General features: G+C 42.1%; 2 protein-coding genes, 1 long non-coding RNA gene and 1 other non-coding gene across 17 annotated transcripts; 2 read left to right on the top strand and 2 right to left on the bottom strand.

The window, feature by feature from the left end:
- The first annotated feature begins 2,479 nt into the window (after positions 1-2,479).
- Pgrmc2 (progesterone receptor membrane component 2) lies at positions 2,480-19,200 on the top strand. The gene is made up of 3 exons (NM_027558.1): positions 2,480-2,931; positions 15,091-15,246; positions 16,802-19,200. Exons 1-3 carry the CDS (start codon positions 2,532-2,534, stop codon positions 16,897-16,899), a joined length of 654 nt encoding a protein of 217 aa, NP_081834.1. The 5' UTR covers positions 2,480-2,531; the 3' UTR covers positions 16,900-19,200.
- A 26,118-nt stretch (positions 19,201-45,318) lies between these two features.
- On the bottom strand, positions 45,319-135,756 carry Larp1b (La ribonucleoprotein domain family, member 1B). Of its 14 annotated transcripts, none has more exons than XM_030252542.1 (15): positions 134,842-135,756; positions 123,860-123,918; positions 123,298-123,357; positions 121,384-121,558; positions 118,021-118,161; positions 115,492-115,635; positions 114,910-115,075; positions 113,021-113,165; positions 108,851-109,025; positions 60,975-61,081; positions 51,980-56,427; positions 51,437-51,581; positions 49,651-49,760; positions 48,709-48,836; positions 45,319-46,596 (listed from the first exon to the last, which is right to left on the bottom strand). In XM_030252542.1, exons 1-11 carry the CDS (start codon positions 135,746-135,748, stop codon positions 56,266-56,268), a joined length of 2,241 nt encoding a protein of 746 aa, XP_030108402.1. In that variant the 5' UTR covers positions 135,749-135,756; the 3' UTR covers positions 45,319-46,596; positions 48,709-48,836; positions 49,651-49,760; positions 51,437-51,581; positions 51,980-56,265. The 14 variants fall into 14 exon arrangements, with proteins under 14 accessions (XP_030108402.1, XP_017175011.1, XP_030108404.1 ...); XM_017319522.2 differs by having other exon boundaries at positions 51,980-52,140; positions 134,842-135,755; XM_030252544.1 differs by adding an exon at positions 104,682-108,318 and having other exon boundaries at positions 49,651-51,581; positions 51,980-52,140; positions 134,842-135,751.
- Positions 58,830-80,029, top strand: Gm42437. Its single transcript, XR_003954469.1, has 3 exons — positions 58,830-58,857; positions 78,923-78,976; positions 79,083-80,029. It is a non-coding gene; the product is annotated as a predicted gene 42437 (long non-coding RNA).
- On the bottom strand, positions 92,676-92,833 carry Gm22043. Its single transcript, XR_003954835.1, has one exon. It is a non-coding gene; the product is annotated as a U1 spliceosomal RNA (small nuclear RNA).
- Positions 135,757-144,179: the final 8,423 nt, after the last annotated feature.

Genomic DNA, 144,179 nt, shown 5'->3' with positions numbered 1-144,179 from the left:
CCCTGAATGCAAACAGCTTGTCTGAATTGCTAAGTCCCCGCCTCCTGGCCCCTGAGATTGATGTTTGATTTAAGGAAATTAAAATACAAGATGAGTCCCTTCATGAAGCAGTGAAGTTGGGAAAGCACCAGCTGGAAAGTTACTGAGGTATTCAAAGCGGGAATATTCTACTAGAAGACATTACTATGACAGTGCAAAAATAAAATGAAAAAATAAAAAACTCCTTTGGACTAGTTCAGGAGGCTAACCTTAAGGATAACCTGTTCAGAGGACTCCAAGTGAGAGTAGGGTTTCTAATGTGAAGTCAAGACATTTGTTTTAGGAAGGGCATAAAGCTTTCTGCTTCACCAGACAGTATCAGCAATCCAACATTGCCCATCCCATGTAGGAGGCAACAGAAATACAATGCTTTTCAATTCTTCTCTTCTAAACCACTTAAGCGAAGCACAAATTTATCTCATAATTTAGCTCAGAGTTATGCCTGGCCAAGTTAATACCAGTGGTTCTCAGTTGGTAGCACCCTCCAAGGGAGCAAGTCTGCACTAGTAAGGAAGAGGTTTTTCCATGTCATAATGCCTTAAGTGACCAGCCATGGCCCCATGTCCAGTACAGTCTTCCCTAAGCACTCCCCAAAGCCATGTAACAAAAGGCAATCTCACTAAACGGTAATGTTTTAAGGAGAGCCTGTGACCCAATTCTGAACAGAAAGATGCCTACTATGAAACCTCCGAGATCCTTTCTTCCTACTGCCATTATTTCAACTGACAGATACTTGAGATTGCTACCACCGTTCTTTCCCAAAACCAGTTTCCATCACTGACATCTCCATTTTCTGTTAGCAAGTCCCACAGGAACTGTGACTTCTAACCCTTCTGGTGACTACTGAGGTTGGCCTGTGCCAATCTGGCTTTACTCCCGTTCTTGCAGTGTAAAGATTATATGGTCACTTACTAATTCTCAATTAAAGACAACAGCTCTGACTCAAAAAAAAAAAAATTCTCAGACTGGGATTGGCAAAATATAGCTTACAGGCTGTTTCTATACCTACTCAGGGGCTGAACCGACTTTAACGTTAAGTGATTTAAAAGTCATAATGATGGGCAAGGGAATGTGCTTGCTGGTATGCAAGTTCATGGCCATCTTCATCTACATATCAAGTGCAAAGCCAATCTGGAACACACTGAACCGTCTCAAAAACAAAAAGACGGTATTTCATGACAAATTCAAATTTCGGTGTCTCTAAGTACATTTTTAATAGAAACACTATCATGCTCATTCTCTATTATTTATGTAACAGTTGGGACAGAGAGACCTTATGGCCCACAGCACCTAAATATATAATCCATTACAGAAAAAAATTTCAGCACCTTCCCCCCCCCCCCCCCCAAAAAAAAGCCACGATGAGTCTTATGTACAATGGCTGGTTTCCCATCCTTTCGAGTGTTAAAACCTCTCTAGGGAAGTTATGATCACCAGTACCGTTAGTGGGTAGGGCTCTCCTGTCCATTGACACTAAAGACAGTTACCTAAAAACTAATAGCAGCCAGAAAAGCCCATCCCTACTTTTCTATACTGTTCACGCCAAAGCCTGAGTCAGCTCCTTTCTGAGTCAGCTCCTTTATGCCGGGTAGCTCACCCCTAGGCTGCCACCATTCGTCTATACCTGTCCCCCACCCCCGGTTGTTCAAAGTTATAAGGAACTGGCCATTCCCTGGATGCATCTTCCTTCCTCACAAGCAGAGTGACAGAAGCCTGTCAAACTAGCTGAGGGCGCGAGATGGGTGGAATTCACACTGGAAAGCACTCTCGCAGGCCCCGAGCAAGGCTATGGAGCTAGAGCCACAGGCTGCTTTATCCGCGCACGCCCACCGCCGGGGAGCAAAGCGCAGAAGAGCTTGCGTCCGACTCCTGTTAGGAGCACTGCCCAAAAGCAGCGTGGGCCGGGACCCGAGTGTCCGGCGCTGCTAGGGCTAGTGCCCGAAGCCCAGCTTCACACGCGGCCCCGCAGCTCACGCTCTATTGCGGCCTCCGCCGTGCGTCGTCACAGACGCGAACCAGCCGTCTCAGAGAGAAGCCGCTTCTGGGCGCACGCGCGCGCAGCAGGGAGGGGTTGCTAAAAAGAGCCCAGCGCGTGGCGTCCCAGGGCCCGCGCACGCGCCCTGACGGCGCTCCGCCCATACGCGCGAGTACGCACGCGCACAGCCGGCTCGGCCCACCCCCCCCCCGCCCCACGCACACTCTATTTTTCTTCAGCCCCGCCCTTCCCTTACACTCCCCAGGCTGAAAGCGTTGGGGCTGTGAGAGCAGGGAAGTGTGGGGCGAGGTGGGCGGGGCGTTGCCCGCGCGCGCTGCCAGCCAGAGCCCGAGCTGCGAGAGCGAAGCCAGACAACGTTACCCAGCCAACAGCCAATAAGCAGCCGGCGCTGCCACGCCCCAGCCCCTCACGTGATTGGCTGAGCGCCGCCTGGTGGGCAGGGCCGCGGGCTTGGGGAGGGCAGGGGGCGGGAGGAGGAAGGCGCTGGCGGGCAGTGATGGCGGCGGGTGATGGGGACGTAAAGCTAAGCACCCTGGGGAGCGGCGGGGAGAGTGGCGGCGACGGGAGCCCGGGTGGCGCCGGAGCGACGGCGGCGAGGAGCAGTTGGGTGGCGGCGCTGCTGGCGACGGGCGGGGAGATGCTGCTGAACGTGGCGCTGGTGGCGCTGGTGCTGCTGGGGGCCTACCGGCTGTGGGTGCGCTGGGGGCGGCGTGGTCTGTGCTCGGGACCCGGGGCGGGCGAGGAGAGCCCGGCCGCCACGCTGCCGCGCATGAAGAAGCGGGACTTCAGCCTGGAGCAGCTGCGCCAGTACGACGGGGCGCGCACGCCGCGCATCCTGCTCGCGGTCAATGGGAAAGTCTTCGACGTGACCAAAGGCAGCAAGTTCTACGGCCCCGGTGAGGAGTGAGGGGTGTCGGGGTGGGGATCCGGGACACCCTATCCCCGCCGCGGCCCCGCTCCTGGACCGCAGCCCCGCGCACGCCCCCAGCTGCGGGCGTCGTGGGGGGCTCAGTGGCGCCCCACAGACCTGCGCTCGGCGTTCCTTGCCTTTCCCAATCCGTATCTCCTCGCAGCTTTTCCTGGGGCTGAAATTCTCAAAATTGTTAAGAGTTGTCTCTAGTCACGTTGGCGTTCAACCTTTCCTCGGAGCGTTTTGATTTCTGGGCTTTGTCGGGGCAAGAGGGCTAAAGTGGCGATCCAAAGTTTTTGGCCCAGTGTTAAGACAGCTTTCTTCTTATTCTGGGTTGTCTGTTTGACACTTGCCTACTTTTTCCCTTCTCCGGACTTGTCTGCCGAGAGTCAGGGCTAGGGACACGTAGTTTCAAGTCCCAAGCCCTGGAGCTCGGTTTCACAACCACCCCGGACTCGTTTTCATTCTTTTTCTAAAAAGTCGGTTTGGGCTCCAAGATGCTTTCCAAGATTAACAACTGTATGTAAAATGAGGACGGACCAGAACGTAAACCTTAATAAGTAAGACTGGCAAAGATATTGGCCCTGAGTGTAGGGGGTGGAGCTCATCTGCCCAGGAGGCAGGCGTGTCTCTTGTCTCCGACTCTCTCAGTCTCTCCCTCCTTCCCTCCTCTCCTTCTTTCTCTGCTAATAGTAAAATAAGTATTCAAATACCCGTTGAAAATAAATTATTGTATTTTCCCTTAGCAGAATGAGACGCCTTGGGGGGGTGAGGGGGGGCACGAACCTAGAAGCGTCGAACTTCTCGCCCCCTGCCCTGCATGTGCTGAAGGTTTTACAACTTTACTTTCAGAAAATTACGTGGAAGGTAGTTGCCGTTAGAGGCCCTTTTGCAGTGTAGTGGTAATCTATATTGCAGATTGTGCAAATAAACTTCAGACCCCGGGTATCTGTTGGTAGCCCATAAAATTGAACAACATTGTGCGGCCTGGTTATGCAGTGCTTAATATTAAACTTTAAAGACAGAAGGGGAGGGGGAGGAGAAGAGAGAGCGTGAGTTGTAAGAATGAAGCTAGAGACCAAAGTGACCCCTTATTGGAAGGTATGCATCCAACTTTTAAGCTAGGTTTCCTTTTAATTTCCTTATTGCCCCTGATTGATTTATTGACACTGAAGACGCTTCTAATTTCTATGCTCAGTTGGATGCTATTTTAGGAGTGTTTTGGTTTGTTGATTGGATTAGAGCTAAGAAACACAAATAAGCATTTGATGTTGGATCTGTTAATCTCTTTGTGTGTGTGTGTGTGTGTGTGTGTGTGTGTGTGTGTGTGTATTTCCTTCTGGATATATAAACACAAAAATCATGTCTCCTTACTTACATCAGCTCCCATGGTTAGTACTTTTTTATTTTTTTAATTTAAGAGCATGTGGAACAAGAGAATAGGACCCAAGTACCTTGTTTACATGGACCAAGTCAAATAAACTTTTAAAAGTGAAGAATTTGCACAGATTTTGTACCAAGTTACACACTTCCCTCATTGGATTGAAGTGTGTTCAGTGGTTAAAGATTGTCTAGAGTATTTGTAAAAAGACCCATTATCAGTCCTTATACATCCGGAAAGAGTCAGTTTGGCAGTCTCCATGGCAACCGCAGCAGAGGTTGAAAACTAAGAGGTGTGCTGTAGAGTGGGTCCCTGGGCTTGAGCACTGATAATAGTGAAGAACCATCCTGGAGGCCTTGGAGTGAGGCAAGCAGGCCTCTGTAAGGTCTCTGCCTTTTGGGGCTGCATAGTGAGACCCGTCTGAAAACAAGAAGAACAGAGAACCACCTCCTTGTTCTTTTATTACTGGTATCAGTAAACAATCTAATAGGACTATCTGGAAGGTTTTATTATTCGGACAAACTTAAATGGAGCCAGAACATCTCGTGATCTTACTTTGTTTTTCAGGGATAGGAAGTATTGAGGTACTTTCCAGGGGACTTGATGCCATATGTTTTGCTAGGATATAAATGTAAATTTTAAATTTGCCTGTAACTTTCATTTTATCCTCAAATAAATGCAGTAATTTTGTGGTGTTACAATTCAGCCTACAGCTCTCCTTACCTGAGAATCTTAGTAATTTGAAAAACTCAGCCAAGAGCTAGCAGGCTTACTGTTTTCTCCAACCACTGTGTATTCCATTCTGCAATGATAGGTTTTAGGATTAAGGTTTGTTCTGTGAGGGTTTTTTTTTTTTTTCTCCATAATACTGGACACATTCTCTTACAGCTGTGTATCTTTAAAGTTCCAGTTCTTAAAATTAAAATGGCAATATTTTAAATGTAGTTCATTGCCGACTGCTTGCCAGAACGCATTGACTTTGTTGTTAGTATAGTATTTTATACTCTAATAGTCAGGTACTTGGCCAGCTTGGAAAGATAGTGTGATCATGTAGGAAACTGCAGTTCCTAAGCATCTAATGATCTAATGAATGGGTTGGATCATGCATTTGTCATTTCTGCAAAGTATTTGCCTTACACATGAGTCTGAGGTTTAAGTAAGCTGGCTTGGATCACATAAATAAATCTGGGAAATCCAGATATGTTTGACCACAAAGTTTATATACTTTGTGGTAGAGAGCTTCAGGGCTGAACTTACAGAGAATCCTGTTACTGGTCTTGTCTTTTTACCCCTTTCTGATTTCTTCCCATACAGAGTTTGAACTTCAAACAAGTTTTCGTTTTCATGGCTTTTACGACGTCTTAGTTACCCAATATGGTAGCCGAAGCCACAAATGGCTAACTAAAATTAATATAGTTTAAGATGAGTTCTTCACTAACAGTCCAGATACTCAGCCGCATGGCTGCCACACTAAACCTTGGCTTCATGGTGGGCTGTACTCTAGCTTCTCCTGGAGTTCCTGAGGCCTGTGAATGTCTCCTGAGCATGTTTCATTTATTGTTTAAAATGGCACTACAGGATATTTGTATTCTCATTTTACATTTGTAAAAACTGAAACTTGGAGATTTTGTCCCAAAGTACCTACCTGCTAAGTAGCCACACTACAACTCAAAGCCAAGTTCACCATGTTTCACAGGTCATACCTTCTCATTGTCACGTTACCCATCCAGCCCATTCTCACATTCAGAACAGGTTTTGACTGTTTTTTTTTTTAATTTATTTTTTATTAGGTATTTTCCTCGTTTACATTTTCAATGCTATCCCAAAAGTCCCCCATACCCACCCACCCCCAATCCCCTACCCACCCACTGCCCCTTTTTGGCCCTGGTGTTCCCCTGTACTGGGGCATATAGGTTTTGACTGTTTTAATGGTGTAATCGTAGATCATTATATGACTACAGTAGCACTTTGTGAGTCTTATTTTTTGGAATGCCAAAAAAAGCATATACTTGGGCTATTTGATATTTTTTCCCTTATTCCTCCTGTTTGTCAATATGTGCCAAAGCCAACGACAACTTACCTCTTAATTTCCACTGAAAAGGGGAAGGTCACACAAGCAGCCCCTTTGGGCTGCCTAATAGGAAGCCGAGGAAAGGAGCTTGGGAACCCAAACCCTTCCTCCTTTTAATCTTGTCTTTAATATGTTTCTTTTTCTTTAACATTTTAATTTATAAACCTGCAGTTTAAGCAAGAGTTGCAACATAAAGGCTAAGCTAAGCCTGACCTGCTGCTGCATGGATAGCTCAGAGTTGTCACAATCCAGCTGCCATTACAATTTCTTGCTTTGGAGCCAACTAGGTTTGTTGTTGAACTAGTTACCGCATGCATCTTATTAGCTACCAGTAGGTAAAGGGACCTGCTTTCTGAAGGAGCTAAGCATAGTAGCTCACCCCTGCTATACCAGATCTCTTGAGGCAGGGGCAGGAGAATGGCCATTATTTAGAATAACCTAGCTACATAGTTACACTCCAGGCTAGCCATGCTGTCATTTCCTCAGCTTTACTTGACAGAAAGCAAAGTTGAGAAGAGTTGTATATGGTGCAGATCATTTCCGTAGTACCTCCTTAGTTGCATTCAGTATCAGATGCATTGTTTTTATTGTTTTAGGGAACTATATTGTGTTAAATACTAAAATGTTGCGATAACAGAAGGTGGTGATTGGGATTAGAAGTAAGGAACAGCCGGGCGGTGGTGACGCACGCCTTTAATCCCAGCACTTGGGAGGAAGAGGCAGGCAGATTTCTGAATTCAAGGCCAGCCTGGTCTACAGAGTGAGTTCCAGGTCAGCCAGGGCTACACAGAGAAACCCTGTATCGAAGAAAAAAAAAAAAAAAGAAGAAGAAGAAGAAGTAAGGAACAGAACTAGTCACACGTACTGAACTAACAGTTCATGGTTTCCAAGGTCCTTTGGACAGTCTGAAGTAGACATTCCTCCCCATGAGCCCATGGTGGATGTCACTGTAATTCTTGGTGTCTTTCTCACCCTTTTCAAGAGCTTTCATAGGCTTCAGCTCCATCTTTAACTACTGAGAAGGAGCATCTTAGATTTTACTACAAGACTTTAAATAAAGTGTTTTCAGACATAGAATTAATCTTTGGTACACACCAGGCCATATCCACGGACTTGACATCTATCTCTTGAGGAGGACAGACAGTATGCAAACACATCTCAGTATGGAGTTAAGCTCTGTAGTGAAAAGTGTGCTGTGAATGAAATTTAGGGTTGGGACCAAGGGTTATTTGCATCTTTAGAAGTACCTTATTTCTGTTAGATGGTCACAAGTAGGGGTGTGATGCTTTAAACTTAAGGGGCAGCTGCACAGAGCTGGGTGTGGGAGTGTTCTGAAATGGGTCATTGTTCACCTAGGGTACAGCTGGTGTGAAGACATGGAAGCCACCTAGCACTGTGTCTAGACCTGTCATATCTGCCTTATGACATATGTCATATGATCGCTGTTCTGTCAGACCCATCCCTGTCACCTCCATTGATGTTTCAGGTTTGGTTTCTTTGATTACTTCTTGTTAGCTAAGACTTGTTACTCCAGCCCTTGAAACCACCTTGTGTTGTTTTGTTTATTCTGATAAAAACCACATAAGTGGATTTTAAGCTCCTCCTCAGCATTTGATGTTCCCACAGCTCCAGTCTCATTGTGTCTTGTTCCACCATCTTACTTAACATAGCCTCTGGCCATACCTCTGTGACTCTGAGCACAGTTCACCTCAGAAAAAAAGCTCCACACGGGTCCTCACCTCACTCCCCAGTTCTTAGAGTCTTTCCCTTCCCCTTTCTCCTCTCCACTGATCGGTTTCTGTTCTTCCGATGATTTTAAGATATGGTTTAGATATTCATCTGTCCTTTGGAACAGTGGAAGAATTTTAGCCAAATATTATCCCATGCAAATCAGGAAAACCTACCTATTGAAGACACCTTACTGCCAATTGCCCGGCTTTTCTCCTTCTTGGTGCTGAGGATGAACCTGGGCGGCAGACATTGTGGGCAGGGGCTCTGCTTCTCATGTACATCCCTAGCCCTGGAAGTGTCTTCTTTTTGCGAAGTGTATGTGTTTGTGTATACCACATATATATGTGGGCACCTTTAGAGTCCAGCAAAAGGAGCCAGCTCTCCTGGTGCTGCCCAGGGGGGTGCTGGGAGCAGAACTCAAGTCTTTATTATGTGGTTTACTATTTCTTGGACCTCAGTCTTTCTTAGAGTTCCATCTTCATTGTGTTAAAAGGTCTGTAGTTCTTTTCACTGGTAAGAAAAATACCTGTCCTTTTTCTGTCTTTTTTCAGGAGTAATGACTTGAGGTCAGGAAATTAAATTGTACGTTCTTGTTACACCTTCATTTGAGTGGTGTGTGTCACTGTCCTCTGCCTCTTGTTAACAAGAAGTTTGCTTTTACTGATCTGTTTTTCTCAGTTTTGTTGTGGTTGAGGCAGTTTTCTCTGTCTTATGGTCTTGCTGTATTGTATGTATGTGTGCTGTGTGCGTACACTGCATGTAGAAGGCAGAGATGGACAGCACTGTCTTCTTTAGCCTCTCTCCATCATCATTTTTAAAGATTCATTTATTTATTTATTATATGTAAGTACACTGTAGCTGTCTTCAGACACACCAGAAGAGGGAGTCAGATCTTGTTACAGATGGTTGTGAGCCACCATGTGGTTGCTGGGATTTGAACTCCGAACCTTTGGAAGAGCAGTCGGGTGCTCTTACCCACTGAGCCATCTCACCAGCCCTCCATCTTATTTTTTGAAGCAAGGTCTTACTAAACTTAGAGCTCACCAGTTTGGCTGGGTTGCCACCAAGCTCCAGGGTTGTTTGTATCCATGCTTCCATGACAGGCTGGCGTTAGAGGCACACACCTGGCTTTCTGTACAGTGCTGGAGATCCAAAATAGGTCTGCTTGTGCAACAAGTTCTTCACTGACTAAACTTCTCCCAGGCCCCCAGATTTGATTTTTAACATGTTGGATTCTGCTAAAAGTCTGTGAATACATGCCATTTCATCCACTTTAGAACATTTAAACAGGACTATAAGTTATTGACTCCTCCATTCTCTCATCTCCCCTAGAAGACAGGTAGATGCATAGTAACCTCCCACCTGCTCTTCCAGCCTGTCCTCTTTATGGCCCATCTCTTAGACTGTGCTTACATTAGGCAGTTGCGTCTTTCTTCACTCCTCTTGCTTTATTCTTGGGCACACTGCTGACCTAGCTGTGCTTCCTTGCTGTCGTTTGTCATCTCTGTTTCATCTGCTTTCCACCAGCCACTGCATTCTTTCTTTCTTGTCCATTTTCTGGAGTGTTCGATGAACTGTCAAATGTAGAGTGCTTTAGAGTAGGTCCCAAAATAATGCCTGTGTGTAAGTTTTTTTAATCATATTTTTAAAAGATAATATATGCTCAAGACTGAAAATGCTAAAGAATTTACAGTGAAAAGTAAGGCTCCTCCCAAGAGCCCCTCATGTAGCTCTGCAGTGGAAAGGGATCAGTCTTAGTGCTGCGGAGCGGTGCTGTGTGGGTCACGCCATCTGAACATGAGTCTTATTTCCCCACACTTAATTATCGTGTACGGGTACATACCGTGAATAGTAGTTCACAATCCTGAGAGCCATTCGTATCTTTCATGTCACTGGAAGCTATTTGTTAACAGCCTCTGTTGACGAGCATGTGAGTTTTCCTCCATCTCTTAGTAATGACTGTTGAAAACAGCTTGTACCAATGTTCTATATGTAAATAGAGCTGTGAGTCCTAGAAGCAGAATTACTAAGGCTGATGGTGTGGCTGCCCATACATAGTGTGGGGACTTCATTTGGAGCTGCCCTCCAGAGAGTTTGACCTATGCGTATTTCATAAAGTTGCCTGTTTCTCATCCTTGCCAAAAATGTAATGCTTTAAATTGCTCTGCTTTTTTTTTTTTTTTTTTTTTTTTTTTTTTTTTTTTGTGGGTGTAATGTCAAAAGTGTCCCAGTTGCTATATAGTATTTATTTCTCCTATTCTGAGTGAGGTTTTAGCAGACAGGACCTATCACTGCCTAGAACTCAGTAAGTTTTAAACTATCCAGCCCATTATAGATGAGACTGGCTGGCTAGTGGAGCCCAATGGATTGGCCTGTCTCCACCTCCCTGCATGTTAAGAATGCAAATATACTACCACACCCACCTTTATAATTTTCAGTGACTATCCTAGGGATTGAATTTAGGTCTCTCTCTTTTTTTTTAAATATACATTTACTTAGAGTATGTATGTAAGTGTGCACAGAAGCAGGCACACCATGGCACATATGTAGAGATCAGAGAACTTGCTGGAGTCATTTCTTCCATTAAATTAGCCCAGTTAGCTAATTCAAGCCATGAGGCTTAGCAACAAGTGATTTCCTGCTAAGCCATCTTGCCAGCCCGGGTCTTTTTGCTTGTGCGGCAGGCATTATAAAAAGTGAACTATCTTCTTACTCTTATTCCAAAATTGGACATTTTTAAGGAAAATCTGAGTCACTTTGTTTCCTTTTCTACATACATTTGTTCATATATTCTTTGACACATTTTTTCTATTGTGATCTCATCATTTTAGCCTTTGCAAATACTTCCTCAGTGCCATAGCTGGAATTTTGTTGTTGGTTTTGTTTTGTTTGTAAATGTATTTTATGTGTATGAGTATTTGGCTGCATCCCGGGTGCCTTGAGGAGGTCAGAACAGAGCATCAGATCTCCTAGAACTAGAGTTTCAGACTGTCGTGAGCCACTTTGTGGGTCCTGGGAATCAAACTCAGGCCCTGTGGATGAGTAGCCAGTGTTCTTAACTGCTGAACCATCTCTCCAGCCCTCATCGTTGTTTTGGTATTTTATTCTGTGTATTCATGAGTACTGACACTCAGCATATATATGGAGGATATATATGGAGGTTTCTAGGTCAGCTTTCAGGAATCCTTTTTCCTCCTGTCATGGGATCTGGGTGTCAGAATTCAGGTTGTCAGTATGTTTGGCAAACACCATCACCTGCTGAGCCCCTCACAGTCCTCCATGGCATTTTTAACTTTGCTTTTGTGTGTGTGGTACTAGGCATTGGCATCTCGCGTTAGGCAAGCACTCCACCACTTAGCTGCATCATGTAGCACTTAGCTGCATCATGTAGCCCTGTATAGTGTTTTAGACCACAAACACGTAGGTTTATGTATTCAGATTTACCTTTATGTCCAAGTTCTGTCTCATACTCCTTTCCTTCCTTTTGTTCTCATTCTACTTTGGGTCATATGTGTGTGTGCATGTGCTATAATCTATAGTCACCATGCGAGACATGAATGGGCTGTGTCATTTAACTTAGCTTTCCAGTTCGCCCTTTTCCTGCAGATGATGCAGTTTTCATACGCCTAAGCCTTGTGATGGGACCTTCAGAAACAAGATGGAATTTTCAGTCATGTGTAGTGAAGCATCTAATTTGGCCTCAGCTTTAGTAGATAAAATAATTTCTCTATGTTGAGTTTGAAGCATCTGGGTGTCACTGGGTGGGTGGCCCCCACCCAGTTAGGTTACTTAGTTAGTTACTTAGGTCCTTAGTGGCCTTACATCATGGAGCAAAGAACATGTCAGAAAAGACTCCTTAGTAGATGGCGCCCTCAGAAGTCTGTGCATGGGAAGGGGACACTTTATTGTAGTTTATGGACTGAGGAATATATTTCTCAGGCTTTTCTTTTAACAAGTTGACAAAAACTAACTTTAGCAACAAAAGATTAACCAATTCATTCAAAGTTGACCCTTAGGGAAGCTGGTAGAGAAACTCAACTTTCGAACCCAGTGGTTTATCTATTAACATAACTCAAGGCCTAAGGGTTGTCTGGTGGCTTGCTGGTTTGCTTTATGATGCTGAGGGTTGCGCCTGGGCCTGCAATGGCCGATGTGCTCTCACATACACAGTTCACACTCTGACATACCTGCAGAGTAATATCCAGGACACAGGTACAAGTTTGCAGTTCAGATATATGGGAGGTCCAGGCAAGGGGACTTCAAGTTCAAGGCCTGTCAGGACAGAGTTGAAGGCTGTCCTGGGCACCCTGGTGACCCTGTCTGAAAATAGTAAAGACTGAGAAGAACCTTGGCTGCGAGGGTGGCACCATCCCTGCCATGCCACCCTAAATGTCTGGGTATGAATGCTCTTTGAGCTTGTGGGGCTCCTGCTCCTTGGAAACAAGGGTTTGGAGTGGTGAGAGAAGTGGAGATATCATCCTGGTCCTGTCAGGACCTCTAGCTGGTCACTGAATGCTGTGCTTTGATTATTTATATATTTATTTATTTAGTCTGCCAAGTGTGGAAAAAGGCAAAATCTGTTCTTTTTCATGAAATCCTGAAGGATCAAAGTGTGAAGTTAAGGGGAAATTCTTTAAAAACATAGAAGGTGTCATTTCCTCTTCAGGTTTGTTGCTCTCCAGTCATTGTTAATATTCTTTCTTTGTCTCATTTGCCACTGTTTTAAGCCCATAAGTTCTGGTCATCTTTGTTTCTCAAGAAACAAAAACTCACCTTCATTACTATTCATTGACTACTTGTGTTTTCTCTACAAAGCAGGTAGAGTTCTGCACAAAGGGAGTAGGGAGCTAAAGGACAGATCATTCTCGCTTACTTGCCTTAGAAACTTATCGTGCTTACTTTTAGAACTTCACATCTCCTCTAACGTATTTAACCCTAATGTAGTGAACATTTGAATTGTGTTCTGTAAGTAGAAACTATATTAAATTTATTTTTCTAAAAGTTTAATACTCCTTGAATGTCAGTTGAGATCATAGGCAAAGTTTCAAAGTCTTAAGTGTTGACCAGTGATAGAATATTCATTTTCTTATATAGAAGACACATTTGAGGGAACAAAAAAATGTATTATTGGGAGAATAATTAAACCATAAGTATATCTATTCAGTGAGAAAAAACATAGTCATTTAGTTATAAGTTGTGATAGTTACCTAATGCACATTAGTAACATGAACAATGCTTAATAACTAAAGAAGCTTGGAAGCACCGCACACATGTCATCTTCATGGCCAAACCTAAAAAAGCTACTTAAGGGGCTGGAGAGATGGCTCAGCGGTCAAGAGCACTAACTGCTCTTCCAGGGGTCCTGAGTTCAAATCCCAGCAACCACATGGTGGATCATAACCATCTGTAATGGGATCTGACTCCCTCTTCTGGTGTGTTTAAAGACAACTATAATTGTACATTAAATAAATCTTTTTTTAAAAAAGCCACTGAAACACTTGGGAAACCTATCCTAGCTCCACGGACTAGACCTTTCCAAGAATGAGCTTCCTACTCTAGTCATGTTTACATGAAGTCCAGTCAGGAATCCAGGCTACCACTCATGGTGGGAAGGTGTTCTGTTTAGGTGAGACTTGGTTGGTCTCCTGTTTCAGAAGGTTCAGGTACTTTCCAACACTTAACTTGGAGTTTCTTAATGCTTTCAAATGAGAACAGGTGTGGCCGGCTTTCACTTAGAAATCAAGGCATTTTTACTCTTGTTTTCTTTAAGTTAGGCAATACATTATTCTAATAGCCCCTTTATTAAATTAGTGGTTCCCATGAACCTAGGAGATGGTGTAGTGTATAAAGTGCTTGCCTGACCTGAATTTGGATCTGAGACACAAGGCAAGATGCAATTTGTCCTCTGACTACATTTATTCAGGGCCACATCTTTTACACACAAACTTATAACACATGCACAAAAATAAGTATCATTCTTAATAGGCCAGTAGCTAGCTGCGTGAGAGTGGAGTCTCTAGCTGGTTTAACAACTCTTTCCCCAGAATGATTTTTGCTATCTGTAGAGGAACTCATAAACTTGGAATTGTCTTTGTTTTATTATATGTTTTAGAAATTTTGTTATCATTTAAACCTTTTTAAGAAACATTTTGAACAGAAAGATATTTTGGAGCCCCTTCTGCCATATGAAATGTAAACAGTTAAATCTTAAAGGTGTCTGTTGTAGGGTAGAAGTATTTGCTAGGTGTGCATGGGGGGGGGGGGCTGAGTTCAAATCTCCAGCATCTACATTAAAAGTGAGGCCCAGTTGTGCATGCCTGTAAGCTAGCTCCTACTGGGGGGTGGGGGGTGGAGAAGCGGGGTTCCTGGAATTGTCTGGCCTAGCCAGTTGAGCCAAATCAGTGAGCTAATTAGACAAGCTGTCTCATGAGGTAAGCAGAAAGATCGAGCTAGATACCTGACGTTGGTACACATGTGAATCCTCGAGTTTGTTAAAGTTGTTTTTTGTTTTAAGAATTTCATGCAGGAATAGGATATGTTTGATCAAATCCAGCCCATTGCCTCCCCTCCAACTCCTCCTTTCTCCCCACCACAGCTTTTTGCTCCTGCTTTAATGTGCTATTTAATACCCACTGTGGTCATGTAGTGCTGTCCGTATGTGCATGGGTGTAGGGCCACCTGCTGGAGCATGGGTAGCTAACCTCATGGGCTGTGTTGCACTGATCCCTCCTTCCCTGGCATACACATTGCAGGGTTTTCAGGGTATCTGAAGTGAATTTATTCTCAGTGAAAAGCTTTACTTTGGTAAAAGGGAAATTTCCAACAAGTCTCTGATTATCTCATCCAGAATCTCCATTTTTTGAGATTAAGGCTGTGTACCAAAAGCAAGTCACAGAGAGAACCTGATGGTCAAACACATTCTCAAATGGTGCTAGGCTCTCAGTTGTCTTTTTCTCTTTCAGCGGGTCCATATGGCATCTTTGCTGGCAGGGACGCCTCCAGGGGGCTGGCGACATTCTGCCTGGATAAGGATGCACTTAGAGATGAATATGACGACCTCTCAGATTTGAACGCAGTGCAAATGGAGAGTGTTCGAGAATGGGAAATGCAGTTTAAAGGTATCTTCATTTGGGGGAGTCTTTGGAAAACCAAACTCTATGCTACTGCACACACTTTAAAGGACACAGTCTGTTTTCCTTTCCACCATTATTAGGATGTATTTAAAATGCTGCTGAATATTAATATAATTGGTACATGTGGCAATTGGGTTAAAAGTCTGTATTTAAATTTAAACTTAGCACCAGGTATGGCAGCACATGCCAATGGGCCCAACAGTCTCAAATTGTGATGCTTTTAATAGTCTTTTAAGACTTGTTCATTAAGAAGTGGTTTTGCTTTGCTAAACACCGGCTTGTATTTAAAACAAGCTGCAGGGCTAGGGTGTAGCACAGTAGTAGATTGTGTATGGCCTCCTTGTGCCCTGGATTCCAACCATGAACTAGTGGTGAATTAGCGATATCAACACTAATGGTAATGTGTAGTAAGTGATGTGATTGTTCTTAACTTTGAGTGGTAAGGAAGGATGCTGTCCCTCTGACCTGCCCCTCAGCATCAGCTCTTACCTCCCAGGCGATGCTGCTGCTGCCTGAGCCATTCATCTCCTGCTGGCTCTGTGAGCAGCTCTGTGGGCTTCCTGGCCTTTGTCTGGTTCTCCCTTGTGTAGAGCCCACCTTAACACTCCCCACAGCCAGTCCACTTGGTCTTGGTTAATTCACTTAGCCTAAGTTTTATTTCTAGATGGAAAATAAACAGGTTTTACCTGCATACACGGTTGTCAATTAAATAGGCACGTCAGAGTGAGCAGAGTGACAGATCTAGGAAGAGAGCTCGGTGTGGGAACGAGTGCTGCTGTGGTAGGGGCCTTTCGGGCCTACAGAGCTCAGAGAAGTCCTTGTCCCTTCCCTTCCATGTTGTCACATTTTTCTCCAGAGTATGTCTCAGATGTGCTTACCCTGTGGTTCTCCACCCCACACTCTGTGCTGCTGCCTTCGGCCCATAGTCATTCACCCTCAGGGTCTCCATTTCCTTCCGTGTGGTTTATATCCCAAAATGTTAACTGGGGGTGGGGGGGGGAGGTGTTGTAATCCACTGTTTAAATTAAATTATACATTGTGTGTGTGTGTGTGTGTGTGTGTGTGTGTGTGGCCTAGGTTGACCTCAAACTCATGACAGTCCCAAGTGCTGGGACTATGTGTGAACCACTACATCTGATTTTAATAGCTTGGGTTATTAAGACTTAAAAGAGTTGAACTGGGGGTGGAGTTCAGTGTATGGCACCTGCAGGAAGCCTTAGATTCCACCCCTGCCACCAACAAAGAAAACAGCCACATTTCAAGACTCATGATATTGTAAAGCCAGGCTGGACAGCTCTGAGACAATCCATGCGTGTACATTTAAAAAGCCAAGTGATGCTGATAGTGTCTGATTAAGACCCACTGACACTGAACTCTCCTTTAAAGAGTAACCCCGACCTTGTCAGGTCCTGCTGCCTGTGTGCATTTAAGTGACTCCAGCTTGTTTTGTGTGACTTAAGAGGCACGTGCCTTCTTGCAGTACAGTGGGATCACGAGACAAATTGAACCACTACTGACTTTGTTTTGGTATATCTTTCAGAAAAATATGATTATGTAGGCAGACTCCTAAAGCCAGGGGAGGAGCCATCAGAGTACACAGATGAGGAGGACACCAAGGATCACAGTAAACAGGACTGAACTTTGTGAGCAACCAAAGCCAGGGGCCTTCAGAACTGCAGCTCGTACCCCTTTCAGAGAATGTCCAGTCTTTGGGTGTGATGCTCCTGCTGTGAGAAACACCTCACCAGCGTGAACAAGATAATCTGCCTGACTGAAGATCTGAGGATGAGGCGTTGGTTGTGCTGCCAGGTGAATTTGTTGCCGTTGGTTGTAATGTCTGGTGGGCTTCATCATCCTAAACAGGAGACAGGACCTTCTTAACAGCAAGAAAGTCACCGGGTCGTTTTTCCCCCTCCCCTGCCCCACCTTCCCCTCCTCCCCTTCTCTCTCTGCCTTCCTTTCTTTCCCCCACCCCTCCCATGTCTCTCTTAAAACAAAAAAGTATCAAAGACAACCAGATAGGTATTTGCTACTCAGTGTGCAGATCTCTGGAAAGCAAGGGATACTGTTTCACAGGCTGTGTTTTATTTGTGTTAAGGGAAGAGCCCTGGGCAGGGAAGAGGGGTTGCATATTCATTTAAGAAGTTCAGGCTACTGAAACATTCAAACGTGAATTCCCAAACTTTTCTTTCCGGGCTTTGTCAGAGAAGGGGGTAAATGTCCTTCTAAGAAAGATCTGGAAGTTAGAGGAATATCCAGCGGATTGAAGTCAGCAGTTCCCAGCAACGATAATTTGAAACCAGTTTTATTTCTTTCCCTTCCTTCCGCTAGGTCAAATCAATATTAATTGTGCCTTATTTCACTTCCATAAACTTGAATTACTTTTTGGGAAAGCCCCTCTGTGAATTGAGAAGTCACTACAAGCAGCATTGAGCCTGAGGCTGATGTCATTCTGTGTGTAGAATGGAAGAGGAGTACTCAGTGTTAACTGCCATATGTTAGAACACAAACATAGCTAGCATTGTGATGGCCAAATGCATCCCCTGGGCTCTTTTCTTTTCCAAGAAAAATTGAAAAACCAACTACTCTTCCCCAACAGCTGCCTAATTTTAGGAGTCTGACCCTCACTCGTCACTGGTGTGGGTAGCAGGGCCGTGGTATGAATGTCTGTGTGAGTGAGTCTGGATGTCTGTGAGAGCACCTTGGGGGAAACTTCCTGCGATGCTGTAAATACGAGTACCGTTTTAATAAAGCATGTACAATAAACCAAATAAGCTCGAGTCGGACTCTAAATACAGAGCCGTGAGCCAGTGTGTCATGTACTAATACTGCATTTGATTCACGATGAGGGGGAAACCCTCTTAGAAATGAAAATCAGGCCCTGACTAGCCAAGCTGTCCGTGTCCCATGCTCAGTGTAACTTCCAAGGCAGGTCCACCTCTGTGGGTGGTTCAGGTAAGAAGGGATATTACAGTGGACAGTGCTCTCAGGCCTCGCTGCCACTCAGTGTGCTGGAAGCACCAGCCTTCCAAAGTAGGAACTGACATAGAAACACAGTATTGTACCCATAGCCAGTAAATCCCGTTCTTGTCAGTTAAAAAAGTTCTATTTCAAAGCCTGCTTAGTTTGGGTTTTGGCTTCATTATGGTGGACTCTTAGTCAGGGACAGATTGCTCTCACAGAGAAAAGCCCCAAGGAGGTGGCATTAAAGACGTGTTCCTGACGGGTGCAGTGCAAGCAGAAGCTCGGGTTCGATGGGAAGCAGAGGGCGAGCGGTGCTACACTCGTAGCATGCTGGAATAGCCTCCAGAAGTGTGCTTGTCACCACATCCTGTCTGAAGAACTCAAGGAGACTGAAGAGTGTTGGGAAGTGCTTCCTTTATATGTAAAACACTTTCTAAAAGCAAATTGTTATATATTATCTATCCTCTGGTGTAGTAAATTGGTGTATCTGAACCATTGAGCCTAATAATCTGCGATTGCGAGAAGCCGCAGGTATTCATGCAGTAAAAAACAATGCATTTTGGTTTTTAAAAGGAAGTGGTTTTGTGTTTTGGACTTTAAATAAACTGTGTTCGTAGATAATTTCTTAATTCCAGTCAAATGTCTCATTGTTAGGTAGTGTGGTACCCAGACCTAGAGGGTCTGTAACCGGCCTGACTGATGGGGGCGGGGGGTTAGGACACGTTTCTTTTCTTTTTTTTCTTTTTCTTATCCTTCAGTGTTAGAATTCAGACACAGGGCTTCACATATTGCTCAACCATTTACATCCCAGCTCCAAAGTATACATTCTTCCTATCCACTGAGCCTAAATCTGTTTGTGGTTCCTCCAATCAAACGTACGATTGGACATGTTTGAGAAACACTGCATCCACCTTTTGAAGTTGTGTGGTCCATGTTTGCCATACAATAAAAGTTGAACTTATAATTTGTGTCCAATTCTGTACATTTTTGGTTTTTATATGTGTGTGTGTATATATATATATATATTTAATTATACTTATATGTGTATGTGTGTAGGTCAGAAGTAGGTGTCAGATCCCATGTTCCTGGTTTTACTGCGGCTGTAAGACAGCGTGTGGGTGGTGGAATTGAACTCCAATGCTTTGGAAGGGCACCAGTGCCCTCAGCCACTGACCCATCTCTGGCTCTCTACACTTAGTTTTGTCTTATTCAACTTTAGAGCTCTGAGTTAAAGTCATTTCATGTAAGAGCAAACAATGACTTTAGAAAACAGGAAAATTGCAGCCCCCAAACGGTCATACCCTAAGTAGAGCTGTGTAAATACAGCCAGTTTCCCCATTCAGATGACATTCCTCAGGCCTCTGGAGGTGGGTGCAGTTCCCTAATTCTCCCCAATTCCTCAGCTGCAGAACCTGCTGACCACTCACCTCTTCCCTCAGGCATCGAGGCTCAGGTAGAATGTTGATTAGCACTTGAGAAATTTCTCCTCTAGAAAGCAAAGCTGCCACAAGCCAGCCTCCACATCTGCAAATCCCACTTACCTCTGTTGATGACTGAGTGGCAGCTTGGCTAGGCACCTATGTCAGTAAGGGGTTGACACTGTCGTGCCTGACAGCTCTTAGTGGTCAGGATAGATGGGAAGTTCTCTACTTGAAAAATGTATACCTTTCTTTGAGCTTGGTGAAAGTAGAGTTGCACCGAGTACTATTTCTGACACCTCTAAAACATGACCCCTGAGGTCAGCTGTTGACTTGGTAAATAATACTAATCAGATCATGACCTATTTGGCTGTGGGTAAAAGGTCAATCAAGAGTGGCCAACCACCTTTAGTCTTTATGCAAAATGGATAATTCCCAGCCAGTGTCTGGAGCCCAACCTCTTCACAATGCCCAGACCCCAAGGAAGACACCAAGCTGGATAACAGCTCTCCTTCCATCTGCTCCACCTTCATTCAAGCAACTACTTGAGGTGCTGTGCACACTGGCTGAAGCTCCAGAGCTATCACTTGAAGATAGGGCCCAGCCAACCCCTCATAAGTTTGAAGGACACAAATGTGCTCTTAAACCATTCTCAAATGAAAGTAACAGTGAAGACTGTTGTGTATGTGGAATGCTCTAGACTTGGTTAGAAGAGAAATTATCAGAGCTTAGAAGATAAATTCAAAATATACTTTTGCTGGTTATAAAAGTGTGAATTGACCAAAAGTCTTAATCAAGCAGTTAACTGTGTAAAGAAAACCTCCTCTTCCCGACAACCTCCTTCATTGTCTTTGAAGCAATAGAGCATCCTCTTAGTCCAAGGCTTCAGTTCACCAACATGTCTTCCTAACTTCCTATAACCTCACATGTTGATACAGCATCCCCATACACCTGCCGCTTACACCCTGCTGGAGAACTATGGTACCATCCCCCACACAACTTGTCTTCCTACTCAGCTTCCTTTATTGTCACTATATTCTTGGTAGCTGTTGCCCACCTGCAATGGCTATTCCTGATTGTCAACTATGAATGAACTACAATCCAGAATTGGAGGGCACACTTGTGATCCAGATCTTGCAGCTGGGAGATACAAGTTTCTGACCTGGATCTTGACTATGGAGATCTTAAGGTATAGGGGTTAGGAAAAGCTTAGGTCCAGGCAAGATAGTACATGCCTTTAATCCCAGGAGACTGAGGCAAGGAGATCTCTGAGTTCAAGGTCAGCCTGGGACAAAGCAAGTCCCAGATCCCGGTGTGGTGGTATACACCTTTAATCTGGGCCATACATTCTGCTGGAGGCCTACATGGGGACATTGGAAGACAGAAGATTCACCCCTTCTTCGACTGCTTGCACATCTGTTAGAACCTACTTCTGCAGACCAGATGAAACAACTAGCCTCGTGAGACTGCCACATGAAGCTACTTCCAAGTTAATTGTGGCTTCCAGAGTAGCCCTAGCCATTGTCTGGATTATACTCCCTCACTGGCTAACTGCCCTGCTAGCTCCTTAAGGCAGAACCAGATTCAGTGCCTCCATCCTGAATTAGGAGACCCTGGTCCAGGCCTTCATAGCAGGTACATTAGTAGCCTTGAAGTTGCTTTGTAATCTGTCCTGATAATCCAGCACCCAGATTGATGCTTCAATTTTAGGTCCAGTATTTTTTTTTCTCAGATTTTACTACACGGCTAGCTATATAAGATTGGCTCCATACAATTTTTGTCAAAAGAGTTTGAGAATGGAGAAAGTAAGCCGTGTAAACCAGGCAACAAGGAGGTGCAGCCCAACCAGTCTTAGTTCTGCCTAGTGGGTTTGCAATTAAGAATGTGTTGCTACAAGAAGAGAAGGGTAGGGAAGAGAAAAGCTCAAGAGATTGTTTATGAAGCCAAGAGTGGACCATGAAGGTCTTAAGATCTAGCAGGAAGCTGTATAAGTGACAACTGGCAGCAGGCCGATACACTCCAGCAGTGTCCAGGTGACCAGGATAACTTAACCTTGCTTTGCTCCAGGGAAGTCATTTCTTCCTATTGTGGCCAGCCACCAGTCAACACAGAGGCAAGCACTCCTTACAGGGCCTAGATGATACCAGTGAGACCTTGGGAAACAAGGTAAGAAACACTTGAGTTTGCTCGTCAAGATGGAGAGATGGTTCCCTGATGCTCTGCTCCTGGCAGGGGATGGCTGCTAGCACCCATGCGGGATGGATCACAACTGCCTAGAACTCCAGCTCCAGGGGACCTGCTTATGTGTGCACAGTTACACATACACACAGAATTTTAAAACCACAATCTAAAGAACAAACTAAAGTGTGATAAAAGTACATGGAAACTGGCGGGGGATGGGGGTGGGGGAGTAAGGAGGGTGGCAGGGGGCAGATCTTTGCCCAAGAGTTAGAGGAGTTAAGTCATGTCTCACATAAGAACGTTCTTAAGGAGTGTTGTGGAAGCATGGAAAGTGCCTAGGCCCTGGAGCGAGTGTGCAGCTTCCCAGTGAGGGAGTTTCATCTCGAGCCTTTCAGTATCTTTAGGTGATATAAAGTAACAATCCGAACGTCTTTTGGTAGTTAAACTGATAGTCCCAATATGAAAAAAACAGCCTCTGCCTTCCCCCTGGGTCACCTGATGGTACCCAGTGGTGCCTGGTAATAGCATTAGATAGTAAGTTCAGCAAGCAGTTTCTGTGCTAATATTCTCAGTGCTGGAATGGCAAAGTGCTTGGAAGGCCTAAGTCTGAGCCTTCTGCTCTAGCCTTCTGCTCTAGCCTACTGAAGAAGTTCCAGACCAGTGAGAGGCCCTGACTAAAACAGTGGATGGGACTTGAGGGACAACCCCTGTGATAAGTATTGTCAACTAGAGACATGCTCCTGTTCACATGTGTGGCACACTGTCTTGGGTACATTTGCTGTGAATGACTCATCTGGACTCGGTGGGACCATCCCCTGGGCAGAGAGATCCGGGTCTATAGAAAGTGGAAGGAAGGTGGACTGAGCAGCAGTGTATTCACAGCTAGTTGTCTGATTGTGGTTGTGTGATCAGCTGCTTCAAACTCTTGCCACCTATTCTTCCCCTCCGTGATGGGACTGTACTCTTGAGTTGTCGGCCAAAATAAATCATTTCTCCATTAGGGTGCTTTTGTCTTGAGTATTTTATCACAATAAAAGGAAAAGAAACTCGGGGGAAAAATGTCCTCTGGCACACACAAACTCATATCCTCTGGCACACAAGCATGTTCTCTCTCTCTCTCTCTCTCTCTCACACACACACACACACACACACACACACACACACACACACTCTTATAATTTATTTGACATCTGAAAAGTCATAGTTGTGGTTTCCTGAAATAGCGTAATGGTGAATCTAGTTGAGATACCAGAATTGGGACTGGGAGATGAGATTGTGAGGAGATCATGTGACAGCTCGAGTGTGGCATCTCCTGTTGACCCTTAGACTTGCTTTGTCTCAGCTGATCTTTTGACTTCACAGCCCAGCTTTGTTGAGCAAAAGGAGTGATTAGAAGGACTGAACTGACTCTAAAACCAGGGAATACTTTGTCAGTCATAAATTTAAAAAAAGAAGTCACAAAATCAAATACAGATAACAGTCTCTTGAACAGACAAAATCTAGTTCACTGAGATGTGCTCTGGGTGGCTCATTTTGTAGGTTGGTTTGACTAGGCTGCGATGCATAGTTGTTTGGTTGAACAGATGTTGTGAAAGCTATTTGTAGACATTACCATGTGGAGTCAGCAGATTTAACAACATCACCTGTTTCATGTGGTCAAACTACTGTCAAATCCACCTAAGACCTTCAGAACAGTTCAGCACAGAGCCAGCCTGTTTGGGGGTTTCCTGGTGAAATTTGTAGATTTTGGACTCAGAATTGCAGCATCACCTCCTACCTGCATGTCTAGTCAGCCAGCTCTACAGATTTCATAACTCACAACAGTAAGCCAAGGCTTTACATACATAGACTTATTTTCTTTCTCTTTTCCCTCTTTCTCTTTTCCCTCTTCCCTTACCCCCTGTGCCCACATATAGGAACACTTATTATTAGTATCTCTTTTAAAAGTTTTTGCTGGATTTTTGTTATTAGATAATGTGCTAGCTAGAGTCACATCAACCTGACAAACTATAGTCACCTGAGAGGATTAGGAAAAAATGCCTCCATACGATCAGGCTGTAGGCAAGACTGTAGAGCATTTTCTTAACTAGTGATTGATAAGGGAGGGTCCAGCCTATTGTGGGTGGGGTCACCCCTGGGCTGGTGGGCTTAGGTCTTAAGAAAGGAGGCTGAGCAGCCATTCAGAACAAGCCAGTAAGCAGGACAATCCATGGCCTCTGCATCTGCTCCTGCCCCCAGGTTCCTACCCTGGCTTGAGTTCTTGTCCTCACTTTCCTTCAGTGGTGAACAGCGATATGTAAGTGTAAGCTGAGTAAGCCCTCTCCTCCTCCCCAACTTGCCAAGGTTATAGTGTTTCATTACAGCAATGGAAATCCTAGCCAAGACAGGTAACATCTCTTCTTGGCTTAGGTCAATACTTGATCCGCTAGGACCACATGGGCTTCAGTTTCTGAACTCTGAAGTACATCTCAGCTCTGGGATGCTACATTTGCCAATATGCCTGTACTCTTCCAATAAAAGCAGGCATACATCCGGAGTTCTTTCGCTGATGCCCTTTGGAGGTAGGCAAGCCTAGTAGACAGTTGTTCCCTGGGACCCAATTTGGTCTGGAGATAAGCACAACACTCCCTCCTGTCATAGTGTATTCAGTAGCCCAGTCCTCTCACCTGTGTGCACTATGCATACAATAAATATGCCTAAACTAAGCTGTGTACCCAGCAACCAGAACCCTCCCTAGTACATCCCATACACACACTGAAGTATGCATATGCCCATCTCTGAACAGTGATGTTTCCCTGCCCCTGTTAGCAATCAGATTTAGATCTTTTCTATTCAAGTGCATTCCCAATGTATCCACATACAAAGAACAAAAGGGCCAATCGGGCCTGAACTCACTCAGGACTCATACAAAAGAAGTCAAAACTGTATCCTCTAGTAACCTTTTAGGAAGAAGCCCCTGTTTTTCTTTGTATGTCTATGCATATGATTAAAGTTAGAGGAATTATGGGATGGGACAGTGAATGTACACCAGGCATGGTGGTGCACACCTTTAATCCCAGCACTTGGGAGGCAGAGGCAAGGAAATCTCTGTAAATCTGAGGCCAGCCTGGACTATGTAGAAACTTCAAGGGCTACATAGAGAGACTGTGTCTTTATAAATAAATAAATAAATAAATAAATACAAAAAGGAATAATGGGACAAAAGAAAGAGAAAAGGAAGAAAGGAAGGTAGGTGAATATACTACCTAATCTGCCAATCAAAAACAGAACCGCTCCAACTACACCCTTGAATGACTACCTCTATCCTTCTTTCCTTCCTCCTTCTTTCTTTTTTTTTAAAGATTTATTTATTTATTCATTCTATGTAAGTACAATGTAGCGGTCTTCAGGCACCCCAGAAGAGGGCATCAGATCTCATTACAGATGGTTGTGAGCCATCACGTGGTTGCTAGAATTTGAACTCATGACCTTCGGAAGAGCAGTTGGCACTCTTGACCACTGAGCCATCTCTTCAGCCCTCTCTCTTTCTTTCTTAAAACAGAGTTTCTCGGTGTAATAGTTCTGACTGTCCTGGAACTTGTCTGTCGACCCAGCCTTGAACTCACAAAGATCTGCCCATCTCTGCTTCCCAAGAGCATTAAAGGCATGTTCCACCACCACCAGACCTCTCTCTACTTTCTTTAGACACTATTTTTTTTTTTAAAAAATCTAGCCTTGCTTTTGCAAATTTTTATGAGCCCCCTTTCTCTGTCAACCCTTTGGACAAGAGGCCAAGAACCTTGAAACATCTGGTCTAGACCCCTTCTACCAGTGTACTGGCTACTTTTGTGTCAACTTGACACAGCTGGAGTTATCACAGAGAAAGGAGCTTCAGTTGAGGAAATGCCTCCATGAGACACAACTGTAAGGCATTTTCTCAATTAGTGATCAAGGGGAAAAAGCCCCTTGTGGGTGGTGCCATCTCTGGGCTGGTAGTCTTGGTTCTATAAGAGAGCAGGCTGAGCAAGCCAGGGGAAGCAAGCCAGTAAGGAACATCCCTCCATGGCCTCTGCATCAGCTCCTGCTTCCTGACCTGCTTGAGTTCCAGTCCTGACATCCTTTGGTGATTAACAACAATGTGGAAAGTATAAGCTGAATAAATCCTTTTTTCCCCAACTTGCTCCTTGGTCATGATGTTTGTGCAGGAATAGAAACCCTGACTAAGACAACCAGCAACCTGTTCCTAGGGGAGTATGTAGGCAGTTAGCTCAGCCCGTTCCCACATCACAGGCTAGGCAGGCGACTGTCCTGTGGACTTGTGTACAAGCCTCCTTTGCCTGCTAATTCCCATAGTCTTTTTCTCTGAGAACGAATCCTTCTCTCTACAAAGCCTTTTTTAACAGCACTCTAGTTTGAGAGGTGCCCTGTGTCTTCACCACCACCACCACCACCACCACCCCCAGCCTCAGTGGCCCTTGCTTACCTTGGCCAGTGTGACAACAGAGTGATACTCTCATCTGCATAGGGCAGCTGTCCTTCCCTCCCCTTTCAGGGCATAAATGGGATCTTTCCTGTCTTTGTGGTGCTGTGGTCTGAATGTTTGTGTCGCTCTGGTTAGGAGTCACCTGGCCATAAAGAGCTTACCCATTCAATGGGGTTGGCACTATATAGAGTGAGGGAGTGAGTTCACTTTTGCTATAAGGATGACCAGACCTTCCCTCTATGAACAAATCCCTTTCACAAGACACCAACCTGCCAGCACTTTGGTCTTGAACTTCCAACCTCTAGAATGATAAATTAAAATAAATTTCATCCATGTATGAATTACTCCATCTCTGATGTTTTGCTGGAATGGCAAAGACATATCTAGCCCCTCAGACTGGATCTACTCATAGATGAATAAGTGAGCTGAGCAGAATTAACTCTGTCCTGAAGCCACACACTTACACCTCAGATTAACCCAGAAACCTAGCAGCCCTTGGCATTGTTCCACAAAGCAACCAACCTGAGGCCTAAACTCCACTGGCCTGTGCCCACACAGACCCACCTTTATAAAGCTATGTCAGAACTCATGGGTGTGGGTACTTGAGGGACTAAGGATAAGGAGGAGCTGCCTGAGGCACCTGGGCACAGTGCCATCCACCATGCTGAAGGATCATTCCTACCAGATGGTCTGCAAGCTGGTATTTCTTCCCAGTCACACGGCTGAGCTGATGAAATTGTGTTCCAGAGGTTATAAGAGAAAAGTTGCTGGCATACATATCTGCAAGAGCCCGTGTCTTGTTTCTGCTTATGTGGCAAAGGTTTTCACAATCAGCCCTCTGCAGGAGAGTACACACAGCTTGTATGGCCAGCACAGTGGGAGACAAGGCTGTCGGACGGAGAACAGGGAGTTGAGAAGAAATACCACCAGTCGGCACTCAGGCCGGGCACTCAGTGCCCTGTAAGAAAGAACAGAAATCAGGGCCTGGTGAGGGTTTCCACACACATCCCAAGGTCAAATAAGTAGGTATTTGTTCCTCCAATCACAGAAAAGGAGCACACCAGCCAGCCAAGTATCTGACCTTACAGCGAGCAGGATGAAAACACAACAGGACCACGACACGAGTGTCACTTGCTCTCACTGAATTCTGGTTGTATTTTCTAACTCAGGTAGGTGGCAGAAAGGTCAACACCAGGCAAAGCCACCTCTTAGAGCAGATCCCCGGGAACTCCAGAGATGTGGGTGACTCTGCGGGATTGATCTGCATTGTTTGCAAAGCAGAAAGTGGGGTGCTTCTAAAAGAAAGAAGCCAAGAGAGGTTTGTCTTTTCCTTAATTCAAAAAAGACATTGTCCCATACTGTTGCCTGCCTGTGGATCCTGTTCCCCTAACTAAACTGCCTTATCTGGCCTCAATGGGAGAGGATGTACCCAGTCCTGCAGTGACTTGATGTACCAGGGTGGGATGGTGTCTTAGTCAAGGTTTCTATTCCTGCACAAACATCATGACCAAGAAACAGTTGGGGAGGGAAGGGTTTATTCGGCTTACACTTCCATACTGCTGTTCATCACCAAAGGAAGCAGGAGCTGGTGCAGAGGCCATGGAGGTATGTTCCTTACTGGCTTGCTTCCCCTGGCTTGCTCAGCCTGCTCTCTTATAGAACCCAAGACTACCAGCCCAGAGATGGTCCCACCCACAAGGGGACCTTCCCCCTTGATCACTAATTGAGAAAATGCCTTACAGCTGGATCTCATGGAGGCATTTCCTCAACTGAAGCTCCTTTCTCTGTGATAACTCCAGCTGTGTCAAGTTGACACAAAACTAGCCAGTACAGATGGTACCTGCGGGAGCGGGGGGATTGGGAGAGGGGTTGTGAGGGAGTTGCTGAGAGGAGAAAGGCTGTGATTGGGACATAAAGTGTATAAATAAATAAATTAATGGGAAAAATGGGACAAGGTATCAGTTGCCCAGGCTGTCCTTGAAGTTGGAGTCCTCCTGCCTCATCCTTTCCAGTAGCTAGGTTCACAGCCTGCCCGTACAGGCCAAGATTCAAAGTGCACTATAGGAGCTAGAGTTTGCCTTCCCTGGCTGCCTCACTAAGACAAAATGTACCATCCCCAAGCTTGTAGGTATCAACAATTCAATGTATAGTACAAACTTCAGTTCTATCCCACCACATATCGTGGGCATGGTAAATAAGGATGGGTATTTAAAACGTTCTTGTAGGCCACATCTGGTGGTCCACACTGTCATCTCAGCACTCAGAGGAGGCCGAGGCAGGCTCGCTAAGAGTTCAAGGCCAGCTTCCCTCCACACTGCTTTCATTTCTGACTGTTGACTGAACCATCAGCACTGCATCTGGGCCCTGAAGTCCACAGTGAATGAAAAAAGAAATAAAAAGAAAGGACATATCCGCTCCTAGGTATGGTGGAGGAGAAGGTTTATTGTAGATAAAAGGGAGAGCATTGCCAGAGGCAGGGACTTCTGAGAGAGTCCAGAATGGACATGACCATGAGCTGGGCCATTCGAGGAGAGAGTGGAGGGAAGAGCCACAAAGTAAAGGGTAGAAGAAACGGGCAAGCAACCAAAATGGGTGGGTTATATAGGGAAGGGTGGCTGGGGAAAGGACAGCCCAGCCCCTGAGCAAAAGCTTAGGGTGGGAGACAAAGTATGCCAGCCATACACTGTAACACCACAGTCTATATTGAGGAAAGTAAGGGTAGGAAGTTAAGCAGAGACCATGGGGGAAGGCTGCTTACTGGTTGCTCACCAAGGCTTTCTTGTAAAACCTAGGGCCACCTGCCTAGAGGTGAGCTGAACCCTGAACATTAAACATTAATCAGTAAAATGTCCCACGGACTTGCCCACAGGCCAAGGCAATGGAGGCACTTTGTCGACAAGATTCCTCTTCCCAGAGGATTCTAGCTTGTGCCAAGTTGACCAAAACCTCACCAGGACAGGCCCTATGCTATTTAAAATGTGTGTAATTCAGTTGGGAAGGTGGCTCAGTGGATGAAAGCATTTGCAGGCAGGCCTGATTGTGTTTTATCCTGGAGTCCATGGTAGGAGAGAACCAATCCTGAGAGCTGTTCTCTGACGTCATATGCATGCTATGAACATGAGTATGCTCTTTCATGGGCACTCCCCACCTACTCTGCACACACACACACACACACACGCACACACACACACACACACAAGTGCACACTCCATACTCTTTGTCCCCTTATGCAAAGCTCTGCAACCTCTGTAAGAGATCTAAATTGGGTTTCTAACTGGGCATCCAGCAGCGTGTTGAAATATCAAGGACTGACTTTCCAGAGTCTAATGGATACTGTGTCCTCTGTGAAGATCGAGGTCTTTGTTTAATGCTATTTTGCCAATCTAGAAGGTACATAAACTATGCATGTAATATGGAGAAAACTCCCCTTTACTATAATTAAACATGGTTTCTATTATGAATTCTCATTTCCCTTTCAGAGGGATTAAAATGGCCCAGGCATGCCTCACATTAAGTGGTGGAATCCGTTTCTCCACCCTTTGAGTCTGCCTGGCCCTGGGACCTGCTCTGCCGTAACAAAAAGCCCAGGAGTCAATCTTCTGTCCTTGGCCTCTTGAGGGACAGCAAAGCGTCTACTCCTGGAGAGCATCTCCCATAGTGTGAAAGGGACAGAGAAGCCCACTCTTTCCATGGCACTGGACACATGACAGTGTCCAGCCTGGGCAATCCCGGGTGACCCCAAGCAGAAAAACCACTGTACCAAATAAACAAGGAACAAATGAATGCTGTGCCTTTTTTTTTTCCTTCCTAACTTTTGGGAACATTTACTATACAAAACTACTAAGCAATACTCCTGATGTTTGAAAACACAGTGTTAATGCCAGAAAGCAAGTTTCACTTAAATTAGGTCCATTCCACAGTAGCCATTCAAACCTCACTACACACCACGCTAAGTCTGCAAGGGCTTCTATAAACTCACACCATTGAAGCCACTCTGAAGTCGCCCTCCTTCTGAGCACTGGGAGGGGTGAATTCTCACTCACTCAGTGCTCACTGTCATCCTCCACTGAGTTGTGTCCCCAGTCATGCAGCCTATGCAATAGTCACATCCTGCTGATGTGACAAGATTCCCTGTAAAAGCGACTTAAGAGAGGAAGGTTTTATTCCAGCTTACGATTCAGGGGTACAGTCCATCATGACAAGGAAATCAAGGCGGTAGGAGCTTGAAGCAGCTGGATATATGGATATAGTGTGACCTATCCACAGTTAAGAGCAGGGAGCAGGGGGCTGAGAGGCGTCTCCATGTTTTAGAGCACTGGCTGCTCTTCCAGAGCACCTGGGTTCAGTTCCCAGGACTGACATGGTAGCTCACAACCCTCTGTAACTCCAGTTCCAGGGTATCTGATTGCCTCTTCTGATCTCTGCAGGCAAAGGTATATACATATATATACAGATATATATGATGGCAACACACACACACACACACACACACACACACACACAATTTTTATGTTAAAAAAGAGCAATGAATGAATGAGTCCACCAGGGCTCCACTGGCTTTCTCCACAATCATGTGGTTCTGAATCTCCTGCCCAGGGAAATGGTTGCATCCAGAATGGAGGGGCTTCATAGATCAACCAATTTCATTACAATAATTCCTCACAGATATTCTCAGAGGCCCTTCTCTCAGGTGATTCTAGATCTCGTCAAGGTGTGAATGAACACTACGTTACTTTTCTTTTGCTGTTATAAAACATCACAACCAAAGCAACTTTTAAAAGAAAGTGTTTAATTTGGTTTAGGGTTTCAGGGCCTCAGAGTCCAGGCTGGCAAGGCAAAGGCATGGTGGCAGGGACAGCTCTTGATCCACAAGTAGGAGGGAGGAGAGAGAGAGAGAGAGAGAGAGAGAGAGAGAGAAGAGAAGAGAAGAGAAGAGAAGAGAAGAGAAGAGAAGAGAAGAGAAGAGAAGAGAAGAAGAGAAGAGAAAAGAGAGAGATGGCTTGAGTCTTTTGAAGCCTCAAAGCCCCTCATCAGGACTCCGACTCTTTCCCAAACAGTTGCACCTGTCTATTAAGGACCAAATGTTCATATATATGAGCCTACGGTGGACATCCTCATTCAAACGGCCACAAGCAAAATCCCTCACCGTCATTGTGACACGCAGCCTGGTTTTGCTTCTTGGGGCCTGTCCTTGGTTGTTTCCAAGCATGCTAAGAACACCAGACATCCCCAAATTCGGTCGCGTTCCATGTGATCTTCCTGAATATCAGAAGAGCTTTGAGGGGCTTGCCACCTCCCAAGGGAGCCACATCCCTTTGTCCATTTATAAACTGATCTTAGCTAAGAAGATAAAGTAGTGTCTTGCTTTGGCATCTTAATCAACAGCCATCATATCTTTCTCTTCTCTTTATTCTCCAGCCCAGCAAGCTTTTGGATACAGTCAGGTAACTGAGAGAAAGACCATGGGTTTGGACCATTAACCTGTTGTTCCACATCTACTGTTTAACCTGGGATTGAACTCAATACTGCTCACATGATCCCAAGGCTTATAATGTAAGAATTCTGTTTCAAGTGTACTATTTGTCTTGAGTTTCAAAACTTGGATTTCCCTCTTTCTGGATTGCACACACATTGTAAGAGGTCAGCCTTCATTGCCCTAGGTTTTGGAGACAGGGATCCTCATTGGCCTGGAACTTGCCGAGGAGGTTAGGCTGGCTGGCCAGTGAGCCCCAGGGACTGGCTTGTCTCTGCCTACTCAGTGTGGGGATTACACCATGCGGGGATTTTTTGTGAGGGTTCTGGCATCATGCTTGCACAAGCATTTCCTGTGCTCTATCGGTGCATTTTGAATGTGTGTCCTTGGCTTCTGTGCACACATTCTGTGAGTAGTTGTTTCACCCTGCTCATTACTGGTTCCACCACGCTTTGCCTTCTTTAGCTACTCTGTATCTAATGCTGTGTCTAATTGCTACAGGGTACTATTTGATAGCCACATTTGGGGAGGGGGGTGTCAGTGGCTCATGTAGTCCCACTAGTTTCAAACTGTAGAATGATCTTAAACCCCTGCTCCCTCTAGTCTCCACTCCCAAGTGTGGGGTTACCAGAATTTCCCATCTGGCTCATACAATGCTGAGGACTGAACCCAGGGCCCCGTGTATGCTAGGTAAGCATTTTACCAACTGCACTATATCCCTGAGGCAACATCTACCCTGCTATACAACAACAGACGTGCATGCTTCTGGCTTGTGTGAGAATTTTTTCCTTGGGAGATATGACATAAATGTTCCTTCATCCCAGATGGGAACTGATGACTTAATGAAGTAACAGTTGGGTGAAACATTGAGTTTACTGGGGTTGCTTACAGAAGTGAGGAATCAGGTACAACTCAAAGGTGGCTGCATCGCCAGAAAGTCTACCCCAAGCAGGTGAAGACATGGGAAGGCTGTGACCCTGCGGCTCTCTGTAATGTGGGCAGGCAGCCGCACAGGTAGGAGGACGTCCTTCCCAGCAGCTGGTTACTCTCATATAACACTGGGGAGAGGCCCTGGGCATCTGGTGAGGTTCATGAACTACTTCAGCCGAATGGGCCATTTAGTGCCCAAGTCCTGTGATGCCAACGTTTTAATTGGAGGAAACTGCTACACAGCGTCAACTCCTCGGTGCAATAGACACCCTCATGTAGCTTCCCTTGTGTGAGACAGTGTCTTGGGAAAATGCAATGCCCAGGTTGTCATCTGGCTATGGGTGTAGGCATCTTGATGTGCATTCCCTTTATGATAACGAAGCATTTCTTTATGTGCATATTGTTCGGGTGAGTCTCTTCCTTAGTAAATTGCTTATTCATGCCATTTTCTTATGGCCTCCCTATCTTTCTTGCTGATCTGTATTTTCTCCATCATCCCTTCTCTTCCTCCTCTCCCTCCCTCTTCCTCCTTTCCTTCCTTCTTTCATTTTGCTGTACTGGGGATAGAAGTCGTGGATGGCCTTGGGCATGCCAGGCAAGTGAGCTATGTCCCCAGTACTCTTGTCAACTTAAACCATTGCAAATTCTCCTTCCAATCTGTCAGTACCAAGTACCTTTGTCCATGATGCATTTCATTCTATGTTAATACTTTTTGGCGCTACATGCCTTGTATTTTTAAAACGTTTTATTGATTCTTCATGACCATCACATCATGAACCCCAACCCCACTCATCACCCCATCTTTTCATATCTACCCTGTTCCTGCAGCCTCCTGCCCTAGAAGAAAGCAAAAAAATAAAAAATCAAAGAAAAAGAAACATTAAAAGAGAAATATCCCTGAAGGAAGCTGCAGTGTGCCGTGGTGTCACACAGTATACCCTTTTGTCCAAACATCTCTACTTGCAAAGAGTCATTGCAATGAGTCAGGCATTGGTCTGGTTCAAGGCCTCTGGCTTCTGCTACACAATCAATACTGGGTCCTCACAGGGACTCCTCTCAGATTTCCTGCTGTTGCCCTGTGTCATGGAGACCCTGCAGCTTTGGTTCTGCAGACTGGTCCCTTCATGTGCTCCAGCAGTGCATAGATGGGGTAGATGTTGGGGTGGGCCAGTTCAAAGCCCTGGGTTGGAGCCTGGGCGGTAGCTGAGTTGGTGAGCCCACCAGCTCTCCTGAATCCACACTACCGGGGCCAGCTCTCCAGCACTGCCCCTGCTAGCTGGCCCATCCAAGTGTCTCAGCCAGTGGGGGCAGGGCCAGCTTTCCTCAGGATCAGCTCTACTGTGTTGTCTAGGTAAGGAGACATGGACACACAAGTGTGTGTGGTCTGTATTTTTAAAGTTCTTTTCTTTTTTAAATAGGAAGTACATCCACCCTTGTTGCAAGATATCTGACCACACTGTGAACCCTGAGGTTGTGTTATTTACTGTTTGAAAACTAGAAACCTAGTTTCTAATTCTAGTTATGGTGTGGCTTTGCCCTTAGAAACACCCTTAATCCCTCTGGCTGGAATACAGACACACCCTTAGTGCACACTTTTAATCCCAAACAATTAAGGTAAAGTTACCTGTTAGAAGGAAGGACCCACCTTTGAAAGTGGTGTCTAATTGAGTGGCAGACAAAGTGACAAATCAGAGAAAGATTTGACAGAATAGGATACACCCAACTCTCATGAGAAGAGAGAAGGGAAGGTACTTGAGAGAGCAACCGGAGAGAGGAAGGAGACAGTTTTACCAGGACAGTGGTACACAGGTTGCAAGAGAAAAAAACAAGCTAGACACAAGTAAAGACCATACAAGCCAGAGAATCAGGAGCCAGAAGCACAGAACAGATTGCTAGAGTTAGTTTGAGGCCAAGCAGAGAAACTCAGTCAGAGGCAGACAGAGAAGCCAGATTGAATCAGTCAGTTTGGAGAGGAATTCGAGCCAGAGGAGCTAAATTAAAATAGCCATCAGCGTTCAGGCAGAACACGGAAGGGTGAGCTTATTCAGCAGTAAGTCTCAAGGGCTGAAAACAATCAAGGACTAGATAAGACTGTGTGGAGGTGAGCAGTTTCCAGGACAAGGCCTAGGTGAGCAGACAGAGGCAGTCAGTAATCCTCAGATGACAGTTACATCAGGGGGATGGAAGTTACTTTTACGCACACTCCTAACTAAAAAAGATTCTATCTTTAAACTACGTGCATGCTGCATCTGTGTCCCCTCTTTGTTGACATGTGCATGTGGGGGCTGTGTCCAGGGGCTGGAGAGGCCAGCAGAACTTCTAGAGCGCTCGGAGCTGTGTTGTGTAGCAGTTTCCTCTAAACTAAAGCATTGCCTTCAAGAGAGAGAAGAAGGAGGCTTCAAAATGTCTATTTAACATAAGGTTAAACTTCTTGTCAATCACCTTGCTCCCTTTGTGGAATAAAGTATATAATTTAAAAAATTACAAATATAGATATTTTAGGGAGTCCTTGAATTAAGTAAGTGTAACCATCACAGGATGCACATTATCCGCCATACCGATGGCTAAAGGTCTGCATCCTCATTATCCCCCATACTGACTGGTAAGGGTCTGCATCCTTATTATCCCCATACTGACGGGTAAGAGTCATTTCCATTCTGCTTCATGCTTTCCTGTTTTCAGAAAAGAATGTCAGCCCATAAAAATGGTCCTAGTGGACCGCAAACCACCAAGTGGGTGTGCAGTAAACACCATCACACAGGCTGTTTGTGAGACCTTTGTTAGCCTTCAGGTTGGGGTAACCTGAGGGTAGCTGGAAAGGACAGGTACTCCCCAAAGCATCCATACTCCTCCTCACCTTTATCTTGGGAGAGGGGCAGGATCTAGCTGCCTCCACCCCGACTCCCACTCCAACATCCCAAGGGCTGTGGTTGGTACAAGCAGGCACAGCGCACTTGGTTCTCCTTCTCCGTGCTCCTTGACTTCTGCAAACACCCACTCCTCCTTCTTCTTGATCTTATTATAAACCAAACAATTTTCATAACTGCTCCTCTAAAAGGAAATGAGAATTACCAGTTCTGATGAAATAAAGAAAAAAAGGAATTTATCCTTCTAGATAGACACACCATTAGGTGGGATTCAAACGTATGATCGTATAGCCTTCTTAAACATCGGGTTGGATTTCACTGTTATTGCTTGTTTCTTTGTGAGATGGTGAATCATTGTCAGGCTGGCCTCCAAATTTGGGTTGTAGTGAGTCTCCTGCTTCGTTCAGCCTCTGGGGAGCTGAGGGACACACTGATACTATTTAGCAGTGCCGTACTTGGGTTTGTTGTTGGTTTTGGTTTTCAAAACAGGGTCTCACTCTGTAAACCGAACTACTCTGGAACTACATAACCCAGGCTGGACCTGAACTTGCAGTCACTTCTACCTCCACCTCCCAATCCATGCCTAGGATTAAAGGCATGAACCACACCTGGCTTTGTTTTGTCTCTAAACAACTGTTTTGTCTTGAAACAACTGTAAGATCCCCCCCACACACACACACTATGTATTGATAAGCAAACAAATACAGAAAAACAATCATCTAGGCAAATTTTAGTGTCTCCTGGCTTCCTCTGCCCTAAATATTGAATCTCATTCCTTCCTTCAGACTAGTGAACAAATGAGAGTCCTTGATACGGACAAGCTATATTTGCAGATTTGGGATTTGAGGCAAACCAGTGAATGAGAGGCCGGAGAACATTAAAGAAGGACCCAAAAGCAGGTTGGTGAGCTCAGGACCCTCTCTGCCTACCCCTGGATGGCTGAGCTTACAGGCATGTACCAACATGCCCAGCTTTGCCTTGATTTAACAGACATTCAAGTATTTCATCCCAACTCTGGTTTCTATGTTTCTAATGTGCATTTCTCCACAGCTGTCGAAATCTTTTGTGAGTTGGCCCTGCTGTTGTGGAGTTCCACTTCTCTCTGTTTTCTAGAGAGTGACCTCTTATCAGATGTATGACTTGAAAGTGTTTTCTATCGTGTGTGTTTGTTTTCTTTTTTTTTCTTTATGGTGTCCTCTGATACCCAGAAGTTTGTATCTGGTACCATCATAGGCTCACATGTTTGAGCATTTCTTTCCCAGACAGTGGCACTGTTTTGGAAGCCTCTGGATCCTCAGAAGGTAGGCTCCGGCAGGCAGAAGCAGGTCACCAGGGAAGGCCTCTGCCCCAGATTCGGGCCTCACTCTGATTACTGATCCTCTGAGATGTGAACTGAACACCCTCCCTCCCCTGCATGTTCCTGCAGACCTGAACTGAGCTGTTCTGACATCCTGTCCCCACCATGATGAACAGACACTCTGGTGAGCCAAAGCCACCCTTTCCTCCGTTAGCCTAGTCAGTTCAGGCTATGGCGCTGCAGCTATGGTCCCAACAGGAGGTCCTTTAAAAAGAATCAGGCTGGACAGTGGTGGTACATGCTTTTAATCCCAGCAGCAGAGTCTATGAGTTCAAGGCCAGCCTAGTCTACAGAGCTAGTTCCAGGATAGCCAGGGACAGGGATACACAAAGAAACCCGGTCTTGAAAAACAAAAACAAAACAAAAACAAACAAAAAACCCAGAACCTCGATCAACCCAAACAGCAAACACTACCCCGTTTGGCTGCTGGCCTTAGAGCAATTGCCCGGGATCCTGACAAGTCACTCTGGGCCTCTTGATAGGATTCTCACCACCCACAGAAGTACAGAGAGATCTCTTTATCTCTGCATGTTAATTAAGGAGGACAGATGGCCCCGTGATTATTCAACCATATGTAGGTCATGACTAAATGAATTAATAAGCAACTTAATTCTTAGCCGCCTCCATGAGCTTATAGCTATGAACAAACAATTGTAGTGTCCTGGGAGACCAGCTCAGCGGGCAGGGGAACTACATCTCCCTCTCACATACCTCAAGTCCCCTCAAGTCCCATGGCCCAGGAAGGGGCATCTTTGCTTCTCCACCCCATGTTGCCTACTACGTAATATTTGGGATATTAAAATGAGCCAAAAGTTGTACATCTTAGTTGTCCACTTATAAACTGCATTTAACTGCAGCTAGCAGGGAGTTTCTTGTTCATTCTCTGTCTGTCTGTCTGTCTGTCTCTCTCTCTCCCCCTCATTTTTCTTTCCTATCTTTACGTTAAACTTCCCTTAACAGATCACCTAAAATGTATCTTTTTTAAAGATTTATTTATTATTATATCTAAGTACACTGTAGCTGTCTTCAGACATACCAGAAGAGGGCGTCAGATCTCATTACGGATGGTTGTGAGCCACCATGTGGTTGCTGGGACTTGAACTCAGGACCTTCGGAAGAGCAGCCGGTACTCTTAACTGCTGAGCCATCTCTCCAGCCCTGATCACCTAAAATGAACAGAAGTCCCAGAGCACCCCCCCCCCAACAACAAAAACAAAAACAAAAAACCAAAAAACTAAAAGAAAAAAAAAAAAAACAATCCCAAAACTGACACAAAGCATTAAGGAAGGTGAGACAAATCCCCAAATGCTCAAAGGACAGGAAACTGTGGTAGCTGAGGCTGCTGAAGGCCCATTCAGAACAGAGGGCCATAACTAATTCTTGCTTTTTATATATAGCAAGGCTGGCTTTGCAGGTGTGGGCCCCTGCTCACCGCTTTGGATATGGAAGGCAGAAAGCTGTGCCTGACATGGAGTGGGCAGGAGTAAAACCCCTCTGAGGGCACAGCTGAGACAAGGCATGGTGTGGAGTTGAGTGAGGCTCAGCAAGAGGATCCCTGCACGGCTGCAAGGCTGGTTTTAGTGGGACTCCAGCTGAAACCTGGAGTCCTGAATTCCACAGGGCAGAAACTTATACTGTCTTGGCATCTTCTGGGACAAGAGTCTTCCAGCATCATCTGCATGGATGTATCTTTTCTTGCTCTACATGTCCTGAGATGAAACTTTCTATACCTGTAGCTAAGTTCTCTTCTGTATATATGAAGCTTTTCTTTCATTTTCAAACACATGGGATCTGATTAACTTTTACCTGAGTAGATACTTTTTTACTTTCTAGAAGTACCAATGGTTTTTAGATACCAAAGCCAGTTACTGTGAGATAGAACTTCCCATGTAGTTTTAAATTTTGGAGCAGAGTAACACCCATCGCAGTAGCCTATAATGGACATGGTACTTCTCAGCTCCAAAGTTCCTTCCTTCTTACTGCTGCTACTGTGTCAAAAAAAACTCAAGCACGATTTAAAAATAATATATTTTGTAAACGGAAATAGAAAAGATGATGTAAGGATTCACAGAAATCAAAAGATACTTAATACAATTTGATTAAAGCATGTTTTGACCAACCCCCCCCCTTGTTAAATAACATAGTGAACACAAGCCAAAAATACACAAAGCTTCCTCCTCCACAGACATATTCATAAAGAGAAACTCATTAACTTTCCAGGTTTGACAGCAGCTCACCTCTGTGGGGCTTGAACCCTGTCAAGCCGAGGAAAGCTGACGATGTGGAAATGGGTGGGTTTGGAATATCAATGTCCATATGATCTTTTCTGGAGTGCTTTATGCTGCCTTGAGAAGAGTCTCCATTTAAAACCTTCTGTTAAACTAAGCTGACTTGACAACCCAAAGCAGTAAGACAGGGTGGCATTTCATTGCTGCTGCTACCACTGTTTCTAAGATGTGCCCAGCTCTGCTGTCCCTGAACTTGGGCAGTCCTCCTGCCTCAGCCCCCTGAGTCCTAAGATTAAAAGTGTGGCTAACACACCAGTACTAAATGGGAGGGTTGTATTACACTGATATTCTCTCTCTTAATCTCTCTCTCTCCTCCATCCCCCTCCCTTTTCTCCTCCACACTCCTCTGTGTGTGTGTGTGTGTGTGTGTGTGTGTGTGTGTGCGCGCGCACATGTGTGTGATGCATGTGCCAGTCAGAGGGCCACACGCCGATGCATGGGGTCAATCCTTTCCATTCACCATGGAGGTTTTAGGGGTTGCACCCAGGAGGTCAGGCTCTGGCTAGCACCTTTACACACAGAGCTATCTCACTGGCCAAAACGGAGGATTTTGACACACCTGTGAGATATTATGATGTCTTCCTTTGGTCCTTCAGAAACTTTGACAGTAGCCAGTTTCCAGCACAGAAGTTGTTTTTCAGCCTCTGTAGCCAGGTTCTGGTTTGAGGATACTCCAAAGACAGAATCACAAGTGTGTCACACAAAACTTACAATAAAAGACCCAAACTGTTGCTATTGCACACAGCAGCCAAACTCGAGTCTTGTGAATGCTCCCCTGGAAAGATTTCCGCAGGCACACTGCTATCCCCATGCCACTTGTTTGCCCTCTCCACCCCTGCTGTTTTAGAGGTCATGGTGCTGCTTAGAAGACTTCATACATTCCCTTTCCACGGTTTAAGAATTTAATCCCAGCACTTGGGAGGCAGAGGCAGGCGGCTTTCTGAGTTCTAGGCCAGCCTGGTCTACAAAGTGAGTTCCAGGACAGCCAGGGCTATACAGAGAAACCCTCTCAGAAAAAAAAAAAAAAAAAAAAAAAGAATTTATACAAGATATGTCATGTACATGGCACATGGATTTCAGGTGTTCTCTTTCTTCCTTTTCTCTTCATACTTTGTGGGAAACAGCTGTGGCCAGAAGAGACAGCATTTCTGGCCCTTACTTGTGGTGGTCAACTATGACAAGAAACTAAGTTTTGCCTGGACCATATCTCCCCTGATAATTCTTCTCCCTCAGAACACCTTGAATGTGACTACCTGAGCTGGTACTTGCATGATTTAGGCACGAGTAGTTCAAACCCAGGTAAGATGGGAGAACAAAATGCTTCAGAAACAGCCACTAAAAATTGTTTCTAGGAAACTGATATTCTAAAGCGAAGATGCTGCCCATGTAGTACGGCAAGTTTGTATTTTATGTAATCTATGAACATTGAGAAGACTTGAGGAAATCGTGGTGATGCATGCTTATAAGGCCAACATTCAGGAAGTCGAGGCAGGAGGATCAGAAGTTCAGGGTCAGCTCAGCTAATAGTAAGTTCAAGGCCAATTAGTTCAAGTTAGGCTGCACGAGACCCTAACTCAAGAGAGAAAAGACAATTCTTTCTTCTAGCGAACTACAGAGCACATGGGACTTTACCTGGGCCTCCTTAAGGACTCTACCATAATTTTGAACATTAACACCAGCAAGGCTTATGAAAAAGTACAATGGGAATGAAGCAGGCTAGGGCTGGTCCTGACTCAGTCAGGGTGTCTGTTGATCGGTTTCAGCCTAAGTAGAGGAAAAGGTGGGTACATGCTGACCTCTGTAAACCTGATTTACAGAGGATAAAAAGACAACTTCTGTGCTGGAAACCAGCTACTGTTGAAGTTGTTGTAAAAGTTGTAGAAGTTATCGATGAATTCCTGGGGCAAATTATCAAATGCGAACAAAAATACGAGTTCTGTAAAGCAGGGAAAGTCCAGCCTGGAATGTGTGGAGCCCCAGCTGGACGGGAGAGGCCACAGCTGGATGGGAGAGGCCCCAGCAAGGCAGTCTCATGTCCAGCTCCTGGAGGGTCACAGCAAGGCAGAATAGCTGCCAGGCACGGAGAGTGGCAATGTTTCAGATCCATAACGCAGGACCTACACTTCCTGGAACTTACCCTGGTCGACTGTTCAGCCCTGCTTCTGATAAGCAAGTGGACCTTCCACAAACAAGACAGGAAAAACAGTCCTACCTTATCTGTAGGCAAGTACAGTACAAAGAGCCGGGGCTTTAAGTTTCTTGATTCCACAGAACACTCCAATGAGCATTTGTAACTCCCTAGAGGAAGGGAGCCTTGGCCAGTGAGCGCTTAGTCTCAACAGCTGTATACATGGGACTCCCCATCTCACGTGCTCTGTCAATTGCTCTGCTTGGGTTCTGGCAACACCCCGAGATATGCAGGACTTTGTAGATGAAGGACAGTCACTTAGCACGAGGCGCCTGAACTCCACAGATGAGCAGTTTCACAATGGCAGCTGCTAGCGTCTTACCTTCAAACTGCAGTAGTCTGCTAATTTTTGTGGAGTGTTCTCAAAGTCCATACCTTAGATTATACTTAGGGACAGGCAACTGTAAACCAATTTAGACATTAACCATTACAGGTCTGAGATATCTACGTTTTAATAAAAATCAAATACCTTTTAAAACACTATGGGTGTGTGTGTGTGTGTGTGTGTGTGCGCGTGCATGAGTGTTTGGGGGTGGGTGCTGTGGCTATGCAGAGGCTGCACTGGTTAGATTCAAGTCCAGCTTATTCTATACAATGAGGCCCTGTCTCAAACAAACAAAACAACCATTTTGAAAAACAGATTGTCCATAGCCTCAGAATCACCTGGAAAAATCAAAACGCAATGGCACGTTCTGGCTTAGAACTTACTGCAGCAATATGTGTTGTTAGAAAGCATTCTATCAGCCAACTCTTTCTTCATTGGCCAAGAGAAAAGAAGTTATTGGAAGCAGGGCTGCTGATGTAGGGAAGAGTAGAGGATTCATTTGCCTAGAGAGAGAGGCTCTGGATCAATCCTTGATACCATATTTAAAAAAAAAATTAAAAGCCAAACTGGCAAACAGTAAAAGGCTACAGATGATTCTTTTTAAAAAGTATTTTATTCTTATTACTGTGCACATGTGTGCAGGTAACCACAGAAGCCAGAGCTGGAGATCCAAGCAGCCGTGAAATGCCTGATGTGGGGTCTGAAGGACTCAAACTGTTTATCTGTTCGCGTAGCTTCCACTCCCAACCAGTCATCCGCAGGCCAGCATGGTTCTTAATTAAGCCTGAAACAAATTCTTCATACCTTAATGCCAGAAAAAATATTATTTCTGAATAGTCTGTTATAAAAATGGTCATTTTTGGTTTATCTTTTTTTTTGGGGGGGGGGGGGGTGGAGAGTCTATTCTTTTCTAACCATTATGTCCCAGAGGACTTATCTAAGTCCTAGACATGTCTGCATCAGAAGCCACTAATTGGACAAAATACAGTCTTACCAATGAGCACTTGGCCTTGATTTCCTGCTTCAGGATTGTAGCCCTAGTAGCCTTCACCTGCCTAGCTGCCTAGCTGTGCGATAATGCGATACATGTCATAAGAGAATGCTTTACTATTAGGTTCCTCATGTCCCGGGCAGGACCTCTTTTCCAATGATTTAACTATATAATCTGTGTTGGCCAGGCATGTAAACAAAAATTTAATGTTTTCTCTATCATCCAATGAAATAGCTCAGTCTAATTTACTAATAACAGGGATATATGTATGAATATTAGTAATTCAAGCCATTGATATAATTTTATATCACCACAAGATGGAGTAAGAGTTCAACACACACACACCAAACACACACACACACACACACACACACACACACACACACACACAGACACACACTCCTATGTCACAAGTCCATAGCTCTGACATGTCCTATTCTGCCATCTAGTGGTTATACAATTGGCTATTATTCTACTGGATCTGTCTCCCATGAAAGAATAGAATAACTGAGTTTCTAGGGCCTAAGGAATTAGTTGCAGGAAAAGATGGAGCACACACAAAAAGTGGTAACATCACAGCATGACAGCAAGAGGCTAAGAAAATGCCAGAAATGCCGAGGTGTCAGCTCTCAAAACAAGTTCAGAAAAATCAAAATCAAAGCTACACCAGACACGGTGGTCCACAGTGATCATATCAGTAGAGGAAGATCAGGAGGCAAAGATCAGGAGGCAAGGCCGTCTTCAGCTACACAACCTGCTGGACCCCACGCCTGTCCCAGGAAAGGAAGGGCAGGATCTCCAGGGACTTAAATTGTGGATCTGATCACTTAAGATTCATAGTCAGTTTATAGTATTTTCTTTTCATCAAACGCCAATTTCTTTACTGCTAAAGTTTTACATTTAGAATTAAGGGGGGCATAATTTTTAACTTTTATCAAAAAAATGTACTTGGGGCTGGAGAGATGGCTCAGCAGTTAAGAACACTGGCTGCTCTTCCAGAGAACCTGGGTTCAATTCCCAGCAACCACATGGCACCTCACAACCATCTGTAACTCCAGTTTCAGGGATCTGCCATCTTCAGACATACTTGCAGGCAAAACACCAAAGAGCAGAAAATAAAAATAAATAAATGGCTTAAAAATGTACTTAAACATAAGATCAGACAGCACGGGGTCAATATTGTTGGTGAGGTAAATGCCAAATAAATTAATCAATGAATATAAACATTCCCCCTAAGGACAAGAAGAGACACGACCAAGCAATCTACAAAGAATACAATCAACAGACAGAGCAAGTTCTCACTCAGTAACCTGAGCAAGATGGCAATAGGCCAGCAAGACAGTTCACAAAGTAAAGGCCCTGCCAGCCAACCCCGATGACCTGAGTTCAATCCCCCCGACCCACACTGTGAGGACAAGTGCCTTCTGCGAGTTGTCCTTTGACCTCCACGTGTTCACTGTGGCATGTGTCCCAAAAGTGTAAAAAATGATTACAGGACAAGAAGATGAAAACAATCCAAACCCCCCCCCCCATTTTAATGGAGAGGAAAACTTGTAACTGCTGCTCACAAGGATGGAAGGAAGCACATACCACTGAGCCCCGATATCCAGCTGACACTTTGAATGTAAACCTCTGGAGATGGGACACTGTGTAACTAATGAAGGTTACCATATAAAAATGTAACAGTCATTACAAGGCAACAGCTCTGAGTAAAAACCAGCACTTTAAAATTCCGTATGTGTAGCATAATACCAATTTTGTTTCTTTCTTTAAAAAAAAAAGGTTATTTTCTTTTTCGAGCTTTTCTGAATTTCTCAAAGTACATGTATATGCAAAATAAACTATGTATTATAAACTGACTGCACCTCCATAGATAATAATACATCATTACCTGAACAAAATTACTGGCTTAGAAAACCCCCACTTACGTCTACAAGACCGCAGCTTGTTTGGCACCCTTCCCCCCCTTTTTTTTTGGGGGGGGATACTTAAAGTTGCTTTCTAAAGTTAAAACTTCAAAACTGTCACATTAGTAGACATTATAAACTGTGTTATTAGTATGCATGACAACCTAATGAAAAATTGTTTATGAATCAACAACCCTTTCTCAAAAGATTGGCTATCTCTGTCTTTTTCCTTATGTTTTCCTTCCTTTCCTGCTTCTCTCCCGTTCTCCCACTTTCCCTTTTCTGTTAGGGATGCAGTCCGGGCCTCACAGTGCTATGCAAGCTTTTGCTTCAGCGACATCACTGTATCTATGTACTTTAGGTTTATTTTTCCCCCAGTGGTGAGGATTGAACTCAGGGCCTGATAAATGCCTGGTAAGTGCTCTTCCACTGAGTTACATCCTCAGGAAATATTTTAATATGTAACTTATAAGAACAAGATAACCTCTCCAGTCTCCTCAAAAAAGACGATAATCAATGCCGTCATTGAGACTGGGTATTTCTGCTCGTGCGATAAAGTACTTCTGAATCATGCTGTGCTCAGTACAAATGAACCTACGAACTTCGTCACTGGAACTTCATTAATGAAACATAATGACAACTGAGCCTAGTAGAATTCAAACACGACAGCATTGTGAATAGAGCATGAATAAAGTTTAAAAGTTGATTCAGATGATTCAAAATAATTTATTTTTTAAATTCCACAAAACTAAAACTATTATTTATTTACATCAGTTACAATAGCACTAAGAATTAAAAATCAATTTATTACATCACTTGAAAACAATTATGAGTATAGGACAAGACAAAGAGAAACGAAATGGAAACACTAGGTGACCAGTGTGTGACTGAAACACCCACATGCACATGTAAACAGCAAGCACATTCAAAACAAATTCATTTATTTACACAACTATTCCAGTAAAACGCAGTTTTCAAGCATACGTGCAAGCTTCTGTAGAATCCATCGGCCTGAGTATACACACCCAGCTTATGCCAGTTCAGAAAGTTCCACATCTACACAGCAGCTGCAACTGCCTCTGACTTGGGAAAAGCAGTGTCCAGACCCACAGGCCTCACTACAGCTACAGTCTGCTATGCATTCCTTTGTTGTGTGTGTGTGTGTGTGTGTGTGTGTGTATGAGAGAGAGAGAGAGAGAGAGAGAGAGAGAGAGAGAGAGAGAGAAGGGAAGAAGGGAATAAAGAAAGGAAGAAAGAAAAAGAAACTTTCCTTCTAATTATGTATATACAAGAATAAAATAAATGTATGTTTCATCTCCATTTCTGAAGTTAAGACCTATATACATAACCTTCCCTTGCTTTTTGATATGTTCAAACATGGATTGACAGGGAGACAACTGACTGAGAGTTATACAGAAGAGATGAATACAATACACTGTATCTCCTGTAAGAGGGATGAGCTGAAATGTCAGGTATTCCATGTGCCGCAACATGTGTGTTTAAGCGTAATAAATAAAGCAATTTTGTTCTTGTAAACAGTCAAGAAAGCGTGATGGCAAAGACGCCATGGGATCCCCTGACGTCAAGCAGACCTTGTTTGTAGAATCAGGGAAAACATGTGGAGTTCATGTTGCTAGGGAAAAAAAAGACTACAATTTTTTTCCTTTTTGTTTTTCTGATTATCACAATTAAACATCAGAAGATCTATCCACATACACATTGAAGCCAATGTTGATTTCAAGAATACACGACGTTTGTGTACGTATCTACTTCCCTGGTACTTCAACCCTAGAGGCCAAGGCGGCACTGTCACTGTGAGTTGTCACTGGGCTCCTGTGGATTTCCCCTGGACACCGTCCTTGGGACTGCAGTTCCCTGCAGATGCAGGCTCAGCAGCACTTGGTGGAGGAAGTGTATGGTGAATCCTCTCCTCCCCAGAAGTAGATGAATGTCTTTGTCTTCCAAATTCCTCACTAGAAGGGAGCTGCAAGGCACGAAAGACAGCAGAGCAGACATTTTCACTACTCCCCTCTGCGTCTAAGCCAGACTTTCTAACCAGGGCATCCCCATTGGTGCTTAGAGACTCTAGCAGGATAATACATTCTTACAGCAACTCACAGGAGTACATTTACATTTCCTCGGCACACTGGGGCTAGCTTGTTCAGTCAGCACAAACCTAAGAAGCTTCCCCTATGTCTCTGGCCAGGCTATGATCAGGGTGCAATACAGAGCCCTTCCTCTAAGAAAATGGTTCAATGAGGCCACTTCTTCACTGGTCTTCCTTTAGCTTCTTGGATGCATTTCCATTCTAGTCCCTTCCTCACCACCAAGCTCCTGTTGTAGGCTTCTCCAGTGTCCGATGGCTAAACAACAGCTGAATGGAACCAGAAAGGGGGAAAAGATGCCAGGTCAAACAGCCCACGGCCGGTGTGACATTTCACTCAGGATTCCTGTGCTGTAGTGACTAGACAGTATTATTGAGGATATGAAAGTTAAATCCATTTATAATGCAAGCAGGAATTGAAAATGTCTGCTTTGGAGTCTGTTTCAGTTTTGCAGTTATAAATCTAACTGTATATAGTTAGACTAATATTCTTTAATCTGAAAAATAAATTAAAATAATAACCATCTTCCCCTCTCCTCTGCTGTATTTAGAACTGAGGGTCTATGTTTGTGGCAAGCATAACATCTTTTCTACTTTTTAGGGTTCCCCTCTCCTCACTTCCCTTTTTTGTAGTTATTTTCTTGATTTAACCTTTTGGTTTCCACTTGAAATCAAACCAATTAAAGTACCCACCACTTAATAACAGTCTTGCATTACTTTTTGATGCCAGGGACCCATCGGACCCAGAGCAACATGCACACTAGGCTTAGCCCTGACTCTAAATTTATTTTGAAGAACCTCCAAATGCATATATCATTCACACACTATATAAAAAGCTATATGGATAAAAGCACATTAAAAAGTAGAGAATTGCTGCACTCTAGAGGCAGAGGCAGGTGGATATTTGTGAGTTCAAAGCCAGCCTGGCCTGCAGAGAGCAAACTCTAGGACTGGCTGCACAAAGAAAACCCTGTCTTGAAAAACAAAAACAAAACAAAACAACAACAGAGCAAATAAAAAAGAGAGGGGAGGAAGAAGAGGACAGGGAGGAGGGGGAGGAAAGGGAAGAGGAAAAGGGGGGAGGAGGGGGAGGAGGGAGAAGGAGGGGGAGGAAGGAGAAGGAAGAGGAGGAGGAAGAGAAGGAGGAGGAGGAAGAAGAGGATTCTGTTGCCATACGTACTCACACACATGCTCAAATAAAATAATCTTTGAAAGAGAAGGTAAAAAGCTTGGGTGAGGACACAGCTTAGTAGTGACCACTTGCTCAGCATGTACAAGCAAGCCCTTAGCTCAGTCCTTAGCACAGAAAACGGTTCAAAGCTAAACTAGACAAAACTGACGGAAAAGGTTTTACAGTTCTAGTACATCTCATCAGTCTAGAAACCATGTAAGTATGGCTATGCATCAAATTCAAATGCACTGACAACTGTATTATTATGTGATACGTTCCCATTTGGGAAATTCTGTGTGTGTGTGTGTGTGTGTGTGTGTGTGTTCATGAGTGTGCATGTGTCTGTGTGGGAGTTCATGTGGAGACAAGAAGTTGGTGTCAGACATCTTCTTCTGTCAGCCTCCACCCTATCTTTGGAGATAGGGTCTTTCACTACACCTGGAACTCATGGATTGGGGTAGGCTGGCCGGCCATTGAGCATCAAGAATACACCTGTCTCTGCTTCCATGCTCTCTCCCCAGTGTCAGGGTTACAGATGAACACTCAACTGTGCTCAGCTTTCCCATGGATGCTGGGGATACCTGCTGTAGGTTTGGCAAGTTCTTTACCAACTGGGCTATCTCTCTATCCCCCATTTTTGTGAAATCAAAATGAAGAAAGTATATGGTAATTTTCTTACTATTCTTGTGCCTGTTTTCAAAGTTCAATGTCAAAAGTTCAAAATTAACACCCCCAAATTTAAGATTAACATTATGAAAATTGGTTAAGTTATAAAGTAATACAAGTGATAAAAACAATAGAGAAAAGAAATTAAAACTTACATCAACACGGAAGTCTTCTAACTTTTTAAAACGGCTGAGGTATTCCTGAAGTTTCGGGTCGACAGGCTGGGTCTTAGATTGAGAATATTCCAGATAGGCCCAAAATTTTTCCAGTCCATATAGCTGGCCTTAATAACAAAAGAATATATGCTATATGGAACTAACAACTCTATTGTGCACAGGATCTCACCAGCAATAAACCACATACAATGAATGAGCAATGGTAGCAGTTAACATCTACTGATTGCTTACTATAGAACAGATACTCCTTAGGTTTTTATCAAATATCGAACAATCTGAACCACATGTACCTAGCCTGGGCGGATAGCTCCTCCTGTCAGCATTGCAGATGGGAACACGGGAGCTGGCAAGGTCGAGGAACTGGCCTATGTCACATGGCTACTGAGAAAGGGATAGGGACTCAGACCATAGCTTACACTCCTCGTGGTATAATTTTACCTTGCCAAGCAACCTTATTATGCTCGTGAGAAGGACCACCAGTGAGCAGCCATGTTTGTTGGGAAGTTAATGTTGACACATACCTGTGTAAGGTAAGGCACCTCACTGGAGGAGCCTTTTCGCTGCATGGTAGCTACCCCACCCTCAGCAAGAACTACAACAGAGGGCTATCTTAAATGATTTGTCCCAAAGACAAAAACCTGCCGATTCCTTTCTTGTTTAAATTGCATGTGTGTTTGTGTGTGTGTGTATCTGTGCGTGTGCACACATGTGTGGACATGCAAGTATATGCAGGCAAAGATGCACATGTGGGAAGGTTCTTTCCAAAGCAGGTTCCTTCCTTGCACTTCATGGGGTTACAGGGAGCTTGCCAGGTTTGATGCCAAGCGCCTTTACCCACTGAGTCATCTGGCCAGCTTTCCTTTCTTATTCATTGACCAATTCAAGTCTACAACTTCCAAAGAGAGTGGCTGTTTGTTTTACCAGATTCGTAGTCTTTTTTGGTTTCTTCTTGAAAATCCTTAAAAATTTCTTTTCTGAAATTTTTTTCCAGTCCATAACTATAAAACCTGAACAGACATTCTAACCCATACCTATGGAAAGAAAAGAAAAGGCATAAAATTGTGGCTTTGCTAGAATAATTCAAGCACTTCATGTGAACACGGCACACACTGTAACAAGAGATCAGTTCAGTGTTTCTTTGTTTTGTTTTCTGATACAGTGTCTCACTCTATACTCAAGGCTACCCTAGAACTCACTATGTAGTCTTAGCTGGCCCTGAACTTGCCATCCTTCTGCCTCAGCTTCATGAATGATGAAGTGGTACACAAATTTATAACTGACATGCGTTATTTCCTAAGAAGTAGTGAAAAGATTCAGGGACACCATTTTAGACTTTTCTTTTTTCTTTTTTGGTTTTTTGAGACAGGGTTTCTTTGTGTAGCCCTGGCTGTCCTGGAACTCACTCTGTAGACCAGGCTGGCCTCGAACTCAGAAATCTGCCTGTCTCTGCTTCCCAAGTGCTAGGATTAAAGGCGTGTGCCACCACTGACCGGCTAGATTTTTCTTAAAGCAAAGATTAAATGGTGTGCTTGTTTTTTACAATACACTCTTCCATCTGGAGAAGGCCACGTTTTTAACCTCTTCAACTATAATGGTATATGCTTAGCTGGATGGCTCCTGATGGTTACAAATTACATTCATAGCAGTCTATTGACAAGAGTACTATAAACTCACTTTACAAATCAAAAAAGCATTCCCCTGTATCTTCTTATAAGCACTAGAGTACCCGGAACAAGTATATGACCGTGGATCAAAAACCAACAAGGACTCCAGCACTCAGGGGCAGAGCCACTGAAGACAGAGGGGCAGACTGGGAATGGACATTCAGCATGAGAAGTCTTGCTTTCCCTCATCTCAAGAAATCTTAACTCTGCGTTGCCTCTCAGTACGCACTAATCTGGGGCTATGCACGCATGTGCAGGAAGTCCACAATGATGGGAGCTTAAGAGAGCGGCTTTAACATTTCTTTTTATTTTATTTAGGGGTGTGTGTATGTGTGTGTGTGCTTGGCTGTATGTACACCCCACGTGTTTAAGCACTCTGGGAGGCCAGAGAACATCAGAGCCTCTTGGACTGGAGTCACACTTGGGAGCCACTTACTGTGAGTGCTGGAGCTCAGGTGCTCTTCACTGAGGCATCTCTCTAACCAAGGAAGAACATTTAGCTCAATGCTAGACCGAATCCCTACTGACCCTATCTTCTGATATCCGCAATCTCATGTAGTCTCTCTTTCACTGTACCTGAGCCAGTTTGTATGAACAATACCATATGGTAGAAGAGATGCTGTCATTTCTAAGAAAAGGTTATTCAAGATACTGAGACTTCTGCCTTGGACGCTGCTATACTTTCTTAAATCACTGCTTCGCCAGTAGCTACACTGAAAAGTACTCTATGGAGAGGCAGCCAGGAAATGATACCCTGGTCAGTGGCCAAGACCCCGCAGAAAGGCTAGCCATGGAAATACCTTGAAGGAAACCTTATGAAGGGCCTCGGGCTGGGGCTATCTGGTGAGATGGGTCCCAGAGCATCCCCTCCCCTTTTAGGAGTTAACAAATGTTTGTTTTGAGTTTAGGAATTGTTTATTATTTAGCAACAGAAAACACATACAATTCTCATTCCAGTTACATTGTGGTTATTTTCACAGCTCAAAACCAGACTACATGAAATTGTGCCTTTTTTTTTTTTAAAGCATTAGGAAACGTTTGACCTGTAATTCTCTTTTGCATCTTCCCAAGCAAGTTGTCTAAATTCCTCATACATTTTCCAATTAAAGTGGTCTCTGAGGAAGAAGGACCAGAAACGAAAGAGGGTATTCATTTCCTGTGACTGTCCAATTCCCAGGCGTTTTCTCTCTGGAAAGAGTTAATAAGGCAGCTTCAAATTAAACACGCCTCTAAATGCCAAGAGAACGAGCATTTCATACAACTCACAATGAAAACAATAAAAGCAAAACAAAAAACAACACTAAAACTATAACTGAGATTCTCGGAAATCTGTTCAAGTTATAAATACTTGTCAATGTTAACCAGAAGAATACACTAAACTCATTTGCTACTGTGTTTAAACTTTAAAAAAAGCACAGGAAAACATAAATGAAAGGTAAGACTATCTTGGCCAGATATGAAGTGACAATTTAATTTCTAGACTCTCCTGTAACAGCAATACAGCTAGGCACAGCACGGGCATCTTACCACTTAGACTGAGCTCTACTGTAACGTCGGTGCGGTTAGGCATAGGACAGGCATCTTACCACTTAAGCACTTTCGGCGATATCTGTGGTACAATTGCTGGGTAAAGCCATTTTCCTTCAGCAGCTCATAAGAAGGATGCTGGACCTTTGTGAATGACTGAGGCGGGTAGCTGTAGCTTCCTGTGAGTGGCACACCTTCTGAAGGTGAAGCATTTGAACTGCTGTTTGAGGAGAGGAAAAAGCCTTCAAAATGACGTATCAGTACTTCACCCAAAACAAGAGGGCTGGACTCTCATCACGAGAGCTCGTGTGAATGCTGGTGGACATGGAAGCTGCCTGCCCTTCCAGCTTCAGAGGTGGACACAGAAGATCCTGTCTAGCAGCTTCGCAGTATCAGCCATATTGGTGAGTCTAGGTTTGACCAAAAAATCTCTGCCTTAACGAGTAGAGTAGAGAGTAATTGAGTAGTCCCGACATCACTTTCCACCCTTTATGTGCCTGTGGACACATACACACATGTGGAAAGAAGAAAAAGAAAACCCGCAAGAACGTAGAGGGATCTGCACTGATCTTTCTCTATTACTGACTGCCTGAGTGGTGCAAAGCCTGCCTTAACTACTGACACAAGTGGACAGAGGAATGATATATATACACACACACACATATATATGTATATATATATGTATATATGTGTGTGTGTGTGTGTGTGTGTCACACATAGGATCACTTAGAACTAGTCACAAATTCACTAAACTCCAAGAACATAAGGAGAAAATCCAACAGCTCATTTACTCTCACAGGTTAATCACCAGTTTAGCTGAGATTAGGTTTTGTCAGCATTATAATACTGGAAAACCTCAACTTAATTAACTAGATTAAAACGGAAGATGGGAATGTGAGAGAAAATCCAACATGGTAAAACTAACAAGTTCACCTTCTTAAAATCATACCTCCAACTGCCTAAACCAGTCTCCTTCTGAAGTAGCTGCTGCCTGGCTCTCTTTTTCTATGTGAACCCATTGTCCAAGCTTAGGCCTTCATCTTCTTCCACTTGGATTCCTCCACCTCTACCTTGTCACCAAGACCTTCCTAAGGCCGTAAGCCTCATGGGCAGTTTTCAAAGTACAGGCCCCTGTGGGTACAGGGAAACCTTCCCAAAGCCAGCAAACCCAAAAAAGGAATGGCGTGCTGACATAAGCTGAGGCTGTGCTCAAAGCTTATTTGACTTTATTCTTTGCTACCATGTGCTTGCAATGAGGAAAAAAATAAAGTCCCTTCACCTTCACTTTTGCATGCTTTTGATTGAGTGGAAAAATTAACTTGAAAGTTAATTCGAAACCACAGCCATAGAGCACTCATCTTTTCTGTCTGACAAAGGCTCAGGGGCTTCAGAGCTGACGGTGGGAATGTTCTGAAAACCTTCATCAACCGCATGCTGAAAAACAGGATGGGCTGGAGAACCGGCTCAGGCGGCACAGCACATACATACATCCACGACCCCAGCGCTTCGGGGATTGGGAAGCCAGGCAAATCCTGCTTGCCTGCTGAGCAGACCATGTGGCCAAAATGATGAAAGATCGTGTCAAAACCAGGAAAGGTGGAGAGTGACAGAAGAAGGCAATCAATACTGACCTCTGCCCTTTATGCTTGCATGCATGGGGGCACAAACTTACACATGAAAAGTTAGGACAGTGAACTTTCTTTTTTTTTTTTTCTTTTTTTTTCTTTAATTTTATTTTTAATTTATTTTTTAAACTCCATATTTCATTCCCCACCCTCTGCCTCTGTCCACCCTCCAACTGATCCACATCCCACACCCCCTCCCCACACCCTGTCTCCACGTGGATGCTCCTAACCCCCCTTACCTGACACCACCACCACCACCACCACGATCTAAAGGAATGAACTAGAAACAATGCTTTCATGGACTATTAAAAATGAAATGTCTTGTGGTAAAGCACTCATGACTAAGCTGTGAGGTCAATCAGCAGCTTTCTCACCGAGCACTGTTTTTAAAAAAATATTTGTGTGGGCTGGAGAGATGGCTCAGTGGTTAAGAGCACTGACTGCTCTTCTGAAGGTCCTGCCTTCAAATCCCAGCAACCACATGGCTCACAACCACCTGTAATGAGATCTGACGCCCTCTTCTGGGGTGTCTGAAGGCAGCTACAGTGTATTTACACATAATAAATACATAAATCATTTAAAAATATTTATGAATTCATGTGTGTCAGGAAGGGCTGATCAGAAAGCTTTCTGGCAAGGAGCCTGCTGAGCAGCATGAGAGTGTAAGGTAGATCCCCAAACCCACATTAAAAAAAAATAAATCAAGCCATAGCACATGCTTGGAATCCCAGGGGTGGGAGGGATGGATGAAGGCACATCTCTGAGGCTTACAAGGTAACCAGCCTGGTGTATTCTATAGAAGTCCAAGGCTAGTCAAAGAGCCTGTGTTGAAAAAAGGCAGACAGTGCCTAAGGAGGAACAACTAAAGTTGTCCTGACCATGACATGCTTGGAACACACTTATGAACACCTACATGCACACACAAACATGTACACATGTATACCCAAATACACATGGACATGTATATATACATATGGAATACCTATGGGTAGCCATCTATGAGTAGTATAGTTAGGCCATACAATAATTCTGTATTTTAACATTTTGAGAAAAATGCTGAACTCAGCATTTTAGTTCTCCACTTGTGATGCAAGAAGATTCCAAATTGTCTGCAACCCTACCAACATTTTCAGAAAGTTTCATACTTCTACAATCACCTTGGGCTATAACAAGACAGAACAAAACGGATTGGCTTAAACCACAGAAATATATTTCCTTAAATTCTAGAGGCTAGATGCTGAAGAACAAGAAGGCCAGTAGAAAAGGTGTTCTGGTTTTCTGTCAACTTGACACACACTAGAGTAGTGTGGGAAGAGGGAACCTCAACTGAGAAGCTATCTCCATGAGGGCCTATCTATGGGTGAGTTTGTGTGAGCATTCTCTTCATTAATGACTGATGTAGGAGGGAGCAGCCCCCAAGGTATACGAAAGCAAGCCAGTGAGTGGTGATCCTTCTTGGTTTCTGTTTCAGTTCATGCCTTGAAATGTTATCCTGATGTCACTAAGTGATGAACTATGACCTGGGAGTTGTAAGATGAAATAAATTATTCCTCTGCTGAGTCGGTCTTGGCCAATGTTTTATCACCACAACAGAGAAACAAACTGGGACACTCCGTGTGGTGGGTGGCTCACACCTGTATTTCCAGCATGTAGGAGACAGAGGAAAAACAGGTCACACTTCTGAGGCCAGCATGTTCTATATGGTATGTCCTAGACTGACCTGGGCTCCATCATGAATCCTTGTCTCAGAACCAATGCTGGCAAGAGAACTCACTGGCAAGCAATTGTCCAGTATGCACAGAGTCCTGGAGTTTGAAATCAGCATCTTCCTATCCCCCAGTCAACTAGAGGTGACTTCTGGTGAACCTTCTCCTGACTTGCGTGTGACTGTCATCTTGCTATGTCCTGTCTTCTGTTTAGGCACAAAGAAATATGCCTGATATCTCTGTCTCCTTATAAGCCTCCTTACATGGAAAATGCATTTTACAACAGGGTTCTGCTTTTATGGCCTCATTTATCACATCCTTAAAGGCCCTGTCACCAAACACACTCACAGAAGGGGTTAGGCATCAATACGTGGATTCTGGGGTACACGAATCGGTTCACTGAACCTAGTGGTGTCTTGTTGTAGGTTTTCCCTTTTTTTCTTTCTTTCCTTTTTAGCTTTTGTCTAGCCAAAGACTATGTCACGATTCTTTTCGTGCGCTGGGTTTTCACCGTATACCTTACCTTTTCTAGAGAAATGTCCATTTAAGTTTTACCTATTTTAAAATTAACTTTCTTTTTTCCTTTAAAGATTTTCCTTTAATTGCACATGTGTGTGTGCAGGTGACTGGAGTCCAGAAAAGAATGCTGTTCCTGTGGAGCTGGAGTAATCAGAGGTTGGGAATGTCCATAGGATGCTGGAAACTAAACTTGTGTCCTCTGCAAGAGAGTACACTTTACGCCTCTCAGCCAGCTCTCAGGCCCCTCAGCCCCTAAGTTGGTTTTATTCGGTTTTATTGTAGTTGCTGTTGTTGAGTTACAAGAAGACTTTGTATGTTCTGGACTTAAATTCTTAATCAGATACTGTTACCTCTCCACTCAGGTACATTATTCTAGCAATGGCTGCACAGCTGTTGATCATCTTGATATGGTCCATTTACCTTCTATTATCTTCTGGTTTTTAATTGTCACACTCATGGAAATGAAGCCAAATCCAATGGCATGAGGTTTTTTTTCTATGCTTTCTTCTTGGGAACTATATAGTTTGAGTTCTTAAGATCAGGTTTTGAAGTTTTTACTTTGAGGGTTTTTTTTTTAAATATGGTATACAGCAAGGACCTAGGTTCAGTAGTATGCTCATGGATATTCAGTTTTCCCGCTGAATAGTTTTGATACACCTGTCCAAAACAAACAAACAAACAAAAACAAAAACCTGATCACACATGTGAGTGTTTATTTCTGGACTTCTATTCTACTTCATTGGTCTATGTATCAGTTACAGACCAAGGAAACTCAGGTAAATAAGAGTTTAGTTTGATTCCCTAGAGCTGGAGTTACAGGTAAGCCTCCTGAGTGTTGATAACAGAACTCTGGTCTGCAAGAGCAGCAAGTGCTCGTAACAGCTGTAACAGCTGGGTTAGCGCTTCCCCAGCGGGAGTAACTTTCAAAGATAGAAAATGTTAGTTCTCTTAATTATTTTGTTTAAAGTTAGATTTAGCCATTCAGATCTTGCTGCAATTACACTGAATTTAATTTCTCTGTGAGAAAGCTATCAGAGTATTGGTAAAGAGTGTGGTCAATTTATAAATTCTTTGGGTACCACTGATGCAATAGTGTTACACCTTCCAGACCATGAACATGGCTACCTTTGCATCTATTTAGGACTTCTACATTTCTTTCACCATGTTTCTTTTTAATTTATTATTATATGTATAGTGGATGCAGGGGTATTCTTGAGCATTTGTAAAGATCAAAAGACGATCTCACAGACTCAGTTCTCTGTCCATCTTCACCTGGGTTCTGGAGGGTGAACTCAGGTCTGGAGGCTTCTGTAATAAGCGCTTTAAGTACAGAACCATCTTTCTTCTCTCACTCTACCCCCAATTTGATTTTTGTTTTGGGTATTCAAAACAAGGTTTCTCTGTATAGCCTTGGTGTCCTGGAACTCACTCTGTAGACAAGACTGGCCTCAAACTCAGAGACCTGCCTGCCTCTGCCTCCTGAGAGCTGGGATTAAAGGAGTGTACCACTACACCTGGCTATGGTCATCTCATGGGCTTCATGGTTTGCAGTTTTGAATATACAAGTTTTTCACATCCTTGGCTAGATTTATTCATGAATACTTAATTTTTAGATGCTAATATAAATACTAGTGCTTTGTAAATTTCCTTTTCATGTTGCTCATTGGGGGATATTTTGAGAAACAATGGACTTTTTTTTTAGGCACTATTTTTCAAAAATCAACCTTAACATTTTCCTGTGTATTCCTGAGACTTGTACTATCCATAACAGTTGTTCATTTTCCTTTCCAGTTTGATGTCTTTTGTTTCTTTGTCTTCTCTTCTGGCTCTGCCTAGCACCTTTGACACAGTGTTAAGGATCAGCAGGGAACACACACTTCCTTTCTCTGAGGGGAGACCTGGCAGGACTCACCACTGAGTACAACGTTTCTGACTTCTATCTTTCAAAAATACCTTTTCTCACATCGAGGACACTTCCTTTTATTCCTAAGTTTCTGAATTTTTAATCATGAAATGCCACATCAATTGAAATTACCAAGTATATGTTTTTTGTTCTTTAGTTCTATTAACATAGATTATAGAGATTTATTTTATATTACTGAGATGTCACTCTCTTGGCCATTGTCAATAATTTTGTTCATATGCTACCCAATTTTATTTTCTAGGATTTTTAAAAATTACTTTCCTGTCTTCCTTAGAGAGAGAGAGAGAGAGAGAGAGAGAGAGAGAGAGAGAGAGAGAGACTTGTAATTTTGTTTCCTTTAAATGCATGGGAGAATTCACTTGGTCCAAGTCTTTTATTGAGAATATTCTGATTAGCAATTCAATCTCTTTTATTACAGGTCAGTTGAGATTTTACTTCTTCATAATTCAGTTGAAAGTATTGCTATAGTTTGGAGATTGAGTGTTTCCAAAGGCTTGATCACCAGTGTGGTGCCTGTGGGAGCTAATGGAACCTTTAAGAGGTAGGGTTAAATGGAGAGCCTTTAGGTCATAAACCTGTCAAGGGGATTGTGGGACCCTGGCCTTCTCTTTGCTCTTTTGCTTCCTGGCTATGGGAAAAATGGCTTTGCTGTGTCATGATGTGATTGCTGCCTGTGCCCACAGCACAGGTCCTCCTCAGCCCACAGCACAGGTCCATCTCAGCCCACAGCACAGGTCCATCTCAGCCCACTGCACAGGTCCATCTCAGCCCACAGCACAGGTCCATCTCAGCCCACTGCACAGGTCCATCTCAGCCCACAGCACAGGTCCATCTCAGACTACTGCACAGGTCCATCTCAGACCACTGTACAGGCCCATCTCAGACCACAGCACAGGTCCATCTCAGACCACATCACAGGTCTATCACAAACAACACAGGTCCATCACAAACATGTTGACAGATGCGAGCACACACCTTTAATCCTGACACTTGTGAGACAGGAATAAGGTGATCTGAGTTTGAGGTCAGCTTGGGCTACATAGTAAGAAAGTTTCTTACACCCAGAACCACCACCTCCTGCTCCTCTTCCTCTTCCTCCTCTACCTCCTCCTCCTCCTCTTCCTCTTCCTCTTCCTACTCTTTCTCCTCCTCCTAATGGAAAGGTAAGTACCTCATGTAAACAGAGGATTTGCTGAGGAGAAAATAGTATGCTTAAATATAGGTAAAAAGCATCCAGTGACTATAGTGAGGAAAGAGTAGGAAAGTTAAACACCAGAAATCCAAGAGCACAGAGACTTTATTAAATGCTATGGTATGTGTATATTGTGAATCTGAAATAAAAGTAATAAGAGGTGAAGAGGGGCTGCAGAGATGGCTCAGAGGTTAAGATCATTTACTGCTCTTGCAGAGGACCTAGGTTCAGTTCCTAGTACTCACATGATGGCTCACAGCCACCTATTCCAGGTGAACAATGCCATCTTCTGGTCTACAGGGGCTCCTGAACATACACAGTACACAGAAACTCACTCACCCATACATATAAACAAAAAATAGATTAAAAAATATTGAAGACAGTGGAAAATTTTCCTAAGTGAATATAATAAACCAGAACTATTAGAGAAACATAATAGGGTAAGTATTATGTGCATAAAAATGTATGTCTGTAAATGTGTGTGACTCTAAATGCCATGGAGAATATGACAGTCAGGGTCAGTGGTTTGTAAATGGAAACTCACACAAGGAGATGGAGGTGTGGGGACAGTCTGAGGCACACAGTGAGACAAGAAAAACAGTCCTGGAGTGGTAGGACGAGCTAGAGGTCAGTGTGAGTTCATAAAGGGATTTCAAGGCAAAACACCCCAAATAAACAAAAGAAACCGGCAACAGCTACATTAGTATGTGACAAGGCATCTAGGATAAAACCTAGTGGAAACACAATATGGGTATGACCTGTATTTACATGTGGATAGGAGTTTAATTCACTATCACTGTCAATATTTATGGAGTGAGAGAGGGGATGAACAAGTTATACATGCTAATTATTAGCATGATAAAATATGCTCTTAGAAACACATTTGCCAGGCATGGTGGCACACACCTTTAATCCCAGGGCTCAGGAAGCAGAGATAGGCAGAGTTTGAGACCATCCTAGTCTACAAAGTAAGTTCCAGGACAGCCAGGGCTACACAGAGAAACCCTGTCTTGAAATCCAGAGATACTGGTCTGTAAACATGCTGTTAACAAAGGAACAGACAAACACCAAAACACAAAAACAACCTGCTCATGGAACAAAACCCATTCAAAGCAGTGGGTTGAACACCACACAGTCTATCTGCTAAGGACACTGTATCTGATAAGAGCAGTGTACTCTAAATAAGGCACTCTAAATAGGTATTGAGAAAAACACGTTTCGAGATTTCGAGTTTAAGGTGAAACCCCTAGCACTTGCTTTCATAAACTTAATCTTCCCTGGGGCCTGCAAAATGGCTCAGCAGAATAAAGTGTAAAACAGGAAAAACAATCAGACAGCAATTCGGAAATTATCTACTACCAACATGAAATAGGCTTTACCTAATTTTTTTTTTGTACTTATCGTGTATGTAGCTGCGCCTGTATATACGCCATGACACTAGAGAACAGATTAGAAGATATTGCTTGTCCTTCCACTGTGTGAGTCCTGGGGGTTAAATTCAGGTTGTCAAGCTCCACCCAGTGAGCCATCTCTGGGGCCCATGAAATAGGTTTTAATTACACAACACTGCAATGGTTTATATTTTCACCTACTTTTGAGGTAAATAATTCTTGTAAAGTTAAAGAAAAAAAAATTCTGCTAATAGGTTATCTAAATTGTTTCTTCCCAAGAGGAAAACAAAAATTCAAACTATTCTGTTCCTAAATTCTTAATATACTTTGAGAAAACCATGTAAGACAAAAAATTCTCTTAACAATACTTCTGAGGAACCTACTAAGTGTCATGAAGAATCTAGGTCCTTTCTAAGGAAATTTTCCAGGGCTCATGCCATTTACAGATCTGACACTACTCCTTTGTGAGAAAGATCTGAAATGGAAACACATCCCACTGGCATGTGCAGCCCTTGGAGAACCAGCCTGAGGTCTCTCCTGCGCCTGCTCCCTGTGGGCCTGCACTCCTTTCCTGCTCTGTGGGTGCTCACGGTTGTGTAATTATCTGTATATCAATTTCCAAATGCTTCCAATAGCAACTTAGTACTCTTCAGAAAACCTGAAGTGGCTGTGAGAAACAGTGCTGGCAACCAGGTACCTGACAGAGGGTGGTCTTGGCCCATGGTCCCTGGACTCCATCACCCACCCAACGTGATACTCTAGAGGGGGGTTTGTGGCGTGACTCGTCTTCCTCTTTCGTGGACTCTAAAGAAAAAGAAGGCAAACATTGCAATTTCTTTTAGTAGTATGAACTTCACAAGTAAATTAAAACCCTCTGACCGCAAACCAACTCACACATTTTCACACTGCAGATGGCACATTGTGAAATCACATGAAGTCACAAAACCCAAACATCTCTTACAAAAGTTACAAAGCTTAACAAGAAGGACTCTGACTTAGTTTGAGTACAGGCTAAATGAAATCAACTCAGAATAACCCACTACATCCTTATTGTCTTTAACCACATGACTCCATGAAAAGAAGGCACAGCTCAGCATAAAGACATCACTACAGTGTGGGAAACATCATTTTAAAGGGAATTGTTACATTTTAAAGACACACATGTTAGAAAGCCGCCTCTTACACTGAGGCCGTACAGTCCGAGCCTCATAGTCCTGGGTGTTTGTACACTCATGTTGTGGTTCTTGGTCCTTTGACAACAGGACAAAATCTCGGGGTTTTGTTAGCATCTTGCAGTCGGGGTGTCTGATGTGCTGTGGGAGTCCCTGCAGGGTGAATACTGGGAGAGGCAGGCACTGCGAAGGGCATTGTGCGAGCCACTGTTGCTGAAGTCATTTCTGAAAGATCAAACAGCTTCTACACTCACTTATTAATCGCGTCTGTAAAGTGACTCTTTAAATGATTTAGATGGAAAATATTTTACTTTGAAAGTGAAGACAAATCTGAAAGACTCTGGGCCCAGGAGTTTTTTAATTCAAATATTTCAAATATCTTTAAAAGAACTTTTAAAAAACCCTTGGTAGTGTTAGCTAGTTTTACAACATTCTGCTGTGTTTTTTAGTGAGCAGGTAAGATGGCTCAGCAGGTAAACATACCTTCTGCCAAGGCTGACGACCTAAGTTCTGCTGCAGAACCCGTATGGTGCAGGAGAGAACAGATTACAGCAAGTCTGTCCTTGCACCTCCACACGTACACATGCACAGACACATAAATAATACAGTTTTTAAGAGAAAGCTTATATCCCTGCTATCTTTATTTCCATTTCCTTACTGCTTTTCTTCCTCTGAGATTTCCAAGCTCTTAAGCTCAGTATTTTAATTATATATACACATACACACACACACATGTACACACACACACATATATACACACACACAAAATATTTTTCCCAATTGACTTTATATATGTGAAATCATACTTTATGTATCATGCTCTAAATTATTTGTACTTTATTCATTTGTCAAGCATGCGTTTCAGTACTGAAGAATATGTTATTATATAAATGTATCAAATCTACAGATTCTCTTACTGAAACATGTTATTTCCAATGCTTTGGCTTAATCAGCAATACTTGTACCATTGCTGGTGAACACCTCTCTTGTATTGGTAGACCTTTCGCCAGGGTTTATATGAATGGAAATGCCATCAAAGCAGATCTTTTGACCTCTCAAGATGGTCCTCACTATTCTACAGTGGGCCTCCAGCAGACACTCCCACCACCAGCCAGCAAATCAGACTTCTGCTGATTTCACATCCAAGTCAAAACCACTTTTTTCTTCAGACTTGAGCATTTTCCCATCATAGGCTCTGAATGCTGTTTGTATTTCCTGGGTAGTTACAGTGACCTTGAGCATGTTTGCACGAACCTACTTAAAATCCCCCTTCTGGGAGCTTACCACTGACTTCTACTCAGCTGTTTGTCCTGCAAGACAAGGGAGCCAGAAGATGGAGCAAGTAGCAGGGGCAAGCATGCAGGCTCTGTTTCTGTGGTCCTTGTGATTCACAAATAACAGTTTCTTCTTTCAGTCCATAAATATTATCAAGTACTTACTGTCTGCATATATCTGCATAGACTTGTGTGGGTGCAAATCTGTCAAGTCCCAACTGAACTTCCACACATGCCACTGTTCCTCCTAAGACTTCTCTCCCATTCTCCAGTCATTCTGAAGAGCCCATGAGACCGGCTTCCACTCAGAACCCTGTCAAGCAAAAGCCCATCTTTGCTTACCTGCTCCATCTATTGCCATTCTCCACTTCAATTCTAGTTTCCCAATAGCTGTCCTGCTTCCTTGGTGTGTAGTTTTTCAGGCGAGTTTTCCCTTATCTCTGAAAGTCCTGACCTTCATCTTGTGTGCAACCAGTTGGCCCTGTGTCTTTGAATGCCCAGCACAGATGCTGGGGCACGGGCGACACTTGAGCACCTCCTGCCAGCAGACTGAGTACGCTTTGAGTCCTCTGGGCTTTTTCCATTTGTTGTTTCAGCTAGAGCTGGGATTTGGAATACTTCCCAGAGGCCTGTGTGTGAATAGCTTGGTACTCAGATTGGCACTGTCGGAAATGCTGGAAACTACTACAGAAGAAGAGCTCAGTGGGAAGTCAAGCCACACAGGCAGGGGCATGCCTGCCTCTGTCCCTCCCCTTCCCACACAAGCTCCCATCCCAAATCCAAAGGCAAAAGCACCAAGTGGCCATGGACCGGATTCTTAAAAGTCTAAGCTTAAACTCCTCCCTCTTATGAGTTTCCCAGATATTTTGTCTCAGCATTAGAAAGCTGAGTCGGTTTCATTAGCCTATTAATGTTTAGTCTTATCTGTCATCTCACTAGATCCCTGAAAACAGCAGCCACAGTGAGCCTGAAAACCAGTGTCTGTCTGAGTGGCTCTCAGAGGGAATGTCAAACTTAATTCTTTTGCCAAAATAGCACAGAGTCTTGAAAATAAGAATGAACATAAACTGGAAAAACGTCAGATCAAGCACTAAAGTGAAAGCAATGCCAAACACCTAGATCAACAGCTTCCTGGGCAGTGATCTCTGATTTTGATTCCCACTCATCAGGGGTGTTTGCCCAAGGAAATAATGTCTGAAGTAACAAATAATGTAAGCCTTGGAAATCCTGAGCCTAGAACCCAATAATACGAAGTTATAAGAAACATAGATAAGTAAGAAATAAGAACATTTGTCAAAGGACAGGGGAGACGTTTAGGAATCCACCAATTAGCAGCGCTAGGACACCTAAAAACAGTGGCGGGAGCAGGTTACCAGGAAGCAGATTATGAATTCATGAGTCCACAATGAAATGTTAAGACTCGGTTACTTTCAAAGGTTGCTGGGGTACCAACTTACTGTTTTGAAATTTGATAAACTGAATCATAAGAAACAAGACTTTGTCCTACAAAAATTTAGTTTCAAATTGAACAAAGAGTGGAGTTCCCCCCACCCCTTTTTTCATGAGACAGAGTCTCACTATGTAGCTCTGGCTGGCCTGGAACTCCCTATGTAGAACAGGTTGCCTTGAGTTCAATAGAAATTTGCCTGCCTCCACCTTCCTATGCTGGACTTAAAGATATTTTGAACCAAATAATTCTGTGTAAGAAATACAAAGGAACTAGGTTACTATTAACACTTGACCAAAGCAGAGGGTTAGGACATTTTCATGAAGGACTACTGTAAAAGCCAAGCAAAGCCTGTGTCCTTAAGCCATTAGCATTCTGCAACTCGGGAAGAAGTATTTCCAGAAAGATGATGCAACTGTGAGCCTGAGTTTGAAGAACCAGAAACAAGTAGACGTGAAGGTTAGTCAAGATAAGGAAAGAACGCCAAACCACCGATGAATGAAATCAGGTGAGATTGGCACATGGCAGCCCTTATGCAACCTCCCAGGTTTTATCTGTATCTGACTATTTAAAAATCAAGTGACAAGGCCTGTTCATTACATTTACGCGCTTATATGTAGGGGTGTGCGGTATGTGCAAGTGTGGAGGTCAGAGGACAACTCAGGCTCAGTTCTCTCCTATCACAAGGACTTGAATTCATGTCACGAGGCTTGGTAGCAAGCACTTTTACACAATAAGTCATCTTGACTGCCCCACAAAAGAAAAGATTTTTTATTTCATATTTTAACTTGATTCAAGCGTTAATACTAATTTGATATACCAGTAAGGATATAGCAGTTTTATGAAGACTATGATCTATTTTTAACTCAACATTTTTCAAATTTGGATAGCCCATTCACTATAATACTTTGACATAAAATTATTAAAAATAGTTCAATTCAAGTAAGATATTTATAGCAGGCATTAAAATACTATTAAAATATGCATAATAGGGACTAGAGGGCTGGCTCAGTGGTTAAGAGAACTGGCTTCTCTTCCAGAAGACCCAGGTTCAATTCCCAGCACCTACATGGCAATTCAAAACCATCTGTAACTCCAGTCCCAAAAGATCTGACACCTTATTCTGGCCTCCATAGGCAGCAAGCACACATGTGGTACATACACATACATGCAACTCAAACACACAGACAAAATAAATAACTTAAAATATGCATATATAAATGACTAGCCTGAGAGAATAGATCAATATTAATTACTGTTAATCAAAACTATAGGTCTTATCATATACATGAATGATCATAGTATTGTTTAGAATAGAAAAAACTGGAAACAATCCAAATGTCCACTATTAATCAAAATGCTTATACATACATAGAACAAAAGGGATAAAACATTGGTCTGTATAATGACCCTCAGTTGTAAGACTGGCTATTATATGAGGGCTGCCCCATAGCCACTTATAGTATGTTCCAACTATACATTTTCTGGGAACTGAAAAAACAAAACAAAACCAACAACAACAAACAAAGAAAAGCAAAGCCACAAAGAAGCAAGTGTATAGCTGTTGTGGATTGCCCTGGTGCTGTTTGTATTCTGATGTTAATTCTCCCTCAAGAGGGGCTGCCCCGACAAGGAGTGGATCAAGTGTTCAGGTGATTCCGTGTGAACCTTCTCCTCATTTTAACTGGTCAATAAAGATGGCAGAAGCCAATCATTGGGTGAAGGATAAGGTGGGATTTCCGGGTTCCAGGAGGAAAAGGAGGAGAGAGAGAGGGAGAGGGATTCTGAAGAGGTTGTGGAGTGGATAGGAAGTAGCAGACATGTAACTCTTGGGGGGTGGGGTGGGGGTGCAATAGTTTGTAGCCTCTGCAGCCACCTAAGGAGGATGGGGCAAGATTGTCTTTGGCCAGCCATTGAGTATCTGGCTAGTTTTTAAATATAAAGGCTGCCTGGTGTTTCCCATCTGCGGCGACTCCGGTGGGCCTGAGAATGAGCACTGACTGGAGGGTTGTTAGAGGCTTGGAGAAGCTAGCCATGGGAGTTGGGTGGGACGTCATTGCCAGCACCTGGCAAGGTACAAGTGTGCATTAAAATTACATGTTACATGTAGCTGCTGCCAATGGCTGAAGGCATGTGCTGACATCACTAACAGTGGTAAGAGGGAGTGTTCAGCACAGTGGCATTGCTGAACACTGGAGGAGTTGCTGATGTGCAACTATAGCATTTGCTGAAATTCAAACGATAGCCCCAAAGTGGCTAAATTTTAATGATATGTAAACTATAGTTCAAAACAAAACAAAACAAAAAAAAAACCCACCTGCAACAACGAATCAGGCCATCTGATCTTTGGGATACCATACTACAAACCAGCTATAATTGATCCAGATTTTGCTAAAAGCTTATGAAGGAGTTAATATCTCATAAGCTAAATAGTGGTTAGCAAAATGTGATCCTAACAGCACCCGTGAGGGGAGCTTGTTAGCCATGTGCATCCTGAGATTCCACCTATAACTTACTATACCTTATATATACCTATAACTTACTATACCATATATATATATATATATATATATATATATATATATACACACACACATATATATATACACATATACCTATAACTTACTAGACCTTATATATACCTATAACTTACTATACCTTATACATATACCTATAACTTACTATACCTTATATATATATATACCTATAATTACTATACCTTATATATAACTTACTGAACCTGGAGTGTGATCAGGAGCCCTGTTTCAACAAGTTTCCCAGTGAATAATCTAATGCTTGCTAAATTTAAGGACCACTGAGTCTACTTTTCTCCAAGTTGAGTTTTTCCACATTTTATCCCTGCCAAATCAAAGCACAGTCCAGTGTGATGCCTTCCCACACTGTGCTGCCCATAGGAGCTGCCTTGTAGAACAGCAACACATTCATGACAGACAGAAACTTCAATGGCTCTTTGTGTGTCTGTTTGTTTTTAAATCAATAAAGATGTCACGAAAGCCAAGTTCAGCAAATGACAGAATGTAAATATTTTCGGCTTTTTTGGTCAGAAGAAACAAGTCTGTTTAAACAACTCAGGCTTTGCCTCTGTGGCATGAAAATAGCCGTTAGTCCTAATAATGGAAGGAATGACCAACTAACTGGTCCACAAGGTCCACAGGTCAGAATATGCTGACCACAGGCTGAACTAGAACAGGAAGGAACAACAAGGACTTGGACTTTGCTTGTTAAAGACAAAAGTTGCTAGGTGGTAGTGGCTCACACCTTTAATCCCAAGCAGGTGGAGCTCTGAGTTTGAGACCAGCCTTGTTTACAGATCAAGATTCAGGACAACAAGGGCTACACAGAGAGACAGACCCCATCTCAAAGAAACAAAAAACAAACAAAAAGTTGTGACTATACTCCATTACTTCAATAACGTAAAGGGCAACATGAACACAGTAAAAAAGAGACAGCATGGGGACCCAGTAGGACTTGTAGGGTAGAAAACCAGTTGCTGAGACTAAAACCTGAAGTGGTACCCTAAAGAAGAAAGGACTGGGTGGGGGGAGGGTAGGTGGCACAGCATAACATGGAGTTGAGCTCAGAGCAGGGCATTAGTAAGGAACAGCTCTTTTAAAACAGCCTGATTTACACATAATTGGAGTCTGCAAAGAAAGGAACAGAGAAAACTATTAAAGTTTCACTTGTTCTTTTGAGACAGGGTATTGTTATGTAGCCCACTCCAGCCTGAAACTGGTGACCAGCTGCATTAGCATCCTGAGTGCCTGGGCGCCAGCATGCTTATCACAGTGACTTACAATAATGGAAGTTTCCTGAAATTTATTTAAAAATATAGAATTATGTAAAAAATAAAATTAATGACCAGCATTTGGAAGCAAAAGTAGGCAGGTCTCTGTAGAATGGTCTACATAGCAAGTTCCAGGCCAGGCAAAAAAAAAAAAAAAAAAAAAAAGAAAGAAAGAAAAAGAAAAAAAAGAAAGAAAAACAACAGTAAAAAACGTAGTAGAAGTTCAAAAGTTCAAGAAGTAAATAAAGGAAAACTATGGCACCTATAGTTAAATGTCCTTAAATGGGTGATAAAAATCAATTAAAACAAAAACAAAAACAAAAAAAACCAAGCACAATCAACAGAAACTGTCCCATCGCAGAGAAAAACAATTAGAAAACATTTGCAGAGCCCCCAGTAACTCCTAAGAAGCAATCATGATGACTTCTTTCTAGGAAAGCTAAAGAGAAAGAATATTGTCTGTACTGAACAAGTGACCTAATTTCTGTGTCCAAAACCATGGAAGGCAGAAAGAAGTGGCACAATGGTTTAATGTGCTAAAAGGAAGACGTGCTAACCCAGAATTCTATAGCAGTGACTGGAAGTGTCCACAGAGAAGGGAGAACTAAGAGATATTGCCGAATGCACTAAGAGAGTTGCTAAAGAAAGGACGTTGGTAAACCAGGCAAGGATATCAGAAGGAAACTCAACCACCAGAAATGGAGAGAGAGCAAAAGAAATGTGTGGACAGACATAATGTTCTGTGCTCTGTTTAAGCTCTCTAAAGCACCTTTAATAGATGTTCACTACCCAGTGGGCATTTAATTGTACGAAGATGTAAAAGTAAGACTACTGTGCAAAGGAATCCATGGGAAGGGTGGAGAGATGGCTCAGCAGTTAAGGGCACTTGCTGCTTTTGTGAGCACCAGGTTCCACTCTCAGCAGCCACATGGGTGGCTCCAAAAGATCTCATGTTCTCTGCCACCAACAGGCTGCAGCACAACTTGTGCACACACACATGCAGGGGAAACACTCTCACACACACAATTCTTTTAAAAAGATAAATCTAAACAATAGGGGGAGAGTGAGATGGCTTGATGTGTAAATGTATTTGCTGTTCAAACCTGACAACCGAAGTTCAACCCCTGGAATCCATAAACAAAAACAAAACCCAGTTATCAGCACTGCTAAGATGAAATGGATAGAGACCAAAAAGCTGTCTAGAAGATGGGAGGTCAACTAACCTGCAGCTCAGAGGATGGCAGAAGCAAGGGAGATACTTTGTCTCAAAGGGAGGTGAAGAGAACCAATTCCCCAAATGTTGCAATTTGACTAACCTCCCTGGTGCATCACGGCATCCATGTGACTATAAACACACATTGCACATCTCTCTCTTCTCCCTGTCTGTCTGTCTGTCTCTCTCTCCCTCCCTCTCCCGATTTCTCTCCCTCTCCGTCTCTCTCTCTCTCTCACACACACACACACATAAACACACATATACACAGAGAGACAGAGAAAGACAGGGAGGAAGAGAGAGGGGGTAGTGGTGGGGAAACAGAACAAATGAAGGAGAAGTTTTTAAACAATCTCATGCAATAGTAAAATACAGACTGTCCATGACCTATAAAAAGTTATGTTTCACAAATCCTAGAGCAACCACTAAAATCATTAAATACACACACACATATGTCTAAATTCAAAGTAAAAAGTAACACGGTCCCCAGCACTCAGGAGGCAGAGGCAAGTTGATTTCTGAGTTTGAGACCAGCCTGGTCTACAGGACAGCCAGGGCTATACAGAGAAACCCTACTTTGAACAATGACTATACCAACTAATGTAATAAACATTACCCAACTACACAATATAGCAACTTTACTTCAAATATGATGATACAGGAAGTAAAGGTAGAAAAAGATATATCACACACCATAAAAATAATCAATAGAAGCATGGAGTAGCTTAACTAAAATCAAACTAAATTATACAAAATAAGACTGGGATAAAAAACAGAAAAACTTTCAATTGCTTGGAAATTAAATAACACATTCCTAAGTAGAGATGAAAGCTGAAATCTTAAATTATTCTAGAAATCATTACAAATGAACATTAGTACACTGTATCAACATTTGTGGACTGCAGCTAATGTAGTATAGGGAAGAAAATAACAGGATTAAATGCTTTTATTAGCAAAGAAAGTCTCCATTCGTTAATTTAAACTTCTCCCTCATAAAAAAAAAGTCTTATGAAAACACTCAAACTAAGGAATTTAAAAAAAAAACACTGAAATACTTGATAGGTCAAAAATACTTTTAATTATGAAACATTAGGAACTGAATGAAAATGAAAGCATATTTAAAGTTTGCGAAAAGCATTCTTCTTAAAAGGAAACCCGCAGCACCGAGTGCACTCAGAATCAAACTCAGTCACACCACGCCCAGTCCAACACATGCCACAGGAGAGCCAAGCAAGCCACAGCAGGGCAGAGGGAAGGGAGCAAGCCAGAAACGAGAGCAGAATAACCCAGGAAAAATGAAAAAGATGACATTAAGAAGTAACAGGATGCAAAGGAGACACCTGCCTCCTGGGACAGGAGCTACGGCTCAGCTGGGCAGGGGAGAGGCCTCTGTTCATTCCCCACAATGCAAAGCATCAGGAATTCCTTAACCAGCACCGTGGTGCACGCCTGTAGTCTCAGCTTCTTCAGGGTTTAGCTTTAGCAAGGGACGACTGCTCAGGCTGGAGAGTTCAAGCTAAAGCTGGACAAGACAGTGAGAATCCCATCTCACAATAAATAGCAGTCACAATTGTGTGGGCACAAGTTTTAGTGTCAAGCAAATCACCCCTCTATATCAAACTTGTGGGAATAGGACAACAGGTTAAAGGTGACCACAGGGACCCAACTTGCAAAATATAGAAGACGGAACCTTCCTAGAACAAGCACCCTCACTTCTCCAATAATGTCCTGTAAGGGACAGCAGGCTTTACCACTACACATAGCACGAACTTCTCAACTGGAGAGTCTTAGTGTTTGCAGCTTACATGAACACTTATTAAGGGAATGCCCCTGGGGCCAGAGACAGTTCAAAAGTACTTGCTGCACAAGCACGAGGGCCCAGCCAGCACCCATGTAAATGTTATCCAGGTGTGAAACTTGCCTGTCACTCCAGTGCCCACTCCAAAGGTGGAGACAGAACAGTCACTTTTTAAAACATCTTCAAGAAAAAAAAAAAAAAGTCATCCTGAGTGAGGTAACCCAGACCCAGAAAGACAAACATGGTATGTACTCACTTCGAAGTGGACATCATCTGTAAAGTAAAGGACAACCATGCTACAGTCCGCAGGCCCAGAGTGGCTAAGTAACAAGGAGGGCTTAAGAGAAAGATACAAGAATCTCCCTGGCAGGGGGAAATGGAATAGATTTCACCTGTGGGCTGGGGTGGGTGGAGTTGGGAACAGGAGGAATCATTTTGGGGGGAGAGGTAGATGGGAATACTGGGAGAAACGGCTGGAATTGGGGGCATTTCGGGGTCAAGGTAGAAACCTAGTGCAATTGAACTTCTTGAAATCTAATTAATTAATTAATTAATTAATTAATTAATTAATTAGAGTGACCCTAATAAAGACTCCTAGTAATGGGGGATAGGGAGCCTGAGCCTGAGCCTGACCATCTTTAACAAGGCAAGGCTCAAGTGGAGGAATCGGGACACCAAACCAGCTATAAAACCTCTGACCTACAGTTTGTCATGCCTGCAGAGTGTTCTGAGGCCAGAGCCAAGCATAATTGTCATCGGACAGACTTCATCCAGCAAGTGATAGGAGCAGATGCAGATTCCTAGACAAATATTAGGTGAGCTCTAGAAGTCGTGTGGAGGAGCCAGATGGGTCACAGACACCTTAAGAACACGGCTCCATATGTATCAAAAGATGGTCTAGTCGGCCATCACTGCAAAGAGAGGCCCATTGGACTTGCAAACTTTATATGCCCCAGTACAGGGGAACGCCAGGGCCAAAAAGGGGGAGTGGGTGGGTAGGGGATTGGGGGGGTGGGTATGGGGGACCTTTGGGATAGCATTGGAAATGTAAACGAGGAAAATACCTAATTAAAAAAAAAAAAAAAAGAACACGGCTCACAGAATCAACTGACTGGGATTCAGGAAGGATTACAGAGATCAGAGAGCCTGAAGGGGTCTGACCTAGGTCCTCTGCATATATGTTATGTTAGTTTGGTGTTCTTGTGGGGCTCCTAACAGTGGGAGTTGGGGCTGTCTCTGTCTCTTGCCTACTTGTGGGACCTTTGTCCTCCTACTGGCTTTTCTTGCCCAGCCTTGATGTGATAATATGTGCACGGTCTTTATTGTAGCTTGTTATGCCATGTTTAGTTGATGTCCCCTCTTGTCTGAGGGGAGGTGGGGGGTGGATCTGGGTGAGAGGAAAGGTGGGGATGAGAGAATGGGAGGAGAGGAGGGGGGAGAAACTGCAGTCAGGATATAATATATGAGAGAAAAATAAAAGCTAAATGGCTCAGCCCTTAAGAGCACTGCTGCTCTTCCAGAGGATCCAGGTTCAATTTCCAGCACCCACATGGCAGCTTACAACTGTCTTTAACTCCAGCTCCAGGGGATCTGGCTCTTTCATACAGATACAAAACATGCAAAACACCAATGCATATAAAATAAAAATAAAGCATTTGAAAAAAGAAGGCAAGAGATAAAGAAATCAATCACACCTGCCTGGAACTGTCAGATTCCATTTAGGACTATTACCTGCATTTGATTAAATTTCACAGTGTGCTCTAAGGACTGAGAATTTTGTCTTAAGAAGAGAAATATTTCCAAAACACTGAAAAATCATTATCAGATGCACTAAGAACTAACCACTTTGAGCAAGCATGTATCGCTGAGCCCTGTGCGGTGCTGGTGTGGCAACAGATACGGACCCGGTCACGGTCACTATGGGACTACCTGCCCATTGATGCAGAGTAAGAGCAATCCATACACACCTCCTACTTTACTACAAGACTGCCTTCTCCCAGGTTGCTTATAGTCTGTATTTTTGAATCTCTAAAATGTTCAGAAGTTCGATATAGATATAGCTTCCGTTTTTAAATTCTAGTATTTCTCAATAGCTAAGGAATCCTTTAAGACAATGGAGAGCTGCTTAAAGTGTACAGAGACACAAAGCCAGGTGCACAGACCTTGCCAGGACTATGAAGGTGCTGCAGGGACTTCTTGGTTTGGTTCAAAAGGAAGTTCAGGTGTTAGGTTTTCAAACTGCTCCTGACTAATGAGATTTACCTTCTTAAAGTTCTCAACCTCTTGCTGAAGTAGAATTGGGGAATCTAATTCCAAATCTGGTTAAAAACTGACCAACAGATAACAATTGATACCAACCTCAAAACAACTGAGCTTTAGAACAGGGTTTGACTCTACCTTAATAAAGATGTTCTATAAAGGAATCTAGCATTATATTTAACAATATTAAAAGCTTGAGAGGTGTAGATAACCCTAAGTATTTATAACTAAAAACTTTGTAAGAGCATACATACTCACATACTCATCATCAGCTATTTATGGGTATTTATAGACAGGAATGCTGGGCATTACTGAATTTATATAGCTTGGTGGTGTGGATATACTTGGCTCAGGGAGAGGCACTATTAGGGCACTCCTATAGCCTTATAGGAGTAGGTGTGCCCTTCTTAGCGGAAGTCTGTCACTGTGGGAGTGGGCTTTGAGACCCTCCTCCTAGCCACGTGGGAGCCAGTGTTCTCCTGTTGGCCTTTGAGACAAGATGTAGAAATCTCAGCTCCTTCAGCATCATACAAGCCTGAACACTGCCGTGCCATGATGATAATGGACTGAAGCTCAGAACAGTAAGCTAGCCTCAAATTAAATGTTGTCCTTTATAAAAGTTGTCTTGGTCATAGTGTCTCTTTACAGCAGTGAAACCCTAACTAAGACTCATAGTAATCTAAACACACCTGGCCCTTAAGAGACAGTCACAGTAAGAAACAGTCAGTGAGGAACAATTTCTTTCCCCCTCTTTTTCCTTCCTTTTATGGTATTGAGATTAACCACAGAGCATCGCATATACTAGATACATTACGCAAGCCCTCTACCACAGGCTGCAACTAGAGACCCCTCCCCGATTTTTCCCCAGTACTAGGGATTGAATCCCAGTGCCTCATACATAGTAAGCTAACTCCCCTAGACCTTAGTAAAGGCTTTGGAAGTAGAAATTTGGCCTAAAGTAAGGAGCTGATATAATTTCTTAGGATGCCCTTTAAATATATTTCTAATTCTTGGAGACATTCCTCATATGTGTACCATGAAATATATTATCCAACCCCTCTGCATCTCCCCCACATTTCAAAGTCCCCAACACATTCACCTTCCAAATGTGAACAAGATCATCTGCAACACAAGCAGGATTTAGTGATCATGCCAGTTGGTAATAACTAATGATTGAAGATGTGACATTCTGTGGCTAGTCAACGCAAATTTCTACAGCTGTTGTCTAATGATGCTTTTAATTCGCTTCCATCGGACAAACACTTAAGGCTTCTTTGGATATTGTCCGCTTGGATGAGATGCAGGTGTTGTTTGGTTAGCCTTCCAGTAGTAGATTGTAACCAGTCTAGATCTTTTTCTCCCTTCCAGAATGAATGACCTTTGCCCCTAGCAATGCTGCCCAAGGTTACAGATGACTGCAGTGGACATGTGCAAGATAATGTAGCAGGAGGAGCCTGTGGGGCAGAGGCAGGGAGGGGCCCATTCTTCCTTCCTGTCCGTGGAGCTTCCGAGGGGGTTTTAGAAACAAGTCTCCAGCCTATCCAGATATCCTCACTCACCATTTGCAACCCATCACTAGAGAATGAAGCAAAAACTTTCTCCTGGTTCCTTATCAGGCCTTTAATCACCCATGTTGCACACGCATTTTCTCATTTACTTTATTATTTTCTAATAAGTGTGGTGCCTTTTCTAAGTGTCTTGTGTCTGCTTCCAATTCCTATTTAGAATGTTTCCCCCATCGTGTAAATTCTCATCCTTTAAGGACTGTTTTTGTTCTGTCTCTCCTATGATATCTTTCTAGTGATCTTGAATCTTCTATCAAATGCCACTCTCATTATTTCACCTGACAATCACTGATGATAAATAGAACTGTGTAAGTACCTCTCAGAGAGACCACTAGCCCCCTCAAAGCTCCTTTCATGCCTCTACCTATCCTGTTTTCGGCTTCTCCTTCCCCAATAGCCAGGGTGCTGGTTTCATCACCATAGATTCTGGTTTGTCATGCAGGACTGTGTGGCTCACTTGTGTGTGTGTGATAGAAACAGTTTACAAATCAGCAAGCTATATGCACAAGGCCAAAGTCTGCTCTCATCAGTAACTGGCACACAAGCTCTCTTCATTAGTTGGAACACAGGCACACACATTTGCTTAGTGGGGGAGCTTCATCAGTGAGCAGTTGCCATAGATAACACATGGCACTCGCTTACTTCCATCCTGTTCTACTCTACTCCTTACTGTAGAGTACGGAGTCCTCTCTGCTACTACAACTAAGTTGCTAGGTTTTTTTGTTTTGTTTTTTTAGTATGTTTCTTAAGAACTCCCTTTTTATGAACAGGGATACCAATTTTTGTTGGGTATTTTCTTGTAGGAGGCACTGTGAATTCAGTATGCTCCTCCTTAGTTTTAAGAAAAAGAGGCCTCTTTCTTAGGCTGCCATCTGCATCTCATCAGCAGTGTAGTAGAGGTCCTAGCCCTCTACCTCAGCAGCAACACTTGCTATCACCAGCTCTTAAAATCTAGCCACTCTGACAAAGAAACCGGCATACAGCGATGGAGGATGGAGCATGGGTGACAACAGTCCATGTAGGTTCATAATTGTAACAAATGTTCCACTGTGGTGAAGGGACTGATCATGGAGGTGGCTATGTATATATGGGTGACGGAGTGTGTAGAAAATCTGACTTCTGCTCACTTTGCTGTGAATCCAGAACTGCGCTTAAGAAATAGGTAAAAGTTCAAAGCCATTCCGACAAACAGTAACTATGGGCTTATGTAGCCCAGACTGGCTTTGGACATGCACTCCCCCTCCCCCTTAGCTCCCTCCATGAAGGGATGGGAGACATAAGCCAACATTCCCAACGCTTTGTCGGGGGCGGGGGAGGGGGGCGGCTGGTGAGTATTTGCTTTATTCCCAGACTACCCTCAAGCTTAGGACGGCCAAGGCTGGATGAAACTCTCAACCTTCCTGTCTTTCGCTCCAGTCATCTTACTTCCTGAAAGTTCCAGTGGTTTATAAATATTAAAGTTATGTCTTTGTTTTCTCTTTTAAAAAAACTGAATGCTCTTTGTTAATTTTTATATTATGTATCTTATATTGTTTACATATATATATTGAAATTTTATGTACTAGTAGATGTATGTAGATTTAAAGGTTAAAACTTTTGGAGTTAACCCCATGATTATAAAATGTCCATTTTTATATATTCAAAAGCTATCTCTACTATGTATGTATTTTATTATGATGTATGTGATGTGTTTGGGTGTCCATGAGCCAGCTCTCTCCTTCCACCCTTGTGTAGCTCCTGGGGACTAAATCAGGTTGTCAGGCTTGTTACGAAGTTAGCCATCTCACTAGCAGTTCTTTTTATCATGAAAATCTGCTCCTTTCTGTTGACAGCTTCTTTTGCTGTGCAGAGAAAATATCACCTACAAACACAGACTGCATATAGAATTGGAGAAGTCTCCAACCAGATATACTTCAGATAGGACTGAAATCCAAAATTAAAAAAAAAAACCTGCAAAAATTAAATACTAAGGAAATAAAACTGCCAGTCGACAACAGATTTAACAGGCAGTTTTCAAAGGAAGAAACACAGGAGCTGGAGAGATGGCTCAGCAGTTAAGAGCACTGACTGTTTTTCCAAAGGACCCAGGTTCAATTCCCAGCACCCACATGGCAGATCACAAAATTTTGTAACTCCAGTTTAAGGAGATCTGACACCCTCAAACAGACATACACATAGGCAAAACAACAATGCACATAAAAATAAAGAAGAGCCAGGTGGTGGTGGCACACATCTTTAATCCCAGCACTGGCTGTCATTAGGAAAACCAATAAGAGGATGTGTGGAAAGAGGAACTCTTCTTATTCACTGTTGGGAGAGTACAAATTAATAGATGTTGTAATAATCAGATTGGAGGTTTGTCAAAATGTTAAAAGAGTAGTTCTGCTACCCTATTAGAACAACCTAGCTCGCCCATTCCTGGGCGTATGCCTTGAGAACTGTACACTCTGTTACAGAGATATCTACACATCCATGTTTAATGGTGCTCCGTGTATAGCAAGGAATGGAACCAGATTAGATGTGTGTCAAGATAGATGAGCAGATAAGGAAAACTGCCACATATATAAAGTAGAATAATATTCAGTTCTATAAAAAAAATGAAGACACAAAATTTACAGGAAAATAGATGGAACTGAAAATTTTCAGTATTACATGGCATAAACCAAACTCGGGGCGGGGGGTTGGGGTGGGGAGGAACCTACATGTTCTCCCTCATATGGATGCTAACTTATGATGTACATATATAAACAGTTGTAGGTGTGGGCATAGTACACCATTTAGAAAGGAGATCAAGAGAGGGCAGTATTGGGTGATGAGGAAGCAAAGGGGCATGAGCTGTGAAATAGGATATAAAGCTTATTGGGGTTTTTCCTAGTTTCATCTCCATAATTTTTCTATGTGGCCATGAAGTCCATAAAAATGCAAGTGATAGTCATTCTAACTGTGGGCGAGTTCTCTGACATGTACAGTTTGGGACTAGGTATTTGTTAGCATAGCTACTTTAATTGGTTATGTGACATTTTCACTTGGGGGTTCACTGTGATAAAGTGATCACATTTCAGCCCTTTGGTTATCAATAGTAGCCCTGGCTTTGCGTTCAGTTCTGCACACACTTAAGAGTTACACTTACCCTTGCTCTTCCCTCTTTCCCATGTTCCTGAGTTTTGTCCAGAACCATGTTTATCTGTCCTTTTTCCTTTAGTATTTTCTTTAAGATCTGCTATAAATAAAAACTTCCCAGATTTTGTTTGATCATAGTGTTATTTTAGATCTAGTTTAGCCTACTAGTTTAGGGAGCTGTGTTTGTTAATTAATTGGTAAAGCTATTTACCCATTTTAAGAGCAAGATGGAGGGAATGTGCCAGCAGGGATTCTGGACTCTCATCACCCTACCCTTTAATGCTCTTCTTGTAGTTAACCCATCACTGGCCATTTGTGTCCTTTGGCTAACAGTAACCATCATGCTGGCAGAGCTGATGTTGAAGTGCTGAAATAAGATTGTAGTTAACTGACTCACATTCAAACTATTTTAGATTTTCTTTTAAGTAGCTATACTTGGAGATAAATTTTATATGTTTAAACTTAAACACTCAAGGAATAACACTATATAGTGTTATTCCATATACATATATATGATGGCTACACAATCTAAATTTTGAAGCACTCATCAACATCTTCAAGAATTCTTGAAAATTCTAGTCATGGTGGCATGTCCAAATTATTCCCAGCACTCAAGAAAGTAAGACGGTGGCAAGTTTGGGAGCCTGGGCCATGAGATAAGACACATTATGTAAAAGACAGAGAGAGACGAGGTGGAAAGAAGACCATAGTAGTATGGTTTTGCCAAAATTAGTAATTTATTTTTAAGGGATGCATCTACTACTTCCCAAGCCTGAGCTACAAGAGGTGACTGTAGGATTATAGCAATGGAGTAGCAGTTAGGAGCACATACTGTTCTTTCAGAACTGGGCTTGGCTCCCAGCTTTCATTCAGTGGGCTCCTGCATGCACACGGTACATGCAAATTCATGGAGGGACAAACCTACAGAAAAATCACTCTTTAAGGGAAAAGAAGTAAAGGTGATAACTGTTTCCCTTCTCATTCTCCCCCAGGACAGCCGTGGTATGCCGCCAGTCAAACTGGTGCAGTTCTGGAGAAACACTCAGGTGAGCTAAACTAAACCCACTCCCTCCACCTGCTGCAAAGAAGACTTAACAAAGCTAAGCCCGATTAGGTGGCTGCTCAATCTTTACTCTCAGAGTTCTCTTTCAGCTTCGTGAGCAGTAAGACCCGCTGCCTCCTCAGTGCTACTGCTTTTATTGAAAACTTGAGGGCACCGTGGCATTTGCTTTAGATGCGTGATGGTGGATGAAGGCACTATAGCGCTGATCAAACCTCAGGAGCCGACCCTCTGCAAGCATTCTTTTCCTCATTTGGACTTGGAGGAAGCAGCTCCTTTTGGATCCCAAAGCATGCAAGTTTTGCTACAAGAGGCCTCTCTGTTCTTTAAAGAATGAATATACTTTCAGTGTTTGGTCACTTCTAGACCCAGCAGAAGTATTTAAGGGAAATGCAGGCCCAAATTCCTGCTTTATTCCTCCAATTTTTCTTTTGTCTTTTCTTCTAGATTTTGGCATGTTCTGTCTTGTTAGCTCTTCAGTTTCTTCTAATCAGTTTCTTTATTGGGGGCTGGAGAGAAGGCTCAGCGGTTAAGAGCACAACAGTGTGCTCACATACATGAAATAAATCTTTTTAAAAAGAAAAAAAAAAAGAAAAGAAAAAGTACACCGTAGCTCTCTTCAGACACACCAAAAAAGGGCATCAAACCCCATTACAGATGGTTGTGAGCCACCATGTGGTTGCTGGGAATTGAACTTAGGACCTCAGGAAGAGCAGTCAGTCCTCTTAACCGCTGAGCCACCCCTCCAGCCGTAATCAATTTCTTGAAGTTCTACTTTTCTAAGTGTGCTCAGCAGGACAGGATGGGATGTCCATTAACGGAATGCACAACCAAGCCCATTTTTGTATTTGTTCTTCTTTACACATCTATATTGTGGTCTATCAAAAAGGGAACGAGGGTAGTCGGGCAGGACAGTGCACACCTGGTATCCTAGCAAGCAGCAACTTCTAATGGGAATCTTAATTTCAAGGCTAGCCTGGGCTACAGAATGAGATTGTGTCAGAAGGAAGAATAAAAGGAGAGAAATGGAGAGAAAGAAAAGGGTAGAAAGGAAGATGAAAAGAGACAAGGGGGGAGGAAAAAGGAGTTACCCTGGGGTTTAGCTCAGTAGTAGAGAGCACAGACTTTGATGCTCAGCCCTTCACCCCAACCCACCCCCCCCCAAAAAAAGAAGAAAAAGAGGAAGAAACAATAAGCTATCAATAAGAGCATTTCCTGGGCTACTGTGTGATGTGACCTGGGTTTGCCAGCTAGAGGATGAAAAGGAACTTGGTAAGTAAGCACCCATGAAGGCACTAAGGGAAATAGCATGTGCAGGAGACTGCTTGAACCGCCTGTGCCCATTTCTGTGCTCATGGAGAGAAAGGAAGGTGGACGAGGAAAAAGGCAGAGGAAAGCATATCAAAGATAGGGTGGAAAATAAGCAAACAAACCCTAAACTATGTTCTTGTACAAAGCCTTGCCTGAAAACCAGTACCACCCCTGGGACTTTGCAGGAAATTTCCTTATTCCCTAGGCTGAAAAGAGACCTGGAACACAAGAGAGCAAGAGAATGAATGCAAAGAACCTATCAGATAAAGGTTATGAGAAGATGCGTGGCAGGGAAATGGACAGGAAAGACCAGCACCTGAATAAAACAAGAAGCACAAGAAAGAGAATGACCTAGGTTTCCCTTTTCGTGGTAAACACAATGAAACTGAGATACTTACAGAACACCAGCCACACACTTGGGAACTTAGCAGGTTACTGGTTGTGTACTAGTACAGTCCCACAGAGATGCTAGGGAGTTTTTCTATAAGCCAAGTTATTAGCAAAGTAATCCAAGCAAGCCAAGTTCAGTCTCCTCATCCTGCAAGAGAGGAGAGGAAATCTCTGAGAGAAGTCCTCTGATCACTATACATGTGCTGTATGCATGTGCGTGAGCATGTACCACACACACACACACACACACACACACACACACACACACACACACAAACACACACACACTTGCTCAAAAAGTATGGTGGTTTGAATAACAATGGCCCCTGGAATCATGTGTTTAAATGCATAGCCAATAGGAAGTGGCACTATTAGGAGGCATGGCCTTGTTGGAGTAGATGTGGCTTTGTTGGAGAAGTGCTGTCACTGTGGGGACAGGCTTTGAGGTCTCCCATGCTCAAGCCACAGCCCAGTGTGGCACACAGTCTCTTCCTGCTGCCTTCAGATTAAGATCTAGAACTCTCAGGCCTAGAGAGATGGCTCAATGGTTAAGAGCACTGACTGTTCTTCCAGAGGTTCTGGGTTCAATTCCCAGCAATCACATGGTAACTTACAACCATCTGTAATGAGGTCTGATGCCCTCCTCTGGTGTGTCTGAAGAGAGCAATAGTGTACTCATACATAAAATAAATAAATCTTTAAAAAAAATCTAGAACTCTCAGCACCTTCTCTAGCCTATATCTGCCTGTATCATGCCATGTTTCTCACCATTATGATAATGAACTAAACTTCTGAAACTGTAAGCCAGCCCCAATTAAATGTTCTCCTTTATAAGAATTGTCATAGTCATAATGTCTCTGAACAGCAATAAAAACCTAAGACAAAAAGTAACCAGCAAAATTATTCCAATAAAATGGCTAAAGGATGGGGCTGGTGAGATGGCTTAGTGGTTAAGAGCACTGACTGCTCTTCCGAAGGTCCTGAGTTCAACTCCCAGCAACCACATGGTGGCTCACAAACACCCATAATGAGATGTGACAGCCTCTTCTGGCACGTCTAAAGACAGCTACAGTGTACTTATAATAATAAAAATTTGGGGGCCGGATTGAGTAGGGACTGAGTGAGCAGGGCCAACTGGAGTGAGGGGGCTTGACCAGAGTGAGCAGAGGTCCTAAAAATTCAAGGGTCACAACCATCTGTTCAGCTACAGTGAATCCATATACATAAAATAAATAAATCTTTAAAAAATGTTTTCTTTTAAATGGCTGAAGGTTGGTCAGATGGTACAGGGGTACAGATGGTTGCCACCACTGGGTCTGATGATCTGAGTTTTATATCCCCAAGATCCACATGGTGCAAACAAAGAACTGACTTCCACACGTTGTCCTTGGAACTATATGTGTGTACTGTGAGATACATGTGTGTGCACAGATATACACAAGTAAACAGATAAAGTGCTTGAAATGTTAACGTTGTAAATTAAGTAAAGCTTTATGACAAGCAAAGAACTGAAGAGCACACACATGGAGACAAAAAAGGCAAGCAAGCACACTGCCCTGTACCATAACGTATAAAGGTACTAAACAATGGGAGTGTTCCAGTTGTTTATGGAAGTCGTCTTAAAAGGCTCCAGCTTGCAAAGAATGGAGGGATCTTTGAATACAAAAATGAACACAACGGGTGAAAGAATTCATTCTAGAATCTATTCTGACAAGAGGAGGGTAGATTAAAAATATTTTAAAATGGAGTCAAAAGTTCTGTACAGAAGAATGCTTACTAGGAAAATAGTATCAATAGAAGATAAGAAATTGATTAGTTTCAATGCTTCATTCTGAATATATTACAAGGTGAGAAAGGTACTTTCACAATGAGGCAATCTGTAGACAGCATCCACATCATTAACTTTCACCATATCATCAGCCTTGAAGTGAACCCCAAAATGGTTAACCCAGTGCTACCTCTGTTAAGATAAAGACCCTGGAAATTAAAAAGAAAAACTGCATTGGGCACTTCAGAATCTTTTGATGTTGTGAAAGACATAAAGAAAGAAAGAAAAAATTTAAAAGGCTACATAATTACTAAATGGAAAACATAATTATTTCTGAAATTCTGAAATGTATGCTTCCTAGTCGTAGCAATTTTTTAAAGTTCTAAGATGATTTTTGAAAATATGAGACTATATACTCAATAACATATTCCATCAATGTCAAATTTCCTACTTGATAATTAATATTATGTAGGAAAACACACTTCACTTCCTATGAGGAGACAAGGTGATGATTTTGATTTGTGACTAAGTGACATAGTGTCTATTACCAACCCTCAAATATTCAGGAAAATGTTTATGTCTCTATTACACTAGGAGAATAAAGGGAATGTGGTAAGATATTAACAACTATTTAAACTCAGTGAACAATGCAGGTAATTTGTTATATTATTACAACTTTTTCAGAAAGCATAAAACAATGTGTATTGTTAGTGTGGAAAGACAGTGTTAGGATCACTGGAATCCCTTTTTCTGAAATTAATGGTGCCATGAATAGAGAAACTGAAGCCATGACTCTAAAATATGTTCTACGCTTCACCTTTCTCTACTGTGTGCAATATGAGCTAGAATCTGGTGGTGGGCATGCAGCAGTTAATAAAAAGGACTAACATGACCTCAGCAGAAGCCTACAGAAAGAAAGATTAAAGCTAAAAGGCTACAAGTGAGGCATCTTATGGCCCTATGATCATGATAATTACAGCTCTCTTCTCTCAGAATGTGTGCTCGTGGGCTCTACTGATTTCTGTTCAGTTCTTTACTACACTGAAAAGTCCAATCATTCACCCAGTTTTCTTTCTCCCTATTAGTTGTATTCCAAAATATGTTTTGACTACCTTATCATCTCTAGGTCTTTGGGATAAAAGCCACTTGATACAGATGCATGCCAGGACATTAACCCAACTTTTTAAAATCTAGTATCAGCATCAGATTGCTGTGATAAAATATACTTATCAAAAATAACTTAGGGATTTATTTGACTTACAGTTCCATGCTACCATCCCGAACTGTAAGGAAGACTGTAAGGAAGTCAGGCAGGGGCTTGGACAGCTACTCACATCTCATCCATTGAACGATAACAAATGCACCCTCACTGATGACTTACTTCCAGCAGCTTTCTATACTCTCACAGTTAGGGCCCGCATGCCTAAGGATTAGCACTACCCACAGTGTGTGAATCTTTTTTACATCAATTTTCCAATAAGATAATCTCCCACAGGCCAACTTGGCCAGAAAATTCCTCATCGAGACTCACAAATTCTTTATATTAATTCTTATCCATTGTCTTTTAATGTCTATGTAAGAAAACTTTTTCCATGCATGAGGCCTCAAGTTCCAGTAGGTATATGTGTGTGTTTGTGAGCAACATGCATCACATACACACACCTTCTGTTTCTCTTAAGGTTCTTATGATTTTGTTCTTCCTTGGGATAAATCAGAATGATAATATAAGCACAGGTCTGTAATGTCATTTCATTCTCAGCACCATGTGGTAAACATGAACTCATCTGAAACCTGCCACTAGCAAATGTGCATGTACACAGCACTGGGGCCACCGCACTGCTCCCCTGTGGCAACTTATACATGTTCATACTACTCTGCCCAACCTTTAGGATATGTTCAGAATTTCTGTTCCTTATACATCCATGTCAAATTTTTACATGTCAAATTCATAAAAACAAAACAAAGCAGAATTGAACTGATTTTTTAAATCAATTTAGTAAGCACTATTCTCTTTAGTGAAGTATCTATCAAAACATGAACACTGGTTCTTTGTCTTAAATACTACCTGTTTATGATAATGTCCAGTATAATGCACAATACTATTCTTAAAGGTCTGGTACAACTTTTTAATGATTGACCCTTTTGTAGACAGAAAAGCTCCTCAAAAAAAAGTCCAGGTCCTCCAATCTCCAAAATGGAACTTTCAACATGAAATTAAGATTACTAATAATTGTAATTAAAAAGTAATAATAATTACTAATAATCTGAGACTAAGAGCACTTGTTGCTCTTGCAGATGACCCAGGTTGATTCTCAGAATCCACATGGTATCACAATCATCTCTAGTCCCAGTCTCAAAGTGTCTTAGTTATTATTCTACTGCTATGACAAAAGACCACCAAGGCAACTTGTAAAAGAAGTTAGGCTTTTGGAAACAGAGAGAGTCATGATGGCAGAGCAAAAGGCGTGGCAACAGGAACAGCTAAGAGCTCATATCTGGATCCATAAGCAGGAGGCATACTGGGAATGGCAGGAGTCTTTTGAAATGTCAAAGCCTGCCTATATGACACACCTCCTCCAACAAGGCCACACCCCCTAATCCTTCTTAAACATGTCCACCAATTGGGAAGTGTTCAAGCAGATGTGGGGACCATTCTCATTTGAATCATCACAGAGGATATTATGCCCTCTTCTGACCTCTACAGGCATAAGGCAACATATACATATATAAATACAGAAATATAAAATAATACCACAAATCTAAAAATGTTTTAAAGAGATTACTAATAACCATAAGATAGTAATTATAGGCTAGGAATATAGTTGACAAGGCACATAATTAGCATATGCAGAACCCCACACTCAATCCCCAGCACTGCATAAACCAGGCAGGATAACACAAGTCTCTCATCCATCACTAAGGAGGTAAAGGTGGAAGAGTCTGAACAAGGTTATTCTCAGCTAGATAGTAAATTCAAGGGCATCCTTGAGACCCTGTCTCAAAACAAACAAAAGAAAACAAAAAACACCAGGACAAAAAAGACAAGGTGTTTATTCTGGATTGAGCCAAGATAAACATTGTATGTTTTCTTTCATATATAGACTCTAGGTTGCACACATACACCACACCCTGGGATGAAAGCAAATAGCATTATTTGGGGATAGGAAACAGGTGAGAGTAATGGTGGGTAGGATATGGTCAAAGTCTATGACATGCTTTAATTAAAGTGTCATTTGAAACCCATCAGCTTGTATAATAGATATATGCTAACAATTTTTGAAACATTAAAACCTTACAGGGTGGATTTGGAGCTATACTAATTTGATTTCTTAAGTATAGAAGTTGGATTGTAGGCTGCTGTGCTCCTTAGCATGTCCCGATTCATACTGAGCACATGGGAAAGTACTCCAGAGAAGTACTATTACAAGGACCACATGGTGGCCAGGACAGCATGAGGCTTCTTTAGACAGTTCAGATTTCAGTCTCGCTCTCCAGTTGACTGCTTTGGCAAATAGATCATTACTGAGAATAGCAAGATGATCCTGTGGGTAAAAGCTCCTGCTACCAAGCCTGATGACAGGAGTAACCAGTTGCTGGGACCCTCATAGTGGAGAGAACAAACTCTTCCCAAGTTGCCCTCAGATCTCCACACACAGGCATGTGCACATGCATACACATCCATATTAGTTTATCATTAAATTCATGAATTAAAAAAAGTAGAGACTCTTAAACAGGATATAATACAATACAAGCTACAAATCTAAACACCATGGCTTGAACCTGTGAGAATAGCACAGATACCAGCCTTGTTCACCCAAACATAAATTTGTTTTGTTTCACCCTTTCATTTTTTTGATGACTGGTTATGGCCATGAAAACAAGTTCTTCATGGCTTTCAAACTATCATAGACAGAATTGTCTAAGTTACTCTTTTAATAACTGCTTTTAAATTCTCACTATCCACTGCATCTGTCTTAGTCAGATGCTGGCAGAGCCTCTCACAGGACAGTCATACCAGGCTCCTATCTGAAAGCACTTCTTGGAATCAGCAATAGTGTTGGGGTGGTCTCTGGATGGCCTTTCCTTCAGTTTCTGCTCCATTTTTTTGTCCCTGTGTTTCCTTTAGACAGTAACAATTCTGGTTTAAAAATTGAGATGGGTGAGTGACCCCATCCCACAACTTGGGGGGCCATGCCTATCTACCGGAGGTGGCCTCTACAGGTTCTATCTCCACTTTATTGGATATTTCCACTGTCATCCCTGTTGGGTCCTGGGAACCGCTCACTTCTGGGACATCTGGGACTTTCTAGTAGCTCCCTCCTCCCCCTGCTACATATTTCCATTCATTCTCCTGACCCTCTGGATCTCTCTGTCTCTTCCCATACCTGATCTTGCCCTCTTTCCCCTCCCCCTCCTCTCTCCCTCTCAAGCCCCCCCCTTCCACCTCCTGTGATTATTTTGTTCCTCCTTCTAAGTAGGATTGAAGCATCTACACTTTGGTCTTCCTTCTTGTCAAGCTTCATATGGTCTGTGAGTTTTATCATGAGTATTCTGACCTTTTGGGCTAATATCTACTTATCAGTGAGTAAATACCATGTGTGACCTTTTGGGTCTGGGTTACCTCACTCAGGATGATATTTTCTTATTACATCCCTTTGCCTGCAAAATTCATGAAATCATTTGTAAGAGCTGAGTAAGTACTTTATTATGTAAATATATGACATTTTCTGTATCCATTCTTCATCTGGGTTCTCTCTAGCTTGTGACTGTTATAAGTTTACTATAAACATAGTGGAGCATGTGTCCTTGTTATATGTTGGAGCATCTTTTGGGTATATGCCCAGGAGTGATATAGCTGGGTCTTCAGGTAGAACTAATTCCAATTTTCTGAGGAACCATCAGATTGATTTCCAAAGTAGTTTTACCAGCTTGGAGTCCCACCAGCAATGGAGCAGTATTCCTCTCTTTCCACATACTCACCAGCATCTGCTGTCACCTGTGTTTTTTATCTTAGCCATTCTGATTGGTGTGAGGTGGAATCTCAGGGTCATTTTTATTTGTACTTCCCTGATGACTACGGATGTTGAACATTTCTTTAGGTACTTCTTGGCCATTCAAGATTCCTTGGTTAAGAATTCTTTCTTTAGCTCTGTACCCAATATTTTAATAGGGTTATTTGGTTCTCTGGAGTCTAACTTCTTGAGTTCTTTGTATATATTAGATATTGGCACTCTATAGGATGTAGGATTGGTAAATCTGTAGGTTGCTGATTTGGCCTATTGATAGTGTCCTTTGCCTTATAGAACCTTTTGATTTTATGAGGTCCAATATTAGATTCAGCATATCTGGTTTTACATGAAGGTCCTTCATCCACTTGGACTTGAGCTTTGTACAAGGAGATAAAAATGGATAGATTTGCATTCTTCTATACATCAACTGCCAATTAGAACAGCACCATTTGTTGAAAATACTTTTTTTCTATGGATGTTTTGGCTTCTCTGTCAAATAACAGGTGACCATGAGTGTGTGGGTTTATTTCTGGGTCTTCAGTTCTACTCCACTGATCTACCTGTCTGTCTCTGTACCAATACCATGCTCTGTAGTAGAGCTTGAGGTCAGTGATGGTGATTCCTCCAGAAGTTCTTTTAGTGTTGAGAATTGTCTTCACTATATTGGGTTTTTAGCTATTCCAGATGAATTTGAAAATTGCTCTATCTCTGTGAAGAATTGAGTTGGAATTATGATAGGGATTGCATTGAATCTGTAGACTGCTTTTGGTAAGATGGCCCTTTACTATGTTAATCCTGCCAAACCATGAGCTTGGTAGATCTTTCCATCTTCTGAGATCTTTGGTTTCTTTCTTCAGAAACTTGATTCTTATCATACAGATCTTTCACTTGCTTGGTTAGAGTTACACCAAGATATTAGATATTTCTATTTCTTTACTTGTTTTATGTAAGTACACTGTCATTGTCTTCAGACACACCAGAAGAGGACGTCAGATTCCATTACAGATGGTTGTAAGCCACCATGTGATTGTGGGGAATTGAACTCAGGACCTCTGGAAGAGCAGTCAATGCTCTTAAGCACTGAGCCATCTCTCCAGCCCCTGCTATTTCTGTTTCTTAAAGAAAAAAAAAAGCTGCTAAGATTTTGACAAGGACTGAAGAGTCCAGATTGCTTTAATGAAACTGATATGCTAACAATGTTATCCATCAATTTAAGTGTATCATTTGTTGATGCACTTATTGAGACAAAGTGTTTGCTGCCTTGTGTGTGTGCTACCCAGGTTAGCCTCAAACAATCTTCCTGTTTCAGTTTGACAAGGAAACTGGACCTATAAGCACATACCACTGCAATCCTCTCCTGTTATTTCATATAATAACCTTTAAAATATATAATTCATAAAATTCAAATATATAATTCAATCATTTTTACATAGTTAGTTCTGCAACTATTAAATTTAGAATGTTTTCATTATCCCCAAAGAAATCAAGCTTCCATCAGCATCCACTCCACATAATCCCTCCCATCCCCCAACCTACATCCAAAGAAACCACAAACTATACTCTAATCATGTAGACATCCTTGCCCTGGATATTCCATATAAATAAACTCAGAGCATGACCCTTTAGGAGTGCTCTGACTTACTGTCTCCAGAATCTTTCATGCTGTGCCACTTGCTCCAAGTACTCTGCTACATGGATACACCACAACTATCAGCTGTTGAGATCTGCACTTTCACTTTTCACATTCCATGATGAGTATTTGTACATAAACACAAGTATTTGTTGCCACAGGATATTTGATTATTCTGTGAACCCTGAGATTGTGTTATTTGCTGGAAAAACCTGGTTTGAGTTGTAGTGTGGCTCGGCCTTAGCACATATCTTTTATCCAAGAGCTTTCTGCTTGAATATTGTAAACAGGATTAAATAAAGTCAAGAGGAAGAGCAAGCAAGCTTCCAGATGACAGGAAAGGGAGACCCACAGGATATAGAAGAGGGACATTTAGTTTGAAGGATTTTTTTTTTCTTTTTGAAATGGTATGGGAAAGGGCCAGTCATGGTGGGGAATCAGCTGGGTGCTTTCTCTGCCTCTATGAGCTAGCAGGATTTGACAGCACCTGGCTCCCAAGTGTTCTTTGGTAAAATTGAATGACTGAGATTTTGTTTAAAAACAACAATTTGTGTGGACATGTCTTCATTTGTATTGGTTCACACATACAACAATGGAATTGCTGGGTCATGTGATAACCCAACTGTCAGCCAGAGTAGATGATCTATTTTAAATGGGGGAGGGAGGCTGGGGACAGGAGGCTTCGATTCCTCCCCTCAATAGCATTTCCAGTGTCTACTTTCTGTAAATAATGATAGCCGTGCCATTGTTATGAGAAGGTATCTGGCTATTGATTTAGGTTTTCACTTTACTGCTGTATAAATACATCTTTAGAAAAATATTTAAATTTACCCCATTTTTGAGGTGAGTTGTTAGACTTGTCTTTATATATTTTAAATGAGTCCAAATATATACTTCTAAGTACTTTAACCTCAATCATATTTTTATAGGTCTTTGTATTTAATGTAGTTATATAAACAAAGCACAACTTGGCAGAAGCAGTTATTGCGACACATCTCCTGCACCCACACAAACACATCCTCCCCACTATCAGTGAGCTGGACCAGAATGATATACTACTTATAACTGACATCAAAGTCCACAGTCCATTCAGAATGGAGCAACTCTGTGTTTTGACAAAAGTTTCACCATTGGCTGGCACTGGCTACACTGCTCTAGAAAAACTCTCCAGTCTTCTCAGCCCTTTCCACATCACTGGCAAAACAGTTCTTATTGTCTCCAGTTGATCTTCCAGAAAGCTACAGCTGGAGTTCACACACTGTTCTGCTTTTTCAGATTGCTTTCACTTAGAAACACAAACAAAGACTCACCCTAATTCCCCCAACTGGATTACATATAGTAATCAACAAGAGTTCATTGTCTGGATGTACCATCCATGGTTTCCTCTACTGACCTCCTGAGAGTTACCTTGGTTACATCCAAGTTTAGAAAATTATGGTTAATTAAATTAAAACTGCTGTACACAGCCATACACAGGCTATTGTATGGCTATAAATTCTATCTTGTGGTAAATTTACTTTTTTTTAATAGTATTTAAATTTGTAAGAGACTGTTGAAACAGCCTTCACAAGTGACTGCTATTTTGAATGTCCACGACAAGCTGCCCCTCTTCCAGTCTTTGCATTTGGTATGTTCACTAGTTTGGTGCTTGGTCATCTTAATGGCAGTGTTATAGCACCTTTCTGTTCTAGCTGGAACTCCCCAGTAAAATTCCACATGGACCATCTTTTTCTACTTTCACTTGCCACCTGTTTTCCTTTGATGAAGTCAGCCCAGCCTGAATTAGTTTTTTGTTTTGTTTTGTTTTTTAATGTGATGTAGGGAAGACTCAAACAATTTCATTATTTTGCATGTAGCTATCCAGATGACCAACCACTACTTGTTCAAATAGTCTTACTCCATTAAATGTCTTAAATGCATTAAGTATTTAAGTTGGTTAATAATAATTTCTGATACACAAGACTGTTTTATTTGGACTCTTAATTATATTCCAATTACCATTATGTCTATCCTTATGCAGTCGTGGTAACTGTAGCTTTTTCTTTTAATCCTTGGCTGCTGTGCTAAGAACACAATACAGTTGCTAGAATTCAAGGTAATTATTTTCTTAGTGAGGTGCATCTACAGCCTAACTTGGTTGTCTTTACATTATTTTGACTACTCTGAATTATTTAAAACTGCACATGAATCTCAGGTCACTGTGTTTTACACACACACACTCACACACACACACTTACACACTACATATGCAGATGTAGACTGTGCTAATCTGATGGTGTACATTTTCCTGTCCGCCTCTGCTTTCATTTCTTCAATGTTTTGCATAAATTCTGACAATCTGCTTACTTCAGCTATTTAAATATTTGTGTTTAAACAAACCACCCCAAGGACCCTTGTCTTTTCTTTCTTACCATTTCCTGTGCTGTCACCCTATATTTGTCAACCTATATTTATTTTTAAAATAAAAGGCCTTATAGTAAAATCTACTTAATATTAGAGAAAAATGGTATGCACCAAAAAAACCCTTTTGTGCCTGCTTTTCATGTTGCTTTTGATTCCCAATCCCCTATGTGCAGTTTTCTACTGAATCTAATTTGCTGTTAATCCCATCAACCAACTTCTATGTTTATTATTTGAAATTATTGTCTTTTTTGTTTTTCATTCTATTGTTGTTGTTGACCCAGTCTCACTATGCACCACAAGCTTATCTCACAGAAATCTGCCACCCCTGCATCCTAAGTGCAAAATGTAATCACATTAAAGGGCTGTGCCACCAGACTCTGCCCTCTGAGGAAGTTTGTATTTCCTTAAACATGATAAACACAGGTAATGTACATTTGCTCAGTAATTCCACCATCAATTATTTTAAGATATGGTCTGCCTGTGTCATACTTTGTTCATTCTCACACACAGCAGTTCACATAGTTAGATTATTTAAACTTTTGACTACTCTTTCCTTATAAAATAACTGAGTAAATATCTTGTGCTCCAGAAATAAAATAGATTCAAACTGATCTAAATTTTCTTATAGTAGGCACCCGTGAAATTGATAGGATCATTAGGTTAACTTTAAAAAAACCATATTTAATAATTTTTGTGTATGTTATGTGTGTCATGTCATGTGTCTGTGTGTATGTCCGTGTATATGCACATGTATGAGGACATTCTCCATCTTAATGTCTTTCTAAGATTTATTTTTATTCTATGTGTATGAATGTTTTGCCTGCATATATCAATGTTCTCCATGTGTGTGTGCCCATAACCCTCAGTGGCCAGAAGAGGGTTCGGGTTCTTTTTTTTTTTTTTTTTTTTTTTAGTCTTTTTTTTTTTTTCCATTTTTTATTAGGTATTTAACTCATTTACATTTCCAATGCTATACCAAAAGTCCCCCATATCCACCCAGGGTTCGGGTTCTTTAGATAAGTAGCAAGTACTTTAAGCTGCTGAGCTCTCTCTCTAGCCCCTGGGCATTTCAGTCACCCAAAAGCACTTGGGCTTCGGGGCTACATCTCTAGGACATCTCCTATTCCCTAGGCGGGTGGGTTCTATTACTGAGAATCTATTTTTTACCTTAAGTTAAGGGAGAACATAATGCAATACCCCAGAACCACAACTTAGGCAGTAGAATTTCCTAGATTTTGAGAAATTTCAGGGATCAACACATCTCAAGTGCAATGGATGAACCTTGCCTAAGAAACCCACATTCTTGACTATTCTCCCCTGCCAACAAATTACACAATTTGTTCTTTTAAGGCAACCATTTGATGATGAAAGTCGTCTTACTAGAATCACCAACACTGTCTGGTCTCTGGGGTTGTTTTGTTTTGTAGTTTCTGCAAGGTTGAACTTCTCAATCTCTGCCTACCACCATCAATAAAATTCCACAATGATCTTTCAGAAAGCACTGGCATTTCACTCTTCTAATCATTCACCTTGAATACCTTTGGAGATTCTAAGATGTTCCAGCATCTATCATGTGGCTACTTAATTGGTCTTTAGCAATAAAGATATGTGAGCCTGCACCTATCACACTGGCTCAACACAGCTTATGGAACCATGAATACTTTTTCATAAAAAAGGCCTTGTCATCTTGGCATGCTCTCCATTCCACCTAACCAGCTGTCAGGTTTCTGACACACCTGATTCTCCTCTCTTATAGATCAGGGCTCAAATGTAGTTCTTCTCATTTCCATACTTCCTGTGCTATCAGTTTAAGTCAGACTACTGTTCTCTATCTTCTAGATGGACAGCCTGTTAAGAGCTTCTTGCCCATTTTTTCCCTTATAACCTATTTTCTGTCATAAGGAACAGAGTGATCTTTTAGAATTAAAAATAGGATAGTGTTACAGCCATGTCACAGATTACAGAGCCTAGCCTGCCTTCACAGCCATCATCTTTTTATAAGCTAACTGACTTCTCAGTGTCCCCTTTCAGATCCTAGATGCTTTACTGACTCCTCCTCCTGGACTACTTTCCCTGCTTTTTACACGTTCCTTTCCAAAGGTCCACTTTGTCTAATCTGGCATGTTTATTCTTTTAGAACATTGATCATTATCATCCGTGAGTGGTTACTGCTAATTGTGGGCTTATTTAATGTCTGTTCAGTTTCAAATCCTCATATCTTATGCCTGGGGACACTCTGGCAATCAATGACTATGGTACTCAGCTGACCCACAGGCGCAGCACTAATGGAATTAGAAATTGCACATGCAGCACAAAGTCAGAACCAAGGACAGTGATTACAACATGGAAATAGCCTCAATCATGCTAATCATCTACCACCCAGCCACAGTCCCTTTCTATTTTGAGGCAGAGTTTTGTGAAATTGATCAGGCTAGACTTGAACTTGCACTACTCCTGCTGGGAGTACTTCCAAGTAACTGGCATACTACAGGCCTATGGCACCATGCCCAGCAATTAGTAGAATATATTTATATTTCTGTTACACAAATGATCTCAGATAGACATCAACTCTCGAACCAAGCATCAGAAATAATGTTAGCAGGGTGGGCAAGATGCTTAGCAAGTAAGGGTGTTTGCTGACATGCCTAAGGAACTGAGTTCAATCCTCAGGACCTATACAGAAGGAGAATCAACTCCTTCAAGTTATCCTCTGATCACCACACTTGCATTGTGACATGTGTACATGTCCCTCCACCCTCTCTCTCAATGAATGTGTTTTTATGAATAAAACCCTATTATCTAAACTTCATAAAAACATACTTCTTGGGCTGGAGAAGATGGCTCAACAGTTAGGAGCAATTGCTGTTCTTTCAGAGGATCTGGGTTCAATCCCAGTACCCATATGGCAGCTCACAATTGTCTGTATCTCCAGTTCCAGGATCTGACACCCTCACATTAATGCACATAAAATTAAGTAAACTAAAATAAAAAAGTCTTCTTTCCCACAGCAGCAAGATGGGCAGAAAACTGTCCAAGATTTAAGTCACTGACATGCTCTATCAGTGGCATGCTATATCAGTGACATGCTATATCAGTGGCATGTTCTCTAAAAAGGCAGTGACTACAAGCAATAATGAAACTTCCAAGGTCATGCCTCTTACTCACACCAAGCCCATTATAGGCCATCCCCTCTATTCAGCGACTAGCTTTTCTTCCTACAACTGTTTGCAGCAGAAAAAGAAACCCTTACGTTCCTAACTGTACCAGTATAAATGAAGAGATTTGGAGATCAGACAGCTATTTTGTTCTCTCTTCTACCTTAGCGTAATAGAGTAGAGGCCGGAGTCTGTGGTGAAATGCAAGAGAATAAAATTAGAATGAGTACATCAAGTAGGCCTGTCCACAGTCATTTTTTCATTCCTTATTAGAAACTGCATTTTTCCCCACAAGCTTTAGTCAGCAAATATTTTTTGATGATGAAAGTATTCATTATATTATCACCTAAAATTACTCCTTAAAGGTTGTGATTATCAAACATATTTGCATTATCTCTATCTTTATCTATATATTGGGTATAATTTATCTATACTCAAAATGTATGAAATAAACCCCTAAATTTAAGAAAATAAGCAACAAACTATCAGCTGAACCATGCTGCCAGAAACTGTTACCTTTATGGCTTCATGTGTATTTTCACTCTCCGTGCACAGATCCTGTTCACACAGTAATACAAGCCATCACGGAAACTTCAGCAAGTTCTGATGTAATTTTTGTTTGTGATACATGTGTGCCTGTTTGGTCTCCTCCATGATGCTCTCCCACATAAGGCTGTCTAAGTTACAATCAAAATCTTGTTTACATCTTGGTCAGTAATTTCATAATCTGAATCATAATCAGACCAACCAGTATGTATGTGTGTTTTCCTTCCTTCCTGTCTGCTCTGTTTCTTCATCAAGCAAAAAGTAGTGTTTCTTGTTCTGTTTCCTCTGGCAAATTTAGATGATATGATGTCTCTTCAGATACAGATGTTGATTCCTGAAGGAACAACGTAGTATTTTATATAAGATAACAAAAAAACTTTCATCCCTATAAAATATTATTTTTATTTATTTTTCTGAAGAAAAACGTCCTATACGAGTGTTATCCAACACGAGTATACTCAATGATCAGATTAGTAGGCAAATTCTAATAGAGAACTAAGCAACTGTTCTGGTTGAACTTGAAACACACACACACACACACACACACACACACACACACACATACACACACACAAGGTTGAGTAAAAGGATTGATACAGACTCCCTAAATTTGGGGTGGCCCTTACTTCATCTGCCACAAGGCACTGACTTGCTGAATCACAAGGAAGCAAGGCCTAGACATGGAAATTATTTATTATTTATTATAATTAATTATTAGACATGTGCATTCAGAAAGACAAGAAAAATAAAACCTTTTAGGATCACATAGAAAGCTCTCTATGGCTGAGCCTTTGTACATCATGATACACAATGTATACATACAATCTGTGGGGTTGTTTTCATATTAAATCTGCTCTAATGCTAAAAGGTACACTTCCTTGTGTTCATGTAAAATAGCTATGGTTGATGCGACATGCCCAAGCTTCAGCTATGAAGATCCTTCTGGCAGAGCCGAATTAGCATCTAGTCTGGCCTAAATCTGAGCACACCAAACACTTCTGCTTTGCTGTCACATGCCACTCTCTGACCCAACTTTACCTTTCAGCCTCATATGCCTAAAACAAAGTAATCCCTTTCTTTCAGAATTCTTAGTCATGTCGATTTGTTGTCATTAGTTGACAAGGTGACAAGGTGAGCCGGGTACTGCCCTAGAAAAACTGTCTATGTGTGAATATACTTTATAAGATGCAGAATATACTGTGTGTATATACATGTTTGTATACATGTGCGTGTTTTGGTCAGAAATTGTCCTCCACCTTATTTATTACTAGTTGTTGAATTCAAACAGATTTTTCAGGGTTGCTCCTTTTATTTATTTTTATGTATATGGGTACTTTTCCCTGCTTTTATATGTTTGTGCTACAAATGGGCAGTGCCTGTAGAGGTCAGAAGAGGGCATCATAGACCATGGAACTGGACTTGAAAATGTGAGCAGCTATGTGGGTGCCTCAGGAAGTGTAGACAGTGATTTTAATTGCTGAGCCATCGCTCCAGCCCCTCCACTTTATTTTTGGAGATGGAGTCTTGCATTGCACCTGGAGGTTGAAGTTCTGGCTAGACTGATCCTCCTATCTCCATCTGTCCAGAACAAGGGTTACAGGCACACAATGCCATTCCTAAAGTTTTATATGGTACTGGAGATCCAAATTCAGGCTCTAATGATAACAAGGCAAACCCTTTATCAACAGAGCCATCTCCCTAGCCTAGGTCCGCTGGAAGAAGACCAGCTCTTCTGGTTCAACTCCTAGTACCTACTTAGTAGCTCAAACCAAATCTAACTCAGTGCCAGGGGAGTCAATAACCTTTTCTGGCCTCTGCAGACACTGCAAGTATGTGGTGCACACATACAGGAGAGAGAGGGGGGGAGGGGAGAGGGGAGAGGGGAGGAGAGGGGAGGAGAGGGAGAGGAGAGGAGAGGAGAGGAGAGGAGAGAGGAGAGGCAATCCTGAATATATTTTTTAAGACTATATGTAGGGTATATGGGACAGGGGGAGCCTAAATAATCAAACACCAACCTTTCAACTTGTAGGGAATGATTTTGTATTGAGCTAAAAGGAAGGCTCAGCAGCTAAAGGCACTTGCCTCCAAGTCTGATGATTTGGGTTCAATCCCCAGGACCCACACAGTAGAGAACTGACTTCCTTCCTCATATTTTCTTTTGATCTCCATACCCATGCCCTCTACTCATTAAAATTTGTTTTCAATAGATTTTTATTTTGGGTTGAAAATGACATAACTACATGTTTATGTTCAATAATAATGTACAATGTATAAATAATGTTTAAAGTTCACTTAACAATGAATAAATGAGGTCAAGAACTATGAGTTTCTAGAAAGCACAAAGTTCACGAGATTATACTGATGACACAAGAACCAGCAACCAGCCAGTATTATAGCAAAGAAGACAGAAGACACTGCTCTCACTATGATCCTAGAAAGCTTTCAAATGGAAAGCACAAAAACGGGAACGGACAGCAGGCAGCATTCAAAGAGAAGCATTTTGGAAACCAACTGCAAAGCAGCTTCCTTCCCTTTATTTAGGAACATGTAGTCAAGCAGGGGTAGAAGGATAAACTATAATCTCATCAGTAAAGAACAGAAACGAACTGTACCTATCAGAGAAAAACACGACTTGTTTTTGTAATGGCTGAGATCCAGAGTCAGATGTCTGTTCTCTGCCAAGGTGTGGGACAGAAGTCCAAATCTGTAGAAACTCAGTCAAGGGTATGGGCTGTACCTGACATTCATGAAAATGGCCCAACGCTCAGCAGGCTGTATTCATATCCACAAGACAAAGTCTACAACTTAACTAATGCTGGTAAGAATCACAAATCAATAGTCATAATTATTGAGGGGCAACAAATATTCTGAAAGAGAGGACTTCAACACACAAACAAAACTGATAGAACAGAGCTGGAGAGATGGTTCAGTAGGAAATACCACTTACTAGCAAGCCCTAGGACTTGAATTTGATCCCTAAACTGATGACTAAAGTTGTTCTCTGACACTCCTTATCATAGAAATTATCAGTTTTAAGATGAATTATAATCTCACGTGCTACTGGAAAAATAGCCTTCGAAATGTAGGCATTTTAGATACGGAAGGGGATATCAAAATAAGATATTGTAATGTTTTCATGCCTTAGTAAAGAAACACAATCCCCCACAACTACCCAGGAAGGTTGTAAGAGATCAGAGATGACCTGATTTTTTTTTTTCCCCAAAGGTGCTTTAGCCTTTGAAGTACATACTTTGGAGTGTGGTGCTTTTCTGACAGCATCTAAATACACCATGTCTAACTGTTTCAGGGGCTGGGATGTAGTTCAGTGGTAGAGCACTTGCCTAGTATACTTGAACCCTGATTTGTATCTTTAGTATTAGAATAAAGAGAGAGAGGGGGGGGGGGGTGGGCGGGCATAGTGGCGCATGCCTCTAATCCCAGCACTCTGGAATTCAAGGCCAGCCTGGTCTACAAAGTGAGTTCCAGAACAGCCAGGGCTATACAGAGAAACCCTGTCTCGAAAAACCAAAAAGAAAAGAGAAAAGAGAAAAGGGAAAAGGAAAAAAGAAAAAAAATTCTTTTCTTTCCTTCCTTTTTATTTTTTTATTATTTTATTTTTTTCAAGACAAGGTTTCTCTGTGTAGCCCTGGCTGTCCTCGAACACACAGAGAACCGCCTGCCTTTGCTGGGATTAAAGGTTTTGCCTTGCTTATTACGGTTTCTTCAATCAGCACTGTTGACTTTGGACTTGGTGATACTTTAGAATATGTAGGGCCCTTAGAGCCCCGTGGGTCATCAGCTGTGCTTCTGGCATCCACCAGACACAGAGTACACCCCTCCCCCCATTAAAACAAAAAGTGTTTGCTGACCTAGACAAATGCAGTCTTTGAAATTCCAGCTTCCTCTCTGTACCTCTGGTCTCCAGGATAAAGAACCTGGTTTATAAGCCTTTAAAATTCCAGCATTTTTTCTTCCCACAGTTCAGCCACGTATTTTTGATTACCTTTCCTTGAGAGCTTACCTTCCGCATTTGAGCATCCAAGCAGCACTTATTCTAAACTTTAATGAGCTAATTTTGCAGTAACTGTAAGTTCACATAACTGTAAGAGATGGTGGATGTGGCCCATCCTTCATCCGCTTTCCCCATTCTATAATAATAAGCACTCTATAAAACCACTGCACCCATCACAGGACAAGTTACTCACGCCCACATAAGCCCACAATTTTACTTGTTTTCAGACTTTTAATTGCACCAAGTAGTTATTCAGCTAAAGTAACAACATTTTATAGTAAGTTGTGTATCTGTCAACAATCAAAAAATGCAAGATAGTTTTCTCTGGCCTGTTTACAATCATCTGTTTATTTTCTAAAGTAATTCACCCTAACATGCTGAAGCCTGCAATGTGCCCTAGGAGCCTTAGGAATAATTATATTCTTTCAAAATTTGGAAAATTTTAAACGTTAGAAAAATAGAAATATTATTCAAATTTAAACTAGTCACTTAGAGAGTAGAGATGGCTCAGTGGTTAAGAGTGCTGGCTGCTATTTCAGAGGACCTGGGATCAATTCCCATCACCCACATGGCAGCTTACAACTGTCTGTAACTCATACCGTCACACAGATACACATGCAAGCAAACCATTATATGAAATAAGAAAAATTTAAAAAGTAACCCCAAGTTTCTCTTGGAGTTCACAATTCCACTTTCTAAAACCTTTCAAAATCTGCATATATGACAAACAGAAAATTCCTTAATTATACATTATATCCAAGGCACACATTCATTGGGTTTGTACACTTACATTCAGTGTCACTGGGGACAGGCGATGATTCACATCCACCCTCTTCAGAACCCTGGTTCTGAGTCCAGGTCAGGTACGCTGGTAGACAAACCTCTGATACCACTTGGAGGGTATTTGTTACAGTATTTTTCTTTGGGGTCAATGGACTTCCAATTCTTGGAGAGTTTGGGGTAGAAACTAAAATTTTAAATCAGTTCTGCAATTAAAATACTGGTTCATCTTACCTATAAACTGTATTTCATCTTGCCTTAATATGGATTTTTCCTGCACAAAAACATGATATCAATTTCAAAACCTTTCCATGGTTTTCAAGTATGAAAGGCTTGCACGATTCACTCTTTTAACTATTCAAAAGGAAAGCTCTTGAATGAAGGAATTTCACCAACACTTATACAGAACATCACAATCGTTACAGCTTTAAGAATATCTGAGTCATATGCAGCTAGAGATACGAGCTCTGGGGGTACTGGTTAGTTCATATTGTTCCACCTATAGGGTTGCAGACCTCTTTAGCTCCTTGGGTACTTTCTGTAGCTTCTCCATTGGGGGCCCTGTGTTCCATCCTATAGATGACCGTGATCATCCACTTCTGTATTTGCCAGGCACTGGCATAGCCTCACACAAGACAGCTATATCAGGGTCCTTTCAGCAAAATCTTGCTGGCATATGCAATAATGTCTGGGTTTGGTGGCTGGTTATGGGATGCATCCCTGGGTGGGGTAGTCTCTGGATGGTCCATCCTTTCATCTTAGCTCCAAACTTTGTCTCTGTAACTCCTTCCATGGGTGTTTTGTTCCCTATTCTAAGGAGGAATGAAATATCCACACTTTGGTCTTCATTCTTCTTGATTTTCTTGTGTTTTGCAAATTGTATCTTGAGTATTCTAAGTTTCTCGGCTAATATCCACTTATTAGTGAGTGCATATCAAGTGACTTCTTTTGTGATTGGGTTACCTCACTAAGGTTGATATTCTCCAGATACATCCATTTGCCCAAGAATTTCATAAATTCTAGAGCTCCTGTCTCCAGCTGCATATGTAGCAGAAGATGGCCTAGTCGGCCATCACTGGGAAGAGAGGCCCCTTGGTCTTGCAAACTTTATATGCCCCAGTATAGGGGAATGCCAGGGCCAAGAAGTGGGAGTGGGTGGGTAGGGGAGCAGGGTAGGGGGAGGATATAGGGAACTTTTGGGATAGCATTTGAAATGTAAATAAAGAAAATATCTAATAATAAAAAAAAGAATATCTGAGTCACCAATTATGATGGTCACTCCACGTGAGGACCAAAACTGTGAAGTCTTCAACCTGAACATTGAACTATAAGATTTCAACTGCTATTAAGTCACAGTCTAAATACATACGATTTCCTGACTGAAAAATATCTAAACTACAGTAGCAATTACTCCTACATTCACATTCCCTGTATGAAAGACAGTGTGCCCACTTACTGCATACTCTTGTAAGACTGCAAAACACATGTCACCACGGTAAAGCACACAGCCCCATCTAACCCTTTCAGAATTTCAAAGGGCTTTCTTGGGGTTGGAGAAATGGCTTAGTGGGTAAGAGCACCTGCTGTTCTTTACAGGTCTCAGCATCTACATGGCAGATCACAACAATCTATAACTTCAGTTTGAGGGTATATGGCTCCCTCTCTGATCGGCACTAGGCACATACATGGTATACATGGAAAGAGAGGGAAGACAAACATACACAATAAAAGTGAATGAATTCTTTTTAAAATTAAGACCTTTCTTCACCTTAAATAAATATATACAAAGATTTATTTTATAAGTGTATGCTCCAAGTCTTGACACTATTGCTGAAACTATGGAGCACTCACAAAAAGGGACCTAGCATAACCGCACTCCGGAAGACCCAACAAGCAGCTGGAAGAGTCAGATGCAGATATTTGCACTCAAACAATGTACCGAAGCTGTTGACCCCTGTGGTTGAATTAGAGAAGGTAGAAAGAAGCTGAAGAGAAGGGTGATCCTGTAGGAGGACCCGCAGTCTCAATCTAGACCCCTGAGATCTCTCAAACACTGGACCACCAAGCAGACAGCATACGCCAGCTGATATGAGGCCCACAACACACATACAGTAGAGGACTGCCAGGTCTGGGTTCAATCAGAGAAGATTGCACCTAACCCTCCAGAGACTGGAGGCCCCAGGGAGTTTAGAGGTCAGGTGGGGTGAGAGTGGAGACATCCTTCTAGAGAAGGGGTTGAGGAGGAGGTGTTGGATGTGGAGGGTAGATGGGGGGGAGGGGAATAAAATCAGGAAGGAAGGAAGGAAAGAGAGAGAAAGAGTATGTTCTAAAGTTCTAAGCATCATTACTTTCATTAAAAATACCTCAAGGGTGAATGCTTTATGCAGAAATCTGAGATAGGTGAAAACTGAGTCTTTTAATGATTAAATTATAGCAGACCAGGAATGTGTGTGATAAGGGTTGCAGGATTTATTTCCATAAACATGCTAGAGCTGGATTTAGTATCTTTGCCTTTGACACATGGATGTATTCATCAAATCACTATTATTTTTAAAAAGTAGATTTAAAATAGACAAGGCTCCAGAATATCCTAGTCAATACAGTAGGGCATGGGCTTGTAAACATACGGCTCATGCCTGGTCTTTAGATTTGATACCACAAGAAAGGAAAAAATTATACAATATAATAAACTCTAGTTATGTGCAGCATAGAACTTGAAGTAAGGTCAGTTTTGAATTATGCTCAAGACAATTGTAAAGTGCTGCTAAAAAAAAAAAACCCCTCCAAATGAGTTGGCTCATTAGGCGTGTTGTAAAATGATGTGGCTATGTCAAATAAATGTTACTGAATATAAGAATATTACCGAAACTTAAATGTTTTTGTTTGGTTGCTGGGGTTTTTTTTTTTGTTGTTGTTGTTCTGTTTTGTTTTTAAGTCTTGCACTTGTTAGGCAGTCCAGGTTGGCCTGGAACTCACACAAGATCTTCCCTCTGCCTCCTGGAGCTAGGATCAAAAGTGTCTGTTCCTACACCTGGCAAATATTTTGTAATTTGTTTAAGGCTTCTACAAACTTTGAAATTATATGTAGGGTTCAAAATTCCCTCCTGGGACACTGACACTCCATAAACAGTACATTTACCACCAAGTTACTCATAAAAATCATAAAACCAATTTAAACATATGAAATAAGGAATTATACTTTTTCACACCAATAGAGAAGAGTATAGGAAAAAACAACTCCTGTCTTTTTTGTTTGTTTGTTTGTTTGTTCCCCCTTTTTGGTTTTTTCAAGACAGGGTTTCTCTGTACAGCCCTGGCTGTCCTGGAACTCACTCTGTAGACCAGGCTGGCCTCAAACTCAGAAATTCACCTGCCTCTGCCTCCCAAGTGCTGAGATTAAAGGCGTGCACCACCACGCCGGCAACTCCTGTTTTCTTAATGCTCAAATATTTATACAATGACCAAAGAACCACTATCTTGTTAACTGTGGGGATGGATGGCTTAGTTCCTTACATAACTACCACTAAATTTAACTGAATTACTACATAGGGATAGGATCTAAATGCCAGAATAGCAACTGGAACAACAATGAGAAAATTAAAACTGTTGGTTATTATGTTTGTTTTTATGGGGGGTGGTGCCACATGTGTCTGGGGTGCCTGAGTAGGTCAGAACAGGGTGCTGAATCCCCTGGAGCTGGAGGTATAAGTTGTTGTGAGTTGTACTACATGAGTCTTCTGGAAGAGCAGAAAGTGTTCTCAACAACGAAAACTATCTTTTCCAACCCTAGTATTTACTGTTTTACTACTGTGTATCAGAAGATGGCCTAGTCGGCCATCATTAGGAAGAGAGGCCCCTTGGTCTTGCAAACTTTATATGCCTCAGTACAGGGGAACGCCAGGGCCAAGAAGCGGGAGTGGGTAGGTAGGGGAGCAGGGGAGGGGAGGGTATTGGGAACTTTCGGGATAGCATTTGAAATGTAAATAAAGAAAATATCTAATAAAAAAAAGAAAAAAGAAAAAAAGTTTAGAACTTTCCTGAGGTCAGAAAAAAAAAAAAGCTTTCTTATACTTATCTAACAGTTATAGTCATCTCTTAAGGTCTTCTAAGCTTGACTATAGGTTTACAGTTACAGGAATATAGTTGTTTTATAACACTAAGAATTTATGTGCTTAGAAATGGAATATTAAAATATTTGGCAAAGAGTAAAATTAACAGTATTAAGATGAAAGTTGTTCTCTTTATGCTTAAACATATATACCATGTCATGTATTCATAATTTCTTTTATAACTAAAATACTTTAAATTACTTATTTCTAATAACCTAAAAATCAGAAGACTTAGATTTGGAGATTCTAACATTAATTTATATAGATAAAAATTATTTGGCCATATAACACCTTGGGTACAATTTATGAGAATATAGACAAGTTACCTTTGCTGATTTTATATTAAATGAAAAATGTCAGTTTGCCTCTCCAAAGAAAAACATCTACTTAAATATAGAGTGGCTTTTCCCCTCACTGTGGGTTTACTACAGTTCTGAGTAATGAGGTTTTAAGAACCTCTACATACAGCTTTCAAAGGAAGTCCCACAGCCCATTCAGTAACAATTTCCTCTCCCACATCATGAGCTGACAGTACACAACACCCACACAGCAAACCTGCATTCCAGAAGTCATCTTACCAGTCTCAAAATCAACCTTTTGTGCTGATTAAAATCTTCTGCTCAGTGGCAATGCCAACCCATGTCACACACTTCAACCTCCAAAGAGGAAAAAGTAGATATTTACATTTCTGTGATAAAAAGGATCAATTATGTTAAAATATTTTACTGTACAGATGGCACAGAAACTAATCAAAAGTTATTAAGATAGTCTAATTTGATATTAAAGGGTATTTGATAAAAGCTTCATTTCTCGTAGCCACCTATAATTATATAGGCTGTCTGTTGTCCTACCTCATTTCTTCTTATGTCCAGTGACATACTATTTCTCCAAGCATTCTACAAGTAGACTAACCAGGTCAGATATGAAGATTTATAGGAAATGGAAGACAGATTTACTCCTGAGCTAATGTGCATCAGCATGATTCTGTCAGCATCCCATACATCTGGCATCTGGTTGCTCTTTTGCAATATAAAGCAGCTGATATCAACATGACATTTTTTTATGCTGAACATAAAAAGTGCATCTGAACATGTTAAAAAGGTAAAATGTATAAAACTTTGATTTTATTCCTGCAATTTTATTAATAATACATAAATTATTAATGGAAAGGCAACTCCAACTTGACTATCTTGGCTATCTTATGGAAAAAAATGTCCACATTACCAAACATTCCCAATTACTTGTTCATAAGCTGGCTAAAATATCATCTTGAATCCCAAGTTTATAGCTATCTGGTATAAAAAATAGTTTCTATTTTATCTAATGTTCTCAACTAGTTGTTCATAAGCTGGCTAAAAGGATCCCAAGTTTACACATGTTTTTTTTTTCAGTTATTTGAATAATCTTTAGGACTAGAAACCTAAAGTTCACTTCTCTTTAAAAACATACAGTAGTTCTTGCAGAGAGACATTATGGGTAGAAAACTATGAAAAGATAAACACCGGAAACTAGTTCTTTGTGCTTTAAAGAGTAACAAATTTTGTGTATGGTTTGCAATTATACAAGGAATAAAACCAAAGGAAATATTTTGGTCTCAAACAGAAATATCTAAAAAGTCCATCATTGTTTACTTCTAGGCTATAAATTAGCTGTCTCTTTATGTCGCTGCAACAAGACACTTGACAAGAAGCAACTTAAGGGAAGAAGGATTTATTTTGGCTCACAGTTTGAAGGGCAGAATCCATGATGGCAGGGAAGGCATGGTGATAGGAGCATGAGGTGGCTGGTCACACTGTGTCTGCAGTCAGGAAGCACAGAGATGAATGCTGGTACTCAGGCCAAGCACCCAGCCCATGCTTAGGATGGGTCTTCCCTCTTCAGTTAACCCTCTCTGGAAATGCCCCCACAGACATAACCAGTCAAGTTGACAATGAAGATTAATTATCACAAGTACACTCCTTGTCAACCTGACTGTCAAACAAATCACTTTTAAACCATTACATTTCATCTCTGACTCCCATAGGCTCATAAAGCAAAATAAATTCAGTCTGACTTCAAAAGTCACCACAGTCTTTAATTGTCCCAACATTGCTCAAAAGCCCAAAGGCTCTGAGATGCCAGGCAAGGTCTTAACCGTGAGTTTCTATAATTTCAGAAAACAAGTTACATACTTCCAATGTACAAAGGCATATAGAGTAAACATTTCCATTCCAACGGAGAGGAATGGGGTATAGCAAGGGAAGACTGGATCAAAGCAACAGCTAAACCTAGGAGGGAAAGCACTATACCATGATCAGCATCTGGGGCTTGTGGGACTATCATCTGGGATCCAGTGACCATGAACAGCTCCGCCCCTCCAACTTTGTCACGTGTAGTATATATATACAGCCTCTCTCATGGGATGACTCTATTCCAGATTTCCTTGGTAGGTGTTCCACAATTCTGGAACTCCCAACAGCCTGGAAGACTACTTTGCAACTTGACCTTATAGAGCTTCTAACAATGGTGTAAGCCTCCATGACTCTGTAACTAGCATTTTACATGCTGATGAAGCATCCAAGTTCTACTGCCAGACTGGGGTGCTGTGCTGGCTCCTATTACCTGTAAGCAGCTTAACTAGCCTCTAACCAGCATTCCAACACACGTGGTCTTCCAAAACCGGGAAATAGTTCTCATAAAAGTCTGTTTACATAGCCACAGTCTCAGTTTAGTTTCTCTTCTTTCAAATCAATTCCTATTTTCACTAGTTGGAGACTTCCATAGGTTTTACTCTCAGGGCACCTGTCCTGCCTCAGTAAACAATGGTGCTAATTTCCTTAATTATAAAAAGCTCTGTGCACTCTGCTTGGTGCACTCCTTTATTCCCCAAACTGCACATTTCCCAGTCCTCCTGCTTTCTCCTGCTACAGATCTGAATAAGCACCGTGAGTAGTAAACATGCCTCAGTCTTGAACCTGCCAATGCCAAACAAACTGCAAATCACTCTATGACTTACTTTCTCAGGAATGGGCAGATTACACCCATATTCTCCTTCAGAAGAAAATGCAAATAGCCTTTAGCTCACCTCTCCACAGTATACTTGCCCCTCTCTGAAAACTCCTGAGCATAATGTTCACTTTCTAGCTGTTCATTGGCATGCTGGCCTCCCATAAGCCACTCAGAATGACCCACAGAGATCTGCCTCCAAGTCTTTCACATTCCTTCTGAAGACCAGTTCCAAAAGCCTACATACCACATGGTCAGGTTAGCACAGCAGGTTATTCTTCATACTAACTTTATTTTTTTTTTCCATTGCTGTCCCCAAATTCCTAACAAGAGGGATTTATTCTGGTTTACAGTTTGAGGAACATAGATAGGCAGGCAGTGCTTTCATGCCAGTATATGAAATACAATTTTGAAGCCAGCAAAATGGCTCAGAAGGTAAGGGCACTTGCTGGGCATATCTAACCACCTGAGTTTAATACCTGAGTCCCACAGTGGAAATAAAGAACCAACTCTGTAAAGTTGTCCTCTTATCTCCACACATACACACCATGGCACACATATGCCCACACTCAGAAAACATACATATCATATGTACACAATAATAAATAAACAATAAAAAAAGAAAAGCCCTTAAAAACAATTTTGAAGCATAAAGGAAAAATGCCCTTATTTATTTAACTTAAATTTCTTACCCCTTAAGTATTCACATTAATACATCTTATAGTACATGTGAAAAATGACAAATGTGAGTTATGCAAAGTATACTATATTAAAGAGCAAGTCAGATAGCAAAGGACCTAACAATTTTGGAAATGCTACTCAATCCTCTCTTTTTCTGCTTTATTGATCTGGGCAAAGTATAAATGCCTGGAAACAAAAGATAAAATTTGCAGTATTTCCCCAATGATAACAATTAACTTTCCCACCATGAATGAAGTAGCCCGTGCAGCCTAAGCTAATGACATAGAAAGGAGAGGCTCCTACAGTAACCGCAGTCCTCTGGTCTGTCTCACATCATTATCGTAAAGGTGGTTTTCTCCACTGCAGGCTGGCCCAACCTTCTCCACAAGGGGGTGGGCGTAGACATTCTTGCACAGAAGACAGTATGGTCACTCTCACTTCTGCAGCACGATTTGCTCTCATATTTACATGGTATTTCAGGGAGTCACCTACTCCACTGTATATTCCGATCATATGACATCCAAGAGCATCAGTAGATCATCACCCTGACTGAAAAAAGGTTAAGCACACATATTTTTCCCAAGAGCAATTATCTTTAAAATGAACCAGGCAAAAAAATTCTTAACACTAACATAGTTTTTGGAAACTCAAAAGAACCGGGTTGAAGAAAATCCCAATACTATTTTAGAATATGGATTATCTTATATTTTCAAGATAGGGTTAAAGTACATTGGTAACAAAAGTAAAGGAAGGCTAGCCCACCTTGGGTATAAATTTTGGCTCTTTCAGTTTTAGATGAAGAGAAGTGGCGTGATATATAGTCATTTAGTAGAATTTAAAAGAAGATAGGAGAAAAGTCCACACAAGACAACACACACACAAAAAAAATCTAACATCAAGAAACCCTATGATTCTGCATAATTATGGTCTAGCTGGGAGAAAGAATAAGTAGGATTTTGAGGACCAAGAGTCATTTAATTATCTTTAGTTTTGCTACGAAAGCTCAATAAACTACAGATGAATAGGAAACCTCACAAGCAGCCCACTGTTACACTGTTTGCACTAGACAAAAAGCAGTTACCTGTATGGGAGCCAAAGGCCTGGCCAGGTATGAACTCCGGACAATCAATCAACTGAGAGAAGTCTGTTTGTGGCACATTTCGTGGAGGAGGGCCTGGAATTGGCCATTTTTCTGGTTCTATCTTTTTCCTCATTTTCTCATCCACAATTTCTACTTCTGTGCTATCCTTAAGTGCCTGGCAATAGAAAATTTAAGCATTAAAGTTACATTTAAATGGTCTTAGTTGTATGCCTTATGTTTCTAATCTAAAAATTGCAAAGCTTCGAGTTAGTAGACTGTAATATAATTAATGTGTCTGAGACAAACAGTAAATTGATCCGTGTCTGTAATTTCAGTGATCAGGCAGCAGAGGCAAAAGGACTGTGACAAGTTTGAGGTCAGCTTGGTCTATACAGAAAGCTCTGGGCCAGCTAGAGCTAATAATATACATTAAGACTCTGTCTCAAAAAGACAAAACCAGAAACAGAACTCAGGAAATGGGGGTAGGAGATAAATGGGGCCCCATAGTGAGCTTGAGGATAGGCTGCACTCCATGAAACCCTCTACTCCCCAGCTCCCACTGTCCGCTGAAGACAGAGCTCACTGTCCAGAGCTCTTCTCTACATGATTGATGTCCCGGGTTTGATCACAAGTAACCCCAGAAAAGCCACGTATGGTCATGCGTGCCTGTAACCCAGCACTCACTCAGGTGATGGGGTAAAAGGATCAAGAATGAAAGGTTATCCAAAGTTTCATAGTCTGGTATGGATGCAGGTCAGACCTCTGCTATGTAAGACCATATCTCAAGAGGAATATAAAAAAAAGAAATCACACTTTTAATGATAATGGTACCTGTTGGGGTTTTTTTTTTTTCTTTTTCTTTTTCTTAATCACACTGATTACTAACAAGGGAACAACTGACTGGCCAAAGGTGAGGTAAAAACTGTTACAGATCCTATGGAATTTATTTGTATGTAAAAGACAACTTAGAGATTCATGCACAAGACTTTGCTTTCTGTGTAGTGGGTTTGGCCTAATGCTGCTTGAATTCTAATGTTAATTTGGTTTTCCAAAATTGCTTACACCAGGGTCTGCATGTAGCTTCTGGGAACCTGTCCCCAGTTGGTTCTGATTGGTAAATAAAGATGCAGGCAGCCAGTGACTGGGCAGGTCAGACAGAGAAAGATCACGGTGACCCAGAGGGCAGAAGGGAAATCCACTATGCCAAGACAGTGTGGAGGAGATGAGAGACAACATGTGAAGGAGCCAGAAGAATGCAGCACAGTTGGCCAGACCTCTGGGTTCAGAGCAGCCAAGATAGAACACAGAATTTACTAAATTGTAACTCGGAATTATCAGAGGGAGGTAGATTCTATCAGTAGTGGAGGTTAGGCAGTAGCCCAGCTATTGTGCTGATTAAGGCATATCAAAATATAAAGGCTGTGTGTGTCTTTCATTCGGGATGTTAAGCATTGAGGTGGGTATCGAACCCACTCCTGCCAGGATTTTTAAAAGTTAAAACAATTCTGTCCTTAGTAAAAGAACAGGTGGATACCAACAGCCAGACATGATGGTACATGCCAATTTTCTCAGCACTAGGGAGGGTGATGTAGAAGGATTAGAGGATTACTATCCTGTGTCAAAGAAACAAGCAGACACAATTCTAAAAGGAACAACTATATGCGAAAAGTTCAAGCATCTTAAATCTTAAAAAAAATAACAAAAACAAAAAACTGGCATTTTCATAAATTCCAAAGCTTGATCTAAATGAGATCCTGTATAAACTGATATTTGGGGGGGCATCCAAAGTTCTGACTAGCAGATCAACTGGGCATTTTTCTTCATGATAGTTATAAAGAAGACAAAAGGTGATGGTGGTACACACCTTTAATCCCAGCAATCAGGGAGGCAGAGGCAGGAGGATCTCTGCCACTTCAAAGCCAGCTGGTCTACACAGCAAGTTCCAGGAAAGCCACGACTACAAAGAGAAACCCTGAGTAAGAAAAAGAAAAAAGGAGGAGGGAGGGATGGAAGGAAGAAGAGGAGGAGGAAGAGTCCTGGGCTAATGAGAGCCCAATCTGGAGCCCAATTGGTAGGAGAAGAGCACCAGCTCCTAAAAGTTATCCTTTGACCAACACACACACACACACACACACACACACACACACACACACACATATCATGGCTAACCATCCCCACTCACTAACATGCTAAATGTCTGTTTGGCTTTTTAAAATAGCAAGTACTAATCACAAATTGCAGAGATTCATTCCTTAGTGCTGGAAGATCTACATCTATGAGAACCTGAGACAAAGGGAATGAGTAGCCACAAAATCAGTTGATGCAAAGCACAAGATTTAATATGGAAGTAAATAACCTACTGTTACCCTACAGTGACCTTACAGTTACAGAGCTGGTAAGCTACAGAACCAGGATCAATTGGACCTACTGCAGACATCAATAGCAAGGAAGTTATGGGATAAGAATCAAAATGCAAGTTGAGTGTACCTCATGAGCCTCATACCTGCAATGCCAATACTCAGGAGACTAGGGCAGGATTTCTGTGAGTTTAAGGCCAGCCTGGCTACCTTTTAAAAAAACTGATTCATAATGTTTAGCTGCGTAGATGATATCAAATCAGAGCAAGTTACTACATATCCTAGCAACCACAGTTCTAGGAACTCAGCATAAATGAAAAGGCATTCACATGAGAGCTCAGTCTATTTACAATCCTCCATCAGTGCATGAATACGCTAAGAGACATCTGTACTACAGAATAGTGATCAGCAACAAAAAGGGGGCGAGGAGCTGAAACACGGGACAAAGCAATCTCAAAGGCACTGTGAGAGGTCAAAGAGGTCAGGAGCACCTGTGTGTAATGCCTCAGACCTGCAGTGCCAGCACCAGGGAGACAGAGACAGAGGCAGAGACGGAGGATCCCAGCCTGGGCCTTATGGAGGACAAAAAAAAAAAAAAAAAAAGAAAAGAAAAGAAACCGGAGAAAAGAAAAGAGAAAGGATTAAGAAACAAAGGCTACAACATTCCAATTTACTAATTTATATGGTATCATGAAAAATAAAAACTACAAGACAAAGGATAATTCTTGCTAGGGGCTATGTAGGAGAGAGACTGCCTACACAGGGACTGTCATATATGTAGACGATGGAAAATAAAAAATGTTGAATTTCTAGAAAGACAAAAAAAAAAAAAACTCAATTAAAGGCAGTACTACGACAGCTAGAAAGGCTTTCTCCAATTAACTTCCTGACTAGATGGACGCTCACAGGTGACACAATCCTTTGGTGGTAAGTATAGGAGAATAAGAAGTTCAGTTTGAAACAAGTCTGAGCTACCCTGCATCCATGAGTGAACATGTGTACATGTGCATTCATGTGAAGGGGGAAGGTTTCCCAAAGCACATAAAAATTCAATATTTAATAAGTAGGATTGCATGTTAGTTTAGAGCAGTCTGAAAGAAGATTAAAGAATACTAAAAGTTCAAGTTTTCAAAGGTAGACATTTAAGTTTTATAAAAATAGAAAAAAGCTGAGATGTTCTCTGAACTTAGGAAGAACAGATTGACAGCTTTTTATTGTCTTTATTGAGATGACAGCTGACCTAGAACATATGGACTCAAGGAATTATACTATTTGACTTCTGAGTGGCTTTAAATTTCCATACCTAGCATAATTCTCTGGGAGTTAGGAGGCTGATTAATTTTGAGAAAGGGTCTTGCTCTGTAGCTCAGACTTGTCTTGAACTTCCCAAGTAATTCTTAGCAAACACCTTAGCATACTTTTAAAAACACATAACCAGTATATGTACAGTGTATGTGTGTGTGTGCATGTGCTCACATGCTGGCATGTTGTGCACAGTGTGGCCTTGCCATGGTGAACATGTGGCGTCAAGACAGCTTGTACACGGTTTTCTCCTTCCACCACCACATGGATTCTAGGGATAGGACACAGATCTCAGGGTTGATAGCAAGCAGCACCCTCACACAGGGAAGCATCTCAGCAGCCCACTTTTCTTTCTTTCCACTTTTGGGGGGCTGGGGGGGCTACTTCTGGTGATAAACCCAGGATCTTGTGTATATATACCAATGCTCTGCTCTTTTAAACACTTTTTAAACACTTTTTAAGGACAGTTTTAAGTTTAGCTGTTTTATTATTTTTTTAAATGAGTATTTACCTCCAAGATGAGATTAAGGTTTGTGGTGAGAGCCTGCACACGGTGAAAACCAGCAATCAGGGAAATGGGCAGGAACCCCTGCTCGTCCATCTTTCTTCGAAGAAAGAAGTCCCGTTCCAAGTTCTCTGTGCTGAAGTAATACTCACTGAGAAAAGAGGACATGAGTTCATCCACTCATTTGGCAACACAGATGTATACCCACTGCTTACAACTGTTATCAAATTAATCTCTCTGGCTAATAATACTACCATATTAGAGGTTAGGTAAATATACATGGACTATAACATGGCACACAGCAAAAACCCTGCTCAGTTGATAATTTCTTTCATACACATGCAGAAATGTATTAAAAATTAATGCTAATAGTTTAACTAAACTATATAACAAAATATAATTTTAAAATCCATTTGTTTATATTGTTCAGAATCTAGCCATATACTTATTGGGTAAGTAAAAACTCTAGAGCCCTGAATTTTTCAATGAGTCAGTTCACTGAAAGATTCCATTACAAAGCTACCTCTACCTGCTTCATTTAAATACTAAATAATAATAATAAAGCTAAACATATCAGTTTACTGCCTCCCAAACACTGGGAAGAACGGTTCACTTGAGAATGTCTTTTGGTGATTCGTACTCAAAAAAAGGTACGTTGCTCCCCCCTGCCCCCAACCAAACAACACACTAACTTTGTATGTTAGGACCCTAGCAGCAGCATACAGTAACACACAGTAACACATACAGTAACACAGTAACACAATCAAGCTTAGCTTGTAGAGAAACCCAGGCTTTGACTCTCAGCATCTCCAAGCAAAGAGAAGAATGAGTAGATTATACTTCACTGACTCCTTGAAGTCCATGGAGTGAAAGGACACAGACTAACTCAGGGTTAGTTATTTAAGCACAGACCCACTTAACCTTGCCCCAGACAGATTATAAACAGACAAAAGTCATAAAAGACACAGAAGAAAAAATATCAAAGAACTTGGAAAACATACATTTAAAGTATCTATATAATAAAATGAAAAAAAAAAAAAAAAAAAAAGGCAAAGCCCAGGATCCCAGGAGAGAAATCATAGAGACATTGTAACAGGCAACCCTACAGCTGCCCAGGCCCAGACAAAGTTCTCTGGAGGCAGCAAGTTAGGACTGAGCACACAACCTCACACACTTTAGTGTGTTACTCCATTACTTGGTAACCTTGAATTACTTAGGACAAATTTTAACCTTGAAGAATTAAGCATGTCTAAAGATTAACTGATTTGGGGTAAGATTTCACTTGTGGGAGAGGGGAAAATTACCCTACTTTAAAAATATAAGATGTAAATCTGTCCTGTGTGATATCTATCAGTCAAAGTGCAAAGTTCTTATAAAGTATATTTACTGATATCTTGGCAACACTAACTAATAAATCAATGTCGTAAATTCTGATTTTTATTGCATCTCAAATGCCTAATCCCATTGCCTCAGAGTCTTGTCTGAGATTATAAAACCTGGGACATTACACTAGACATCTGATGTAGTCATAAATTAAAATCGTACTGAAATGCAGATTCCTAAATCAGTAGTAAGCTTTGAACTCATAGCAATGCTGCCTCAGACAACCGAGTCCTGGAATTATAGACATGTACCATACCCTGCTTGTTTACAAATTTTAATATAAATATCTATTTGCAAATAAGACACATTTTATTTATTTTAAATAATATACAGAAGTTTTAGTCTTTTTTTTTTCATACCTTCTCATTAGGCAATGACATTTTAACTACTCTCTGGAAAATAACAGGAATATGAACAAAGCTAAAAAAAAAAAGACAAAGCCCAGGATCCATATTTTCTCAATATCCTAGGGGGGAAAATATCAAAATTTCCTTTGTCTGCCATGTACTTACATTTGGCGCTTAATGTACTCTTTAAGCAGTGTTTCTTCAACAGGATACACACGCACACCTGTGCCATCATCATAGTAATACATCATGCTGGTATTAAGCTCTGTAGAAAATGGCTGCTCAGTCCTTTCCCCAGGCTCTCGATAACCATATGAATAATCAAAGTTCACTGGATACAAAGTAAAAGAAAGGTGATCACAAAATTAAAAAATAAAATTGCAGTAACCATAAAGAGAAATCCAAAATGAATTACCTGAAACACAAATTTACTGTCAAACTAAAATGATTAGCTGACCCATCGTGTCAGAGGACTACTGAAATAGCTCAGCAGGGAAAGGACATGTCACCAAGCTAATACCCTGCATATAACCTCCAGATCACACGTGGTAGAGAGAACCAACTCCTGCAATTTGTCCTTAGATTTCCACATGCACACCATGGCACCCTGACTTAAACCACACACATACAAATGAAAAGATTAAAAAAATAATTAACATAATACAGGGTAACATGAAAAACAAGACTATTTGCTAATTTTTTCCAAGCTCATCAAACAGAGGAAAAAAAAAAAACCTCATGTCATACATCGAGGGTTCCCTCGGCCTCGGCCTCTTCCTCGGCCCCGGCCTCGTCCCCGACCTCTAGTGGAACCTCGGATGGTACCACCCTCACTTCTCACACTGGACACTTCATCTTGATCATCTCTCTTTTCTCTCTCCCGTCTCCAACCTTCAAATAAAAATATTCAAACTTACAATAAAGTAATACAACAGTCTCTATGAAAATATAGTAACTACTTTCTCCCCCATTTTTGTCTCTTTGGATTTTAAAAGCACCTTTTATTTATTCTTTGATAATTTCATGTGTATACAATGTATTTTGATTATAGTCACCCACTACCCACCTCTCTTGGATTTTTTTTTCCCCCAGGCAAGGTATCACTGTGTAGGTGGGACTGCTGGCTCTGATTTCAGAGATCTGCCTGGGGCTGCCTCCCAAGTGATGGGATTAAAGGCAGGTGTTGATAAGCCCCAGGCCTGACTCGGCTTAGGGGTTTTTGAGGTAGTGTCTGATTTGGTAGCCCAGGTTGTCCTTGAACTCCCAGAAATTCCTCCATAATCCTGCCATAATGAAGAGATTACTAAGCAGGAGTTACCACATAGCTTCTATCCTAGTTGATAGTAATCAGGCTGTATTTAAACAGTAAAAAATACAAGCAGACTGTCAATATCTTTGGCATAAAAAGTGGGTAGGGGTAAGGAGGTGCTGAACATATAGAGAACATTCTATAGTAAGTAAATGACACACTAAAAAGACAAAGAGGTCCTCTGCCAAGAATATACTGTTATATACATATTTACAATGCTCCACAGCCATGGTATTTACATGTAAAACTTCCCTAGAAATACACTTTCTATAAAACATGTAAGGAAGAAATTCTATCATTCAAATAAAAGGCATGTTTTTAAAGAGAGAGAAGCTGACAGCACATAAAAAAAATCAGAGGAATTGTATCTATAATATTCTACAACTCTCACTCTGTAGACAGGAGGCTATCCTCCTGAGTGCAGGGATCAAAGGCATGGGCCACCATGGCCTGCATCCTTTTGATGCTGGTTAGACAAGAGTGGGGTGGAGTTACTCTGTGCTATTCAGAGGCTTTACCTCATCCACCACTTCCACTCATTAGACAACACCCCCTAGCATCTATTCATGCTTCGGTAAGGACATCAAGCATTATCTTCTCCTACTGAAAGCCAATGCCCTAGACCCTATAACTCCAACTTCTATGCCAATTTAAAATTCTTCGTAATTTATGTGTCTGTGTATGGATTTATGTCTACAACATGTGAAGGAGAGCCCACAGATGTTAGAAGAGACGCTTGGATCCTTGGAGTTGCAGGTGGTTGTGGGCTGTCATGCAGCTACTGGAAGCTAACACTGTTCTCCAAGAGTGGTAAACATTCTTAACCACTGAGCCATCTATCGCGCCAGCCCCTAAAATATAATTGTTATACACCTACAATCCTAGCTACTGGGAGATTCAAGGCCAGTCTGGGCAACAGTATTCAATGAGATCTAAAATAGCTTCCTTAACCCAAAGTAGGCCTTATTTTACATCATACCATAACAAACTCACAAAAAGTTTAATGTTATTTAAACATAAATGTCATTTTAAAAAGTATTTAGATGCCAGGCACTGTGGCACACACCTTTATTCCCAAGACTTGGGAAATAAAAGAGAGGCTGGTAGATCTCTGGTTTATATAGAAAGACCCTGTCTTTAAAAAAAGAAAAATAGTTCTACTAAAAATTTGTCATTAAAAACTAGTCATAAGAAAGCATGACCCAAAACATAACCCAAAGTAAAGAATATCTGTTTAAAATGACCTTATTATCTTGCCTTTAATTCCAAAATTTTATTGAAGGCAGAGGCAGGCCAATCTCTGAGTTCAAGGTCCACCTAGAATTACACAGTGAGTCCTAGACAGAGATTGCTACAGAGAGAGACCCTGTCATGAAAAATCATAATCACCATCACCAGCCAATTATCTATTTAAAAAAATCAATATCGAGGAAGTCAAAGCAGAGGAGCTGTTAAGACATGATGGAAATTAAGGAGCAACCAAACTAAAGCAATGTGTAATGCCAAAGTAGATGGGGAGACAGAAAGCTTTAAAAAAAGACTAGAGTGATGGCACTTGGGAGGCTGAGGCAGGAGGACCACATAATATGTGCCTGGCTAGATAGTGATTTAAATAGTGAGGTCCTGTCTCAATATATAAAATAAGATATTAAGCCAGGGGATGGTGGCACACACTTTGAATTCCAGTACTCAGGAAGCAGAGGCAGGCTGACCTGATCTACAGAGGGGATTCCAGGACAGCCAGACCTGCATAAAGAAACTCTGTCTGGAAAGACCAAGAAGATAAAAGACACCAACAAGATTATAGACAGTTACATTGTGTTAACATTCAGCCTACTCTTTAGACATGTCCTCTAAAGATTTGTAGAATCAAAGAGATGTGCCTGCAGTTTACTCTACACAGTTCCAATGGTAAGCACTAAAGCTACGTTTGTTTGAATTCATGTCCCTGTTGAAATGACACTTACTTCGTGTATCACTTTTCCTATTACTGTGCGTTGGTTTATTTGCTTCAGGTTGACATCTAGAGCTGTTCCGGGACCCAGGTCTTTCCTGGCTGTCTGGTCTCACATCATCTAAGTGGAGTGGTACCCATTTGTGCTTATTAGCTTGAAGAAAAAAAAAACAAAAACAAAATCATTTCATGATAATGTTCAGCTCTGCAATTCTAAAACCACTCTGAATTTTAAAGATTCAGTCTGAATTTGAATGGATTATCTGTAGAAATACCAAAAGAATTCTTTTCATTTTTAAAGACTAATCTTTTTTTGTTTGTTTGCTTGTTTTTTGTTTTTTGAGACAGGGTTTCTCTGTGTAGCCCTGGCTGTCCTGGAACTCACTCTAGTGTAGACCAGGCTGACCTCGAACTCAGAAATCCGCCTGCCTCTGCTTCCCAAGTGCTGGGATTAAAGGCATGCGCCACCACGCCCAGCCTAGACTAATCTTTGATTAAGTTTGTACAAATATTTCTCACTAGCAAGTTAAAAGCAAGTAAATTTTTTAAAAACTAACCGACCCAATATCCCAGGGGTTGGGAAAATGAGTCCACTAGTAAAATACTTGCTAGCTAAGCCTACAGACCCAAGTTTCACCTCCAGCACCCACATAAAAGCCAGGCCTGTAGTACCACCACTCAGGGATGAGGAGGCAGAGACAGGAGGATCCCTAGAGCTTGCTGGTCAACAAGTTTCAGGTTCAGTAAGAGAAATAAAACTGAGAGTAACTGGCCTCCATACACTTATGCATGCACACACAAACCGCATACACATACATAAATACATAAACACACAAACATCATAAAAGCAAACCTAGAGGCTTTACAGCTTCAGAACACTGAAGTAGTCATTTATCTAGTACTAGTACTACTAACAAGTTCCTCAAAAGCATGTGAGGAATAAGCATAAGATGTTTCCTTCTTGATACAATTTCCTTTACAGACACCATATTACCGCTATTATACACTTGAAGACAAAAGAAGCTTAACAAAATGGCTCATGCCTATAATTCTAGCTCCTGAGAGGCTAAGGCAGGAGGATTTCAAGTTCCATTCTGTCCTGGAATACACAGCAAAAAAATCTATTTAAAAAAGTGGTTATGATAATATTAATTTCACTTTTCCCTTTCTCTCTCTTTCTTCTCTCCCTCTCCCCCCTCTCTCCACTTTTTTTTTCCCTACAACTGGGTCTTACTCTAGCTCTGGTTGTCCTACAACTCAATCTCTAGACCAGGCTATCCTCAAACTCAGAAAGATCCATCTGTCTCTGCCTTACAACTACTAGGATTAAAGGTGTCCACTTGATGACGTTTAATTTCAATTGTCAACCTAAAGGTATTTGGAATCATCTAGAAAATGAGCCTCTTACCTATAAGATTGTTTTTAGATTCTGTTAATTAAGGTGGACTAGAGTTAACAGTATCCAGTACTATTTATAGGCCAGGGCATATGAGAATGGGCAGAGCAAAACCTTCGTGGCTTTCTGCTGCCTTGGAATGAAATATAGCCAGTAATTCCCTATCCTGCCACCATGACTTCCCCACCATCAAAGACTATCTTTTAACCATAATCAAAAATGAATTTGTCCACTTGTAAGTGGCTTTTGCCACAGCATCAAGAAAAGGAACTAACACACCTGGTGCAGTGGGGGGTTCAGGTCTATAATCCCAGAACCTTGGATGTTGAGGCAAGAGGATTAATAGTTCAAAGTCAGACTGGATCCAAGAAAGATCCTCTCTTAATAAAAGGACAAATGGCAAGGGCAAATAAAAAATGTTGATTATACCCAATGTGTATTTTTCTACCAAGTTAAAAATATTTAGAACTATAGCTATCTCTTGTGAGGCTATGCCAGTGCCTAGCAAATACAGAAGTGGATGCTCACAGTCACCTATTGTATGGAACACAGGGCCCCTAAAGAAGGAGCTATAGAAAGTACCCAAGGAACTAAAGGGGTCTGCAACCCTATAGGAGAATCAACAATATGAATTAACCAGTACCTCCCAGAGCTGTGTCTCTAGCTGCATATGTAGCAGAGGATGGCCTAATCGGCCATCAATGGGAGGAGAGGCCCTTGGTCTTTTGAAGATCATATGCCCCAGTACAGGGAAATGCCAGGGCCAGGAAGTGGGAGTGGGTGGGTTGGAGAGCAGGGCGGGGGAGGGTATAGGGGACTTTTGGGATAGCATTTGAAATGTAAATGAAGAAAATATCGAATAAAAAGATGAAAAAAATATTTAGGACAATGGAAAGATGATCAAAGTACTTAAATAAAAAAGAATATTATAGCAGCAAGGTGGCTCAGCAGGTAAAGGCACCTTCCAAAAACCTAACAGACTGAATCTGATCCTTAAAACCCATATAGTAGGAAAGAACTGACTCAAGCAAGTTGCCTTCCACCTCCACATACAAGCTGTGGATATATACACTCATGTGTATGTGGTGGTGCCACATGCTTTTAATCTATCTGGGCACTCAGGAGGCAAAACTAAGAGGAAAAAAACAGTAGGTGTATAATTCACGGCTTAAATATGACTTAAATTTATCTGGTTATATAAAAAACACCTAACAGTATTGGCCAATCAATTTCAACTAAAGCAACAACAACAACAAAAAAGACGCTGGGTGGTGGTGGCGCACACCTTCAGTCCCAGCACTCGGGAGGCAGAGGCAGGCGGATTTCTGAGTTCGAGGCCAGCCTGGTTTACAAAGTGAGTTCCAGGACAGCCAGGGCTATACAGAGAAACCCTGTCTTGAAAAACAAACAAACAAACAAACAAACAAAAAAGGACAAATTTTAAAGTAAAATGACAGGTCTTTTATATGTATGAATTCTAGACAACCATGAACATTAACTATTATAGAACAAGCAAGAAAAATATTAAGCGACTAATCAGTTAATGAACAGGGAGACATTTCTAACAGTTTTTTATTCTGTTCTAAAATCAAGCTCTGTTTAGTAGATAAAGGAACCTATTCCCTAACTCTTGCAGCTACAATTATTTAATACACTGACTAAAATTGTTTTCACTTTTTCTCTTAAACATCTTTTCATTTTCTCAGAAATATAGGAAGTAATTTCAATGTAAATTTAAAAGAAGACTAATCCAAGAATATGTCTGTAAGATAATCTATAAAGAATTTCACTCTTTCAGAATAGAGTTTAAATGTAAAAATAAATCAGGGACAGGGATCGGCCAGAAGACCAAACATGCCAAATCAAATCAGAGGAGGTTGAACATGTGATGACAGAGAGACAGATGACTAATACAATTTATCACCATGCAATGCAGTCTTCAAAAACTTCAAGTTAGAATGAAGACTCAGGCCAGCTCACCTCTCTTCCTCTGGCTGCTTGACTGAGCCTCATCCTCGCTGATGTTCTCAGTAGGACCATCTAGTTTTGCTTCCCGGTTCTCTTTGCTCTCACTGTTGCTTCTTTTTTCAATCTTCTCTTCTTTTTCTTTTCTAATTTGTGGCTTTTTATTTCCTTGGTTGATAACACTCTGAGACTGTCCAAAAATGAAAAATAAAAAAATGTGTTCTGAATAGAATCATTTCTAGTAGCATTTCACTAAAAAAGTCAATATACCTATTCTAAATATTGCTTTAAAATGCAAAAGCAAGTAAGTTGCCCAAAGTAAAAATCCTGGGGAGTGGGGCACTTGTCAAGTAGTATGCATAAGGTAAGGAAGGGGTTAGAGCCCATTCACCAACACATGAATATGCTGCCACCATTCGTCAAAGAAGTGCAAATTAAATTAATTACATATTTATCACAATGGATATAGTTTTAATTTTGACTAACTTGGGCTCAATGGTTAAGAGCACTGTATGTTCTTCCAAAGTAAGCGGTTCGATTCCCAGAACCCACTTGGCAGCTCAGCTCACAACTGTTTAACTGTCTAACTCCAGTTAAAGGGAATCTGAAACCTTCTCACGCATATCCAAGCAGGAAGAACATGATGTACATAAAATAAATCATTTCTTTAAAAAAATAAATAAACTGACCAAATTAAGAGTACTGAGTCTATGAAGTAACTGAAATTCTAAGACACGGCCAGTGGAAGCAAGTTTGGCAGTTTCTTTAAAAAAACTAAATAATAGCTAGTATATGATCTTGCCACTCTTTTTCCTAGTTACTGCCAATGGGGAAAGAGGGAAATTTCTGTGCAAAATTTTATAGAGTTTCATTTATAATAACTCAAATGTCCACCAAAATAAGTGAATGGATAGTGTTACAACTGTGAATTAAAATGTATTACTGATACACAAAGCATAATCTTAAGATAATAGTACTTGAGTAAGCCAGAAACAACAGTGCTTCCTACACTATTCCACATCCACAGAAAATACAGAAGGCTTAACAGGACTGATGGCTGCAACACTTACAAGCAGGAGCCAAACTCGTGTTCTGGTTGTGGTAATGGGTTTGCATGCACAGTCTGATAACAATCTATTACATTAAGGCTGGGTGTGGTGATAAGACTCCTTTAATCCCAGCATTTTATTGGCAGAGGCAAGAAGGCAGCCTAGTCTACAGAGTGAGTTCCAGGACAGCCAGAGCTATACAGAGGGACCCTGTCTTAAGAATAAAAAACAAACTTCCCCGCAAAAAAAAAAGAAAAAAAAAGAAAAGAAAAAGAGGAGCTGAAGAGATGGCTCAGTAGTTAAGAGCACGTGTTGCTTTTACAGAGGACCTGCGTTCAGTTCCCAGCACTCATTTTCTCACAGCCACCTTTAATTACAGTTCCAGGCAGTTCTTCTGACCTTCACAGGCACCAATTACGCACATGGTGCTTGTACAGGCAAAATACTTAAACACATTAAGTAAATCTGATTTCTTTAGTTAAAAAAAAAATTTAATCCTTTTTGAAAAAAAGAAATCATAGAACAAAATGTAAATACCTTTCCCCAACTCCAAAGGATACAACCAAACAGGGAAATGTAAATGAAATTATCTTATAATTGGGTAAAATTATAAAAAGTATAGCTGTCAAGTTTGTACCATCTTCTTAGCAAGAGATATAGTTATATAAAATGTAAAATTGATGTATTATAACGTAAATGTGATCATTATTACAAAAATGCAGACTAGGTAAATGTTAAGCTGCCAAATTCATTACTAACATTACTTTGTAGTAAAGGATGCTGTAAGTCAAATAATCCTACTGATGAGCCACACACAATAATGCTGAAACAAGAATTTTCTTTTTAAAACAGAATTAAAAAAAAAAAAAAAAACACTTACCCCCGTGTTAACCAATTCACCTGGTGTTGGCCAGTTTGCCATATCACTGAAGTCACTAGCCTAAAAAGTAATAAGTGATACAACTGAAAATGATTTTTTTTAGAACTTTTAAACAGAAAAAAGAATTGCTAAAAGTAATTTTTGTGGCCAAGCATGTTGGTACATGCCAACAATCTTAGCAGTTAGAAATAGGAGGCACGGGAATTCGATAGCAACCATGGGTGAAAAAGGCTAACTGGGGCTACAGGAGACTGTCTCAGCAAAAGCAATAAGCTAGATATAGTGGCACACAACTTTGATCCCAGCAAGGAGGCAGAAGCAGGTGATTTCTTTGAGTTCCAGGCCAGTCAAGGCTGTGTAGTGAGATCCTGTCTCAACCACAGGGGGGGTGGTGGGGGGGAAACAAAATCAAATAAAGCAATAGTAATTTTTAAAATTACCTAAATTTATTTAAATGTAGACTTTCAACCACTTTGAAGTAAAAATTCAGTGGTCTTAGGATCAGACTTCAAGCAGAACTGTTTCAAACTCATTTAAAAAGTACTTCCTTGTAAAAGCATACCTTGTTGGATTTCTTTGTCTTGAGTTTTCCCGCTTTTATAATTTTGGGGGAACTGAGCTCTAAAGAAAATATACAAAATTGTTTTTTTTACAACCATTTCATTTAATAAACTTAGTAAATGAATATTATTTCAATTTTAGCAAGTTAGCATAGTTAACACTCCCAACAAAATCCAAGTTTCTGGTTTTCAAGGCCTCAACTCAACTTTGTAATAGGATAGGATAAATTATTCTCTTTTTTTAAGATTCCTAGAAAGGCATCAACTGTAATATGCAAATTTTAAATGCTACCCACATTTTAAAAGTGTAAAATACTAGCTGGGCAGTGGTGACACACACTGTTACTCCCAGCACTTGGGACGTTGAGGCAAGGTCATCTTAGACTATACAGAACGAGTTCCAGGACAGCCAGGCTACACAGAAAAACTTTGCTTCAAAAAAACAAAAAACAAAAAACAAAAAACCCAAAAGTTGGAAAATACTAATTTACACTAAGCTGACAAACCACTCCTTTTATTAATAAAATGCAACCAAATAAAAATAAAATTATAACTTCTTTAAGTAAAATTCTATACCCATTTTCTTGTTCTCTATCTCTCATATTTTTATTTTGGCATGTCATGAATGGGAAGGCATGTTCTACTTCCCAGCCCTCAACTCACTTTGTAATAGGATAGGATAAATTATTCTCTTTTTAAAAATCTATTTATTTTATGTATATGAGTACACTGTAGCTGTACAGATGGTTGTGAGCCTTCATGTGGTTGTTGGGAATTGAATTTTAGGACCTCTGCTGGCTCCTGCCAACCCCACTCCCTCCAGTCAGCCCTGATCACTCAGGTCCAAAGATTTATTTATTATTTTACATAAGTACACTGTAGCTGTCTTCAGATGCACCAGAAGAGGGCGTCAGATGTCATTACGGGTGGGTGTGAGTGATGTGGTGGCTGGGATTTGAACTCAGGACCTTCAGAAGAGCAGTCAGTGCTCTTACCTGAAGAGCCATCTCCCCAGCCCCAGGATAAATTATTCTGCATAATATATTCACCAAGAAACATTTAGAAAAAGTGCTCTGAGACTTCAAACTACATCTAGGAAACAAACAGGTTTGGCAACCTTAATAGATTATACCCAGTGTCTCTGTTAGGGATTCTGTTGCTGTAAAACACCATTACCAGGGGCTAGAAAGATAGCTCAGGGGTTAAGAGCAGTTTTGCTCTTGCAGAGGACCCAGGTTCAGTTAGCCCACAATCATCCATAAATAAGAAATCCATCACCTCTGACCTCTGTGGACAGTGGGCACACATATGATCCACATACATAAATGTAGGCAAAACACTCATACACATAAACTAAATAAATCTTTAAAAAAAAAAAACAAACAAACAGCCAGGCATGGTGGCGCATGCCTTTAATCCCAGCACTTGGGAGGCAGAGGCAGGTGGATTTCTGAGTTCAAGGCCAGCCTGATCACAGAGTGAGTTTCAGGCCAGCCAGGGCTACACAGAGAAACCCTGTCTCAAAACAAAACAAAACAAAACAAAACAAAAACCAAACAACAAAACACTACCATCAAAAGAAACTTGGAAAGGAACGCACTTGTTTAATCTTAGACCTCCAGGTTATGAGTCCATCAAAGAGGGAAGCCAGGGCAGAAACCTGAAGAGCTGATTCAGAGCCAATGGAGGGCTGCTGCTAACTGGGTTGTTTCTAAGATAATTAAGATAATTCTCATATAATGTTAGTTCGAGTCAAGTTGACTAAACAAGCAAATACACTGAAATAATAAAAAATAAAACAACAACAAACTAACCAGGATACCCAGAACCTAGCCACACACAAAAAAGTAATTTGGTCTCTGTAGACATTTGTGGGCTGGGGCTATATAGTTCAATGGAAGGTAGAGAACTTATTCAACATACACAAAGTCAGTGCTCCAAACAAGCAACACAGACAACCATTGATTCACCTGTCATCTCTTTAAAGAAAGTACGTGACAGGTCACAATGCCTTTAACTCCAGCAGTGAGAGGCAGAGACAAGCAAGATTATCTGAGTTGGAGGCCAGCCTGATCTAGAGAGCAAATTCCAGGACAGTCAGGGCTTTACAGAAAGACCCTGTCTCAAAAAAAAAAAAAAAAAAAAAAAAAAAAAGAAAAAAACCAAAACAACAAACAAAACCTCAACTGTCCTTAAGCCAGGTGATAGGTCAGAGGCAGATAGATCTCTGTGACTTTAAAGGCCAACCTAGCCTACAGAGTTAGTTGTAGAACAGCCGAGGCTACATAATAAAACCCTGTCTTGAAAACAAAACAAAACAAAATTAAAATTAAAAATAAATAAATAATTGTAAAACAAAAGGAAAAACCAGTAGACGATAACCCAGTCATGGTTACCTACAGTGGGAGCTACTACAATGTATGTGGTGGAGGAATGGGAAAGAAAGAGAAGTCAAATGGTTTGAGCACTATGAAGAGAGGTAGAAGTGGAGAGTCAGGATGGAGAGGCAGAGTCTGATGTGAGTAGCTGGCTCTGCCCCCTGAGGCCATAGTCAAGTCCAGGTCTGTGCTAGGGCCATGTCTGAGTCCAAGGCCATGCAGCAACAGAGGTCTGTGTCAATGTACATGGGTCATATTACCACCAAAATCCATGTGAATTTCCTAGTCTGGGCTGCCAGCTCAGACCACATTGATGTCTAAAAGCTGTGTAGAGCTGGCCCCATGCCTTACTGGCTGCTGCAACTTGGGAGAGGGCCCTGCACCTCACCTGGGTACTACAATAGAGCTGGCCCTGTTGGTGGGAGCATGGATGAGCCAGAGAAAGCTGCCCTATCTCCCCCCTGCCCCCCAGGTCATGAGAGTGGGAGAGCAGACCCTACTACCTCACGTGGGCAGCACAGTAGAGTTGATCCTGGTGTTGGGGGAAGAGGATAAGCCAGCCCTGAGGATGTGAAAGCAGGGGTGGGGTGGGTAGGGGTAGCTGATCCTGCCCCTTGCCTGATATGACCTTGAGTGAGCAAAGTAAGGCAATGCTGGAGAGCTGGCCATGGTAGTGTGGGTGTGGGAGAGCTGGTGAGCTGACCAACTCAGCTACCGCCCAGGCTCCAACCCAGGGCTTTGAACTGGCCCACCCCAACATCTACTCCATCTATGCACTGCTGGAGCACATGAAGGGACCAGTCTGCAAAACCAAAGCTGCAGGGTCTCCATGAACATCTACAAGTAAAAATGTGGAGACAAAGGGTTATGCTGTGTGACACAAGGTGGCATACTATAGCTTCCACAAGAGACTTATTTGGTTTTTTTTTTGTTTTTTTTTTTTTGGAGTGGGTCTTTTTTTGTGTGGGTATGCAAGGGTGGACGAGGGATGGGAAATGAGTGGGACTATGGTGCACAAAGTTCACAAAGAATTGATTTAAAAATATCAAAAAAGAAAAAAGAAAAAGAAAACTGTCTTTAAGAAAGGCTTTCAAAAATACAGTTGTATTTTTCATATTTATCCACTCCCTCCCTCCCTCATTCATTCACGTTTTGAAGCAGGGCCTGGGTGTGTAGCCCCAGCTGACATGAACTGGGTATACAGACCAACTAGTCTCAAAACTTTCAGTTTCTTTCCTACCTAGTCTTTGAATTACAGAGTAAACCACCTCAACTAGACATACCAGCCTGGGACTGGGAGAGCCTACCATCAGTATGTGCTATAATAAGTTTCTCTCCTCTCTCTCTCTCTCTCTCTCTCTCTCTCTCTCTCTCTCAAATATGCCTGCCTGTCTCAGTGCTAGAGGTTAAAGGCAGGCAGCACCACTGCCCAGCTACCTATAATTAAAAAAAAAAAAAAATGTTCAAAGAAAGATGGTAACATGGCATACTGGTATGTGCCTGTAATAATCTACAAAGACATGGAATAGATAGCATGTGTGTGTGTGCGCAAACATACATGTACATATGGATAAAAGATATCATGCCATAAAACATATACATTGGCAGTAATCAACATTTGATGAAGTCCTGGATTTGTGAAATCACAGATCTTAGGAGTACCTACAACCAGCATTTTACTAAGCCAGCATAATTCTAACTAAATTCTAAATATTTGTCCTTATATCCAAGGGTAGTTTTCCCTCCTCATCTAAAAAATTTGAAACTTCTCTTTAAGAAAACCACAAGGGCCTAGCAAACACAGAAGTGGATGCTCACAGTCAGCTAGCTATTGGATGGATCACAGGGCCCCCAATGGAGGAGCTGGAGGAAGTACCCAGTGAGCTGGGGGGATCTGCAACCGTATAGGTGGAACAACAATATGAACTAACCAGTACCCCCCCCCCCCAGAGCTCTAGCTGCATATGTATCAGAAGATGGCCTGGTCGGCCATCAGTGGAAAGAGAGGCCCATTGGTCGTGCAGACTTTATATGCCTCAGTACAGTGGAACGCCAGGGCCAAGAGGTGGGAGTGGGTGGGTGGGAGAGTGGGTGTGGGAGGGTGTGGGGGACTTTTGGGATAGCATTGGAAATGTATATGAAATAAATACCCAATAATAAAAAAAGAAAAGAAAACCACAATCAAGCCGGGCGTGGTGGCACACGCCTTTAATCCCAGCACTTGGGAGGCGGAGGCAGGCGGATTTCTCAATTTGAGGCCAGCCTGGTCTACAGAGTGAGTTCCAGGATAGCCAGGACTACAGAGAAACCCTGTCTTGGGAAAACAAAACAAAACAAAACAACACAATCAACCAAAATGCAGAGTTAGGGAGCCCAGTCCTATTGGATACAACTATAATACAACTCACCCACCAATAGTTCAGAGAACATTGCAAAAGAAGGGACAGAAGACAGTAAGAGCCAGAGGACCACAGAGTTTGCTGTGAGATCAGGTTTCATAGGGATGTCAGAAACGACAGCCATTAAAGTCTTACCAATCAATATGACTACCTAAACATTCCTATAACAGATATGCCAAAGCAGACAGAGGAAGGACCACTAAGCCTCACTACACAAAGAGTTACAGACTTCAAAGCCAAGCTGAAAGAGGAAGAAATAGTCTTTCCCAGGGAAGAACACAACAATTAGTTATGCAATAACAAATGGTCAACCCTGCAAACATACATACAAGTAACATTATATACAGAGCAGGTTGGACTGTGTATAGGAATATGAATACATATACAAGAATAATAATGAAAAAAGAGGTCATAAAGTCGAAGGAACACTGAGAGGTATATAGGAGGGTTTGGAAAGAAGAAAAGGAGGAAATGAAGTAATTATAGTATAGTTTCAAAAAATAGAGAAAATAATAAAACACTCCATGAAATAAATAAGAGTGAGGGGCAGCCATGTTCAAAAGAAACCAAAATCTTCAATAAAAATATTATTTGGGGGCTGGAGATATGGCTCAGTGACTAAATTAAAAGCACTGATTAGTTTTACACAAGACTCAGGTTCAATTCCCAGCACCCACATGGTGGCTCACCAACTATAACTCCAGTTCCAGGGCATCCAATGCCATCTTCTGACCTCTGAAGGCATGATATACACAAGTGGTACAGACATACATGTAGGCAAAACACTCAAACACATAAAATAAAAATATACCTAAAAATCCAGGTTGGTGGTACAGGCATATAATCCTAGCACTGAAAAGGCTGATGTAAGAAACTCAACAATCTGAGCTATGCAGCAAGACTCTCATCTAAAAAAAAGAAAGCACCCCAAACTCAAAAGGCAAGGAAAGGATTCTTTCCTATGCTAACAAAGAAAATATCAATTTATAGTCCAACAGTAATACTCTGTGGCATGACAGTTGATTTCTACATTTACCCTATGGAAAGACACAGACAATGACAAGATACATATAGAACATTATTTTGTCAAGATAAGGGAAGGGAACAATCAAGACTCAATAGGTCAATGCTAAATTAGCTATGTGAGCTATATTTATGGATTACTATACAATTTAAAAGTGAGTCTAGAGTATAAAGGACTAGCCAGACAGGTTCTGTAGTGACAGTACTTAGGAAGAGGAGGCAGGAGAATCAGAAATTCAAGATCTGCCTCAGCTACTTAGTTTCAGGCCAGCCTAAGGTACACAAAGCCCTTTCTCAAAAAAATTAAATTTAATTTAAAAATCACTCAGTACCTTTTTGTTTTTTGTTTTGTTTTGTTTTCTGTTTTTTGAGGCAAGGTTTCTCTGTGTGGCTCTAGCTGTCCTGAACTCACTCTGTAGACCAGGCTGGCCTCAAACTCAAAGATCAGCCTACCTCTGCCTCCTGAGTACTAGGATTAAAGGCATGTACCACCACCCAGCAATCATCCAGTACTGTGAATGAAACTTTATGTTTCATATGTTCTATAGAATTCACTTGTTGGAAAGTAATTGTTAAAAAGGTCTTTAAAAAATTAGTAAACAGATTAATCAGTAACATGACGCTTTTTGAAGGGAATATCACAAGATCAAAAGGTCATCTGTGTGGTATGTGTGCACAAGCCCCAAGAGTTTTATTTTTACAAATTATAAGGATATATAATATGTGCTATTTTACATCTTTATATTATATACTTATTTTATAATAAAATAGAATTTGCTTCTAAGATGTATTTCATGAGGGCACTAACAGCAAACTTACGATTCCTGAAAAAAAAAAAAAAAAAAAAAAAGGGAGGAAGTAGGTTGATAAAAAGCAACATAGCCAGGCATGGTAGCACTTGCCTTTAATCCTAGCACTAGAAAGGCTTGTGAGGCCAGTCTAGTCTACATAGTGAATTCCAGGCCAGCCAGGGCTACATAATATAGTGAGATCCTTTCTCAAAACAGCATAGGGTTCAAAGAATGAGAATGAAAAAAAAATGGACAAAATATTTTCATACTCTGTTTCTGAAAAATTATACTACAAGACTGATTTTTACTGTACAACCACAGCTACAAGCAAGTAATTAACAAGTCTTAGACTGTTATTTAATGAAGGGCTTATTAAATAATTACAACTACTTAACATGGTTTGGGAAGGTCAGAAGTCTTTTTTTATTTTTTGGTTTCTTGAGAGAGGGTTTCTCTGTGTAGCCCTGGATGTCCTGGAACTCAGTCTGTAGACCGGGCTGGCCTCAGAAATCTGCCTGTCTCTGCCTCCCAAGTGCTGGAATTAAAGACATGCACCATCACTGCCCAGCTAGGTCAGAAGTTTTAATACTGATCAAGATATTCCTAGGTAGGCCTGACTTTGACTGAAATGTTTTATCTGGTTTCCCCAAAACAGCAATATACCAGAGTCATCCTAAAACTGGAGAAGAGTGTCTGAAAACATGGAGCCATCAAAAATCTGTCTCACTTTTTTGTCTGGAGAAAGCTAGGCTGCTGAAATGGCTAAGAAGGTAAAGGAGCTTACTGCCAAGTCTGACCTGAGTTTGATCCCAGAACACACATGATTTAAGGAACAACTCCCCCAAAGCTGTTCTCTGATCTTCACATAAACCACAATGATGCATGCACACACACTAAACAAATAAATGTAAGTCCATGATCGTATCCTTTAAAAAAAAAAAAAGACTCCCCGTGCTTCTTATAATGCATCTACCTCTAACAACAATGTTTATGGCAAAAAGTTGTGGCTGTAATTCCTTCACTTCATTTATATGAGTAAGTTTGGCTGGAATTAAAAGCCTCTTTCTCGCTAGGCAGTGGTGGCACACGCCTTTAATCCCAGCATTTAGAAGGCAGAAGCAGGCAGATTTCTGAGTTTGAGGCCAGCCTGGTCTACAGAGTGAGTTCCAGGACAGCCAGGGCTACACAGAACCCTGTCTCCAAAAACAAAAACAAACAAACACAAATCCTCTTTCTCTCAAGACTTCCTATTTTGTAGAATGAATTCTAGAATCATTCTATTAATTGATAATTTAATATTGCTCAATCTGTATTCTTTGAATCCTAAATGATCTCTGGGCATATTTGATTGCTTATCATTACTATTATTCTCTTTTTGATACAGGGACTCATATTTTTCAAATATTTATTTTACTTTAATTATGTGTTTATCTCTGTGTATGTGCATGTAAGTGCAGGTGCCCAAGGAGGTAAGAAGAGAGTGTTGAGTTTCTTAGGAGCTGCAATTACACATATCCTCTAAAAAAGCACTATGCACTCTTAAGCTCTGAGCCACCTCAGCAGCCCTACCACCTCACTATATTGCTTTGGCTGGTCTCAAACTACAAGGTATAGTTGACCCTCTAGTCTCAACTTCCGAGTAGCTTGGACTATAGGCATGTACCACTGTACAGCTTATTATCACACACCCCCCTTTGAAACTTCATCTTTTAGAAGATTCCTTATTTTTATTTTTGTGTATGTGCACCACCCATGTGAGGATACCCTCAGGGGCCAAAGGGCAATAGATCCTCTATAACTGGGTGACCCAGATATGGGTGCTCTGTCAAAAGCAGTAAGCACTTTTAACTACTGAGCTATCTGTCCAAGCTGTAGCCCACCCTATTCAGTTTTCTTAGGAAAACAAGAAGGAGGGCATGGCATCTGGCTTGCATGTAGAAAGCACTCTTGTTTTAAGTAAGATTTGGGAGCCGTGGCTCCTTCATGACCATTACCTCAGCCTAGATGGAGGTCTGGGTTTGTTGCTAGCCTCTATAATTCAGAAAAATGTTTATCAAAACAAACAACAAATAGAAGACATGAACCTATCCATGTCATTAATTTACAAGAATAATGCCAAAAGTCAACTAGCTAGTTAGTAATAACTATACTATCACCCATTTCTTTCAGCAGTACATTCCTTACACCACCACTCTAAGTTACCCATTAGACACTGTAGAACAGCTTAAGAGTCAGCACTGCCACCCTGCCACAGATCTGAGGAAAAGCATTCCCAGTACTGCAGTGACCCCAGGATGTAAGAGTTGTTAATACAGAAACATTGGTGCAACTAGAGCTCCTTTTGAATTTGAGAAAGGTCTGTCTACATAGCCCTGGCTGTCCTGAAACTAAGTAGTAGATTAGGCTGACCTTGAATTCAGAGATCCACTGCCATTCCCTCAAAAGTACTGGAATTAAAGGCCTGGCTTCTGATTTTCTGAGACCTTGGTCTTGAGTGTAATCCAGGCTGGCTTCAAGCTCATAATCCCCTTGTTGGAATTATAGGTATGGGCCACACTCCCAGTAAGTCACTGTATCCTTAATCTAAGGAGGACTGGAGATCCAAGGCACAAGTAGGTTAAACTGTCAAATATTTTTCCAAGTAATCTGCAATAAAATTCTTGGGGGGAGGGGCTAGAAAATCTGCACATACAGCTTGATGATAAAGCACTTGCCCAGCAAGCACAAAGCCCTAGGCTCATCCCCATGAGGGGGGAAAAGAATCTCCAGTTTCACTTTGAAACGTTTTAAAGTCTAGAAAACTGAGTTTATAAAAACTCGGAGCCAGGCGGTGGTGGCGCATGCCTTTAATCCCAGCACCCGGGAGGCAGAGGCAGGTGGATTTCTGAGTTCGAGGACAGCCTGGTCTACAAAGTGAGTTCCAGGACAGCCAAGGCTGTAAAGAGAAACCCTGTCTCCAAAAACCGAAAAGCAAACAAAACAAACAAACAAACAAAACAAAAACAAACACACAAAAAACTCGATTAATATTTCATAGTTCAATAAATATTATAATGCCTAGTACTCTGTGTAAATCTAGATATGGAGGGGTAACAGAGTGATCAACAGGTTTCTCTACGAAATTTTAAGAAGACTTGATATACCATGTTCTCTTCACTTATTTAGCAATGGTAGTAAACTGCTCTTTTCAGCAGGCCAGAATTGTACTAATACAAGATGGAGAGCAAAACTCAGTGCTTTTGTTTTGTTTTTCCTTAAGGTGTCAAAATTTAGTAAGAATTAATAAGGAGAGCAGAATGTCTATAATCCCAGTATCTTGAAGAAGACAGTGACGTGAGGATCAAGAATTCCACAACCCCCTGGGCTACACAAGTAGATAGTGTTTCAAAAAGCAAGCAAAATAACAAAAGCAAATAAGTTAGTGAGCATTTCTGCGTGCAAAACCTAAGAAACTAAATTGGTTCTGCGTGCAAAACCTAAGAAACTAAATTGGTTCAACATTTATCTCCCCCTACAGGAGAGATAAAACAATCACAATTGTACAGGATCCCTTCACCGCATTTGACCCTCACAACCCCATAAACATGCTCAAACTTCGGCTGTTCCACCAACTCTCCCCAGACCAGCGAAAACTTGCCAACAAAACAGCCGCAATTCCCACAGAAAAGTTCAGTTATTTTAGTGCAGTTTTATTAAAAAAAGAAAAAAAAAGAAAAAGGAGAGTTTTACTCAGCATTTCCATTCTAACTTTTTTCTTTTTGACTTCTCTTCGAACGCCTAATCCTCTACATCAATCGGCATACGCCACCAAATACAAGCCAGTCTTCATTTTACTTTCTAACTGCAGTTGCTGCAACCCAAATAAAGCCCCAAGGGCCATATTGCATGGGTCAGCATTCGAACGCAAAGGCACAACCCAATTGCTAACGCGCAGGCTACCGTGGGACCAGCTGTGCGATCCGGACTCTGAATCAACTGTCCTGTGTCAGGCATTCTGAAACACAACCACACAACCGCAAAAACACCTAATACCAGCTGCCTTCACAGCCACATCTACCTAGCAGCTTTTCGAGACTTTCGTTTCACCACCTCACTTCAGGAGCCAGCCCAATCGGACTTCCACTTACAAATCCGCTCGTCCCGACTCGCCTCTACTCTGTGTCAAGTTCCCGGAAACTTTTCCACGGTATTCACCGCGTCTAGGACGCCGACACGTGAAGGCACGAGCCCAGCACAGCCCCGCTGCCCAGTCACCCACGTCGTGCCCCTACCCGTCAAGGAGAACCTGAGGTCCCACCTCTTCCTGTCGCTCCCTCTCCTAGATGTCCATTTATGTAAATCGGCACGGTGAATGACACCTAGGAACCAAACACCTCCCGCGGACCGCACTCACCGGCCTCCGGGGAGTCCTGAGCGGGCGACGGCACGCCGGTGCCCACGGTGGACAGGTGCTGCGGCAGCTTCTTGGTCCACGGGTTCCCCTTTGGCGGCGGCGGCGGCGGCTTGTCCTCCGGGCCGGCTGCCGCTGGGTCCTCGCGGGCGTCCTCCGGTGGGTCCCGCGGTGCTGGCGGCGGCAGCGGCGGCGGTGGTGGTGGCGGCGGCGGAGGCGGCGGCGGCAGCGGCGGAGCCTCCCCGCCGAAGGGACCCCCGGGCGCACGCGCCTTGTGCGCCAGGTGCAGCGCCAGCGGCCTCACGGGCACGGCCGCTTGCGGCACGCTGTGTCCCAGCACGAGCGCCGGCGACGGCTCTCCCCGCGCACCCGCGCTGGTGGCGGCCGCGGCCCGCTCCTCCCTCGCCTCCTTGCCCTCCCGCTCGCCGGGCGCCGGCTGCTCCGCCCGCCGGCTCGTCGCTGCCAACAGCGCGTCCCGGTCTCCGGCCACGGCGGGCGGGTCCTCCCGGGTGGCAGCGGCGGGCACCGGGGCGCGAGCGGACATGGCCGGCCCCTGGCCCCAGCCTCCTGCCCAGCCGGGGGCCGTCCGGGTCCAGGGAGCCCGGCCGCCCCTCTCTCCACACGGGGGCACCGACCCGCTTCGGTCCTGGGACGCGGAACCCGCCCGCCGAGGCGTGCAGCGCCCGGCGTGCCCGTCCTCCCCGCCCGCCGAGCGGAGCGCTAACCGCCCGCCGCCTGGCCTCGTCGCAGCGCACGGCCGGAGCTCGCCACTCGCGCCGGGCGCGCCCGAGCCGCGAGCCCTCAGCGGGCGCGGGCGACAACGCGGCGCTCCAGCCAGTCTGAAGGATCTCTGGCGAGCTGCGGAGGCGCGCGCGGCCTGAGCCGGTAACTGTCCCTGAGGGCGGGGCATGCAGAGGGCGAGGCAGCCAGGGGCGGGGCGTGCAGAGGGCGAGGAAGGCTACTGGGCGGGGCGTACAGAGGGCGAGGAGGGCCAATGGGCGGGGTGGCCAGGTAGGCGGGGCGTTTATAGGCTGAGGCGGGCCGATGGGCTGGGCGTGCGGAGGCGGAGGCGTCCAAGAGGCGGGGCGCGCAAGGGGAAAGGCGTGCCAGTGGGCGGGGCGTGATGTAGGCAAGAGCCAAGATAATCAGCGTTCAGTAGGCCAGGTGCCCAAGGACCAGGGCGAGGGCCAGTCAGGGTGAGGGGCGGGGCGGGTAGAGGGCGAGGCAGGTTAGGGGGCGGGCACCCTGGAAAGTGACGTGGCCACTTGCGGGCATTCCCTAAACGCTGCGGGCGACCGCGGCCTGTGGAGTCTTCCCGAATGCGGCGGGCATGGTTTGATGAGAGCCCCGCCCTAGCGGATCGCGAGGATGAACCTGCTACGCTTGGGGAGCATCTTACGTCTGTGACCCAGGGACTAGGAGGACAATCTTCAGGAACCAGGAGGACCAGAAAGTCCATTTGCGCTAAGGTGAAACGCTTCAGGCTTTTCACGAGGGCGGGTCCTCAGGACCCAGGAAAAGTTTCCCAGTAACGATGTGGGCTCCAATAGGCACTCCTGATCCGGAGCCAAGTTCAAGTGAAGACCCAGCCTCGACATTACAAGAAGTGCACTTGTCGGTCCTGATTCTAACCTACAGACAACGAAATGATTCTTTAGTGCTCTTGAGTAAAACGAACACTAGACATTTCGCCACCTTTTTCATTTTTCATTTTTTTTCAGTGGGTTTTGATGTTTTCATCAAACTAAGTCTCCTGTAGCACAAGTTGACCTCGATCTCGAGGCTGGCCGTGAGCCTACCATTCTAGTCCAGGTTGCCCTGGAAGCCATCGATTTAGACCAGTCTGGTTCTGAACTCAAAGGAATGCACCTGCCTTAGCTTTTGAAATGGGATGACCAACAGGCATGCGTGCTACCCACCAGCTAGTCTTGAACTTTTTTTTTTTTTTAAGATTCTTTTAGAGTCCCTAAGGCTAGTATTAAAGCATAAGGACCACACCCAGTTGGCTTTGTACATTCACTCTGTCTAGATTTCTTTTTTTAGATCCGCCTGCCTCTGCCTCCCAAATGCTGTGATTAAAGAAGCGCACTGCCCAGCATGAATTGTTCTATTTTTAATCACAAGAATGCGAGTACGTGTGTGTGCGTTTGTGCACACACACAAGTGTGCAGGTGCCCTTGATTACCAGAGGTATTGGATCCTCCTTGCGCTGCCGATACAGGCTGTTGTGCCCAGCACGGTGCTGGGAAGCCAGAGTGTAAGCGCTCTTAGTCCTCAAGCCATCTCTCCAGCTCCTTTGCTTTGAACAATTGACTGAGTGAAAAAAGAGCTACAGAGGAGAGGACATGACTGCTCCTAGGCATGGTGGAGGAATCTAGAGTGGACATGACCAGACTGAGACTGAACTGGAGGCATGTGGAGAGGAGGGGGGGATGGAAGAGGGGAGAGAAAGGGACAAATTTTAGCAGCCTGGAGGCCAAAGGTACAAAAGGGACGTGCAACCAGAATGGCTGCATTATAATAAGGGAAGAGCAGCCCAGTTGCCTGGGCTGGGGAGTCCAGTGTAGGGACTGGGGGTATGGCAGCCAGGAGGGCCCTGTAATTGTTTGGGGCTGAAGGATGCCTGGAGAACCTAGCTTCCAGGTCCCCATTGTTAAATAGGCACCTCAGCCTTTTGCCCCGGGGATTTGAGATTTAACTTTGACCTTTACTCCAACTCCCAAATGCCTTGATTAGAGGAGGGGAGCCATCACTCCCAGTTAATTTCCCAGGCTTTAATCTGTAGGAATTGCACTGGATCACAGTTTAACTATGTTCCCACTGTTGCTCCCCAGTGATGGGTAGTGACACAGTACAGATAGATAACATTTTGGGAAGCCTAGCAAGTTCTTTCTTTTTAGCATTGAAATTTGATCTGAGGTGATATTGGCAGCACATGCTTCTGGTTTAATGAAGTTCTATTCTGCAAGGTCATCATTGAGAGCTATTCTTACTGGTGAAAAGGTTTTCTCCACCTCACGCCAGCTCCAACCCTGTTGAATAGTGTACTCATGACCTCACACATTACGTCAGCTATAAAGTGAGGCTTTGCTGTGACCCTAAGCAACCTCCTGAAACTGGTTGCTAGTCAATGAGGACTATACTTCAATCTGTATTGCCCAATGCCAACTTTTTTTGTTTTGGTTTGGTTTTTGTTTTGTTTTGTTTTTGTTTTTATTTTGTTTGTTTGTTTGTTTTTGTTTTGAGACAGGGTTTCTTTGTGTAGCCCTGACTGTCCTGCAACTAGCTCTGTAGATCAAGCTACAGACTGGCAGAGATCCCCCTGCCTCTGTCTGACAGAGATGCCCCTGTCACCTGAAATGCTGGGATTGAAGGAGTGCACCACCACTGCTTGGCTGCTAGCTGTTCTTGTAATCAGAGTTAGTTTGTTTTTTTCAAGACCTGTTGGGAAATACTAAATTGTATAAAATTGTACCAACAAGTACTAGTCAATGAGATTCTGAACACATTGTATTTATTTATTTATTTATTTATTTATTTATTTTTTCGAGACAGAGTTTCTCTGTGTAGCCCTAGCTGTCCTGGAACTCACTCTGTAGACCAGGCTGGCTTCGAACTCAGAAATTCGCCTGCCTCTGCCTCCCAAGTGCTGGGATTAAAGGTGTGCGCCACCATGCCCAGCTGTGTTTATTTTTTACCATCAGCTTATTGAAATACAAGACTGAGTCAGGGGAGGAAGAGGAAATAGGATAGTGTCTCTCTAAAATTCCATTTACTTGTGCTGCTGTGGATATTTGGTGTATGCATGTGTATGTGTATGTGTGTACACACGGGTACGTGTATGTAGGTCAGAGGTAGACTTCAGGCAGCATCCACCCATTTCTCTTTATTTATTTATTATTTTGATGTAAATTCTCTCACTAGCTGGAACTCACCCACTAGGCTGGGCCAGCTGGCCAGTGAGTCTGAACCTCCCTGGTGCCACCATGTTTGGTCCTTTTTTGGACATCAAACTCAAATCCTCATAAGTACTTTTCTGAGCTCTCACTCTAGTTCTGGATTGTATTTAAAGATTACAGACTTCTCAAAAAAAAAAAAAAGTTTCAGCTGGGCATGGGACACACACCTTTGATCCCAGAACTTGGGAGGCAGAGGCAGGCACATTTCTGTGTCTGAGGCCAGCCTTGTCTACAAAGTGAGTTCCAGGACAACCGTGACTATACAGAGAAACCCTGTCTGGAACAACTCCCCCCCCCCCCCCCCAAAAAAAAAGAGACAGACAGACAGATTCTTAAGTCAAAGTGAAGGATGAGAAAGAAACAGTGTTTCTAGAAACAGTATTTGTTTTGCCAGTAGAGAATTGAGAGCAGTTGTAGACTCCAGAAAACAGTGGCAGGGGTTAAAGCCTCGATTGTAGTGCATTGTTACTTGGACAGAAGCTGGCTGGCTATTATCTATCTTTCAAGTACTTAGAACTCTTGCTTCCTCCTCCTCCTCCTCTTCCTCTTCTTTTTTTTTTTTTTCTCAAGACAGGGTTTCTCTGTGTAGCCCTGGCTGTTCTGGAACTCACTCTGAAGACCAGGCTAGCTTCACACTCAGAGCTCCCCCTGCCTCTTGCTAGGCAACTTGTGCCACCGCTGCCTGCCATACCTGCTTCTTGTTAAGAGCGTTGATGTTTTTGTTCTTGTTCACTCTAGCCTTTTTCTTTTTCTGCTCTTTTTTATTTGTTTCGTGTTTTGTTTCTGAAGAACAAGCAAGAAAACTTTTATTAAGAGGTAGAGCCGGGGCTGGAGAGATGGCTCAGCAGTTAAGAGCATTGACTCCTCTTCCAGAGGCCCTGAGTTCAATTCCTAGTAACCACATGGCCCTCTTCTGGTGTGTCTGAAGACAGCTACAGTGTACTCATATAGATAAATAATTTTTTTTTTTAAGAGATAGAGTAATACCTCCCTAAGAAGGGTCTGGGAAATGGGTTGTCCTGTGTTTTATTTGGTTGCTTTGTATTTTTTGTTTTGTTTTATTTTGGTTTGTTTATTGTGACAGAGTTGCATTAAGTAGCCCAGCCTGCCCTGGAATATGCTATGTAACCTAGACTGACTTCAAATTTTAAAATCTACCAGACTTAGCCTCCCAAGTTCTTCCTGGAGCTGTAGTTATGTGCTACCCAACTTGGCAATCCTCCTTCTCCTGACCTTGTACTAGAGAAGTCTAACTTCCCTAGATAGTAGCAGTGTGCAGACTTGCCCTCTAGCATCTGAATATTAGAAAGGTCTGAAGATATGGAAGTTCACAGTCCTCGTTCCCTAAGTCAAATCACCAAAGCTTATCAGCAGAGTTTTTTCTCTACCTGTCCTGTATTTCTAATCTTTGCCCTTTTAGCCATAGAGATAATAAGCAGCAGCCCTCGGGGTGTACTAGCTGGCCCCAGATTCTCTGAAGATAGTCCATACCTCTGTAAATGGTCCTTTTAACAACTTCAAATTATGCATTCTGAATGTTCCATCTGTTACTGGCACCCTAGCTGAGCCAGTTTGCCATTGCTAACCGCCATTTTGTTCCTTGACTTTTCCTTTATAGCTAGAATATAGCTTATATCAGATTCTTCCTCCATTTCCTAGTTCAAAACCATGGAGGTTCCAGACAAGGTGTCAGGCACTTGTAATCTCAGCTACTCAGAGATGTGGGAGGATCACTTAAACTCAGGATTATGTGGCCAGCATGGACAAATGTGGAGATAGATCTCTGTGCCTAAAACAGTGCTGGAAGTGAAATGTCTGGGGTGCCAAGAAAGCACTTGGCCATTTGTGCCCATTTTTCTAGTAAAAATAAATGAGTCACTAGCTGATCTGTGAATGATTTGTTCTTGAATAGGAGTTATCCATCCTAGCCTAGAGAAACAAGTTATTTGGGTCAAAACTCTACTATGAAGGCAAATGGGTAGAGGATGAAGAAATGAGCTCTCCTATATGAATGTGAGAGAAAGCATCCTCTAGCCAACAGCTCCCCTTCTGCGGAGACAGTCTCATGTGACCCAGACTAGCATTGAATTCTTTAAATTCCCCGGGAAAACTATGAACTCCTAATCATCTGACCTGTAGTTCCCAAGTGCTGGAATTACAGGCCTGTGTCATCACACTCAGTTAATATCCTTGGTGAATGGTAACCACTTTCTAGTCCTTACAAGTTAAGAGACATGATTGTCATTCCCTTCCATACTAGTTCTGTGAGAGCCAAAGTTATGTTGTAAGTTTTACTATGCCTAAGAGGTCTGTCTTAGGGTTTTACTGCTATGAACAGACACTATGTATGGCCAATGTAAGTCTTAAAAGGACAATATTTAATTGGGGCTGGCTTACAGGTTCAGAGGTTCAGTCCATTATCATCAAGACCTGAGCATGGCAGCATCCAGGCAGGCGTGGTGCAGGCAGAGCTGAGAGTTCTACATCTTCATCTGAAGGCTTCCAGGCAGTTAGGATGAGGGTCTTATTTCCCACACCCACAGTGACACACCTACTCCAACAGGGCCATGCCTTCTAATAGTGCCACTCCCTGGGCCAAGCATATATAAATCATCACAAGAGTCATGAAATAAAATACCTCTTATCCTGCAAATCCTTTGCCCAAGGACAGATAATTCCTGAAATACTGGTGGGTATTGTTTATGGGAGATAACAACCTGTATGTTTTAACACCCCTAAACAAGTCTGTTTGACCCAGCTATACCAGATATGCTTGATCAAATGTAGACAGGAGGTAGAAAATACATCAGGTTGTATGCCTGCCTCCTTATTGACTGGATGGGAAATATGATAGACTTATGGGTTGCCTTTTTAAGTCTCTGCAAAATGTGACTTGTCATTTTCGGGGCACCCAGGAATAGACCTGATCAGAGTCCATCCTCCTGGCTAGTATTTAATTAAAGGTTGCTTCATATTTGGCTTTAAAAATGTGTAGTGGTTTTATTCTCGCCTGGTGGAATTAACAGTTCCTTCATCGACAAGAAGCTGCCAGCCAGCAGTGTTCCAGGCTTTCACTAATCCTACCAATTATGGGATCTTTTTACTGCTACCTGCATACTGCCATCACCCTTCCATCATTCTGCCACTGCCAGTCTTCTCTGCCTCCACTAAGGCCCATGCCATACTGTGAGGATTACATGAGATAAATATAACATGTAGCAGGCATATTAAATTACTGGAGATTACCCCTTAATGTAATGGGAATTAAAATCTAGAGAACATAAGTTAGTCTCTTGAGAAAATGTTCTTTAAGAGTAAAACCTGGCCAGGGTGGTAATGGTGCACGCCTTTAATCCCAGCACTGGGGAGGCAGAGGCAGGCAGATCTCTGTGTTAGAGGCCATCCTGGTCTACAGAGTGAGTTCCAGAACAGCCAGGACCACACAGAGAAACTGTTTCAAAACAACAAAGACAGTCTTACTGTTTAGCTAAAGCTGACCTTAAACTTGAAATTTTCATTTCTTTTTTTGTTTGTTTGTTTGTTTTTTCGAGACAGGGTTTCTCTGTTTAGCCCTGGCTGTCCTGGAACTCACTTTGTAGACCAGGCTGGCCTCGAACTCAGAAATCCGCCTGCCTCTGCCTCTGCCTCCCGAGTGCTGGGATTAAAGGCGTGCGCCACCACGCCCGGCTGAAATTTTCATTTCTACTTGAGAATATAAGGCACAAAACAACTCTTCAAGCTTAGGTAGCTTTCAGTACAGCAGTCTTACTGAAATAGGAATTTAGTATCTCAAAAGCTTATGTGTCTGGGCTAAGAACTTCCAGTCTGTAACAGCAGAGCTAGAATTGATTGCTTTCTCTCTACCTTCCCATACTATTTGGTGTCTTTCTATCCCTCTGTCAAGTTTTTGAGACAGGGTTTCATGTAACCCTTGATGTCTTTGAACTACTGGTCCTCCCACCTCCACATCTGTGATGGTTTATATATGCTTGGCCCAGGGAGTGACACTGTTAGGAGGTGTGGCCTTATTGGAGTAGATGTGTAACTGTAGGTGTGGGTTTTAAGACACTTGACCTAGCTGCCTGGAAGCCAGCCTTCAGATGAAGATGTAGAACTCTCAGCTCCTCTTGCACTATGCTTGCCTGGATGCTGCTGCCATGTTCCCGTCTTGATAATAATGGTCAGAAATTCTGAACCTGGCAGCCAGCTCCAATTAAATGTTGTCCTTCTAAGAGTTGCCTTGGTCATGGTGCTCACTGCTTTTGCAGAGGATTAGAACTTGGTTCCCTGCATCTAGCAGATAGCTCCCAACTACCTGGACACTACGTTCTGACCTCCACTGGCATCTTCACTTAGATGCACATACACACATACAGACAGACACACATAAAATAAATCTTTAAAAATAATAACATAAGGCTGGAGAGAAAGTTCAGCACTTAAGAACACTTGTTCTTGCCGAGGACCTGGGTTTATTTTCCAGCACACACACGGTGGTTTACACCTATCTGTAACTCCAGTTCCAAGGTATCTATCTGATTCTTTCTTCTGACCTCTTTGGGCACCAGGCACAAATGTGGTGCACATATATCCATACAGGCAAAATACCTATACACATGAAAAAATATCTAAATTAAAAAAACTTTCAATAATACAATGGTAATATTTAATCTTTAAAAAATATTCTAATAAAATAAATAAAATCAAAAGAGAGAAAAGTAGACCCTTTTCTCTTTTCCCGTTCTGAAGAAACAAATTTTATTTTTTAAGTTTATGTATATGGGTCTCTTACCTTCATGTATGTATGTGTACATGTATGTATGTGTACATGTATGTATGTGCGTTATGTTCCCACAGAGGGCATCAGATTCCCTGGAACAGGAATTATGAATGGTTGTGAGCCACTATGTGGATTCTGGGAATTGAACCTGGGTCCTCTATAAGAGCAAGTACTCTTACCTTCTGAAGCATCTCTCCAGCCTAAAGGAACAAGTATTATTGTTTTGATACAGGTTCTTCTTGTATATCCCAGGCTGGCCTCAAATTGGTGAACCTCCTGTCTCATCTCTCAGTGTTGACATTACACGCAGGTGCCACTACACTCACCCACCATTTCAGACTCTCTGATAGCCTAATCTAGCTTCCTATTAATTTCCCTATAGAGAAGTATGCATGAGTGAAATCTAGAGTTGAATCCATTTTTACATTTAAATTAATTCATTTTATTTATCATTGTGGGTGTGTGAAAGAAACATGTTTATGGGTATGCATGTGTCATACTACATGTGTAGATTCATGGACAACTTGAAGGGTCAGCTCTCTCCGTCTACCTTTATATGAACTCCAGAGATTAAAGTCAAGTAGTCAGGCTTGCATGACAAG

Source organism: Mus musculus, chromosome 3 (assembly GCF_000001635.26).
Source record: "Mus musculus strain C57BL/6J chromosome 3, GRCm38.p6 C57BL/6J".
Lineage (NCBI taxonomy): Eukaryota > Metazoa > Chordata > Mammalia > Rodentia > Muridae > Mus > Mus musculus.
The sequence above is the reverse complement of the archived record's forward strand: the minus strand, read 5'-3'. Positions and strand labels throughout refer to the sequence as shown.

Excerpts from the sequence above, each read along its gene's own strand:
- Pgrmc2 (NM_027558.1), top strand. The coding sequence starts at position 2,532 with ATGGCGGCGGGTGATGGGGACGTAAAGCTAAGCACCCTGGGGAGCGGC. Across the intron at positions 2,932-15,090 it reads CAGCAAGTTCTACGGCCCCG|CGGGTCCATATGGCATCTTT; the intron begins GTGAGGAGTGAG and ends TTTCTCTTTCAG. Across the intron at positions 15,247-16,801 it reads ATGGGAAATGCAGTTTAAAG|AAAAATATGATTATGTAGGC; the intron begins GTATCTTCATTT and ends TATATCTTTCAG.
- Larp1b (XM_017319520.2), bottom strand. The coding sequence starts at position 135,748 with ATGCCCCGCCCTCAGGGACAGTTACCGGCTCAGGCCGCGCGCGCCTCC. Across the intron at positions 113,166-114,909 it reads GAGTACATTAAGCGCCAAAT|TGAGTATTACTTCAGCACAG; the intron begins GTAAGTACATGG and ends CTCTTTTCTCAG. Across the intron at positions 109,026-113,020 it reads ACCTTAATCTCATCTTGGAG|GCACTTAAGGATAGCACAGA; the intron begins GTAAATACTCAT and ends TTCTATTGCCAG.